The sequence below is a fragment of the Polypterus senegalus genome, chromosome 1 (genome assembly GCF_016835505.1).
Source record: "Polypterus senegalus isolate Bchr_013 chromosome 1, ASM1683550v1, whole genome shotgun sequence".
Classification (NCBI taxonomy): Eukaryota; Metazoa; Chordata; class Cladistia; order Polypteriformes; family Polypteridae; genus Polypterus; species Polypterus senegalus.
In genome coordinates, this window is record NC_053154.1 from 269,838,885 (window position 1) to 269,983,063 (window position 144,179).

General features: G+C 36.6%; 1 protein-coding gene across 2 annotated transcripts; it reads right to left on the minus strand.

Annotated features, from left to right (window-relative positions):
* Positions 1-17,923: 17,923 nt before the first annotated feature.
* Positions 17,924-69,012, minus strand: LOC120541894 (cardiac-enriched FHL2-interacting protein). 2 transcript variants are annotated; one of them, XM_039773861.1, is made up of 5 exons: positions 68,920-69,009; positions 68,711-68,804; positions 45,528-45,569; positions 31,194-31,286; positions 17,924-29,457 (listed from the first exon to the last, which is right to left on the minus strand). In XM_039773861.1, exon 5 carries the CDS (start codon positions 29,312-29,314, stop codon positions 22,556-22,558), a length of 6,759 nt encoding a protein of 2,252 aa, XP_039629795.1. In that variant the 5' UTR covers positions 29,315-29,457; positions 31,194-31,286; positions 45,528-45,569; positions 68,711-68,804; positions 68,920-69,009; the 3' UTR covers positions 17,924-22,555. The 2 variants fall into 2 exon arrangements, with proteins under 2 accessions (XP_039629795.1, XP_039629786.1); XM_039773852.1 differs by having other exon boundaries at positions 68,711-69,012.
* Between the last annotated feature and the right edge of the window lie 75,167 nt (positions 69,013-144,179).

Genomic DNA, 144,179 nt, shown 5'->3' on the forward strand with positions numbered 1-144,179 from the left:
TGTCTTAAATTGGTCTGAGTCTTACTTAACAGGTAGAAAATTCTTTGTTAGTTGTGGTAATTATCTACAAATAATCTACATGCCTCAGATTATCTCAAGGCATAACGAGAGCTACCACAGCTATGCTGATGACACATAACTGTGTTTATCAACAGTGCCTGATGACCCCGACTCTTTTGGTTCACTAACCCAATGTCTTATTTGTGTTTATAAGAAAATTACTAATCATCCATTCAAACTAAACAAGCAGAAAACAGAAATCTTAGTCATTGACAAAAATGGATATAATGAGGGTACTAAAAATAAACTTGATCCATTAGGCTTAAAAATCAGGACAGAGGTAAAGAATTTAGGAGTAATTATTGACTCTTACATAAATTTTAAATCACATATTAATCAGATTACCAGGACAGTATTTTTTCACTTAAGGAATATAGCATAAGTTAGATATTTTATAACAAAATGCTAAAAAATTAGTTCACTCTTTTTTGATTACTGTAATGCAGTCCTCTCAGGACTACCCAAGAATGACATCATTCAGTTGCAACTAGTGTAGAATGCAGCTGGCAGAATCTTAACTGAGCACATCTCTCCAGTTTTGATGTCATTACATTGGTTACCTGTTCCATTCTGTTACCATTCAGAATTGCCACTGCTAACGTTCTGCAAAGCCTAAATAATCTCGCTCTGTCCTATATTTCGGAATGCCTGTCACCTTACCCTCCGAATTGTAACCTTAGATCTTTGAATGAGTGTCTGCTTATAATTCCAAGAGCTAAACTTAAAAGAAGTGAGGCAGCCTTCTGCTGTTATGCAACTAAAATCTGCAATAGTTTACCAATAGAAATTCGCCAGGCTAATTCAGTGGAACATGTTTAAAAGAATTCTAGAAAGACATTATTTTAACATGGTTTCTCATAGTATCCCCGTTAAGCTATAGGTGCTGTTCTTTTTCCGGTTTTTCTGTGATGGCGATCTGCACCACCACCACCTGATCAAGGTACCATACAGTCTCTACATTGATGGATTGAGGCCAGTACCCCAGATGTTCACTTGATCAGCTTCATCAAATTCTTTCACTGAGGACTGATTTTGGTCATTTATGTTAGGTAGAATGCTCAGTGGCCTTGGAACCCCTACAAATTTTGATTTTTTTTTTTTCTCCAGCCCATCTGAAGTTTTTATTTTTTTTTCTGTCGTCCTGGCCATCTGACCTTACTTTAATCTTTCTTACTTAGTATTGAATTACCTTATTTTTGTTTCACATCAATTTTTCTTTCTTCATCTTGTAAAGCACTTTGAGCTACACCATTTGTATGAAAATGTGCTATACAAATAAATGCTGCTGTTGAAAACTTGAGTTTTCTGTTAATTTTGTAATTAAAACTACATGCTAAGCTAATTCACCTTCTTCTTGAACTATGTTGGATATAATTAGTTTTAACAGAAGATGATATAACTTAACTCAAAAACCTAGTGGCCAACTGTTGCAATATTTTTTTTGACCTGAAACATTAGTTTTTATAGTGTATTAAATGGCTAAGACAACTCATATAAATGCCACAATTCACCCAATTATCTGAAAATTAATCATAAAGTTTGATCGTTTTAACATACCTTATAAAACTACGTGTATCCTTTGAAAGTTTTCAAGTGCTATGTTCTGTGAATTTTGAACGTCTCCTCTGCAGAAGTAAGGAGCAAATTAACCTGACTTGAGCTCCTTTGTTATTGCGCATTTGCAATTACGGAAGCTTAAACAGCCTATGATACAGTCCCTAAAATTTTAATGCCTTTTTTTAGATTTACAGATCTATTGGCATCTAAAGCATTCTTTCTCTAGAGATTTGTAAGCAGATATAAATCATTAAAAAATATCCCATGATATTGTGGTTTCAACATTCACACTTAAATGTGTGTTTTCCAACTAATAAATAATACATTTGATAATATTAAACTTACCAAGAAATTTCTTGGTGTGAGGTATTTGGACCTTAGTTATATATCATGTATTGGAACTAAAAATATTTGAAAAGATCACAGAGAAATAAAAATACTTTTGATTATTGTAGTTCAGATTGAATGTACTATGTCATGATTCTTTGTTTTGATCTATTAGAAATGATTTCTATAAAATAGTATGTATTTAAAGCATTTCCCACAGGAACTGGACATTCGCTGTATAGCTGGCTTAGATAATTTTTTTTCACATTGTCTGCTGTAGTAGCCATGTTGAATGGGACAGACTATCCCCCAAGATAATAAAATTGATCTTAGTAGTGGGTTACAAATTAGCAGAAAACTTGTAAATACATTTAAATAGTTGCAGAAGGAGGCTAGAAATGTGTCAGTTTATGTGACCTGTGTGAAGTACATGAGACTACCCCTTTAATAATATTTGCCACAGTGCTGTAGAGTTGATGCAAATAGGAAGGAGTGAAGAATTCACAAACTTTAGTGTTGTGCTTATTTGGTAGCTGATATATTAAACAAGCAAAAACATCAGGGATAAAAAAAAACAAATGGCACTTTTCAGTTTGATAGAAGTGTTTGAGAGAAGTGAGTACCTTCAATCCAATTTTACTGTTGTGGCAGATAAAGGGCACTCCAACTGCCTCAACCCGACACAGACAGACGCAGGAATACCATCAAGCCTGTATGATTATTATGTTTCCTCAAAACTCTAGTATGGATTCTCTTTGATGCTGCCCTTCTCTGTATTACATATTTAAGTGAAACCTTAAAAATCATTAGTGTACTTCTGAAGAAAAGTACTCAGAGCAGATGGTAGTCCATCTCTGGATATGGGCAGCATCTAATGTTAACAATTCTTAATTTTTTATTTAAGAAGAACAGCAGTTTTTGATATGTTCTGCCAAGATGACTACTTAAAGGAGGCTAAAAGGTTTAACTGTGAGATGTCAGAGAATACTGTCCATGTTTACCAAGGGTCAAAAACCCATTAAAGTCAATTAAACCAATGGTAACCTATATACTAGATGTCAGATTCTAAAAATGTGCAAAAAAAATCCAGAATTCCTAAAATACTTAGCACTAATTATAGTATGAAATATTGTTTTAATTGAATCCAGAAATTTGGACATTACTAACATGGTGCCACAATCTTAAATAGTGGTAGCTCAATGACATCACAATCACATCCCATTTTCAACAATAAAATAGCCCTAACAAGAACTTTTACAAAACTTTTGAAATGGCAACTTCAATTGTTAAAAAAAAAAAACTTGTGAAGCAGAAATGTTTAAAATGGTACAATAAAAAATTATCATTACATCAAAATCGAAATAAAATGACAAAAAAACAGGTAAAATTTGTATCAGAACCAAAAGTCATAACAGGGATCCATCTTTATCAAAAAGTTGGCTGAGCTATGTTGCATAGTTTTCTAAACAAAATGTTAATATTTGTCATAATTCACTTAAATGTTTACTTCTTTATGATTATTTTCATATTATTATTTAGCAGTGCCATTTTGTTTATAGCAAAGACCCAGTTACCACTAATATAGTTTGCGATCTGTTATGTCAACACACCTCCTCTATAAACATTTGAATTTTCTTCCCCACAAGTATAACTGATATTCCTTAATTCTGAAAATCAAAGATAATGCTTCTTGCTTAAAAATGTGACTTAAATTCAGACTAAATTCTTTGTTGTATATACACTCACCTAAAGGATTATTAGGAACACCATACTAATACGGTGTTTGACCCCCTTTCGCCTTCAGAACTGCCTTAATTCTACGTGGCATTGATTCAACAAGGTGCTGAAAGCATTCTTTAGAAATGTTGGCCCATATTGATAGGATAGCATCTTGCAGTTAATGGAAATTTGTGGGATGCACATCCAGGGCACGAAGCTCCCATTCCACCACATCTCAAAAATGCTCTATTGGGTTAAGATCTGGTGACTGTGGGGGCCATTTTAGTACAGTGAACTCATTGTCATGTTCAAGAAACCAATTTGAAATGATTTGAGCTTTGTGACATGGTGCATTATCCTGCTGGAAATAGCCATCAGAGGTTGGGTACATGGTGGTCATGAAGGGATGGAAATGGTCAGAAACAATGCTCAGGTAGCCCGTGGCATTTAAACGATGCCCAATTGGCACTAAGGGGCCTAAAGTGTGCCAAGAAAACATCCTCCACACCATTACACTACCACCACCAGCCTGCACAACGGTAACAAGGCATGATGGATCCATGTTCTCATTCTGTTTACGCCAAATTCTGACTCTACCATTTGAATGTCTCAACAGAAATCGAGACTCATCAGACCAGGCAACATTTTTCCAGTCTTCAACTGTCCAATTTTGGTGAGCTTGTGCAAATTGTAGCCTCTTTTTCCTATTTGTAGTGGAGATGAGTGGTACCCGGTGGGGTCTTCTGCTGTTGTAGCCCATCCGCCTCAAGGTTGTGCGTGTTGTGGCTTCACAAATGCTTATTTCAGTCAAAGTTGCTCTTCTATCAGCTTGAATCAGTCGGCCCATTCTCCTCTGACCTCTAGCATCAACAAGGCATTTTCGCCCACAGGACTGCCGCATACTGGATGTTTTTCCCTTTTCACACCATTCTTTGTAAACCCTAGAAATGGTTGTGCGTGAAAATCCCAGTAACTGAGCAGATTGTGAAATACTCAGACCAGCCCGTCTGGCACCAACAACCATGCCACGCTCCAAATTGCTTAAATCACCTTTCTTTCCCATTCTGACATTCAGTTTGGAGTTCAGGAGATTGTCTTGACCAGGACCACACCCCTAAATGCATTGAAGCAACTGCCATGTGATTGGTTGATTAGATAATTGCATTAATGAGAAATTGAACAGGTGTTCCTAATAATCCTTTAGGTGAGTGTATTTGTGGGCAATCCTTTTGAGAAGCCCTAATTTCAGCAGCATTTACTGAAGCATCAGATGCCAGTAAGGATCAAGGTCTGCTCCTAAACTAGAAAAGCTTTCTCTAAAGAACGTTCTTCAAAATGTTTCTGGGTATAATACTTTTAACAATATGCAACATCTCGTATGTATAGTTCTCTGAATGCAAACATTCTTTTAAAATGAAAAAAGGCCATTAGCTCTTTTCAATTTAGTATGAACTCAATTTTCCCTGATGGTCTTAACTGTAAAGTAATAAGAAATTATGTTGTTGTTTCCATTTTGTGTGCTGGTTGAACGGAAGCCATGATATTGCTTTTATTAACAACCCTTGTTATATGGTTTGCAACCTGTGACAGTTAGTGGCGTAGCTAGGTGTAGTCTGCCCCGGGTGGCACATTTTTTGGGGTGGCATTATTGGCCAAAAGGCTCAGTACAATTTGTGTGTAAGCAACAGAGTTCGGAAAAATATCACTCATGAATGAAAAAAGTAAAATTCTCTGATTTTTATCCACAAATGCTTCAAAAATAATTTTCGGACAGTCCTTCTGTGACGGCATCAGACACAGCCGTTGAAATTTATGAGGCAATAGCAAAAATTAAACATAAACATTACACCGATAATAATTTCTAGGAAGATGAACAACTATTTTTACAATTTATAATTTTGTTTCGTTATCAATCCGAATGCATTCTTGCTCTGCTTAGAAAACATCCCCACCTATCACTTGTACACTACACTGGCTCTGGTTTTTGCAACGTAATTATATTAAACTAATAATTAGAACACCGTTTATTAGTGCGTTGATACTATATTCTTGTCTAGTTGATGCTTATAAATAATTATATGTGAACAAATATTGCTGTTTCTCTATATATGAAAAAATCTATGCAAAATTTATCTTAATTTTTTTCTATACTTCATTTTAATTTTATATTTAAATAGGTTAATATATTCAGATATATTGGAGGGCGGCAAATTGAAGCACCGCCCCGCTCCGCGCGGCACGAACTCTAGCTACGCCACTGGTGATGGTATTAAACCAGCTTTGTTAAAGATGGCTGTTTCTTTCCTATTACAGGAATTCCTCGATTTCACTCCAAGGACAATCTTGCTGAGAAAAGATTTTAATGACTTTCAACGTTTCACTCATTTTCACTCTACTGTTTTGTTTTTTTTTTTTGTTTTGTTTTACTTTTGGCATTTTTTTCTTTTTCCACTTTTCATTATTTATCTGTTTTCAAGATCAGACCTTAAACCAGTTTCTCCAGGATTAAATGTTTCTATGATCGCATAATTCAACGCAAAATCATCCAGTCATCGCAATGTTTAAGTCCTTGCAGATTTAATAAAGTGCCACATTTCTCCCGCTTAAAAAAGAAAGAAAAAAAAAACGCTAAAAAGTACGGGAAGGGGAGCGATGTGTGCCGCCCAAAACCCTTAAAAGAAAAACATTTACCACATTAAACATACAGTAAAATACCCCTTAAATCACAGTTATTCCCATTATGTCAATTAAGCGGGACAAAACTCAATACATAGATACTACTTTTCTAGTTAAATGTCTGTTAAAAACATGATTTTCATGTTTTCTGATATTTAAACGTTTTAGAATATTTTAATCTGTACTGATATTCTTAAATAATGCAGATTTTAGTGAAAATAATCTATCAATATAAATGTACATCTCCGCAAAAATGTGAAAAACACATTTACTGCATATCTACAGAGCCCATTCATAGTTCTGCATATTTATTTGGAAAAAAAGTGCTTTAAAATATTTAACGCTACTATCAAAAACAGTAAAACTATTATGGAATGCTCCTTATTTTTTCAAACCTTTTCATAACAGGACCGCAGAAATTATTTAGCCTATCACAGTAAGCGCAGGATACTAGGCAGAGAACCCGGATGTAGCCCACGCGGGCACTCTACACAAGCCTTGTAGTGTTTATACTTGCGCGTGTACTTTACGTAAATCTGGAGGAATCCACCAGGTGGCAGTGCGAGATATTATCGCGGTGAGAACATGTTCGGCTTCTCTGTGTTGTGAATTGCCTAAAACACCTATTAAGGCCTCAGCTCATCGCAAAGTGAATACAGGCACACACATACACTAGCGTCATTTTAGCGGCACCAAATCCCCAAATCTGCATATCTTTGGAAGGAAACCGGAGCACAGTGTGGAATACCAGCAACATAACTCCCTGCGAGACAGCAGTGCTATCGCTCCACCACCGTGACACCACCATGTGTATAATTATTCCCCCATGTGTGTATTTATTAACAGTATTCATTATTTAAACGAAATTATATGTAAAATGTAACATACACATTTTAATGCATTTCATCATGAAAGTGTTATCAAGTATAAATCTAAAGATTCTAAATGTGCAGAGAGTTGGAATATCATACATTTAATTTGTTCTGTTTGGCGATCTATTGCTGCTTTCCGCTGCTTAAGCAAAATGCCGACATACAGATGCATTCGTGGTGCTTTTATATTCAAGCGTTGCATATTCCCGATCGTAATGACATGATACATTTTAAAAGTCTCACATACCATCTTTTGTGCCATCTATTTTTTATTGTTTTACTTTACCTGCTGTCAGGTCCAAGAAGCTCGTAGTGATTAAAAACTGGGATGACGTTTACGACCGTCTGCTTTAATGATAAAGTAAACTACGAGGTTAAAGTGGACATTTCGAGATTAAAGCCGAAATTTCCACTATAATCACAAAATACACGTTTTCACTGTGTCCTTTATTTTTTTCTCAGTGGCTCAAATATAACGCTATACATTATGTTGCTGTTGTTAAGTTGCAAAAATTAAAAATAAAAAAGACATATATAAATGACACGATACATTTTAAAAGTCTCACATACCATCTTTTGTGCCATCTATTTTTTTTTTGCAACTTCACATCGGCAACATAATGTATAGCGCTGTATTTGAGCCATTCATCAAACAGCACATCGATCCCCGAAGGATCTCCATTGAGGCTTGCTGTCACATGTACATAGTAAACAGAGACTCTGACGTCACGTTCCGACTTTTAGCGCACTACGCCCCCAGACTTTTTGCTGGTACTGCAACTCGCGCACGCGTCGCGTTAATTTCTGAGGACCTGCTCAAAGGACGCGTGTAATGAACGCTGGGAACGCGTGGTAGCCATGATTCGGGCGCGTACGCGTTCTGAACGTGAAGTATAAATGAGCCCTTATACGCTACGCAAAAAACATCCGGGACATGAACGAGGGTACGCTGCCGCATTTCCCCCCCAATCATATGTACAGCATACAGTACTTTACAAGGTATTGCAGTTTTACGTTCCCCACTGTTGTAGATTATGATATTTGAAATGCATTCTAATTGATTTGGAAGCATGTAGACTTGGTCTAGAATTACCTGAGGTGAAGACAAATTTAAAAATTTCACCGGAAAATTGCATAAACACAAACTCACTAGTAAAAGAGAACCTTCCATACTCAATATGGTCTGGCAAATATGTTCAACTGGGTGATGATGAGCTCACTTACATTTTTATGAAGTATCTGCATTCTTTTAGGGTTTCAGTACTTGGTTTAGAACATTTAAAACGTTTTAATGTGTGCAAAACATGTTTTTAACAGACATTTACCTTGAGAATTAAAAGCTTTTTGCTACTTAATAACCTAATCGAAATTACTGTGACTTTAGAGAAACAGTATGTTATATGATTGTAATTTGAATGATTTTTACAGTGTATTTTTGTGTTTATTTCTTGAATAGATTTTTTTCCATAAGATTTCCTTTAAAAATTAATCTTGTAAATGTTTTTATAGTGATAAGCAGAATCAACTAAATAGCAAAAACAAAAATACTAAATTGCAGTTCAGTGCTGTTTTTATACCAGAAGACAGCAGTTATTTTAAATAACACAAAAATACTGTACATTTTGACTGTTTTTTTATGTAATAGAACACATTTTTTTTTAACCGTGTATGCTTTTCAAGACTTTGTGGCTCCATAGGTTTATTCCTGAGTGGGAAATGTTTTTCATTTTCAAGTAATAACTGCATATGCACCGTGTCATCAAACCAACAACCAGGACAACCTGGCATACATTGCATAAAGATGTGCTTTGTTTTTGCCACCAGATATTTCAGTAAAAGATTAAGCAAAATAATATTCTGGTGTCTTGTGTGAAATTGTGGGTAACCTATTTTGTACTCCATGTAACAGACTGCTAGAGCATAGAAGAAAGTCCACAACTGATAACCATCTAGACACTTCAAAGTATGGAAGAATGCTGCAGAAAACATCACCTTGTCAGATCACCATGACTGAAGATTCTGCTGGTAAATCAGTGGAAACCACAGGAAAAAATCCAGGTAAATGTGGAAATGTGTGTAGGCCTCATATTGTTGTGTTTTGGCATGGTTTTACAAGTATCCTGAATAAATTCTAATTGTTAATGCACAAATTTCCTGCACCCATTTATTTGGTAAACAATCTGTTGCTTGTTACAAGAACACCAATTTGATTATTGTAAACAAAAACTAATATTAAGGTGAAAACTATTAATCAAAAGAAAAATTAATAAGCTAAAAATAAACAATTAACAAAACTGAGATGAAATCCTAAGATTAAATGAAACTCTTACAGTAGCTGAAAAGAATACCTCGAATAAAATACAGGTAAAACATTTCAAAAAATACTTTCAATATTCAGAATGATCAGTCTTATGCTTGGGCTAACCTGGGCTGCCACGGCCCCAGAATCAATGAAATTATATGAATTTTTTTTTTCTTTGTCTTGCCGCTACACTGGCTGGTTGAGTTCTCTTTACCCCATTACCTTTATCTCTGTGATCATTTCTCCATAGCTAGTCACACACACACACCATCGTCCTAAAGTTCACGTGTTTCCAGTGAGTAGCAACTATTCATGGAGGCCAGCAGTTTAAAGGTTGAGGTGGCAAGGCAAACTGAATATAGGCATAAAGCCCATGAGGAAGAAAGCAATTTATAGTGTGATAACAGTGACAGTTCTTTAGAAATAGACTGTCCTTATAGATGAGGATAGATAGATTCTAGTTCTAGTGATAGTGAGGTATGCAAAGGTGAAGAGCTTACTTAACAGGTAAACTATGATTCTTTTTCTAAATGAGCGTGGTGTAGCAAAAGTGCGGGGAAATTTTCGAAACGGGGCCCAAGGTAAAATTGCAGGCTACACATGTAGTTTGATGTTAGGTGTGATGAGCTGCTGTTTTTGTTTATGCTTTGGTATATCAAGGCATAATTCAAAAGCGTGAAGTTAAAATGAGCTGATTAACAAAACCTTTACCTTGTGGACAGAAAATCTGAGAAAAATGTTTCAGTTTATTACACAGGTGTTTGCATTTTGTTAACAACAACAAGCCTGTCACTTTGCATAAGAGAAATATTTTTTCTGCAAAATAAGGCCATTCTGTGACACACTGAAAGAGATATTCACTAGAGTCTACATACATGTGCACAATGTTCTTGTAGTCAAACCACTTGTGCTTTAGAAAGATCATTTGACAGTGAAGCGATACAAACCTTCTACAACTACTGAGTAGGCATTATCTGTACTCAACTACAGGTCACGTTTATTGGTATCATGACAAAAGGTAGTTTGGAAAAAGTGCCTAAGGTCTGCAAATTGGTGAAAAACTAAAATTGCTGCTTCTATGTTTTGCTTGTTTTTATTTTTAATTTTGTCTTGCATTCATAGCTGAAAATATCTGATATTGTGAAAATGTGGAAATTTGGTGCAAAAATAGTATTTCAAAATAATTTCCCTCCCTTCTAAATTTCTCTTAAAACAGATACTTTCTATTATCGCACTCTCTTTGGTCTTAACTTGTGCCCTCCATGTTATAATATCATATGTATGCTATACACATATATCTCATAATTAAAGATGGTGCTTTTGTTGTGTGGTGGCTGTCCATATACCTATTGTCTGCTCTCATTTTCTGCTCATGGACTGCTTGCTATTCTTGTACATTGGCTATTCATATCTTGGCTACTCCTAAGCCTTCACACCACGTCCTTGTTTTTCTGCAATTTCCTCAGTACAGATAGATGGAGCCCAAGCAATGATTCAAGCCAAGGGGCCACCACCCTCTAAGCCCCCTCCCTTGTTTTCATGATCGCATCTGTCAGAATAGAAACTGTTTCCTGATTTTTCATAACCTTTTGTGCCTGCACATAGCAAAATTCTGTATATAAACTTTCTCTGAGACATCTTTAGAAATAAATGTGGTTGGTAGAAAATGACAAAGCCCTACATGGGAGATTTTTAAATACAACATCAAAAGCGACAATTGTATGTGCATTGACATGGAGCAGGGTATATTGTCTGCAGTTCAGATTATTGGTGAAAACCCTGCAACACTTAAAATGTATCTACAGAGTCATCACAAGTTACTGTATGACCTGTTTCTGTGCAAAGAAAATGAAAGGTTCAAAAATAGGGCTAAGAATCAGCGAGCACATACAAGTCCATATACATGAAAAAGGCAGCGGACTGGGGAACAAATTCTGTCAAACACAGAAAACACACAGAAGGTCATCAAAACTGGCATGTCTACAAAGCTATGTTGACCCCAAGTTTAAAGTTTGCTACATGAATAAATGTTATGGTTTGATTGTAGAAAAGCATTTCTCGCCTTTATATTTTTGCTATATTAGTCTGCTTCAGCCATTTCTTGTTTGTTTTATTAAAGTTAAATTTGTATTAATAATTTGCATGGAAAAGTTCAGGTTTTGATCAAAAAATGTAAGCATTTTACAAAATTGTTCATATTCAACATCTTGTTTGTTTTTAATGGGACATAATTCTAGGTTTTGTCTAAAATTTAACAAATATTATTTCCAAGCCCATTAAGTTTACAGTTCTGTGTGTGACACAAACCTAAACTCCATAGTGTCTGTTATATAACCATATTAGAATTACTAAAGCTAAAACTGAAACCAACATATAAAAATAAAATATAAAAGTCTTTGTGAAATGAAAACTAACCTAAACCAAAAAATGCAGAATTAAGATGAACTAAAAGAGAGATCAGATAATACAGAACTGAAAATCATGTATAAAAAGGCAAATCGTTAACTCCCTTGCATCCACCGTTTTGTTTTCATTAGTTTTATAACTCTACCTATGTTATTACTTAGACATTCTTTTTTCATTGAGTATGTTTAGTTACGCTCACATGCATTAGATGTTACCTACCTGTTACAAGTGCTCTTGAATGGAGCTTGTAGCTGCGGAATTCTATAAGCTGATTGGCTGTTCAGTGCAGCAGATGCTGAAGACCTGGGAGGCTGGCAATGTCCAGTGTTTAAGCTGTACATCAGAAGAAACTTGACTAAGCTTTGCTAAATTGAAGGCTAAAAATAGGCCCTTTTCACCATTTGGATTTGATAAAATGAACATCTGCGAATTTATGGCTGCATTGTAACAATTAAAAATGCTCAAAAAAAGTAATTTCCTTAAAATATTTATAATAGATTGAATGCCTTTAAACCTGAATTTGGGAGAAGGGAGCAAGAACCTATCCTAGCTTCAGTGGTATAAAACAGTCCAAAGTGCCTACCAGCCAATCACAGGGTTCACTCACTCATACATCCACATGCACACTGGGACTATTTATCCAAACCTACAAGGCTTTGAGAATTTGGGAGGGAAACTGGAGTACTGCAGGAAAGGCATAGAGATACAGGGATAGCACGCAAACTCCACTAAGTTGTTTTTTATTTAATTACTTTGAAATGTTATTGTTCTTTTTCTGGAGGAAAGGATACATTCTGCTACTTTGATAGTAGGTTTTATTTTGAATACAATTGCTTAAAAGAATATTTAAGGTGTGTTATAGGTTTTCATATAAATAAATGTGAAAATAACCCATTTCTAAATATATAATAATCACAAAATTTTAAAAGAAAAGCAGCATAGTCAACCAGTTTTGGTTGCAGAAATCAGAGAAAATTATAACAAAACCATGGAGGGACTGTTAAACTTGTTTGTACTTCTGCCACACAGAAATAATCCTAGCAATGTGCACATTTATTCAGTTGCATGTGTTCATATGTGACATCACAGTCTCCAAGACTGGCAACAGGTACAATATCTTGCTGGTTCTTAGGCTAAAAAAATTCAAGGAAAGAGGAAAAAAAGGAAAAACATTTTTTTTGGTTAAATGGTTTTGAGTTGTTTACACAATTCTGTACAACAATGTACTGTAAATGTATAATCCCTGTGCTTAGTTTTTGTATTCTTCATCACTGACAAATATATAATTAAAAATTAGGTCACTGTTTCTGCTTAACAATTGTTTTGATGTAAGTGAAGTTCAATAATTAAATCACAAATTTTAAATATTGTGTTGTTCATTTTTGGATTTTTTTCCACTTAAATATTAGTTTATTCCATGTTAAAATTATGAAATGTAGTGTCTGTTTCAGTATTATCATCTTTTATTGAGCTTGGCAGATAAACTCTCTCTTTCATAAAAGAAGTTTATTTCATTTCTCTTCTAAGCATTGTATTAAGTATACAAAATTACAAAAAGGTTTCTTTTGTTTTCTGTGCTATAGTAAAATGTTGATAACATTTGATTTTCTTTAACTACGGTAACATCTATCATATCTATATTCTACTCAAATTTATAAGTTTTTATTTGATTATAGAGTTCATAAATATAATAATGGAATAAGAAAACTCTTTACATTTGCAAGATTTCACTCATTTCAATGAGAAAGAGGCCTCTTGCTCAAGACTATAAATAAATAAAGAGATAAAGAAATAAATATTGGTGGGGCATTGTAGTCTGCAGCAGCAGTAATGGCTTTTGCATGCTTTATTTACGTAGGATGAAGACGTTAGGTAAAGCATTTTATATTGCTTTTTGTTTTGTCTTTTTTTTGAAACAAGAGCGATCAATACACCAATCAATTATGCTCATCCCCTGTGGAAATTATACAAGCACTGCATTCTTTAAAAGCAGTGAATAATGTTTGTGAAAGGTGCTTACAGGTATTTCAATAACTATTTTATGCTTGTTCAGCATAAAAACAAGCAAATACATATTCCCTGTAAACTTTCAGCACAGAATATTGCCTCGTGTTTCACTTCCCTGTCAATGCATTTTGTGAAATAGTACACTTTAATTATACACAAAACATCTTCCATAAAAGCAATGATTTTCTTTCTGCTGTGTTGTTACTTGAAAAGAAAAAACAACAACTGAAACGCATTATATTGATACATGCTAGAACTTGTCAGTTTGATTCTGTTGATCTGGATACAGACCAATTAAAGAAATTAATAAACTCCAATTACTTCTAAACTGTGTAAAATTATGTGAATTACAATTAGAAATAAAGTGTAAGACCATTACAGAAAAATAATACACTTCATAAGAGCCAAAAAAGGATTTATGAAAGAAAGCTTTATCTTGTCCAACAAATATGTCAGAGTTTTTTGAGTAAGCAACCAAAGTAGTAGAAAAAAGAAAACAATATAATTTACTTAGACATTTAAAAATCATTTTATACAATTCCTGAACAAAGCTTAATTATGAAAGTAAATGGTATTCATATCAGACATAACTTAAAAAACTGGATTTCAAATTGGATAATAGGTTGCAGACAAAGAATACAGATCAGAAGAGAATATTTCATATGGGTTGAGGTCATTAGTGGAGTCCCCAGGGAGTCCGTCCTTGAGCATTACTCTTTGTGATTTATATTAATGATGTGGATTTTGGTATAGTTAGTAAACTTGTGAAATCTGAAGATGACACTGAAATTGGGGGAGAGCAGATATTGAGAAAACAGAAAAAGTGTTAAGAAAAGTTTCACATCCTTGATTCTATTTTTGTGGTTGTTTTGTATATGTATGTGTTTTATAAATCCATTAATACTTGTTGAGGCTGGCATCTGTACTGAGGCAGCAGCAGTATGAGATGGCACTCCATGATTCAAATGAGTAGCTTCAATACCTGCTGCAAGACAGCCTAAGAAAAAGTTTGAACCTGCAACACTCATACAATCTCTGTTCTAGTGTGGCCAAAGTGAGTGGTCTCTCTAAGGATGGCAAGCTACCTAAAAGAGTGTCAACGAGAGCAAAACCCCATTGGGTCAGTGTTGGCAAGCACCTTACAGATCTGTAGGTCTTGAAGAGCTCCAGTGACTGCAGGTTTTCATTCCAGCCAGAGCCAATCAGTGCTTGTACAGTAAAATACACATGTTCCATTTATTTTAAATCACTTCACTGTTTCTTTTTCTCTTGAAAGATAAGTTTGGTATTTTTCAGGTCAAAGTTATTTCATTACATAGTATATATGCATTTGACACATGAAATTATGTTCTAAAGTTAAGTCTTTTCTATTAATTAAAAAAAAAACACATACTCATAGTGTTTTATAAAGGAACCCATTAGGCATGGGATGCTCAGAAAACCAAAGACTAAAAACCTACCTACTAAGTACAACCATTTTTTAAGCCAAGAAAGTTGTTGAGCATTGATTTGCATCTTAAGATTACAGACATATTGTAAAATATCTTGTATATGTTATTTTTGAAAGCAACAAAAACAGCAATACTATGAGATTCAGGTGTGCACACTCTCTCGGCACTTGTTTTCCTCCGCAATAACCCTTCAGGTGGTGGCAGCATCATGCAACAGGAGTGCTTTTCAGCCATAGAGACAGGGAAACTGGTCAGAACCAAAGAAAAGATGAATGCAACCAAATACAGAGAGAGCTCTTTGTAGAAAACCTGCTCCAAGGTGCACACAACCTCAGACTGAGACAATGGATTATTTTCAATGACAGTATGACAATGACCAAAGCATACAGGAAAGAAAGCACTAGAGTGGCTTTGGGATAACTCTGACTGTCCTTGAGTGGCCCAGCCAAAGTGTAGACTTAAATCCTATAGAACATCCATGCAGAGATCTGAACACGGCAGTTTACAGATGCTTCCTATCCATTCTGGTATGGTTTGAGAGAATATGCCATAAAGAATGAGATAAACTGACCAAATTCATGTGTGCAAAAGTTTGTAGTGACTTACCCAAGAAGACTCAGAGCTGTAATTGCTGCCACAGGGTCTTCAATAAAGTACTGATAAAGTTGCTGAATACTACTATGAAGGAGAGATTGCAGTTTTAGATTTTTAATAAATCTGTAAACCTTTCTGAAAATATTTTCACTTTGTCATTATGAGTTTCTGAGTGAAAATTGATGGGCAAAGTAGCAAATGTATCCATTTAAAATTATATCTACAACACAATAAAGTGCATAAAGTGAAGAAGTCTGGATATTTTTGAATCCATTTTATACATAAAATGTTTAAATGGCATTGCAGAGTGGTGACATTGTGCATGTTTGTCAGAAATGCAGGTAGGAGTTTCTCCACCCTGCACACATGACAATACTATTACTACTGCTACTACTATATTTCTTTGAATAGGTTTCAGTTCACATTGCAGAATGATACTAAACTGTATTTTGAAGTATGGACACTTCCTTTCATCCTCCCACTATTGAACATCTTTTCTAGAACTGGAGAGTCAGTATTGACAATAATGGAAGCAACAGGTGGAAGACATTGATAAGCCTTGAACCAGCACACATCTCACCACTTTAGTCTTGCCAATACCTGTCTGCATATGGAAAGAAAGAAAAGGAGAGGAGATTATCCAAAGGAATGAAACACAAGGAAAGCCAGCAACACCTCAACTAAGAAATCAATGAGACACGACGTGCTGTGATGTGGCAGCTTCACCTGCAGCTCTGTCAGGCTACCCTTTGAAGCTAAAGTGGGTTGAAAACAATTGATTAAATACCAATAGACTGTCAATGAGAAGAGCACATACACTATATACTATTATTCACTTCAACATGGAAAACAGAGGTGTTTAGGCAGACGTCTGTTTCAGCATAATTAAAAAAATGATTGAACAAAAAATAAATATTTATTAAGATTAAGTACAAATTCCACATATTTTCATTACATTTACAAACAATACATTTTAACAAAATGATTTCTCTCAAAAAGCAAAATTTGAATAAACATAATAAGATGTCTTTACAACAGGAACAAATAGTTTTTTAAGAAAAGAAAGAGTTTTTTTGTTTGCTTTTGTATCTTAACATTATCGTAGACTTGCTGGTCCTGATTCAGAGCCTTTACAAAGTTTGAGGTCTCATAAAGTAATTAGATGCCATACTCATAAGTTTATTTAGTAATTCTATCTTGCAACACCAGCTCAAAAATTTGAAAAAACTCATGTAAGAAAATATATATTTTCAAGAATTTAATTAATATATACTTCTGAATAAATGTCTAACAAATTTTGTGATTCTGTACTTTTTCAGGAAAATACATCCTTGTGCTCAAAACTAAATAGATATGATTAAACAATGGTGACAAAAATAACATATTTGTTTGAAAGTGATTAACATTATTACTTAAAGATATTTAGAACTTTTGAAGCAGAGACACATTCTTGTAGAAATGACTTTTTTCTTTTGAAAAGGGAATTCAAATTTATGTGAAAAAATTAGACCTAAGAAAAGTATTGTACCTTTCAAAAGGTTAGGCATGATAGGTTGTTTCTCATGACCTCCTCCAAAAATGTATTAACTCAGCCAAAATATTTATGAAACACGGTTAGCAGTGACCTCTAAGTAAGAATTTGGACTTAAAGTTAATACAGTGGCCAGCAAAAGCTCATAGTGGTGTAGCTTAATACTTGCCTTCACAATTGGAGGATGGCAGCAGGAGGTACAAAACAAGATCAAAAAGCACAAGGGACTGATAATACTGAAAAATATTCAAGAGTCTAGACGCTGCAGCTTAACATCACCCAGACATTGAGCAATGGGAGAGCAAGCCCATTTTACTTAACAGTTCTCCCACTTACCAATGCAGTTCAGGCAAATTATAAGCTACAGGGGCTGTGAGTATGCAGTGGAATCCATGACCTCAATGTAAGAGAACCTTCACACTGTAAGTGGAGAACACTGTCACTCCACAATGAATATAACCACAATGTATGACACAAGTTGGTGTGTGTCTGCTATGAGATCCTGCTGGGTTTACCTCCAAATCGGTTGTCATGTCCTTCATTTGAGAGGCTGTTATCATCTTACATCTATACCAGAGTAGCATCTTCTGAAATCATACTGTTTCTGCTTCATTTAAGTATTGCAATCAAGTATGACTTTGGTTTCAGTCCTGGCTTTGCAATACACACAGGTGGATTTTGGGAATTAGGTTTTGTCTAGTACATGCTAAAACAAGGGAGAGCCAAGTTATATACAGTATTTACTTTTTTATTTTGTCATCTGGTAGTTTGCTCTTTTAATAATACAATAATATGAGTTTTGTTGATTTTGAAATGCACAATGTAAATAGCAGTGTTTATACATATAAGATTTTGTTCCTGCATAATAACAATTTCAACTGAAAGAAAGAAAATTCAGTTTCTAAGAAGGCCTCATTATATCCACATTTATATTTATGCCAGCCAACCCATTCAGAGGTATAAAACATTATCGCCTTCAAACATGAATCTGAAATGCAGGGTCAGCTTATGTCACTTTGCACATTAACTTGAAACAAGCAATCCAAGAAATGTTATCCTCAACACAATGCACATACTGTATTAAGATTCTTTAATAATACTTCCAAGATCTTCCAAGAAAGCAATCTGTTTCCTTCCCGCAGTCTTATATTCTGGGTATATTGCCTAAAAATAAAATGTTGTTCTGAGCCTAAGTTTCTGGTTGCCAGCACTCTTTAGTTGACACAATGCAGTGCAAATAATGCAAGTCACAAGAACCTGTTGATGCATCTGTTACCATTAACTTAGAGAAACAGAAAAGATACACTTGTTTAAAAAGCCTCAATATTTTGTATATAAAACAGAAGGGATCCTTTTAGTTTTTGTTTACCATCCCTGTACCAAACTGTGTCAAACTGCCTGCAGTTTGGTAATATTAGGTTAGAAATAAATCGACAGAATATCCCATATGTAAAAAAATATAAATTTACAGATATGCATTTATTGGTGTCACTTCCTCTTCAAATGAAAATCATTACCTAAAATTACAGAGACAGCCAGTATTGATTAGAAACTCTTCAAAATATAAAATGTCATTAAAAATGTAGTGGTAGTCTACTGATTACCTGTAGTTTTTTAAATTAGATAACCTTTTTTATGAGTCTCAGAGGTGTGTATCATAAGCAAAAATGCATATTTTTAAAGAACTTTTAATCCCAAACTTGTAGGAACTCTAAATCAGGTCCAGGAATAATGTTTTATTTCAGCAGTTTCATCCTATTTATTATTCTATTTATAACTCTTTTTCATTAGATACTTTAATAGTTGAAATTGAATCAGATATTTCATTTCTGGCAGGACTGGAATTCAATAAAACTCCTGAAAATAAACTACCTCTTCAAAATATAAAAACTGAAATAAGTTTCTGTTGTTTCACTTTTCTTGTACAATTTTGCTATAGTTTACCTTATTTATTGCTTTAATGTATACAGACACAGGGAACATTCCTTAGAAGCAACATTCATTTTGAGAGGACTCAGATATTTTTCATTCTATAGGTCTAAAAAATCCTTATTATTGGCATTTTAACAATAAATGAAGCAAGTACAAATTTGTACACAATGGCTTGTAATTTGATGTATTGGGCCAGGACTCTTCTAGTACAGTGTATGAGTGTGGAGTGAAATCACACAAGTGATGTGTGATTGTGAAGATTGCTGAATTTCATGACCTTGGTGCGGATGTGGCTCAGTGAATACATAAAATAGGATATAAATCATGCCAAATGAACCATATATGGAAGATCTAATGCATAAATCCACACTTTCAGTGCATTAACAGCAACTTGTAGGACAAGCAGTGTACTAGGAGAAAATGAGACGTTGCAGTAATGAAAAATGCTTAAACCATTCTTACTAATGGAATGGCTACAATGTTTCACTGAAAAATATGTGGGTGTAATTCTGATCAGAAGATGTTACAAGCATTATAACTTAAAGTTATGATCAATAATTTAAACTGAAATCATTCATTGTATACACTCATTATTTCTATCATTGTATACCAGGGATCTAAAGCGTATCTCAATTGTATGACGTCCAACATACAACCCAACCTGGATGGAACGCCAGTCTGTTCCAGGCCACACACTAAGACTAACAAGGCACATTCAGTGACAATGACTATTGTTGAACTTTGAGATGAAACTAAGGAGTCTGGAGAAATCCATGTAAATATTGAATATGCAACGTAAAAAGGCAGCACCCATGCCAACAAGCACAAGAGTTGAATCCAGCAATCCTACTTTTTGGGCCACTGTGCTGCCTACCAGTAATACAATAACATGTTCAAATAATTTTTATCACTGACGTTTGAAGTTGACATTCTCTAGTTTTAATTGCAAATTTATATTTATTCCGTTATGAATAAATGAGGAATATTAATAATCTTTTGAATTTGGTGTTATGCATTTAAAATTTATTCTTATTCTTTAATGTTCTAGAAGTAGAAGGGTGATGATATCAGAAGTCTAATTGAAATACATTCTGTTGCTGCAAGGAATGTTTGTTAAAGAGCTGTATCTTTCCTTCATGAATCATGACATAAAACAACCTCCTACTGTATATCACAAATAAATCACAGCTATATTTTTTTGAAAATATATATGAACATAAGCATCTGCATTTGAAAATCAAGTCTGCTTTTAAGTGTAGGGAGTATAAACCACAGAGATATTGAAATTTTGCAAAAGTTATTTACTGTTTGATTCTTTGAGCAATATTGTAATCAAAACAGATGTAACCCAAAACCATTGTTTTTGTTTAATGCATGCAACCTTGCTGTGCAAAGTAAAATTCTAAAATTTCAGATTGTATTGCTTAAAAAAGATCAAAAAATCTGGGCAAATAAAATAAATCACATGGAGAAATGCCCAAAAACACAAGAAACCTACTTTTTTGAGAATAGGTCTATTCATTGGAATGCTTTCCATGTGAACTTCAAAAGTTACATTTTTCAAAAACAGCCCTGCTTTATCTATTATCTTTATACAACAAGCCTTATAAAAATGTTTAAAGAAAGCTCATTCATTTACAAGAATCATACTGCACAATTCTCAACATCGAATACTAGAGACGCTCCAGTCATCAATGAACAGGCACTTCAGCAGCTACCATTCTGTCAGACACTTTAAGGATTGTTCTCATTCTGGTTAACAAAATAGTAGATCTGCCAAGAAGTATAGAAAATATCCATCCTGGACCCCTTACGTTGTTAAATTAGGTTATAGGTTTAACACAACTGTTTGGTGAAAAGAACACACAATTTTACATGCTAAAGTAACAAAGGTATGCTGCACAAATCTGTTTGAACGAGTATATCATCTCATTAGTATTACACCTGTGGTTTGTTCACGCAGACAAAAAAAAAACAGTCACTAGCACCTCATAGGACATACGCTCAAATCAAAAGCATTAATGCAGTGTTTCCCAGTTATGGTAACCTACAATGTCTTTTGATCGACCTTTAAACAAGAATCATAATCTTTGAAAAAGCAGATTGTCATTTAAACCAGAATTACAGTCTTTGAATAATTCTTTCCATTAATCAGTTTTCTAAGTGATGTCAGTCTATCATAGTGCGTTATTCACTGGCACTGGGCTAATCAGCTGAACAGCATGTGTTGGTATGACCCCAACATCCCCAAATAACTAATCCAATAAAACAAAGTAAAAGTATTCAAGCTTCACATAGACAGCACCACAGCTGGAAACTCAACCAGGATCCAGGTACTGTGTTATAGAAATGCTACCTGCTGTAACATTGTGCCATACTTTAAACAGTGTCCTAATTTAAAATACCTGTATTAATTTGTAACAGCTAAGATCTTGGATGGAAGAAGCAACTGAAACAGACAACTCCTGAGCTATGAAATGGGAATCTAAATGAAGAATTGACAGGCACAACATATAGTTCAACATGGGTTTCCAGGGAATTCTGGTTTTCTGCAAGGTACCATAAGTGCTTCATGATTTTCCCTTAAAAATTAATGTTATTTCATTTGGCACTGTTAACATTCACACTGTAAGATAATTGTTTAAACAACATAAGATTGTTTGATCTGATAGCTAAGGTTTATGGTTTAGTGTCACCCAGAGTCCTGCTGTGTGATGACACACAAGTTACCTAACCTAGCAATACTGTTATTGTAAAATCATAAAAACAACTGTGATTTTTAATTATCCAAAACGAGTAAAGCCATTACCATGCTAATTATTTATTAGCATAGTTTATTACTCATGGAACATTTGCTTATTTGTAACCAAATAAATTTTGGAGAAGTGCACTAAGACCAGGTACCATATGGGAAACACTGCAGTAATGCATGTGGGATCTCAACCTGAATGCCTGATCTCATGTCTAGAGACAATGATATGTAGTATAACAGTTTACATGTATGAGAGCAGAGGTGATATTCCATATACACTCCAAATATACGCTTTCTTAAAAAGACATAACATGGACTTTTTTTATTCAATTAATGCAATCCTTTTTTTTTTTTGACATTTTTATACCGCTAAAAGCTTTCTACTGCAAAGTCCTCCAATTCACTCATAGAGATTATATCTAAGCTCCTGGGGGTGTTGGCATCTTTATCTTCACTGTACACTGAACCATCCATTTTTTGGCTGTGAGTATCGTGCACAGGCTCGATATATGGACTGCTGTCTATAGGATACTTTTGATCAACAGGGTCCCTTTTCAAAATCTCATTTACTTCTTGGTTATCCATTAGAACAGCTGGGGCTGACATCTGCGATGAAGATCTGAACGTTGGCAAAGATGTTACTGGTAAAGGTAGAAATCCAGGGTAAAGTACATAAGGAGCATTTAAAACATCTAAGGATGATGCGTGTGACAATCCTCCTTCTGGAGAACGTATTGAGAGCTGAACATACTTTCCAGTTTCTGGATCTAAGAATGTTTTTGTTTTCATTTGAACAGGCATGTCCACAACAAAGTACTGGCCAGACTCAGGATCTTGCAAAAGCTTCCTTTGTGTGATTGGAAAAGACTGAATAGCTTGGGCTCCCTCATATGCTACAATATTAGGAACTGATGAAATAATATTTGGTTTTAGGGCCATTGTTGATTGTAACGGTATTGTGTTCATGCTCATAGGTGACAGGGACAACTGAGTCGGTGAAGTAGGGACACTAGAAACAGTATGAACAATCTTCTTTTCACCCACACCATTGCTTTCAATGTCTGTCTTTGTTTCTGCCTTTTTTCTTCTGTTTGTGAGCTTTTTAGCTCGGCGAAGTGCTTTTTCAGTTTTTGGAGGAACAACCGGTGGCTTTCCTAATGGTTTACTTTCATTAGTACTGTAAACTGAGTCTGATCTTTCAGCAATATCCCTCAAATGTTCTCTTCTGACAACAGGCTGACTTTTTGTCTCAGGCTCCACTTTGGCTGTCACAGAACTTTCTAAGCTCTGTGGCAACCACTGCCTTAAACTCGGTCCTGCTTCCTTTTCTGCTAGTGAACTGCATGCAAGGGATGGACTAGAGTCATTTGGAACATGTCTTTTACTCCCAAAAGATAATTTGTGTGTATCAGGGACTTTACCTCTGCCTGGATTGTCCTTAACTTCTGGAGAAGCATTTATTTTGTTGGTTGCATATTTTGCAGAAGTTACATTTTCAAAGGGAGATGCATTTACTTCAGGGACTATGTTTTCAAATGTGGGTGCATTTGCTTTAACGGAGACACCTTCCACAGCATGTACATGTGTTTTATGTAAAATGTTTTCAGTGGGAGCTACCTTGCTTTTTGGAAGGGGACCTATGTTTAATCTTGGGGCTGTATTTTTAGCAGAAGCTACATTTGTGTTTTGGTCTTCAGATTTAATGGGGACATCATTAGTTTTGGGAATCAAATTGTTAGATTGAGATGGAGATCCATTCATTAGGGCATTTTCCTTAGTTGATGGATTTGGTTTATGAGTCAGATTTTCTAGGGATGCTACACATACCTTTGGAGCAACATTTTCTACAGAGTGTACTCTGCTGTTGACCTTCTCAATGGGGAAAATGTTTGCTTTCTGAGCTACCTTTTCAGTGGGAGTTATGTTTCCTTTAAACGCTAAATTATCATTGGGAGCTGTATTTATTTTTGGAGCTATATCAGTGCCTGGAGTTTTAATTTTTGCCACATTTCCAATGGGACTTAGAAGTGGTTTGAACAATTCATTTCCACTATGTAAGTTAACTGGATGAGCTATGTTTTTATTAGAAGAAAAATCTGAATGGGAGTCAAAATCTTTCATTCTGTTCACTTTGACAGTAAATGCCTTTTCCAATAGAGCTGAATTTCCTTTGGAATTTATACTTTCAAAGAATGCAACATTTCCTTTATGAGATATATTTTCAGCTAAAGATACATCCTTCATGGTCTGCTCCTTTTCCTTGTGAGTTACATTTTCTTTGAGTACTAAAATTTCCTGGAGAACCTTTGGTTTACTAGTAACATTTTCATTCAGAACTATACTTGCCTCCTGGGCTCCCTTTCCAGTGGTGTCTACGTTAGCCCTATAAACTGCTTTTTCAGTGGGATTTATTTCCATATGTCTTACTTTGCCACTAGTATCACCATTTTCTTTTTGAATGACACTTTGTACACTTTCAGAGGAATTTACATCCCCCTTCTTGTCTACCTTGGCATTAGAAACTGTATTTGCATTACAAGATATACTTTCGGTGGCATTTATTGTTTCCTTCTGTCTTCCCTTTACATTGCCGTCTAACTGTGCTTTTTGGACTAAGCTTTCATTAGGATTTACATTTTCCCTATTAAATAGCTTTCCATTGCAGTCCACATTTTCTTTATGAAATATACTTTCCTTAGCATTTATCATTTCCCTCTGTACTGCCTTTTCATTGGCATCCACCTTTGCTTTATGAACTTTACTTTCATTGTGACTTACATTCTCTCTATTCAATAACTTCCTATTGTAATCCACATTTGCTTGATGAAGCACACTTTCAGTGGAATTTTTAACTTCCCTCTGTCCTCCCTCTCCATTGGCATCTATCTTTGCCTTATGGACTGTGCTTTCTTTAGGATTTACATTCTCCTTCTGGATTGACTTCCCATTGTAATCTACATTTGTTTGGTGGACTGCACTCTCTGAATTTTCAGTGAGACTTACATTTTCTTTACAAATTATCTTCCTAATCAAATCTACACTTTGTTTATGTTCTACACTTCCTCCTCTTTCAATAGGATATTCCTTTTCCATATTGACTCTGCCCTCACTGCAATCTAAATTTAACTTATGGATCACATTTTCTACACTTTCTGTGGTATGTGTCTTTTCCCTATGGACTACTTTCCCAATGGAATCTACATTTTCCACACTAGAAGCACATACCATGCTTTTATTTGTATTTACATTTTCCCTGTGAACTACCTTTCCACTGGTATCCACATTTGCCTTATGAACTGCATTTTCTAAACTTTCAGTAGGTTTGACCTTTTCCCTATTGACTACATTCCCATGGTAATTTACATCTGTGTTATGGATTACACTTTCATTTTCATTGTTATTTACTTTTTCTCTATGGGTTACCTTTCTATTTGAATCTACATTTTCCTTATGGAGTATACCTCCTAAACTTTCAGTGTGATTTATATCTTCCTTACCGTGAGTGTTTTCAGTAGTAGATATATTTGCATTAAATTGTATTTTCTCAGTGGGTTGGAGAACCTTTTCAATTAAGGCATTGTTTGTTTTATGAGTTATCTCCTCAGGAGGAGTTACATTTGCTGTGCATGTCTCATGTTTATTGTCACCATCCTTTCTTTTTAAATACATGCATTCAGGTGGAGCAACACTTGGCTTATGAACTACCTTCTCAGCTAATGGTAAATTTGCATTATAGATTTTTTCAGTGGGAGCTACATTAGCTTTATGCGTCACCTTTTCAGAGAAATGCGGAATCTTTTCTTTTGCAACTTTATTTGCTTCCTTCTCTGAAGGAGTTGCACTTACTCTGTGGACCACATTTTCACTGTAACCATCTTTTGTTTTGAAGTATGTTTTGCCAGTTTGAGCTGTAGTTGCTGGGGAGACTATGTTTTCATTGTGCCCCAAATTTGCTTTTGAAGAATAATATTCATGGTAATTTTCACATACTTTTTGGGAATTTTTGCCAGTTTCTGCTACATTAGCAGTGGTGGATGAGTATTCATTGTGTACTAAATTTGATTTTTGGGCAGCAGCCTGAATGGAGTCTTCATTGGTTTTGAGGATTGTGTTTTTAATGAAAGCTAAAGACTCTTTAGGATGTAGCTTTTCTGTTTCAGCAGCTTTTGATTTGTGGCTAATGTTTTCCTTAACAGCTACATATGGTTTGCAGGCTAAGTCTTCTTTGGGAGTTGGCTTAGTTTTGCAGGTTATATCTTTGGTCAGACTTCCAACACGGGAGGCAGTATCAGCAGCAGAAACCGTTACTTTGAAGACTGCTTTTTCAACAAGATTTCCATTTGAATTCTCAGTAGTAGGAAGAATATCACTGACAAATTCTCTTTCAGTAGTTCTTTCATCTTTAACTTTGTCAGGGGTTTTCATTCCCCATTTAAGGCAATTTGATGGTAATTCTTCTGAAAATGTTTTATGAAAAAGAGGCTTTACAGTTTTAATAACTGGGGAAGCTCGAAATGTGTTGTCTTTGATTTTAAACATATTTAGCTTTATATTAGATGGAGAGGACACATTTGATGTTGGTAGTGGTGTAAACGCCTTAGCATCATCCATTAAACATTGCACCCAGTTTGTTACTTCCACAACATCTGAAGGTAAGGAAGTTTCTTCCTTCTGGGATTTATTCACTGATTTTTGATTTTCACTTTCTCTTCCATTTTTTTCTTCACCTGCTCTATCATGACTACTAAGTGCATAATACTGCAAGTCTAACATTCCATTCTCTACCGTAGTCATACTTTCTGCACCTAAATGCTCTACCTTCTGCTCATTAGTAACCTGTATATTCCCTCTAGTCAAATCTTCTCTTGAGTTCTGCTCCATTTCACTATGATGGACATCTTCTAAACACAAATATGACTGTTTAGATGATGCTGAGCTTCTGTTTAGTTCACATTCTGAGAACGAATGTATAACATTTTGCTTTGCAATATTTTCTTCCACCTCTTCATTGTCTTGCTGAGTTATAGTAGGTATTTGTAGATTTCTGTGAAAAGTATTATTTGGTTGAAAATCTGAATGGCTTCTCTGTTTCTCCTTGACTTGAACTAAAAGTGTAGGTTCCTTTTTAATCCCAGTATTAGGTTGTTGTTTTGACTCTTCTTCAGCACATTCTTCTTTTTTGTACAGTTTTAGAGAAGGATATTCTGGTCGTTTCCTACAACTCATTTCATTTGATCTTGTACCAGGTATGACTTCAGGAACCTCACTGGATTTACTTCCAAGCTCATTTACCTGCAGATTAATTACTGCATCATCCTGCGCTGTATTATGAAAAGCTTCCTTGTTACTTGTCGTGTTTGTCGTTTTTGTTATTGGTGGAGAGCTCAAAGTCAAGTAGTCATCCACAACTATTTCACTTTTTGAATCTATGGGCTTTGCCGTGCATATTTCCACTGCAGGTGTCAAAGCAGCTTCCACAACATGGTTATTACTTTTAGCATTTGATTCAGGGGCAGGAAGGTCTGACTTAATCTGATTATTTTTAGAAATCCTCTCTTGCTTTAAGCCATGTTTAGTTCTGTCTTGTGTATCATGATTTCTAAAGGCTGGAGGACTATATGTGCTTTTTACACGTTTTCTGTTATCCTTGAGATTGAAAAGCAGACTTGAAGCCATGGATTTATAATTGTCACGTAGTTTATTGTCAGTAGCTGCTTTGAAATCAGGTTCATGAGTAGTCGATACATCAGATAGAGTAGGTGAAGTTATATAATTAAATATTTCTGATATATCTGTTTCTTGTCTTGCGTGTATGACAGGTGTCAAAAGCTGTGAAATACTAAAAGGAGGAGTTTCTAGTTGGGGCATTTGCCCATCCTGTATTGTGCATACATTGTATGGTAATGGTGCTGATTTTTTAACACCATAGCCAATTTCATTTTGGCTGCTTTTTTCACTAAATGGAGAAACAGTACACGGTCGATGAATGGGTAGCTTATTTTTTACCAGATTTCGATTTTTTCTCCAGGGTGTAAAATTACTTCCCATCTCGGATTCACATCGTTTCCCAATAGCAGATGCCTTTTGCATGACAGATGAGGACGCTACACTAGTTTTTCCTTTTGGGTTCCTTAGGTCACTGTTTTCCTTCACTTGATGGGTTTTAATTTTGCTGTCATTTTTAAGTCCTTTGCAGTCAGAAGAATCAGACCATTTTGGAAACTCCTTAGCATGCTGCAGATCTACGTCTTTGTTCTGGGATGAACTTTTCTTATAATCATTCCATATTCTGAATGGGCTGTCTACACTGTGGAGGAATGCATTTTTTGAGCCAGCTTTTTTTCCTTTGTTACTTTTACTTTTAGACACTTTGTTTGTAATGTTTGTATTTCCTGCTTTAGACTGATGAGCAATATCCTTTTCCGAAACAAGAAAATTATTTGCATGTAAATACAAGCCATCATGATTCTTTCCCCTTTCTTTAAGATCTCTTTTCTTCCACGATGCACAATTTTGTTCACATACATTTGAAAATTCCAGTAATTCCTTTTGAATACTAATGAGAGCTGATTTGTCCCATGATTCAAAATCATTTTCCTTGTTCATTTCATTAGCAGTGATTGACAAGATATTTTGTTTGAAGTTAGGGCTTGCATCATTAAAATGGTCTCCTCCTGTTGTATCAAAAGCCTTGATGAGGGATGAAACAATTGACTTGTCTGTCTTTTGTCTCCAGTCTGCTCCATACAAAACATTGTGTTTACAAGTTATTGTATCGTTTCCATCTTCTTTGGAGTTGTGCACCATAGGTAGCTGGAATGTTTCAGCAGTTACTGACTTTTCTTCTAACTTTGCCGAGTGAACACTTGAGATACATTTTTCATTTGAAGTCCTTTTACCATTTCCTGCCACAAGATTAGTGAAAGCAGGATTACATTCCACAGGAGAAATAGCAAAATCTGAGTCATTATAAATTGCATCTTCACCAATGCACAGACTCCTAAAGGCACGATCTGTAAGATTACTAACTTCTCTGTCTGTATCATCTATAAAGCTTCCCACGCTGGAGGTGTCACTAAAGCCATCCATATATTTGTAGTGCCCTTGCATGTTTCCTTTGTGATTCATATGGCCTTCCTCCAGAATGCTAATTTCATGTGCCTAATTTCATGCACAAGGCCAGTTGCTCTAGTCAGTCTCCAATGTGCTTTAGAAATGTTATCTTGCATCTGAACAATTTTCCATCCTCACATTGCAAACTAAATATATTTCTGCAAATGAAATCACATAAAAGTTTTGCATTAATATCATAATGGTCTTCCCCATCTTAAAAACATATTTAGACCATATTGTAGTGTTTCTAATCAAGCACAGTAAGATATTGTTTTCATTTAAAGTAATAGAATTGAAAGTACAAGTTAGATGATATCTAACTTGTACGTTCACTGCTTTTATCCAGCCAAGGTAACCAGTAAACAAATTACATTGAAAAAGCATACATTTATTTCTAGTAGTATTTCACAACAATGGTACTACTCATCAATGCAGATACTTTAAAACTCAACAAACATATATTAAGGTATTTATAAGGTAATACCATTACTATTGTAATTGAAGACCAGGGCAGGATTTGACTTAAAAAAGTAAAACTCTACAAGTCGTGGTTTACAGAAGACCCAAGACCCTGACTAGTAGGGTGCACTTAAGCCGCCTAAACTAAAAAATAAAGCCAAAGGAGACCAAAAATAACTAAAATTTACTGGCAAAAATAACAGCAAACAAATGAGTACAAGATAATGAGGTTGTAAAGGAGAGAAGACACATATTAATAACATTCTCCCATGATCAGTGCTCAAAGTGGGCTGGTATGCACTGGTATGGCATATTCCATTTCAGTGGCATGGTATATTGTAAATGATAGCATACCCGTGCATTTCCCCTCCATTCTGAAAATCCAAGGTACACCCCAACCCGATCTTCGATGTACTGTACTTCTACTGGCACACTTGAAACCCACAAGGAAGACACCACACCTTGGCTCTTCAATGTAACAAAACCTCGAGGTAATCCATTACCCACTCTAATATGAAACTGCGTTAAATTTACACTGAATCTTAAGGGGGTCCAAGAAATCAACAAAACCATTGAGTATCTGCAATTATTTGCTATATCAATAAATTAATGAGACTGACTGAAACATTGGCAGATATTTAATTGATTTATTAATGGACTTCACAGAAGACAATTTATAAATATGCTTTGAGGTGTGATGAGCCCAAAATGTTATATTTCTTAGTATAAGATTTTCTTTGATAGACCTCTCATTTCTATGGTCAATATTGTCCTCTAAAATCCCAGGAGCTTTCTGGCTAGAACTCCCCACACTAGCCCTTGGTGTCCCCACAGTCCTAAATCCCAGCACCCAGTTAACGGTCCACATCACATCATCTACAGTGATTAAAGGGGAAGCATATATTGGATATAATACCCCCTGTTGGTAGTGGCCTGGTGTTGCTGGTAAGGCCATCAAAGTTTCCATTTCCAATGCATAGTTTAGTAGTGCATCTTATCACCCAACTCTTCACTGGTACTACATACCACTCGCTGCAGATCCGGTCCTACCTGAATACTCTGCGAAAATGTATATATTATATGCTAATCACTTATGAGATTAATTTTTAGAATATTCTTCTATATGCAGTCGAGTCTATCAATTCAAATTACTCTGTACATTAGACGAAAAGACATAGCCAGCAGAGTAAAGGCTGTTAAAAACTGCATTGACTGCTACAACACATTGTTCATTATATAACAAGACAGAACATAGCAAAATAAACATGTAGTTTTCAGAATCACATTGATAATTATAGTAAACACTGCCATATTTAAAAAAGTATCATAGCTTTCATTGCCTTTTAATCTTTGTCTTCTTTTTATTCTTTAGTCTAGCCAAATTATAACAACTGCAGATAATCTTTCAGAAATTCAAAATAAAAAATAAACATACCAAAGTTACAAACTTATTTGTCTTCATATTTTGCTGTCTCTGTTCACATGAAAATTTCCTTTTTTTCTTAGGTTTGGTCACATTGATAGCCACCTAGAAAAAAGAGTTGCATATTAAAGAAGCAAATGTAGATACAAAAATACAACTTTCATATTTGGGAATTTGTCCTTTAAGTCCTTCACCTGGCCTCAGATGAACTTTATCAAAGTTTTCCTCTATGGAAACTGAACAATAATATCAAATCCAAAGCTATTTTTAATGCACTGCGACAAGTTGTCTCTTTGATTTAAGGCAGCTTACTGCATCTAAAAAGGATCTTACTGAAAAGGCAGAGGGTATAGGATGTCAGTGTCACTCATATGTCCAGTCATCAAGCTTTACTGCAAACCTCTTCCAGTGAGACCGGTGGCACACACAATACTGAGGTGGCCAACGATTAATCATTCTGACCTGGATGTTTTTTTAAAGAAAATGTGAAAGTTGGCTATCAAAATGGCATTTAACCTGCAAAATTTTAAAAAGTGTTTAAAAATCTCCAGTTTGACTTACTGATGATAAACGGAATGGTTTACTTACACTTATTTTTACACTTTAATTTAGCAGATCACTGTGATTTTAATAAAAATTGTGCTATAAAAATTGGAATACAGTAATAATTTCCATTCATCTAATTTATTTTTAAATGTATAATGCAGCTGCAGTTTATATTTGTATAAGTGTTCTGCAAAAATCGAGGAAGAATTCAATACATAGTAGCAATAAGCAGGATCATATACACTATGCAAACTAATGGAAAATACATGTTTTTCTTTTTGTAGCACATTTTAAGTTTGGTTACTATGGTGCTGAATGTTAATTAACCTTTCTAGTCAAAGAGCAAATGTGATCACAACCTGCAAGGTTAGGCGACAAAGGGAGTGTGGTGGAGATTATGCTGTTCTACTCTGTAAGTCCACTTTACTGCTCCATATTTCTTTACTAGTGACTCTGTGTGGACTGTAACCCATTTACTTCAGTATAGACACCATTCAGAGTGGCTGATTTCCAGACTGCAATCAATACAGATTAAGTGGAGCTGCTTCTTAGCACCATAGTCCTCTGTTCAGATCCCCGCAAAGAACACAGCCTGTGCTGAGCCTGAATATTCTCTCTATGTCTGTGAGATTTTTCTCTAGTTACACCTGCTTTCCTCCCTGTGACATGTGTATTTAATGTATTGATCACTCCAAACTGTCCCTGTATGTCTGAGTATGGTCTGTGTAGACATGTGCCCCACAATGGACGAATACCCATTCTAGACTGATTGCCACATTGTACCTGATGTTTTTTGGACTAACTCCAGCATTTTATGACCCTCAACAGGATTTAATTGATTTGATAATGAACAGAATTAAAACCCTACCATATGCAAGAATTTTTTTAAAGGTATCCAGAGTACATACATTTTAAGTTTTGAGAGGTCAACTAGAACAACATTTTCATAGGCAATGATTACTGAAAAGCATTGTGTAAACTTCTGCTTGAAACATACTGTATCAACACTTATGTACCTCCCAAGTATGGACAGCATGATTAAATATAGCTGCAAGCAGAGATGACTGGTTTCCAAGTTTTGACATATGAGAAAGAGCTCATTTCATTTCAGTGGTCTTATGAGGGAGACTGCGCAAGCACTTTTTGAGCAGAGTCAGGTAAATATAGCATTGTTTCCTGTGCAGATGCAGCTGCTTCACTGTGTTTGAAATGGCAAATTCAACACCTCAGTATTGGAATATTTTTAAACAGGAGTAAAAATTCTGTATTTCCTCTTTGAGCTTACCACTTTACATTTAATCATCTTACACAGTTGTCATAGGAAACATATGAAGCATGGGCACAAATTTCATGTTTTGATAAGATACAATAATAATGTGGTCATTACAGCAGTATACCTCTACAGGAAGTTCTGTAATTCTATGAATTATGACACTTCACTATGTCATTTCTGTGGTACATGGTAGCCTTATTTTATTAAAAGCCCTGAGCACACTTACTTTTCAAATACTTTGAGGCAGCATCATTTCAGATTGAATTTTTACAGCTGGTGTTTCATTATTGAATACAAAAATCATGGCAGCCATCAAAACCGTCTGTTACTAAACCCTTCATCTCCTCTTCTCAGTGGTATGGGTCACTAGTTCAGGTCTTCAATACGGTTAGGAGAGAGAATGGCATTACTGATAATCATACTGTAATGTTTCCATTTACCATATCCTGTACTGTAGGGTGTTAAAGGGCATCCGTAGAGAGGATAAGCTGTGAGGTGTCATAGGTCAGTGTCTACTTTCTCTTTCCAAATGATCCCTGCATCTAAGCATTTATTTCATTTAAATTTATAGGAAATATATGTTCTTCTTCTCTGTTGCCAACTAATTTCAAGTTATTCCTCTGTAAATTTATTAGTGTTACATTACATTATTAAGTTGTAATGATAGGTGAAGTCCTAAGAACATCAGAGGTTAAAAAGTTGAAAAGCATATTAAGGTTTGTGTGACGGTACTGTGTGTATAATTAAAATATATTTTTTTTTATCCAGAATAATAGGTCTATTACTCAAAATAAACCCTATGAACAAGGAACAAAATAATAGATGTTAAACTAAAACCCTGCTCTTCATATGACCAGATGACTGATCTACTTGCCCACTACCGAAAATATGGTGCCACAGGAAAACAAAACAAATCTTCTATTCACCTTCCACAATTCTCTATTCATCTCCCACCACTAGCTTTGGCCCTACTATCTTGTTGCCACTTTGAGTCCTTGCCCATCACTTTATAACTCTAACCTCAGTGAAACACTGACAGGGCCTTTAAAAACCATCATGGGATTATCTCCTGAGAAACCACTTGAACCATCAAGAAAGTCCTATAGCTTCCCCCTAGAGCACCCTAATGCAGTGCCAAAATTCTTTGTATTGCTGTTTCCCAGATACTCCAATTGTACCTGGTCTCACCTTCTTCATGTAATAGGACACTGGAAGAGCTCTCTTGTAAGAAAGCCAAGTGCTTGTCCACATAAGGCCCCCATGCCAACCAAACCCCTTCCTAGCTAAACATTCCACAAATTTCATCTTCATATATGCATAACAATATGAACATATACACATTTAAATATTTTAATAAAGCAGCACAAATAATTTCGTTGATTAAATACAAAATTCTTGGGAGAATTTTTTCAGCACAAATTGTATCATCAGTTGCAAGTTTAATTTTTTTGTGGAATGTGGCATAACTAAGCAAACTTAGAAAAAAATTTAGCTGGTTGAAAAATGGTGGGCATAAGCAGGGTGAAAGAAAAGAACAAGGAAACAGAAAAGGGGCCATACAAATGTGGCACTTAAAGATTTTTTGAAATGCTTGCTGTAAAAACCAGAAGCAAAGAAGAAAAGGACATGTGTTGTAATCTTAACAAAGGCTTTAGGGATATACCTTAAAGGTAGAGATAGCCTTAGCAAAACTTTGCAGACTGGTTAGATAACTATTTCGCTTCCTCACTACTACTCCTTGCCACCGTCACACTCCACTGAAGAATCCAACAACACTCATCCTGCAACAACAATATCTCAACATTATTCTTGGCCTGAGTTCTACTAACTCATTAAGAAACCATGATAACAAGAATGTAGTAAAATACTTTAGACCATTTCTGTTTCAACAGCTGTTGCGTATAGGAGTGGAATAAGCCACTTAAGCTACCACAGTTATGGAATTATTATATGACTGGAGTACACAGTTTAACTGATATCCACTCATCAGATGGCCAAAGAAAAACTCTTAGACTTTTTAAAACATTGTGATCCAGAAAGTGAACTGTTAGAATAATGACTGGAATGATGACCTTACACATTTGAGTTTTAGTGCTTATGAAATTGTAGATTACAAGTATTGATTTTCAAAATCAACTTCTTTCCAAACTGAATCTATTTGATATACTTTACTGTATCATCAGATAAATGAATTCGGTGCACTCTATGTACTGTGTGTGGTTAACAGAGAATAAGCAGTAGCAGAAACCATGCTTGGAAGTAATGTTTAATGACAGTAGACCAAATTAGATAATTAGGTACAGCAGTATCTTTTTCTATGAAATGAAATACAAAGTGAGACATTCTTTTTGGTACATAGCAATTACTTCTTACAGGGATGAAGTAACTCTAAAATGTGTGCATGATAAGATTGCTTCTAAATATAAACTGGAGATTTTGCTGTGTATTTTCGCATTTAGACCTCACCGTGTTGCAATTAGACAAAAAAATTATGCTCAACTACTCAGCATTTCTGACACATACCCAAACTATTGTGAGAGTTTTTTTTTTGCAATACCCCTCCCAAAAAGGAAGCTTAAAAAAAAAAATACTAATAAATGGTTTGGCATTTTCCACCCAATTTTTAACCTTAATGTGATTAGTAAAGGATAGGCATCTGCATACCTCAGTTTGAACGCTAAATAGAGAATTTCTGTTGACATCTACATACTTTAGTTTTTAGCAACAATGGGTTACTATTAGTTTATGCTACACATAAGCCCAGGACATTTCCAAATTGTTTGTTTATTTTAAAAAATTTCACACTTGAATCTTACTAATCTTGCAACTTTGGCAAATGTGTTTTGTATGGCTGTAATAATGGACATAGCCCCATAGATATCAACAGGATTAAAATTTAAAATATGAATTAATCATATATATATTTCATACACTCGGCGTATATGTATTTTAATATGATAGGAAACAGCAACATAAATAAACAAGAGTACAGTATTTAGTGCAAAAGAAGAGCACTTTTTAAAAAAAGAATTAAGTGAAACAACTCAAAATATGTTGAAAATTTGTATTTGTGCAAAGCTTCACAACAAACATAACTAAATGCAAAACTGGTCTGTAATGGAAATGTAGAATAATAGACATGGCCTAAAGAGTCTCCAGAATAACCATATGACATCAACTAAACCCCAAGGATTTTTTTCTCAGACATGGGGATTCCATTATTTGCTTGTAAGAAACACTTCATTGGCAACGTTAGTTTTGAAATGGTTTCTTTGTTGGCTGCTGCCCTGCATATTCTCCCCATCCCTTTTTCTGCAATTTGTTTTCCTCCTACATCCTAAGAATGCATATGTTACATTCATTTATGATTCTAATTTGATGTTGTATGAATGAGGGGAACCAGACATGGACTGGTACCCTATGTGGGATTGGTTCCTGCCTTGTGCCCAGTGCTACTTCAATAGGCTCGGTCATCATGAAACCGTTATTTGGATTAAGCAGGTCAGAGAATGTTATGAAGTGATTAACACTTCTTTAAAAATGAGAGAAGACTTTACACCCGAATATTGCTGTTGTTGCATAACACAATTCACTGCTGCCCATCAGATGGCAGTTCCTGCCTTGAACCTGAGGCTGATGTCATAGGATCTGGCCTGTAATCCTTACAGTATATGTCTTAAATGTGTTTGATTATGGATGTGTGGATAAACTAGCCTGACCTTATTAGGGTGAGAAAAAGAACATTTGCCCGGGGCTTACTATGTCAACAAAGGAGGAGGCAGAAGCTGTGCTACATGCATCCATTGTCAGAGTGCACACAGACTATGTATGAAGTGGGTATGCCTTTACAACTGAAAATGATTTAATTATCTCTGAAGGCAGGTAAAGATACACAACAAACAAAATACAATATAGTCTGTAACTCTAGAATAAATACATACTGTATGCAGTACCAGGAAACAATTTGATTATGAACACACTTGCCTTAACAATTACAATAACCCTTTTCTATGAAAATATATGTATATGAGTGTAACTTTCATCATCCATCTATTAATTCTCAGAGACGTTGGAGAAGTACAATTGTCAGTTTACATTGGATTCTAAAAACAGCTTGTTTAATAAGTGTCTTATTCATTAGGGCATCAATAAAAAGTACTGACATCTATTTTTTTTAAAAGTGGAAAGAGAGGCTATTGATCAAGTTGTGATTTTCAGGCATTCAAATATCTAACCGTCTTTCTTAGTGCTTTGTGATTGTTTCTTCACATGGACATTTAAGTGCATATTAAGTACTACTTAAAAGTGATTTCAGTTCAAAACAAACAGATACACACAAAGACAGGGGAGACCTTTACTAATTAAAGCATAAATAAAGTCCAACTAATTTTGATATCTAATATATAGTGCATTTTTTACTGATAAATCATCTTGAAGCTGGATTTTATACACACAAACACACCCACACACTGTATTCGGATTCAGCGGGTTTGAAAATGGATGGATGGATGGATGGATGGATTTCAAACCATTGTTATGTGTTAAATCTTGGCACACAGTTTATCTGTAATTATTTGGTGCTTATTATCCAAATAAATCGTGCAGCAGATGAATATCAAGGTTGCTATGTTTACATTGCCCTGTTGGATTATCATCTACTCTTTCGCAGATTTGCAATTTGCTACCAATGACACAGTACAGGAAAAACTACACACAGAGCCTAATGATTAAAAAAGCCTGGGCACCGCTAAATTGAGAATGTAAGAGAAGTGTGCCAAAGTCTCTCTCAGACACCATAAATAGCAACTGGAAGTTCTGTTCTAAAATACCTTAATGTCTGAATTACTGGTATGTTTTTTTTTTTTTGTTTTTTTTTTAAGACAGTGTATTTTACTGGGCTATTTTGTAATGAAGTCTGCTTGTTAGATAAAATCTTGTGGTAAACATAAGGATTGTACTTCATAATAATGTTTTGGAGCATGTGTACCTCTCTGCAGAGGTTCCTAATGAACAAATATATGAATCAATTTATATTCTGCTGTCTTGGATCTGTGTTATTTTCTTATTTCCAAGACAAAAAACTCCAAAAAACGTAATTTGCCTGTTAACTGCATACCATTAAACAATAGTCAGACATCTAGATGACCTCTGAAGTTACATTGGGCGCATACATATTACAAACAGTACAGAGATGTGGCTTTGACTCTAAATGTAAAAAAACCTTAACATTCAAAGTAAAATGTTGCTTTAATCAAGAACCATAATTTTCACAATGCATAACACTCATTTAACTATTGCTAAATTCTCTTTTCCATCAGTTGTTACAGGCTTTGCAAAACATTCCTTTAATGTGAGCTACTGCCTGTTTGCATAACCATTCCAGTCCCTGCCCAAAGAATTTTCATATTTGACCTCATTTGTCAGCTGCTAATGAAGATTACCACTTGGGAGCAGAACAGCAGTTGGTCAGCAGTTAGACATCAGGCAAAAAGTCACCTTGACCTCACGCCAGTACATTTCAGACAGAATAAGCCAACAACTGCACAACTGAAAAATGACCAGTTTAAGTAATTGATTTTATTTATGGTGTATTTGACACATATACTATATTGATTCTTGTATTTCCTCTCTTGAATGTAACAGTAGATTTTGTACATGTAATGCATTTTTTAATGGTTGTATTTGCAATGTATCTTGCAAGCTGTCAAATACAGAGAAACTTCACATGGCACTTAAGGTAATCTTTCATCTGTGCGTAGGACACTGTGAATTAAAAAACAATTTTCCCCAAAATAGTTAAATGAATTTCAGTTAATACTGATAATTTTTTTTAAGTTTATCTTTTTATTGAATAATAGAAGTGATTATTCAAAGATTTCAGGATTTAATTTTTGAAGTATGTAAATGTAATACTTTATTCTTTCCTAAAGGGCTGAAGTGTTTGGTATATAAAACCCCTCTTTGAAGTTAAAATGCCAAATATTTAAATTTTAAACACTGTTTGAGGTACTTCCAGATGGGCTTAAAATGGAGCAAGACAAATAAATTATAATTGCCTTTACTACACTATTGCCACATAGACCTAACTGTGCTATTGTAGGTCAGTGGGTAACTGGTGTTATATACTATTTGAAACTGGAAAAAATCTAATTCGCACTTAGAGGATCTGTATAAAACATTTTAAGAACCTGGCAGGATCTAATCAATAATATTTTAGAATAAGCATTTAAACTGAGGAAGCAGGTTCTCTCCCATCTTTTACTCCATTTATCTTTATTCATTTATTAATTTATCTATTCACTTATTTTTACTTGCTTAAAGTTTTACTCTGCTGGCCTAGCTCTCTTTCTCAGGGGTGGGGGGTAATTTGTTTTAAACCTTTTTTGTTTTTTTTTAAAACTTGAGTTATTTGTATGGAATGTTATTTGATTTTAATAAAATCAATAAAATTAAAAAAAAATAATACATTTAAAACACTGAAAAAGCAACATTGATGTTCTTTGTGCTTAAATTAACCATAAAGTATCTGTAAAATTTCACTTGAACATTTTCTCATTTAAATATTTTTATTGAAATTGAGAGGTGGCCTATTCATGACAGATAAAAATATTTTAAAATAATGTAATATACGCAAGAAAATATATATATATATATATATATATATATATATATATATATATATATATATATATATATATATATATATATATATATATATATATTGTCCAGGATGTGAGAGTAGGGGACATCTTTAAGGCTTGCATCAGGTAAGCAATACCACTCTGAGTAGAGAGTTGACATTGTCGTTACAGTAACTCAGTCTCCCTCCTCCTTCACAGTTCTAAGGGACTCCAGTTGGAAGATGACTGACATCACTGCCTCGCCAGCCCAGTAAGTTTTGCCACTTCCAGGAGTGCACTATAAAACAGTCGATAACTTGCGTTCATTTTGGTTCCTCATCTGGTAGGCATGGAGCTCTTTGTCAGAAACTTTTGTTTTTTGTGACTTCTTTGTATGACTGTCAGTGTCTGCTACTTTCTGCCTAGTAGTGCCTTATTCGTTCATTTTGTTTTTATTATTTTGCCATCATTAAATGGGGTTTTGCCACAGTGACACTCCAACTCTTCTTATTATCTAACATTCGGCATTTTCACAACATATATATTATATAAATAAATATATATATACTAATATGTAAAGATATATTTCTATACTTAGTAAATAAGAAACATTGTGAAGAGTCTAACATGCAAAAAGCAGTGAATTGTGCAGAAGCAAATATTTTATTTTTACTTAACTTCCAAAATTTCGGCCAAAAGAAACTAAGATATACTGTAGTTGTCCATTTTTGCTGGTTGATGACTGACAAAGTGATATTTTGTCCACAAAAGGAGATTAAAAGTCAATGAAAGAATTCTACCAGTGTAAAATCCACAGTGGGTGCAAGATTTGTCCATCTGTTCAGTTTTTTAACCTGCTTATTCTTTTAAAATCTCATAGGTAGACAGTCCCTACCACACTAACACTGAGCACAAGGCAGTAACTATGCCTGCATAACATAACATAGCTTACATTTGTTCTGCTTTACTTTAGAATTTGAGACTGTCATCAGAGCTAGATAGACTAAAAGGTTCATGTACCATATATTGCTCAGATCTATTAATCAAATTATGTATTGTCACAAGTTACATGTATTCCAATTTTAATATCTCTGTTCTAAATTTGCGATATTTTGTTATATTCTGTACTACTGTAGGTTTGAACGGTTTTGTTGCTGTCCTACTGCTACTCTGAAACAGAGAATATTTTGTCATTACAAACAGTACAGAGATGTGGCTTTGAAACTGATATCATTTGACAGTACTACAACTGTATTATTATGCAGCTTTTATATTTTTTAACTAAACAGCTGTCATAGCAATTTGTCTCCTTTGATGTTGCCTCTGTGTATTCTTACAGTACATTACTGTCTATGTTGTAGTCATTGTCTGTTGTTGGTACCACTATACTGCTATGACTGATTTACAGAAGGCATTATTTTACTGTTTATACATGAGAAAAAAATGTACACTTTTATATTGAGTGATATTTTTACCATGGTGAAAATCATAATTTTTTTTAGCATTCAATACTGTGATATAAATTTTTTTCACTTTGTAAGTGGTTACGTTTTTTGAACTCTTTATATGTACAAATTCTACACTTATCACATAATATCTTTGAAAGCCAACACTCTTTCAATGCCTGATTTTGACACTGAATTAACGTGTTTGTTTTTATTTACATTTTGTATATAGTATCAGTGTATTTTTTAAAAGCTGTATTGATGAAAGCTTGAGCATACTGATTGTTCAAGAAACAATTTTACATAAATTAATGATTTAATCCTTAGATCCTGAACTAGAATAGAGGACGTAAAAAGGACATAAAGATTCATTATTTCACTTAAATTTAACAGCAAAAACTTTTTATTGCATTTTTTAGATATGCATCAAAATTGTTACATTTGAATTCAATTATATTTAGAATTAACTTATTCATATCTTTAAGTAAATTCTGTGAATGTTGTTAGATATGAGAATATGAGTCACTTGGTTAATCATCCATTCATTTATTCCCAGCACCTTGAACTGCAAGGCAGGAGCCACATTACTTAAGCTACTATATTTGAGACAGCTACACCCTCCTTGTCTCACATTCAGATTTACTGCCATGTATACTGTACATGGTAAAGTTAAATAGTATGTACTCTGTCTTCTCAGAGTAGAGTAGTGACAGTAAAACAATACCAACAAAAAGACCCTGTCGCAGTAGGGGGCAGTAGTGCTCCCTTGAACCCTCAGGTACCACGCCAAACACCTGGTAAAATTGCCACAATGATTATATTTATTATAATACTGTGCACCAAGCACCCTCCACTCCACTATATTCATAAATCACAATTACAATAACCAATCAATAATCACAATCCTCCACTCCCAGACGCGTTGCCCTCCTACCACCCAGTTCAGCTCACCGTCTGGGAGCTCCCTAAGTCCTTTTATATTCCCTGACCCGGAAGTGTTCCCAATCCCACTCTTGTATCACTTCCTGGTCAGGTAAAAAGTACTTTTCTTCATCCTGGAAGCCCGTCACTCTTCGTATGACGAACTTCCGGGTCATAGTGCACAAATAAGTCTTTGGTCCTCCCTGCAGCTCCCTCTTGCAGCCCCTGTGGTATCCAGCAGGGCTGAGGATAAAAACTACATAGTCCATGACTCCCTGCTGGTCTTAGGGGCACCTCCATACTGCAGGGAGGGCTCCATCTGGCGGCTTGGGGGACTTGGCCGGGATAAACTGCCGGGCACAGTCCACAACCCATACACAGATGCAACATTTATGCAGTTCAATACAACATAAGTATGCAAGAACATGTACAGTATTTGTTATTATAACAGGCTGTTCAATATCCTTACAATCTTTGTATTGAAACTATTTCTGAATCTACTAGTGTAAGTGCCAATGGTCTAGTACTTTTTACCAAAGAAAATCAGTGAAAAGACAGCTGTGTAGGATGCCTGACGTCTTTAATAATCCAGTTTGCTTTTCTTAGGCAGCAACTGCTACATGTGTCCTGAAGAGAAGGCAACTGTGAACTGGTCATATTCTGTGCTGCCTTCAGTCCTTAATGATATCTTGAGTCACTCTTGTACAGAAGAGAACTGTGATATTAGATTTGTAGAATAAAAGTTCTCAGTACACTCTGAGTCACATTTGACTGCAAAATACCCCATCATGTACCGTAGTTCTCAGACATATGGGGCCAAGAGGTCAAAATCTACATGTTACATTCTGCAGAGGAAGTGACATGCAGGTGGATAAATATTGATGGATTAAAGGCCAGAAGTCCACATAACCGTCATCATCAAGTTCTTCCATGAGGACTGATTGAGGTCATTTATGTTAGGTAGAATGCCTAGTAGGGGCTGGGCGGTCTTGTGGCCTGGAACCCCTGCAGATTTTATTTTTTTCTCCAGCCGTCTGGAGTTTTTTCTGTCCTCCCTGGCCATGGGACCTTACTTTTATCCTATGTTAATTAGTATTCCCTAGTTTTAATTCTTATTTATTTTGTCTTTTTTCTCTTTCATCATCATGTAAAGCACTTTGAGCTGCATTATCAATCAATCAATCAAACATTTATTTATGTAGCACATTTTCATACAAAAAAATGTAGCTCAAAGTGCTTTACAAAATGAATAGAAAAATAGAAGACACAATAAAAAATAAACATAAGTCAACATTAATTAACATAGAATAAGTAAGGTCCGATGGCCAGGGTGGACAGAAAAAAAAAAAAAACTCCAAATGCTGGAGAAAAAAAATAAAATCTGTAGGGGTTCCAGACAACAAGATCGCCCAGTCCCCTCTGGGCAATCTACCTAACATAAGTCAAACAGTCCTCTTTGTATTTAGGGTTTTCATGGAAGGACCGGATGATGATGGTCACGTAGACTTCTGGCTTTCAGTCCATCAATGTTGGTGCATCATGATGCTTTGAGTAGGTGGTGGTGGCGCAGGCCGCCACCACAAAGAAACCGGAAAAAGAAACAGAAGAGAGTAGGGGTCAGTACAGATTTTAGAGCCACTATGAATAGTTATTAAGATGAATTGAACATACAGAGTATCAGGATTAAGTTAAAGTGAAGTTATAAAAAGGCCATGTTAAAGTAATGTGTTTTCAGCAGTTTTTTAAAGTGCTCTGCTGTATCAGCCTGGCGAATTCCTATTGGCAGGCTATTCCAGATTTTAGGTGCATAACAGCAGAAGGCCGCCTCACCACTTCTTTTAAGTTTAGCTTTTGGAATTATAAGGAGACACTCATTTGAAGATCTAAGGTTACGATTTGGAATATAACATGTCAGGCATTCCGATATACAGTATAAGATGGAGCGAGATTATTTAAGGCTTTATAAACCATAAGCAGTATTTTAAAGTCAATCCTGAATGACCAGTGTAGTGACATCAAAACTGGAGAAATGTGTTCGGATTTTCTTTTCCTAGTTAAGATTCTAGCAGCTGCATTCTGCACTCGTTGCAAGTGATTTATGTCTTTTTTGGGTAGTCCTGAGAGGAGTACATTACAGTAATCCAGTCTACTGAAAACAAAGCGTGAATTAATTTCTCAGCATCTTTCAATGATATAAGAGGTCTAACTTTTGCTATGTTTCTTAAGTGAAAAAATGCTGTCCTAGTGGTCTGATGAATATGCGATTTAAAATTCAGATTACAGTCAACAGTTACCCCTAAATTTTTTACTTCCGTCTTAACTTTTAATCCTAGTGCATTAAGTTTATTTCTGATAACCTCATTGAATCCATTATTGCCAATTACTAAAATTTCTGTTTTCTCTTTATTTAGTTTGAGAAAATTACTATTCATCCATTCAGAAATACCAGTAAGACATTGTGTTAGTGTATCGAAAGAGTCGGAGGCATCAGGTGCTATAGATAAGTACAGCTGTGTGTCATCAGCATAGCTGTGGTAGCTCACATTGTAACCTGAGATAATCTGACCTAACGGAAGCATATACAGTAGATTGAGAAAAGCAGCAGACCCAGGATAGAGCCTTGTGGAACACAATATCGGATATCATGTGTCTTTGAGATTTGATTACCACAACTCACAAAGAATTTTCTACCTGCCAGGTAGGATTCAAACCAATTTAAGACACTGCCAGAGAGGCCCACCCATTGACTTGAGGCGATTTCTAAGAAATTTCTATTATTTAACATATGTGAAAAGATCGTTAAGTTAATCAAGTTTATCTGGTTAACTGATTGCTAAACTGCTGGCGCCCTGCTCAGGGTTTGTTTCCTGCCTTGCGCCCTGTGTTGGCTGGGGTTGGCTCCAGCAGACCCCCGTGACCCTGTAGTTAGGATATAGCGGGTTGGATAATGGATGGATGAATGGATGATTGCTAAACTGTACCAATATCTGTTTGTTAGCTACTGTATGCAATATGGTAGTTTTTTGTAGATTACAGTTGCCCTTTATTTCAGATGTAATGCATTCTAGTTTGTGTTTGAAGTGGATTTTGCCTTTACTTTGATTGGCAGTAAAACTTTTTTGATGCTATTGAGAATGGTACAGATTTTCAATGTGTCTGTATGTCATGTTTTCTGAATGACTAAAGTAGTTCATTTCACTTAGTTCATGGTGGCCATCCTTGGTTCTGCATGACTTCATTATTTCTGTTTGTTCATAAATCAATTTGTGTAGTTCTTAAAATAAGAAATTTAATCAAGGTTATATTGCTCATTCCCTTAATATGTTATTGCATCAGTATTTTTCTAAAGTGTTTGTTTGTGGGTCAAAGTGGATAATAACTTACCTTCTTTTTTCATATTTTCTTTAAAAAATAAATAGACTTACTTAAGTGTAAATTACACCAATTTAGACTGTTAGTTGGTTTTTAACACATAATAACTTTAAAATTCCTTAAAAGGTATGTATTTTATTTTCACCCATAGATCTATTATTCCACTTACCAGGTATTGAGTTGATATCCAAAATCACTTTTATATTCATTCCTTGAAAAAAAAGAGATATAGTTTAATAAACTGAAGCTACAACCTGCCAAACTATGTAGCAGAGAACTTTATTCAATGTCAAAATCACCTTACACAGTGAAGAAACAAATCTGCTTTCTGTGGTTACAACATTCTGCATAAATTGGATGTTGGAATAATTGTTTTCTCATAAAATATTTCTTATATATATTCTGTTGACCCAATAAAAGGAAGTATTAACCAAAATCAATTCCTGCAGCAATACTTAAGTAACCTTGAATGGGATTCCATTATATTGAAGGCCAGGTTCATACACACTTAAACCAATTCAGTTTTGATTTAGGTTGAGAGAATAAAAAATATTGAGGCAAGTTCAGAACACTGCTGTTCCTACACATGTTCTGTACATTGGATTTCAACTTCACTCAGTAGTGTTTCAGGATCTGTCCGTGAACTTTAAATAGTTATAAGCATTCTTTTGTAAAGTGATTAGTCAAAACTTTTAAAACTATGAAGTAGGGGAAACTTCAGAGGTTATGTCTTTGTAGGTTTAACTATATTCTGAATGTTTGCAGTTTGTTTTTTAATTATTTTTTATTTCATTGATTTTATTGTAATCATTCTATACAAATAGATCAATTTTTACAAAAATAGGATTGAAAACAAATCAACCCCCACCCCTGAGAAAGAGAGCATGGCCAACAGAGTAAAACTTAAAGCTAGTAAAAATAAGTAAATTGATGAGTTTAATAAGCGGATAAAGATAAATGAAGAAGAAAAAGAAATGGGAAGAGAATCTGCCTCCTCCATACTTTAAAAGCTTAATCTAAAATGTTATTGATTAGATCCACCCAGGCTTCGAAAAAGTTCTGCACAGATCCTTTACATGAGAATTAGATTTTTTTCCAATTTTAAACAGTATAAAACATCAGTTACCCACTGATTTAAAAGAGGAGCATTAGGATTCTTCCAGTTGAGCAAGATATGTCTATGTGCCAATAGTGTAGTAAAGGCAATCATAGTTTGTTTGTACTTCTCCACTTTAAGCCCATCTGGAAGTACACCAAACACAACTGTTAATGGGTTAGGAGGGATTGTGACACCAAGGCTGTCTGAAAGGCATTTAAAGATTTTAGTCCAGAATGGTGTTAATTTGGCGCAGGCCCAAAACATGTGACCCAGTGAGGCTGGAACTTGATTGCAGCGTTCACAGGTTGGATCTTGCCCTGGAAACATTTTTGGACAATTTTAAACGAGACAGATGTGCTCAATATATCATTTTGAGTTATAATTGTATATTGTATGCTTTGCGCATATGGCGCTTGAGTGAATTCTCTGCATTACTATCTTCCACTCCTTTTCTGATATGTTGAGTGAGACATCCTTTTCCCACTTTTCATGATTTTATGTGTTAACATGTTTTCCTTAAATTTTGCACTTCTCTGATATTTATGGTAGGCACATGTTGGCTTAATGTACTGTTGTAGACTCTGAAGGTCCAAAACAAAAATGTCCTAAGAAAAGCAATCTTATCTTATCTTATCAGTCACAAGCCAGAACCTTGGTTTACCCACCTTTGCTAACAACACCTTGGACAACATCTTGCCTACCCTTAATAAGTCAACAAACACCTTTAATGTCACTCAAATATCATTATACATGGCCTCATAAAACTCCTTCCACACATGTGCCTTCACCTCTTCTACTACTGCAGTTGCTGCCTATCTGGCTAGCTGGTACCTCTCAGTTAAATCCAGAGGTCACTGTGATAAAAATGCAAGGGTGACCAATTTTTCTTTAGCTTCACAGTTTCACCAGGGTCTCTGAAAACAGTTGTTGCCAAAAGAAATGACAGCCATGTTCCTGACTCTTAATGAGAGGCAGAAGATAGCCTTCTGAAGGTGACATCAGTGAAGTGCTTAAAATTATGAAGAAAATGTATAAAGTTGATCCCGTTGTCTAAAATAAATTTTTCATCTTACAACTTGGAGAATCTAGGTGATTAGGACTGGCAAACTTGTTGGATAGAGTGGCCATGTTCTGGTCAAAATTGTTCTAATGTTTAAGAAATGAGAAATAAACTCATCTCAAATAGGGACGTCAACTCAACATTCCCATTACACATTAATTTCCTGTTTGCATATTCCAGGTCTATCCAATGAACAGATGATCATTTTGAACTAATTCACTAACCATTGCAGATTAGTTGAGAGATTAGCTGCTCTGTTTACATATGTGTCAAAAATATGAAGCCTCAGAAGAAACTACATGATTGCAAAGTCAATCATTGATCTTTGGTTGAAGGCATTCTGTTACAAGAGCATCTTTGTGTTTGAATGTGATGTTAATAATGACTAATTTGTAAGAAAAAATGTAAAGGTTATTCTCACACTATAAAGAAAAGAAGGTAAAAGGCAAACCATTTCAGCTGTGTAGACTTTACTTGATACATAGCCAAAACAAATTGTATTTACTTTTCACTGTGTAAGTAACATTTTCCTTTTTGCTTTGCAGACACCTGCTGACACAGCTCTACGCTATCCTCAATTAACAATTCATCCAACTCCGATTGGAATCTAACAATAATTCATTCTTCTTGTAAAGAAGAGACAGACCCTTTCTGTTACACCCTTCCAACTATCTGCATTATTCCTCTCTCTCTTGACCACTAGTAGTCTTCCAGTAAACTACAGTCAGTAGGTAAATGGTACTATTTTAAACACTAATTACAAAATTACACAAATACTAAAACAACCATTACTTTTTTTAACATTTCTAAGTATAACATAAAATTAGTTATAGATAGATGAGTGACATTCAGTGTTGGTGTGTTATGTCAAAGTGGCACATCAAGCTGAGAACAAATGGCTGTAGTCTTAAGTGATTAATTAGCTTGTTTCCTATCTCCTTACCTGATGACAAAAAGTAGAAGGCAACTGTTTTGTCCTGTGGCCTGCCACTTTGAAAGAGCAAGACTAAATATGGTCTACTAAACTTGAACTAGCTGGAATTAATTGTTTCCTGACTGATGAAATTAAATTAATGCCCATTTTTGGAAATGTATTATACATTGGATGTACTGGTAGTAGTTGGAAGGGTATTTTAATTTTTAGCAAATTTTAGAATTCTGTATGAATATACTATATGAATTATTAATGAGGGAAGAAAATAACATACCAAATTGTACTGCAAATTAAAGAACAAAAATAGTAGATGAATAGTCTGTAATAAAATTTATGACAGCAATAAGAATCTTCCAAGATTTCAGAATGAGCAAAACTCATGCAATTATTGATTTATTGAACTAGTGACATAGAGCAGATGCACGTGATCTAATTAAAAGATGTTGCTCAATTAAAAGTAAAGATGACTATCAGATTTGTAAACTGTGTAGAATAAATGCCTCCAGTCATGGCTGACCATTGCCTTAGAGTTCAGAGTACAATAGGCCCTTGTTTGGTCTTTTCGTAACTGATGTTAGTGCTGCAATATCCTCATTACATTTGAAAGATCTAAACTGCACACATTAATCTAGATGTGATCTCACTATTACATAATAATTTTTTAAAGTAACATCTAAATACTTCTTTGATCTTTTTGCTTCTCTTCATTGTGTCATTATAAATCTGTAAGTCTTTTTGGAGTTTATTCCTTATTGATATTTGTCACCAAACGTATATTTACAGTGAAGGTTTCTTTTTTTCTGCATATACCATTTGTTAATTATCGACATTCAAGTGCATTTTTCAGGTCTTATAGATCTTTCTGAATTTTCTGATAAATTGTTAGCATAAACTGGAAAAAGCACAAGTATAAATCTTTAACTGACTGCAAGGAAGACTTTACCACATTTAGAATATTATTGTTATCATGTGTTTTTGATTTATGACCATTAATATCCTTGTAATCAAATTAGATATCATCAGTACATTCTTGTCCATCAATGAATTTGAGGAGCTATAGAAATTGAACTGTCAAATTTACATGGTTTTGTGTATCTTTGGATGCTTGTAACATACTATATGCTAAGGTATTCTGGAAGGTACTGCAAGGTTTATAATTCAGTCCCTTTATTTTCAAACTGAGAAATGTATACATATTATTTTTACTTTATTTTTCATCACCTGCCTGCCAAATGCTGGAGAAATGAGTATCTAATTAAGACCTAAATTTAAATATATTACTGTTTAAGCCATGTTAACTAATAATGTAAATTAAATACTTGATTAATTGCTAAAATCACCAAGACGTTGCTTGTTTAGACGAGCTCATTAGGCTTCTTGAAATGATTTGGGTAAAACAGATCAAAACTAAAAGTCATATACATCTATCAAAGATCAAGTATGCTGCAATTTTCTGTATATTTAGGCTGAAATGAATAAGGCATAAAGTAAAATAAAAAAGTACTAATGTGCTGAGGGTGACGTCTATTGTGAACATTTTTATGTTTACTTTCTTAGTTTCTTTCTAAAGTCTCACTTATTGAATAATCTTGTACTATTGTTAATATTGTTATTTTGATTTGTAATCTTGTTTGCTTTATAAAGCAATAATGAAGTGCAAAATCTGACAATGTATTCAGTAAACACTGACTGAATAACTGGCTGTCACAAATTAAACTACTGAAAGTTAGACTGAACCACTGAAAGTTTTCAAACTACTACTGAACAACAGAAAGTTTTTGCTCAGTGCTGCTAGGATTGACTCCAACAACCCACCACCCTAAAATGAATTAAACAGGCTTGAGGTTATTAATTTAATATTTAACATCCATCCATTATCCAACCCGTTATATCCGAACTACAGGGTCACGGGGGTCTGCTGGAGCCAATCCCAGCCAACACAGGCTGCAAGGCAGGAAACAAACCTCGGGCAGGTTGCCAACCCACCGCATTAATATTTAACATTTATCTTAAAATCAAATAGCTAATTAATATTAACTATTTTAACTGTAGTTATAATAAAAACGCATTACAGAAAATATAGCAATTATAGGTTGTCATAGTTGTGCAGCAGACAGTGAATGAAATATATTTAAAATATATTTTAAAAAAATGCATTGCCACAAATATGAGTATATTTTGAAATATGTTAGAGTATACTTAAAGGATAAATTTATTCCAAATCTTGAAGCAGGCTGAAATGTATTTTAAAATATGTCAATATTGCCATTTTTGTATATTGCAATATATTTTAAAAATATACATAAATATATATATATATATATATATATATATATATATATATATATATATATATATATATATATATATATAGAATGCTATTAAAAATGAAAACATCATTCAATAGATACCTGTGATGTAAAGTGATGTTTATGTGGGGATCTATCCTAGACTCAATTGCACTGTAACACAGCACAAAATGTAAACATGTTATTAACCTAGTAAAATTAGATAATAACATTTTAAACTGCAATGTTTTGTCCTCAGTATAGCAACGTTGTAAATGACAATTAAAAGTAGACGAGTTCAAATAAATTGTATCTAAAGAGCTTTTTGTAATTCTCTGACATTCCGGCTTTTCATTCTGATTGCAGATTATTGCTTTGTATTTTGATATGCTACCTGACAATCTACAACTTTCCATAAATAAAACATTTGTGCACAGATGCTTTAACATTCCAGACCTGTTTACACTTAAATTGTTAGCCTGACAGTAGAACTTTATTTTTTTTACATTTGTTATTGTAAATGTCAAGATTTTCAAGCTTAGATTGCATGTTTCATATGTTGCATCCTACATACACTGGCACACCTACTGTACCTGTGTGAACCAGCAATAGTGGGTTACAGTGAGTTCACTACAAATTGGATTCACTGGAAAGCCTGTGATTGACTTTTTCAAGGTTAAAAGATAAGGCATAAATGACCTTTCAGAAATGTAGAACTGGCAATGCAATGTATTGCATGTTTATTCAAAATGCATTTATAAATATGTTTGTCAAATTATCCATCCGTTCATCCATTTTCTATACCAGCATATGCAGAGCTGGGTCATGAGGAAGCTGGAGCCTATCCCAGCAATCGTCAGTTGCTCGGCTGGAACAATCATTGACTGATGCACCAGTCCATCGCAGGTGACCAGAATGTCCCCCAAAACACAAACACATGCCAGTTTAACATGTCTTTGAACTGTGGGAGGAAGCCCAGACGTAACCCATATAGACACATTGTTACAATATTAAAAGGTAAATGTTTGTTTATAATTCAGATATAATCTTGAAAAATATATATTTGGACAATATTTATTTTACATTTTATTGAAACATATGTACACATATGTTCAGGTATATTGCAATAGATTTCTTTTTGTAAAAGGCTGTCTGAAGGTTTCAGCGCCCTGGCTTTGAAATCCTTCCCTGGTCATTCCTGACGTACATTTTGTAAGTTCTCCCTGTGCCAATGTGAATTTTCCTACTGATATTCTGGTTTTCCTTATACATCACTACAGATGTGCATGCTGAGTTGACTGTATTTTCCTAACTGGCCCCTTTGGGGTGAGGGTGTGTGTGCAGTGGGCCCTGATGGCCTTGTGCACATGATATATACCCTGAATTAGATTAAAGGGATTTACAGATGTGCTACTAATTACACTTCAAAAACCCCTCAGAAATGAACTGCTTATTGTAAAATTCTCCTTCAATTAAAAAATCTGTAATGATCATCCACTAAAATATAGTTGAACTCGCTAATGTAGCTGCCAGACAGACAGAGTACTGCGCACAGGACAGAATGGAAAAATGAAGAATAACATCTCAAATGCTTCATAAGAATAACTAAATCATCGTGGCAATGAGCAGCTAAACTTCAGCTGACCACATATTTAAATCGCCTAACCGAGAGACGATGGGATACAAAGGGGCACAGGTTTGCGTCTTATATTCGGGATCAGAAGCGAACTATGGGATTCCTTTTCTAAAGTTTGAGTAACAGATAATGGGCCAATTGAAGCACATTTTCACTACTGATGAAGTAAAATTCTCTGGAGGAGGCTTTTCAGCATTCTCACGATGTTATTCAGATTCATTGGATGACGCGGTTCAAAATCGGAATGTATTTCTTCATATACTGATAACAAAACCTGCGCACTGTTTTGGAAAATGATCAGATTTTACAATAACGTTGGGTTAAGATTTTGAACGGTGGTTAGGGAAAAAATAACATAAAGCGCAATGTACAGGAGCACAGTTTATTATGGCACACAATGACTTCCTATTACCGCAGGCTCAATGCCCTGGGAATGCATGCCTGCTGGCCCGGAACACTCCCCACCGCGTCGCGGAAAACGTAGTAACATAATGAAGTCAAAAATTGCAGCCGCGTCTCCAAGTCTCGCCTACGTAGAGCACCTGTCGGAAGATGGGATGATCCTTAGGAGAAAGGTAAAGTGCTTACCAAAATCTGAGCGCGCGTCAAAGTGCTGCTTTAGTAATCAGAAGTGCCAAACCAAGCGCGGAGGCATAGTTTGGCAAACACGCGCATCACATATTAGCACCATCGGGTTATCTCATTGCCAAAACCAGGCGGGCATTTGGTTAACAAGCCCCTACTCGACTGGCCTTAGCGCTCTCACCCCGTAAGTACATGCGTCGCGTTTTTTATTATTAAAAGAGTTGCTTATTGTATTACAAATAGAAAAATAAGCAGGTTAACCTTGGTATTAAAAGAAAATTAAGTTAGAGACGCAACGTTTTGACTGAAGAAGGAAACCAATAGAAACCATGTACTTCAACACTCGGTTCACATTTTTTTTAGTGTAGGATCATTCTTTATTTTTCCTTATTGCTGATACTGACCCAACTCATAGCCACTTTTGTTGTTTTGCAGTGTTGTTTTTGAAGTGAAGTTTGATGAGATTTGGAAAACGTTCATGTTAGCGGTAACATTTACCAGTAGTTTCCCTGCCCTCCTCTCCTCGTTTTCAAGTTTATATCTAGTTTTCAGACATCCTTCATTTCTAATTAGGGCTGTGTTTAGGGTTCGTTTATACGCGAGTGGCAGTGTGGCATAGATTTATTATTTTTTAAAGCAATACAGCTTCGGGTAATTTAGTAATTATATCAGTGAAGTTTGAATGATGCCAGATTAGGATCCAGATGCACCCCGCGACGGAATGTTGGATGATCTATCTTAACACTTAAATTATCTGCCGATCTTTACATTTTGGCTCGCTGCAGCCGAGGTGGAAGTAATGGATTCCTCAGTTTCGCTAGGAAACAAGTAAACATGTCTGCTAACATGTTGGATCGATATCCCGTAATATGCATCACGGGATCCAAAGCAAGTTCATTTTAATGTAGCACGTCTTTGTTTGCATGTTCTTTATATTATATAAACTCAAAACATACATTTTTGGTGGGGGAAACACCCATCTAGATGTTCGCTGTTTGATATCGGCTTTTGCGATCGGTATTTAATAGCAATTGAGATGCCTTTATTAAGTAATATATGTGACGGATGTATAATTTTCCAAGATGTTACGATGATTTAAGGGCCGGTTGAACAAGTTAAATAACATACTGTAAACAAAACCGAAAGGAATATAAGGGGCGGCACCCAGATTGCACTGCTTAGCTCTGCTGTCCTATTAATGAAAATGAAGGGTACAGTATTCCTCTTTACAACAACCCAGTAGGTTCACGCGCAACCTATGTGTTTGCCAGCTTTTGTACACTACTGTACAGATATGTGCCAGTAAGTAGCTGGTTAGAACATAACTTCAGTCTCGTCGCGGTTTTTAACAAGGAGCTACATTTATCTCCAGGAACCCGTACTGCCTTGTCTGGACGATCCCATTCTTTATGCACAGGTATTATCGCCTCGGTCTCTGTAGAACCGGACTGCGTCTCCCCACACCCCTTTATTGGAATGGATGGCTCAGAAGTGGACTGTTTGTAGCATGGCCTATCTTCGTGTTTTTGACTTTATGACTGGATGAGGGTGCGAAAAGCAATATTTTACAAGTAAACCTATGGATGACTTGCTTATTGAATGAGTCCGTGAATAACTATTTTTATTCAAAACAAGATGATTGTGTTGGTTTTATATTCAAACACTTCTAGTTGATTTTAAACACTTATAAAATCTATCAATGGAACATTAATGACATAGAGTTAAGTATCACTCAGTACGTTCAAACTTTCTTTATGATATTCACAATTAAAGTCTAAATAATTTAAGGTTTTGTAGTTAACAAATATTTTTTAATCAACATGACACATTTTAAACAATAAGAAAGTGAATTAACAACTGAAATTCATGTCTTTGTATAAGGATGTCTTTAATTCATCCATCCATCCATCCATCCATCCATCTTCCTACTCACTTATCCAGGGCAGGGTCATGGTTTCTAGATACGGTATTAACCTTTATCATTACGTTGTAGTGTGGTGACATGTTACATATTGATTAGACATGTAAACAAAATTAACTATATAGAAGTGACAGGACCACTATTGTTACTATTACTGTGCTGCTTCTAGTTCTGGTGAGAAACTGCTGATGGATGTAATGGGGTAAGGAAGTTAGCTGTGCTGTATCAGGTAAGCCACACATCTGTGTAGAGCGGCCTGACATGGCTTTTATTTGACATATTGCTTTAATAAGCATTTTGGGTTTTTTTCTTTCATAATGTTGGATTACTAAACATTGTTTTGGTGCTGTAGTGTTTTTCCCCCATTCTGACAGTAATTTAATCCAGATCTTTCAGCTCTTCATCTTCTCCTTGCCATGTGTGGCCTGTTCAAGTATTGGAAAAAGTTGATTAGAGTGATACTGTTTTTGCAGTTGGAAGGGTATGTTGTTATTGTGGCCATTTAATGTGTATTTTTAGTATGTATTAGTGTGATAACATAACATTTTCCAATCTGCTTAATAAAATTCAGGTTTGAGCAGACCGGAGAGTATCCTAGCAGCATTGGCACAATGCAGGAAGCAGCCTCAGACATGGTGCCAGTCCATTAATGGGGCTGTTTATTTAGACATCCTCATTTGCATTTACACAGTTCCCATACAGAATTTGCACCTCACCTAACCAATATGATTTTAGGAATGTGGGAAGAAAAATCGGTGTACCAAAAGGTAAAAACAGGCAAGCACAGGAAGAACATGTAAATTCTACATACACAATAGCCAGACATGAGAATATTACCTAGGATGTTTAATCAGTAAGGCAGCAGCACTTGAAATGGTGCCCGCTTTCTGACCTATTAGTATGGTGTTAAAAGCATAACCTTTGCACCAGTTATTGACTTGTAGTTCATTGATGTAATGTTTATTTAATGCATTGTACAAGCTAGTACAAGTAAGTTTCTTTACTTAAAACTAGGGGGCTTTGCCCCCTGCTTGCTTCGCTCACCAACCCCCGGGCCTGCACTACACATTAGCTTCTTTGCAGTTTTAATGATGTATAATTTAAACAGATTATTATGAGAAATGTTACATATGCATAATAATGCTAACTATTTTACATTACAGCAAGTAATTAACCATATAAAAAAATAGTAAAACGTAATAATTTGAAAGTATATTAAGTTTCATGTTGCGTTAGAGTTATTCGTTGCATAATACGATTTTGTTCTGTTTGGCTTTGAAATTAATGTGCAAATACTTTTTAAACTTACCCTTTTACTGTAAAACTTCAGTAAAAACAATTGTTTGAATGCAATTTTCGTCACTATTACATTGAATTTTAATTCTGATTTTGGACTTTCATCATGACAACGCAATGTATACCCATGATTGAATTTCGTTTCTTTCTATTAAATAAAATTACTTTCTCAAATTCTAATGTTATTCTTGGAAGATGTACTACATTATCTTTCTTGCATATATCCTCCTTTCTACAGTAGTTTGTGCGGTGGAAGACCGGACAGTGTTAACGGTTGTAGATATTCTTCGGGATAGTGTAAGTTGATGTTTTCATCTTCCATGCGATCACCACTAACTGTTTCAGCATAGTCTGTTGGTACGCATTTAACCAATTTGCCATTTAACCGATCAACATTTTTGGCATTAATTCATTTGACTTCATCATTTCTCGGTGCTAAGATTGCCCGTGTGCTAATTTTTTCTATTGATAAGCCTTTGTTATGAAATCCTTCAGTAAGATTTGGACATAATAAGTCTTCTTTAATTGGGGAGTTAAAGTGAGGAAAACGTTAAAATTTATAAGAGTTAAGAAAGCAGGAACTGTGTCTATCAAAAGCATTCACATGAATTAGAGGTGAGAGTACCGTGTGCATGGTTGAATATGGTTGAGAGGAGGGGTGTAACTTGAAAAAATCTCATGACCAAAATCTTGTCTTGCGGGACTTGGAAAAAATCACTTGAAAAAAGTCTCGGCCCAGCATTTTTTAATATAATAGAGGGACATAAAAGCAGCCCAAGCTACTTTTTCAGTTATGATAACCAAGATTTCCTTTAAACACATTATTGATTTTTTTTTTCTTTTTGTTTATTTAAAGAGCTTCTATAAAAAGCGAAATTTCTTTCTTGGGACAAATAAAGTTCCTATCTATCTGTATATGTATCAATCTATTACAAAATCATGTGTTTTTCAGTCTAAATTAATATGTTACTCACTTTCACTTTAATGTTTTTATTAAAACAATTACTGCTGATGGTTGATTGTTATGTTAAAATTTACATAAAGCTTTACACATATAAAACTGAATATTTCCAAGTCAAGTAATAACATTTAGACACAGTTTGAACAATTCAGTTCATATTTGTGAATGGTACATTATGACTAAGCAGACTATCACTCACACTTCTTTTAGAAGACACATTTCAGTACTTGTCATCAGAAACTGAATGAGTTCAAGTCCACACCCAAATCAGTTTTTAAGTGGAAAGCGTAGTAGAGTTTAAAGGCAATAGTCCTGTTTTTCTGTCTTTTAAGAGCAAAAACCTCAAGGCAGAGGAGAGTGGACAGGTGCCGTCACTGGTATAGTACTGAAGTGACAAAAGAACCAAATCCCAAGTATCAGTATGGTAGTTAAGGAACAGGCTGTGTCATTCACGACATAGTACACATTCCATGTAGATTCATGGGATTTTGAGTTTTTACACTAGATGAATACTAGTCCAGTGATACCTTCAGTCAATTTTTTTTCTGGCAATTTATCCAGAAACGGCTGAATTGTTTCACATCATAGTTTCTTCAAAGTGTCCAGATAGAAGAGTACTTTTTGCTATTAAAAGACAGAAAAACATGAAGGTTCCCCTTTAACACTTTTGTTTTGTTTCTTCTTTTTTGTTCCCAATATTTTCAAGCAGGTCTACAGTATGCTATCATGATTGCTACTACACTAGTATATACTTAAATGATTGTACTGGCAGTAAAATACTGATAATGTTTATTATTTTTTTAGCATTCACTATATACATATTAATCCTACTTTCAGTCAGAAAATAAAGGACCAAATGCTGTTTTTAACTGGAGTGATTGGTGACAACAAAATTCTAATACTTATTGTAGAAAATGATTGTCTTCTGTAGACTTATATGTGAAGACATGGATTGAATATTGATTTGCAGCTCTAGTTGAGTGCAAGTAAAAGTGTGCATTTCAGACTAGAGTGGCTGTCACCTCTGTGTTGATGGTAGAAATTCTAAATGCAGCCAGTTTGTTCATTTGTCTGGAGAGCTTTGGAAGTTTGAGTGTCAGTTTTGTTAAACCCATTTGAATCTAATTTAGGTCTTTCAGACAAATTATGGGCCAATGATCTACTGTCTCATTGGCAGTTCCAAATAAAAAAATTAATAAGTTTATGACAGAGTAAATTCACAATATACATATTACGACATGGCTCCTCTTTTCCTTTTCACTTAATGTTTTCAATGTATTTCAGGTTGAGATTTGAAGGTGGCGGCACGTTGGCGCAGTGGTAGCGCTGCTGCCTCGCAGTTCGGGGACCTGGGTTCACTTCCCGGGTCTTCCCTGCGTGGAGTTTGCATGTTCTCCCCGTGTCTGCGTGGGTTTCCTCCGGGCGCTCGGTTTCCTCCCACAGTCCAAAGACATGCCGGTTAGGTGGATTGGCGATTCTAAATTGGCCCTAGTGTGTGCTTGGTGTGTTTGTGTGTGTCCTGCGGTGGGTTGGCACCCTGCCCTGGATTGGTTCCTGCCTTGTGCCCTGTGTTGGCTGGGATTGGCTCTAGCGTACCCCTGCAACCCTGTGTTCGGATTCAGCGGGTTGGAAAATGGATGGATTTGAAGGTGCTTCTTTTTAGCTGCACTACTTAATATTTTATTACTAGTGTCTAAAGTTATGTATATGAAGAACTATTTTTTTCACCTTTGTGTATTATTTAACTTTTACCAACTTCCAGTTCAGCCCCCGTGTTTTTAAATTGGCATTCAAGTTACAATGTTCCCTTTCATTTTTTAAAACTCTTCTGTCATAATATATCTTAATGTCGATTTGGTTTAGCCGAAGTAATAATGCTCCTTCAGTCTTAAAAATTATCTTTTATCCTGCCACCCTGGAGTTCTTCTCTGTGTCATTTCCAGTGCTGTTGTGTCCATTTTATAACCTGGAGTCCAAAATTACAAGCAATATTCCATATATAGTTTTACAGGTTCATTATGCACTTTAAATGTTATAGTAGCACTGTGACAGTAGAGCATGGGATAAGACAGTCTTGTTATAATTTTTTTTTAAATAATTAATTTATTTAAACAGACAGTTTAAATGCGCTTGTTCAAAAACAGTACAGATCTCTTCAATACTAACAGTAGCCAATAGAAAATACAGAATAATATGGTAATTTTTTCTACTTTAACAGTTAATTTTTTATTTACAGAAACAGTGCACATTAATATTTTAATTAAATATTTAATTAAATGTCATTGCATACAGTAGCCTATAATTAACATGTAAATTAAAAGACACAATTTATAACTGCTTATAAAAATTAATCCCAAATGTCATGCTCCAGATGTAGAAGGTGAGGTTGATGACAAAGAATTTGAATGTTATCGGATGATTGTGTTTTAAAAATGTCTTCAATTTGGTCATATTTGAGGATTTATTGACTTCCTTTTTCAAGCAGTGCCAGTAAGTAACTTTTATGTTTTCTATCTCTCAGTTTGGTTTAAAACTGAAATGAGTTCAAGCTATTGAATTTACAATTCACTTTGAAACAAAATCTACCTTTACCATCACTCTGTTTGATTTTTCGTATATATGATCAGTAACGGGGCAAAATCAGTTTTTCCAAAAACAGTAAGTTTGACTAGCTAGGAAAAATTGTGTCTAATATAACTGATTTTCAGAGCCTTGAAAGCTTTGGAGGGCATGGGCACAACTTTGCTGGTTCTGATTGTTCCATCCAGGTAACTTGATGCCCTTGCAGTGTTAAGTGCGGCGGTGCTCATTACGCATGTATTATTTTATACCCCTGCTCAATTTTGAAATTAACATTGTAATCACTACAGATTGATTATATTTGACCAGTGCAGAGTGTCGTGATTTCTCTGATTTGTTAAAATTTTACCTTCTAAAAAAGAGAAAATATTTATAAGTTAAGTTTTACATGAATATGGGTAGTGTCATCATGGTAAGCCAGTTAACCATTGTGTTAGCTTTTCTTATCACTTATGAGTATTGTTTGGTTTAGGACAGTAATGAGTCCAATAGGACTTTAGTTGTTCTAATAAGGTGTATTTTATAACTCCAAGCCCCTCTACATTCTGCAGTAACTGCTAAGTATTTTTGCTTAGTACATGTTAAACTTGATATCTCTTATATCTGTATATTTATTTAAATTATGTAATCCTTGATCTTCTGCAGCCAAAAGAGGTTGGTATCTAATACAAACAGATTCAGAAGAGTAGAATCCTGTTAATGTTTGGAGTCAGAGTCCAAAGTTCAAAAAGCTACATGTAAATGTTAGAGTTGCTTTAGTCATAAAACAGCGTATTTAATTAGCTTTCTGTAGTAATCTCTGTGAAGCGCTGCCCATCATTTCATACTAAATTCTTTAACTTAAGTTGGCTGACAGCTGGAAAGGGCTCAGTGTGCTTCTAAAAAGGGGTGCAACTGCAATGTCTTATTTATTTGCTGCTTGTGTGCAGTTGCACTTCAATGCCCAGTCCAACCGATGATGACCTTTGAATCAGCCCTCATACCAAAGTTGTTGACTTCTTTTACCTTTTTCATCGGTCACCATAATGCATCTAGAAAAGGGCTAGTTTCTTAGCTTATCATTTAGTAAGATAACAGCACTCCATTATTTGCTTTTTTGTTGATACATATTATTTAATATAAAGTTGGCAAAAATCTTATATTTACAGTACAGATTCAGTCATTTGTGTGTGAGTTTACACCAAAATTGACTGATGCCCTCTCAAGGGGTATTTCCTGCCTTGGGTCCAATGCTTCCATTCCATGCAGCTCTACACTGGATGGTGAAATTTACAGATGGAAACATAACAAGAATGACTTGATCAGTACAAATTTTTAACTTATTGCTTTTTTATAATATACTTTTAATGAATGTACTGTACTATATATATATATATATATATATATATATATATATATATATATATATATATATATATAAAATAAATATACAGTATTTTAAATTTACACCTCAGATATTTTTCTGTAGTCATAATTGCCTCAAAAGAGGGCAGAAAATCCATCAGGAAGCCAATTAGTTTGTTAGGACGTGGAACTGACAGTCTCTTGAACTGAAAATTTGTCACTGCTGTCCGGATAAAGAATAATAAATTGCTCTATTGAAAATACTTTGATAGATTCTTGAAACAACTGTCTTTAAAACTCTATCTTCATGAACATTTCAGGAATAGTTCAGAAAAAAAAATCTGCATCTGCAGCAAGTAAATCAACAGATTAGGCATGCTAATTGGGGCACTGAGAGTTTTTGTTTGCTTGAGTTGACAGCCGCGTTAAGGGAGTTGTCAAATACATTGTTGTAATGCCAATTGGTCTCTGACATTAATTCAGCTGTTCACAGGTAAAATGAACATGTATTCTTGATTGAATGTTTTCATTTACTTTTTTAGCTGACAGTTGTAAGTGACATAAAATGAAACTGAAACAATTATATACCGCACATATGTTTACAGTTAGACTACATGTAGATTCTTTGACTTCCAAAGGGTAGCATATTAATTTAAAGTGCCATCCTTGTGGTTTACATTCCAACACTTTAACCTAAAGTCATATTTTTTCATTCTTTATACAAATTACAGATATTGGCCTTACATATGTACTGTAACTTTTCCTTTGTTGAACTACTGTAGAAAGACATTATCATATAAATAGATTACTCATTAAACTACTTTTGAACCTGCTTACTCCATTAGCGTCCTGGGTATGATTTTAAACTGCATCCAGCCCTGCATGTAGGCCCTCCAAACTTCAGGGAAAACCTGGGGGTTGGTGGCAGAATTGCCACTCCAGCCACCATAAAAAACATCACACTGTTCCATTCCATCTGAACTAGTGTGGTGCTGAGGTGTCACCCATTGCATGGCTGCACTCGGGTCCTAATTTGGGATCCTGAGTTGGTTTGTCATGTGGTGGGTGCGACAATGCGCTGTATCAGCGGGTGCTCCTAACCTCTCCTCTTTTACTCCATTACAGGTTTTGAGGAGGAGGATGAAACCTATGCTGGAGGTATTGAGCACAAGGGAGAAACCTGTCCTGGGTGAGACATAAGTCTATTTCTGAGTGCACACACGTGTACAAAGACAATTTAGAGATGTCTTTACAACTAGAGTACCTGGGAAAAATGGGTGGAATGAAACTCCACTTGGACAGTGACTAGACCAAATAACAAACTCCAGTCCTTGGAGATGTGAGGCAACAGGACTAGCCATTATCCTTGAATTAATATTACTTTTAGACAAAAATGACAAGATTACAGTTAAAGCAGCAATCGAGAAGAAATAGGTATTTTAAAAAGAGAAATTTAAGAAAAATCAGTAAGGTGCAAGACAAAAGGCCTTAAAAATTAGATGAGGACACCCAAATCTCCTATGATAAACTTAACAGATCAGAGTTCTGGGTGTGAGAAAGAAAATGCTGAAAGAATGCTTATATATGTCTGTAACATAGATATTCTTAGAATGTAGGCAACCAAAATAAACCACACCCCATCAAATAATCAATTTGTGTATCTCACTTTGTAACAGACGTTTCTCCCTGTACAGAGTGGGAGGAAGCCAGTACTGGTAGCAGTGGGTAAAAAGCTTGAAAAAGCCACAGATAGGTCTTAAGGGCACACTCTTGTACACCCACACTTACTCACATTAGGTCAATTTAGAGTCACTAATCAACTCAACAGTTTTTTTCTAATGTTACAAATTTCTGCTTTTCCGAGTTTGTAGTGCAGACATCAATACTACATTTGTTAATTTCATTTACAAATTACTTTGGCCAGGCTTTCAGAGTTACACAGTATAATGGCAAAGCTGTTTCCCAGAGTCACTGCTTCTCGATTATGCTAAAGTCATTCTGAAGTGCAAGTCACCAGCAAAAGTTACTTGTAATATTGGAAAATATGCACACTGTCATTTAAAACATAGCTACAATTAGTTTATATTCAGTTGTAGAAAAGGTGCAACAAGTGTCTGAATAACAAGATTCAGAAGAATAATGAACCACAGAGAAGTAGGTGGTTGCTGGAGATAGAAAAAAAGCACTACATGCCTGTCTGGAAGCATAAGTACAGAGGCAATTAGCAGTTATTGGTGACCCTGACATTCCCTGTGGGTAGGCTTCAAGAAGCTATTTGGTTAAATGTTCTTCTGAAGTACTGGGAAAATGGAGGATAGAGTGTCTGCTGGAAGTCTCTTCTTCATTCACTTTTAATGGCATTAAGTTGATCTTTATCAGCTTTAATTGATATATGTACTTTCAGTGCTGTACACTTACATATATATTTGTAGAACTGAATGTTAGATTATTTAGACATTTGCCTTTGTATTAAATCTTGAGACTTGAGGTGCAGATTGTCATACATAACTTCCTTACAGTTTTCATCAGTTTTATTTGTTGTATCTACTTATAGTGATTATTTAATCCAATACCTTCTTGGAATTTAAGCGTTGAAAGGCTTCTGCTAATTCCTGAATAATGGTATGATTTTTAATATAAGTAATTATTGTCACGGTTCTGGTCATATGCGGTTCATTCTTATATGTTTGTTGTGGTGAATTCTCTTCTGTTTTCTGTGATTTCTGGTTTATTGTTTACTGGATTTCTCACCTCTTCTCTCTTTTTTGACCATGATTCTTGGATTATTGTATTGGGACTTTGTTAGTTTCCGGATTGCCTTTTTAGGTGTATTCATTTTTTGTGCTCTTCAGAGCATTTCTGTGTTTTAGAACATTTGAGTGAATAAACCTTTTATTTTATAAAGATTCATTGTCTCCCCCTATATACAGCCAAAGGTTGATGACTACCCTGTCTCTGTAGCTCTCATCTGCTGCATATTTGTTTTGGATGTACAGTTTCTTGGCTAGTTTCACTTCTGGAGAGCTGGCTACCCATGAAACCAGCAAAGCTCTCCTGGGAACTGACTGAGTCAAGTGTGTCTCTGTGAACCAGTGAGGATTCTGACTTGCTCCCAACACAACGTGGAGACCCCTGTGAAGACTTTGGAGGAGAACTGCCCACATCATAAAAAATTCAGAGGTATTTCAATGGTCCTTTGCGCACCCCAAAACCATTGCAGTGGCCATGTTGTTTGCAGTTGCTATGTATGTTGCCTATCAAATGACAAAGACGTCTCTAGATGTATTCCCACTGGTGTGTGTATGTTGTTAATTACAGTATTGAACTGAAGATTAACAGAGAGTACTCATTTCAAAGCAGTCAGGGTTAAGAAACACAGGCTAGTAACAGACACTTTTGTCTGAAGATCTCTTTTGTTTCTTGAATTCGAATTTGTCTCACGTTTAAGTGCTTCAACTTCTCTGATATGTTTTATTTACATTATAAAGGTGAGGATAGTAAATTGCCAGTTCCCACAATTCAGTGATGGACTGTTGGGTTAAACTCTGAATTGGTCCACCATGAGAGCGTGAGTGTTTTCATGTGTGTTAGTGTACCTTGTGAAGGAGAGGAATCAGCATGCAGGGCCTGTTACTGGACAACATTAAACTTGATTAAGTAGGTTTTTAATGAACAGATGAATCCTGAAGTGGATTGATCATGTTAAAGAATGAGTAAACACTGAAAAATATCTCAAATTGACGATGGAAATGATTGTGTCTTGGAACATTCATGCTGTTGTTTATAACCCATAAAGCATGAGTATGTTATCCTTCCTTAAGCATGTTATGCACTCATACTGAGAAACTTTAGTGCATCTCATATATTTACTCTCCCAACTCTCTAGACTTACTTTCTCAAGTACATTACCCTCAGTTATATACATTTTGGACTTTTCAGTGTCTGCACATAATAAAGAACAGATGATAAGGGAAAATCGAGTGATAAACAAAGATAATTCATTCATCTGTAGTTGTATTTTACCTGTATTAAAATGAAAACATTGTATTTTTCACACAAGTGCATACGGTAAAAAATGCACAACGTTGTCCAAAGTACCTGTTGGATTTAGCTATGAGCAGTTGCTGTTGACAACTGCTCCTCATTTTACATTTATTTGCTTATCAGATACCTTTATCTAAAGTGCCTTACAAAAGAGGTCAAGGTAATTGAATAAAAATCAGTCTGGATTCGGAGAGGATTGTTAGGGAACAAGTGTTACAAGACAGTGTTACAAAATGAATCTTTGTAAGTGAAGAGCTCAGAACAAAATACAAGCTAATTACAAATCCTAGGTATTGGAAGCCTTACAACTACAAATAGTTAGATAGAAATTCACCAAACAAGAGATTTTTCAAATACTTCTTAAACACACTGATGGAGTAAGAAATTCAAAAGGAGGTGGGCAGCTTGCTCCATCATCTAGAAGCTACACATCAAAAGAGTCTGGATGGAGATTTGATGCCACACAGAGGTAGCATCACTTGACACTGATCATCAGCAGATCTGATTAGTCGAGAAGGAGCACAGGACCTCACATGTGTCTTCATATATAGCTGTTGAACTTTTGTCTACTCTGTAGGCAATCATCAATGATTTGAACCTAATATTTGCCACTACAGGTAGTCAATATAGTGATCTGACAAGAGAAGTGACATGCCCTCCTTGGCTGACTGAACGCCAGGTGTGCTGCTGCATCATATTCAGTGGCTTAGTGATACATGCCAGTACTTCTGCCAGCAGAATCCTGGACCAGGTGTTTTGCTGCATACATTGTCAGATATGTTCTTATCTTTTAAATGTTGTGTAGAGTGAAGAAGAGACTTGTTTGCATGGTCAGTGAAGGACAACTGGAGAATGAACAAGTTCATGTACAGACTTCACTGGTGTAAGCGATAATGAGCCAAGCTGAACAGAGATTTAGTGCTGAATAGATGGACATGTTGGCATAACAAGGAAGTCTGTCTGCCAAGTGGAGCTGGAAATTGTTTTCCTTCATCCAGGTTGTGATATCAGTGGGACATGCAGAGATTATAGCTTTTACCATGCAGTCCTCTACAGAAAACTACAGATATAGTGATATATCATCGGCATAGTACTGATAGAAGAAACCATAGGACAGAATGATAGGACCTAGGGTGGAAGATATTCTAGAGTAAAATCATTTATGACCAGAGTAAATGCTGTGGTACATCACAGGAGCTGTCTGATCATTGCATTCTGGTCTCCCGCACATCGATGTTTTCTCACAATAGCTCATTAGACTACTAAGGTTTAAATGGTCTTTTTCTTTCAACATTGATAGTTGTCGGTTATAACATTTCTATTTTGTTTTTGCTCTATTAAGTTGCTGCTTGTCATCACAGAAGCAGGTGGCCACAGCCTGGTAAACTTTTAAATGTGCATTTAATTCCTCAGATGCTGGGCAGTTTTCATTTTGGGAGGCTTTTTACACTTTTGAGGAATTGACCCTGAGCCAAATTAATCTGTATATCAATGGGCATTCGTAGCTTAATTGGGATTTAGGAAGCACCTAATGATCAAGTTTAGTTACAAATAAAACAGCAAAAGAAAAACTGACAGCACAGTTTGATAGCTGCTCTGTGTTTATTTTCAGTTTTACCCTCTAAAAGTGTTAACTAGATACCTAGGTAACCTAATATCATATATGAGTCTTTAGGATATTAGCCCTGAAGAGTGCCTATGTTACAAAGGATAATGAACAGGCACATTCATAGTGGAACACATTTTTATTACCTCACGTTATTCAAGCCATGTGCTAACCTAGTTGATGTTTATGAAAGTGGGCGTATGAAAAGGCCAGATAACGCTTTTTAGGTTTCAAAATTTTCCCAGACTCCCTCCTTCAGTGTGTGCTTCATGAACTAATAAAATAAACATTGATCCATGTTTTAAAATGAACAGTCACCACATTTTATCCTCACATTTTAAATTTTTTTGCATTCTGTGTTTAGAAAGTAATCTTTAATAAATTTAAAACAAAACAGTGTCCCACATGAATGTGTAATCCCTACGCATCTTCATTGTCTTTTTTTCTGTTATTAAGTTACATATATACTTATCACATTAGGCTGACTCAAACATGTTTAAATATTATCCATCTTCATAATGGTAAAAACAGGGTTGACAAAAGGTAAGATGCAGCCTCACCTGAAATGCTAGTTTGACAGGGTCCTAAACACTTTGGTTTATTCATTTATTGTTCAGAAACTAAGCAGAAAAGTATTTTAATTACTAAAAAAAACTTTTTAAATCAAAAATGGGGGATTAACATTTTAGGCCAGAGTATTTAAAAATTAAAATTACCAAGAAAAATTATATATAAATCAAATCTCATAGAAACAGGAGAACTTTAAAATTTCTGCATTGCTTTAAAAATAGTTAGGGACAGTTCAGAGTAATGGCTGGAGATTCTTAAGTTACAGTTCTCATTTTAGTTTATTTGAACAGAATAATTCCACATTTTCACAGTGTTTTTTTTTTTTTATCAAATCTTTGTTTATAAAGTTTTTGCATTATTATTATTTAAAAGACAGTGGTCCTAACAGAAAGCCATACAGTAAATAAAATAATGCTTCATAACATATTTAAGCAAAGAACATTACTTTTATTTTAATTCATGGCATAAAATGATTATTAGGAAAACCAAAATTCTACCCATCATCAGACTCACTTGATGCATTTCTAGGTGCAGGGAACAAAGCAACATGTTTTTGTTCCAAGATTTATTACATGCAGCATCAATTCAACAAAAAACTGGTACATTGTATGCTTTAAAGTCTTTTCACTAAATATGTAATTTAACTGTCTAAAATGATGTAAGCTTAATTATAATTATAAACAATTTCATCTTAACCCAGGCTGGCGTGTTATACTAGGTAAAGTTAAACTTTGTTGGTTTGTAAGCCTAGAACTAAGTTTTACATATTCGGCTATATGCATGTGTGTACAATATCTGTTCCCTTCTGATTAAATATATCTGCCATTTAAAAAAAATATATACATTTGATAATTTATATCTTGTTTGTTATGTGAAGCATTTATTTTTAACTTCTTCTTGTCCCAAGTTACTGTATATTTATGTACACATAGTGTATGTTGAACAGGCGTTATATTGTACATGAGATATATACCTGGATAATACCTTATATGCACATGTTCTTGTGCTTGTCTATGTGTACTTTTATATATACCTGTAACAGAAAACCAAGTGTGTATTTAAAAAATTAAGATTTGTCACAAATGGTATTATATAATTCTATATAAAAAATGTATGCTTTTTTTTTTTTATCAATTTCAGTTTTAAACACTGTGTTTTGGCAGCATAATTATATCAAACAATACATGTGTATTTGTAAAGAAATATATTTTTATTTTTTAAATGCCGCCTTTTTTATCATTCAGATGCATTAAATAATTTTATTTTGTATGTTTGCTTAAAAGATATTTGTATTGCAACTTCAAGACATTAGTTACACTAGTTACAGAAATAGTGTATAAAATACTAAAACTTGTTCTCAACCATTTTGTTTTTATTATATCCTGAATGATCTAGCTCAAAATTATTAAATCATGGAAAGTATCTTACCTCTTGCTGTTGTATTCCATTTTAAGATAGGCTTAAATGTCAAGTCTGCAAGTATCTTGATAGAAATCCGAATAGCGTCATTGGAGCACAGCAGCTACAGTAAAAATAGGTACTTTTCTATTACTTTCAGAGCATGTCAGTGGTAGAACCATTAAGTTGCTGAACAAAAAAACAATTCAAACAAAAACAAACTTTGAACATACTCCCACCTCATTTACCAGGTGAAACAGACTAAGCAAGGAAGAAGTGTAGAAAAAGTACTGAAAAAAGAAAGAGAAGCTGGAGAAGCCAAACAGAGTTGTAACATGGGATGAAGCTAGCACACGTATTGGAATAACCATTTGGTGTCGTGTATCAGGCAGATGAAATAAACAGGCTCATCAGCTATTTTTATATTTGGAGTTGCTAGGTTTTCTTATGGCCTCGTTTATCTCTTCTCTCTTCTTGAATTAAGAATGTTCAGTAAATTAGTCTGAATTAGCACTCCCAGAATTTTATTGTAGTTTTCTGCAAAGGTAGTAAATAAAGTTAATAAGGCAGTAAAGTTCACTGCATGTTGTATTGTATAAAGGATACTATTTGTGGGGAATGCTGCTTTAAATAGAAATATATATAATCTTCATGCTAGATGAGTCACTTAAAGGGACTATATTAATACTAATTACTTGTGATTGATTATTAATTAAAACGAAGAAGACATTAGCACTGCTAATAGCACATGCAGCTGGCAAATACAAAAACAGAGGCAGAAAGTGACTGTGCAGTTTTAGTTTTCATATTATATTTGTTCTGGTTTATTTTAATCTTCACATTCCGATATTTTAATTTGTTTGCTGTTAGTTCATGATTTCATGAACTATTTCAACAACAAGATATGTTAATTTATTTTTAAAAATGTTTTTATTGATTTTAAATAGAAGCAGGTAACCTCCTATACAATCAAGTCAAACTTAACAAAACAAAGCAAAATTCAACCCCACCCAAGAGAAAGAAAGGAGAGCCACCAACCAAAGCTACTGTAAAAGCAACAAGAAAGAAATGGAGTCTTATTTTGAAACATTATTGATTGATTCTGCCAAATTTTTAAAAAGTTTTGAAGTGAGAATTACATTTTTTTCCAATTTCAAATAGTATAGAACACCAGTTACCCACTGACTAAGTCAAGAAATGTTAATTTAATTAGGGTGAATTATATTTATTTTGGAAGTCTAAAGTTTGTATATCTGTTCCCAGTCCAGGGCTAGTTCCTGGTTAGTGTCTCATGCTGGCAGGACAGACTCGAGTTCCCTTGTCCTTGGTTTGGATTAGGAATGAGAGTATTATGTTATTTATATGTCATATAAGGGTCAGTGCACTTGTAGCTCTACTGCTTTGCATTAAGGAGACCAGGGTTCATATCCCAGGTGTTCACTGGGTGTTCTCCCTGTGTCTGCGTGGGTTTCATCCAGGCGCTCTGATTTTTTGCCAAAGTACAAAAACATGCGGGTTATGTGAATTAGTGTTGCTAAATTGGCCCTAATGAGTTTGTGTGAGTTTGTGTGTGTTTGCTTCCCTAGTCCAGGTTTTGTTCCTGCCTTGCACCTTATGATTGCTGAGGTACATTCCAGCTGCCCTGTGACCTTGCCCTGGATTAGAGGATTAGGAAGGTAGATAAATGGATATTTATATAATTAGAATATCATTCATTCAGAATACTTTTATTGGAGCAAAATTTGACTATCAGAATATAAGTAAATGTATACAGTATGTTATCATAAACCTGGCTTATCTTCAGTTATATTTTGTAGGTTCATTTCATACTTGTGCTGTGTAGGCACTTGGGTCGTTTAAAAGTGGAAAGGTATTTGAGGGCATTTTTATTTTACTATCTGTAGACACTTACCTCTTAGCAAAGAAGGTCATGGGGTATGCAGAGGATCTGAGCACACAGCCCTACAGTTTCCAAATGGTTTTCACGTCGAGTAATCTTCCCACAGCCTTATATTGCAGACAAGCGATGCTATAATAGGAGATGGCAGCAGTGAATATTTTCCCAGGAGCACAAGCTACTGGAGAGGAGAGCCCACTGATATGACAGACATTCACACATGCCTCAGCAGAAGGCGAAGTCTGCCATCATTCAGAGATACAACTAGAAACTTTCTAGCATGCTAGATCACTGACCTGTTGGAGCTTTTTTTGACTCGCTAGGGATGAAAGGCTGTTTGTCACAACCCGCAGGTCCCATACTGTAGCTGTCCCAGCCAGATGCCTTCGCTCTTGATTAAAAATTTATTTAAGGCCTTAACACCTGAAAAGTGATTAAAATGTACCTTAAAAGGCACTTGGTGGGCGTAGCATTTAATGCATTTGTCTTTTACTTAAGAGGAAATTCCATCATCAAAGCATATACATTTCTGTAAGTATAGCTTGCTTTTAGAATGTAGTATTTTGCCAAGCATTGCTAAAATAAACCAGTTTTCAATAAACTCTATTTTTTAATTTACAATTTTATCTGTTTTTTTATGTTATAAAGAATCTCTTACTAAACTTACCAGCCTATTTTGGCCTGTGCAGACAGGCTGACTGCTAATCTGATCAGGAAAAGCTGGTCTGATGAAATGGGTGGTAGACATGTAATACCATACATAGCACAAGTATGTACATTTAGATAAAATGTACAGTATAAACTATACATCACTAAGCAGCATCTAATGCATTTGTTATATACCATAATTCAAATTAATTGCAGAAATGTGAAAATTAATAAGCATGTTTGAGCCAGTATAAATTTATTTAATTAATGAAATGTGCAGTTTTTCAAATGAATGAACGCATGGCATTTACTCAAGCATTGCAAACAGATGTTCAAAACTGTACAGACACCCCCTTCTAATTTTGGAACGAGACTAACAGTGGCAATGTCACATTCAAACCAAAGTTTTAGATTTTTGTTGTATTTTGACATAATTGGTGGCAAACCATTGTATACTCTGGAGCGCTTATAGTGGGAAACAGTTTTGTTTGTGTTGTATAGTGTTTTTCTGTTCTAATTTTTCTGTGTGTGTGTGTGTTTGTGGTGCATGTGATCTTGTGGCTATTTTAACTATAATGTATTTATTGATAGTGTATGGTGCATAGAACTTGCATAAGTATTAATTAAGTGTCACCTCAGGCTTATTTCTTCCTGGTGTCCAGTGTTACTGAAATATGTTCCAGTCCTTTGACTCTGAACTGGATTGTGCAAGATCAACAATGTAATGAATGGGTAATTTATATTTTAGGTAGATTTCCAGAGGTTGTGTATGTGTGCAGGGTTATTGTAAAAAGCTCATTGGAAATGTGATGTCTTTTATCAGTATTGTGTGATAAGACTTTTCATAATATAATAATTAACTGTGTTAGCATTCAGTATTATTTTCTTTATCTACAGTATCGTAAGTATAAATTTATCTTTATTTTATTGGATTAAAAACTTAAAACATTTCATTATGGGTTTTTCTGGGGCTTTAGAAAAGTGTTGAATAGTAATATTGGTTTATTTCTCTCAACTGAGATTTTCATTTCAAGTTTTGTGAGCTTGCGCTGACCCCATGGTCCTAACAGACTATTCCTTGCCTGTTCTATTCAGCATGTGTTTGCTTTTCCCTGGTAGACCTTAGTGAGAAGTCATGCAAAATGATACCTTTTATTAGCCAACTTAAAAAGATTACAATATGCAAGCTTTCGAGGCAACTTGGGCCCTCTCTTCAGGCAAGATGTAACCTTGCAGACCTTTTAAGAGTACTTTGTTAGCAAGCAGTGGGCCTTGGCAGTCATTGCTGCACACACCTCCTGTTCACTGAGCAACACTGAGAAAATTTAGCAATGCTCTTAATCACATGAATCTATTTATAAAAACACACGCTCAGATTCTCGGCATAATAAATAGCCTACTTTTAACTATTAGGTAATTCAAAAAGCTTTTCCTCAGATACTTTTCACATTTTGTTATCTTGTTCCAAGTTGATTCCTACACACGTAACATGATTCAGTTACTTTAGCAATAATAATATGTTATGTTTACAGAGAACATTTCACATGTTTAGATTACTTTACATGCACAGATAAATAGACATTTATGTAAACAATTGTACTTTCTTGTTTCATCTGCACCTCAGGCCTGTAATGTGTCTTGCTCAGGGTCACACAGTGATGAATGTGGGATTGAAACAACAGCCTTGTACTTTAAAGTTCAGCACACTGGGGACCACAGCACATATCCTAACATTCCTTTGAGCCACTTCTCCCAGGTACAGTACTCATCTTTAAACAGGTTAAAGTTCAATGTACAGATTGTGCTCCTTCATTATCAATAAGTAATTCAGCTTTGACTTTGCTTCCTTGCTGTACAACATGAAAATTGTGGCAGCCTTCCATTACCGCCTGCCCCTTCTGTCAGTTTGTTTCTGTCTGGCTTGGTTTGCGACGTTGTTGTCTAGTCCATGGTAAACCAATAGCAGCAACCTGTTCCTCGAGACGCAATGTCATAAGACTTTATTAAATAAACATTGAGTCACGATAAATTTTAGAAATGAACAAGTGAAGCCAGAGATCTCTTTCAATGTCACAATGTCAAGCTCACTTTTAGTATATGCACAATTTGAGAATGTGTACAGTTTTCGGTGGAGAGAAGTGGGTAAACACTTGAAAGCAACAGAATTGCATTTTAAACCCTTGTTGTAAGGAGTTGTTAAAACTCTTGCAGAGAATTAGTCAGAGCACTAGACTGTATAAAAGGCTAATTATAATAATGGATGATATTGATCATGCCATTATAATAATACTCCCACCCATCCATTTTTAATCCCTTCTAACCCATTTCAGGATTGTGGAGGGTCAGAAACTCTCCCAGAAGAAAGGGGCACAAGACACAATCCATCTCCAGCCAACATTTATTATGTTAGTGTTAATTATGAGTTAAAGATCTGTCTTCAGTTCTTGGATAAATCTTGATGAACAATGCATGCTTTTAGCTTGTCTTTTAATTTTAATTTTTTTCTGGCTTCTGACAAAATCACAAAGATTTACTGATTAGTTTTAATGGTAGATTGGTCTTGTGTAAATAAGTATGGTTTGCTGCTGACTGGTACCTCATTCAAGGTTGGTTCCTGCATTGTTAAAGGCAGAGAGAATGGTGTGGTAGCTGTGGCTCTGAATTTTACGCCATGTGGTTTCTGGTTTAGTTCTTGCGTTTGCCTCACAGTGTGACACTGAGCAAACCATTTTAGCAGCTTCTTCAATGTATATGTAACTTGTTGTAACATATAGTGACATTAAGTCCCCTTGGAAAAGCGTGTTGGCCACTGATAATAATAACTGTAGGTGATTCTGCAGCTTCCCACAATCCTGTTATGAATAGATCATATTCAGGAGCTCAATGATAACTGTTTTATGTATGCTTGTTTTTTATGAATTATTTTGGTTCACCGATTATAATACATTTTAATAAACAAACAACAACTCCCCCAAACACACTTCAGACCTTCTGGTTTGTAAAATGAAGCAGCTTGCAGGTGGCAGTTAGATGGTGATGTTGGATGCTTTCAACTTATGTTTTAACAACTTAAAGAGTAAAATATGGCTATGCAGCTGGTTGTGCTGCACTTTCCATTAGAGTAATGTTAAAGGTCTCAAAGACTCAGAGAGTGCTGCATCTGGATTTGTGTTTTCATCGCTCCCCTCTGAGCATAGCAGAGAGTAAAACTCAACTTGATGTCACTTCTTGGTCAAATTAAACCTGATGATCCAGCAGTCCAGCTGCTCTGTTAATTATTCTTATAGTCTAAAGTACTACAGGATGTAGAAGCAAGCACTTGTTTACATTATCATTATTCTTCTTTATTATTGTTGTTATTTGTGTTTCCCTTTACATATTCATTTTTTTTTGCTGGCAAATCCATTGGTAGCCAGAAATCTGAAGGCTGTTATTCCAATAACTAATTATGAAGGACAACAAAGCTTTTGCTTCCTTAATTCTATGGGGTGTATTTTCTGTATTGTGGCCTTTTGATAACAAACATTGACAGTTTTATTCTATCACATACTATTTTATTGCCTCAGTCTGTCTTTGGTATTTTTAAAATTATATTTTAAGTTTTCTAATATGTTGCCCACAAATTAATGTTTTTTATTTAGTCCATGCATGGCTTTGGGTTTTGAGCAGACCAACAACAATGGTGTTTTGATTCGTCATTGTGAAACCTGAAAGCTGCCTTGTTACACAGTGGCAATGTCCACCCTTTAATACTTTTTGTATATGTAGCACAAATGAAAGAAACCTACAAAAACATGAAACTGTTGTTATAACATATGCAGTACAACAACTACAACTAGAATGTCTGAGGTAGTCTAAAAGTAGTGGCACTTCTGCTAGGAATGCAGCTTGGATATACCAAGTACTGTTGTTTCATTTACAAAAGGGACAGCCAAGCTAAAGTGTCTCATTACATTACAAAGAACTGGCCTCCCCATAAGCATTTGGTTCAAGGGCAGGAAAGTGTGGCACGTAAAACACTTGTCAACCCAGCAAAGATATTTTTACCTCCTCTTCATATGAAACATGGACTGATGAAAACTTTTGTAAAAATGATAAACAAGGAAAGTGAATGATTTTAATATTTGAGACAGATGGATCATTCCGTGTCAAATCAACCAATGGCACATGCACTTCGGACTCCATAAATTCTGAAAAGTACTAGGTGTATCCATGTTAGTCATGAGACAAACCTGTAATTATTATTTTTTTGATGTAAGAGCAATATTTTCCAAGATACATCCAGTTTACCAAGAGGAGGGTGTTGTTGATTTTATCTGGCCTTATTTCTTCATCAAATTTCACAAGTCCATAGCTCAAGAACTAAACCACTGAGCAGGCTCCGACTTTGCACGCTGGTATATTAATTGGTCTAGTATGTAACAAAATTAAAACATTTGTTCCAGATGACCCTACATGGTCAAAGCAGCCCCTTGAAGTTGATCAAAATTTAATTTGGGTTTTTGGCTTAGCTAAGCTTAGGCCTCAGAAACACAATTTTATAACTAACACAGATTTTAGATTTTTTTTCTTATTCATATAACTATATAGGCTTTCTGAAAAAAACAAACAGAAAAGTAACTGTAACAGGGTTTGCACAACAGATTTCACAAAATCCAAAAAATCATTTTGGATTTCATTTTCAGAGCACCCTAACGGAATGTGAGAATGTGCAGATAATTTAAAAAATATTTTTCATTTATTCTACATTGTCCCTTCTTTCTCAAAATACAAACCTTACTTTTCTTATGTAAATCTTTCATCTTTATCTTCTATAGGCTGAATGTACCATGTGTCAATAATGGTAATCATTGAGTTTTCAATCAGTAAGTTATCTAAAATGTCAAACGTTTTTTAATATCAAATGATGTTAAATGATCTAATGTTGCTGAACAGGTAATGTGATTTTCTATGGCCAAAAGAGTACCTAGTACTTGAGAATATCACTGTTACATAACGATAGACACTTGGAATAAGCGACCAAGTAGTGTGGTAGACAGTAAGACGTTAGGGACTTTCAAAACTCGACTTGATGTTTTTTTAGGAGAAATACGTGGACAGGACTGGCGAGCTTTGTTGGGCTGAATGGCCTGTTCTCGTCCTGAGTGTTCTAATGTTCTAATGTTCTAAATATCCCCCACAATCTTTCCATTAAACCAGAAATAAGATGGCAAGCTCAAAATCAACCGGGTGTCTGATGAAGACAGCCAATTGACTCTCTGAATATTCACCACTGAAGCAGCAGCTGAGATCCAGCCCTCTCACGATCACACTCCTGATGAATCAGATGCGTCCCTCACATTAGACCAGTGCCCTATTGAAGGCTATGTTGGGTGCATGTATGATGAAAAATGTTGGATTGGTGTGATTCATGACAAGAGTGAAGCAGAATCAGACATCCTGATATGTTTCATTCATCCAAACTATCCTGCGCAGTCTTTCCATTGGCCACCTTGAGTCGATATTTGGTGGGTGCCATTACAGTGTGTCATTGTACTGCTTAGTGCACCTACAACACTCAGTGGGAGACAGTACCACGTTGATCTCAAAGATAAAGATGCCCAACACTCTGCACTTTGATTGAACCAGAAATGAAATGGGTTTCATTCCTGATGCTGCAATACCAAAATGTTAACATTTAATTATAACTAGTGTTGTTGCTAATGATAAATCAAGTAGCTATTGTTCATATGTTGTGCTTAATATGCCTTTGGTGATTTATTTTTTTCCATTTCCAATCCTATACTCAAGTAAGTGATGAAAAATTTGATGATTATCAATACTGACAAATAGTGAATTTAAGCCATGCTTAGAATGGAAAATAAAAATGAAAGATTCACATAAGAAAAGTAAATAAGTAAGTAAGACGTAAAACCAAGGTGCTGACACTCTGTAGTCATAAAAGATCCATGGGCATCTTTCGTAAAGAGTAGGGTGTATCCTGATGTCCAGGCTAAATTTTCCTCAATGGCCTAGTCATTCTGGCCTCTAATCATCCCCTGTCTCTATTTGGTTATTGCTCTCTGTCACCACTTCGCCATCTAACAGCTAATTTGTGGTGAGTGTACTGGCGCAAATATGGCTACCGTCACATCATCCAGGTGGATACTATACATTGCTGCTGGTTGAAGTGACTCCCCATTCACTATGAAAAGTGCTTGAAGTAGTGAGAAAGGTGCTATATAAATGTAAAGAGTTATTATTATTTTAAGTGTTTATCCTTCAGTCACATGCATTCCAAATTAACACCGTATTGCCCACTGTAATATAGATAAAAGAACACTGGATTTGATTTCTTCATCTTAGGGGGGTGTCAAATACACAAAACTTCTGAGGGGAAGATAAAGACGTTATTGGAGTGAAACTATTTAGTACTGTCAAATTAAGCAAGGCAGGAAATGATACTAATCATGATACCTGCATCTTGAGGAGATATAAAGGTATGAATGTGTAGGCCCAGTTGCCATTTTTTCTGAGGTGCAGGTTGTACCATCAGCAACTCATTGTAAAAAAAAAATCTAGGAGCTGGTTGTAGAAGTCAGGAAGAGCATGGCTGGTCCCACTGTTTATCGAGGGTGGAGTGGTTGAGTTGTGTGTGCACCAGGCAGGTCAGGTCCGTTTTTGCTTATGTTCTATTGCGATGTGGATATACATATGCTCATTTGTACAGTGGTATGTTAGGACAGTAGCACAAGAACAGGATTTGCTAACAGATTCATTTAGGAAGACCGTCTCTATTCCGGGCAGTAGCTTGTACTCTCTGGAGGCAGTAGCAGAGAAAATAATGTTGGCTAAGCTGCTGGCAGTCATGAACAATGCCCTTACACCCCCTGACAACCTTATCCCCTTTAGCACGAGGCTGCCAATGGAAGTCTTCTTGGTAAATGCCACTAAATATTATAACGTAGCCTTGGCATTTTAGTTAGATGAATGTAATATTTTTTATCTTTCTAGTTCATCTTTGATGCATTGTGTGTTATATTTGGGTGTGAGAACATTAGAACAGTTTTTATGAGAACAGGCCATTCACCTAGCCACCTGCTGCCAGCTGTTTCATTTTGGGATCAATCGATCTGACTGTATTTGTCTACTGTATATTTTAGAGCAGTGTAATGTTTGAGGTTCTAATTTCTTTAACAATGCCTGTCTATGAATTAGTGATCTTTAAATACATGTTTTTGCTATAAAATGCATTTTTTCATATTTATTTTGAATGACTTTTTAACTGTATCCTTGTATACCTCCATCTGTTTTTTAAATTTGTTTCTATTACAGGGTTACAGAGCTATATTCAGAGCTATGAAATTTATACAGTGTATTTATCAGCAAGTTTAGAGTAATCAATAGGTTAATATCACAGAATTTACTCGTATGTGAGGATTATCCAAAGTAAGGGGAAGTACATTTAAGGATGAAACAAAGGAATATTTACTCGAATAACTTTACAGCATTTAAAAATAACTAAACTAGATGCTAAGACAAATTAGTTATTGACTGACACAACATTTTAGTAACTGAACGGTTTCTTGTGCATAAAGTGTAATTTTCTAAAATCAGATGGTTACATCTACTTCTGTATTATTTCACAGGAGGAAACGCTGATGTAGTGAACATCCATAACAAACATCAAGGAGACCAAAAACACAAAAGGTATGCTTATTTCCTGAACAGTGACAAGGCTGGGATGAATACAAGAAGAACATTAATGTACAAATAGATGGACCAGGAGCAAAACCATGGTGCTACATTCTGGTTCTCTGTATACAATTCTTGAATCTTTGCCCTCCTGGTAGGGTGATTTGACCACTTGCTTTCTTCAGAATGACAACATAGCATTCCATTTAATACCCCCCTTCTCTCTATGCATCTCCCTCTCTCTGTCTCTCTCTTTATGGACAGTTTAGTTTTTGTTTTTTGTTCCTAGCTTTTCAACCACCTGCTAAATCAAATACATTCTAGCCTGAGGTGACTTTAAATATTCAATCAAGTTCCAAAATCACTTCAGAAGTCAGACCATCCCTTCTTTTACCACTGTGCACTAAACTGCAACATTCTGCAGTAGGTTCTGGTGTCCTTAACAAAATATATAATCCTGCTGCTTCTAGTCCAGCACCGTGTTCTAGCACCTAATGGGTTAGAAGTTCACAAAATGGACTCTGGGCAGTTCCTGCCTTATTGCTTGGAATGATATGCTATTGCCTGTTGGTTACAAGATGGTCTGCCATCTTTTTGATGGTTCATCTGAAGTCAGATTTATAAAACTAAAAAGAGTTTTGAAATGTGCATACACCACTTTACATGCAAATTTCACCGGAAACCATTGTAACATTGTAATTGGCTAAAATGTTTGTATACGATTGCTGATTATGTCAGATTATCCGAAATGACACTACATTCCCTCTCAAGTACACATACACTTTATTTTCCTAACATAATACATTTGAACAAGATAGCAGAGCAAATGAAAGAATTCTACTCTAGTTATTTGGACCTTGCTAGCAAGAGTACACATCATAGCATATCAAATAAAAGATTGTTTTTTTTTTCCTTCCATAAAGTGCCTTTCGTGGGTCTTACTTTCAGGGAGCTACTAAAACTGCTGGGTCTGGTACTATATATTGCCATTATTTGCAGAAAAAAACTATTACTGTATAATCCAGAACACTAAGTACAATGTAAAATTATTGTATTGTACTATATGTATTAGGATCTCACAGTAACACAAACAAAATAAAAATAATCAGTTAAGCAATGTGTCTGTCAAAAAGTTATCATCGGATCAGTGCTGACTTGTAACTGGTGAGCTATTCAGTTTTGAGGATGAGGAGCAAGCCATCAATGGCTCAAATACTTAAAACATTATGAAACACAAATCTCATGAATTGGTAGTCAATGGATCTACAATTAGGGCATTTTCATTAATCTGAGTTGGTTGTCAATACCATATTTTTGGAATTTCATAGGGAGGATGTGGCAACTTTAACAGCCCATTTTCATGCCCTGTTGGAGATGCATGCTCATGATGCTGCATAACAATAAAGATCATAAGGAAAGCTGTAAAGTTTACAGACAAAATAATCTTAGAAATATTTGTACATATTTGTAAAAACCCAGTATTTGTGTTTTGTCGAATACCGTTTTGGATTTGGCTCCACCTGTAATGTAAAAGGTTTATTAGCATAGTCCAGGTATGATTGTTTCAGGGTGGCAACCGGTTCATGTTGCATTCCAGTGTTCACATTGATCATTGTGATTTACAAAGGTAAATTGCGTAGAAACATTTGAGCTCCAGGTTTTATAAATCAGATTTTTTTTTTGACGTATGTCTTTTCTTGTTTTTTGGCAAAAACATATTTTCACACTCAAATCGACATAGTTTTAGAAATTAAACCCCTGTTTTCTACGGTTACAGCCAGCTCCTGGCATCAGCTGAATATCCTACTATCTATTATGCTTTTTCTCAAGCCACAACTTTCTCTCTTCTGTACTGGTGTCCCTGCCTTTTCACCTCTAGGACATGATGCATTCATCCAGATAACTTCTTATGTGGAGACTGAACTGCCTCCAATATATGTAAGTTTGTTGTTGTTTTTTTTTTTTTTTGAGGGAGTTTGGTTTCCCTTGTCCATTTGAAAGATTTTGAGTGTTAGGTTAACCGGCAGCTGTAAATGTTTCCCTTATGAGAGAATATGACAGCATAAGGGACGCAGTGGAGCCCTGTTCAGTTTTTGTTCCTTTCTTGTACCTGTTCCTGCCAGGATAAGCAACTAAGGTGGGTGAGAAAATGGATGGATGACATTACTCTGTGTGTAAAATATAGTAACATAAATGGTAATGTGCAATAATTAAAACAAAAAAGTTTAGTTTTAGTTTTGTTTTAGTGATTTTCTGTAATTTCTACAGGCTGCATTATTAATACACCTAATTCATATGTATGTCATACTGAATTTGCAGGAAGTAGTTTGCCAACGCAGCAGACTCAGGAAGTGGCTAAATGCACAAGTCATGTGACCTGCATATGCATCTCAAGAGGACAGATAATGAAGTATGTGCTTCATAAAAGTGAGCAGATGACAAAATGAGAGTATCTATGGGTTGCATGTATGCTTTTACCCTATTTTGCCTTGGTAAGTCATTTTTTTCATTTTTTTACTTTGATGTTTATAAAGAAACTTTATTGAGAAAATAGTTAAATCTGTATTATTATTTAACTTTGTGTAAAAAAATAATAAAGGGAAGTTATTCAACTGGTTCTTTATCTTTCTAAAAATATTGTGTGATAAATATATGCCAGAAATTACAAACAGAAAAACAAGATCTATTATAAGGACAATTTTTGTTTAAGTTGGTAGTAGTTACTTTTTTGTTTACAATTTCATTTATAACATTTTTTGGTAAAAAGATGATGCCTTAATATTAATATGTTAGGAAACAAATGTATGTGTGGGTGAAGCTTGCATGGTGCCTTGCCTTGCATTGATTTGTGTTAAGTGTAGACTCCAATTCTCCATTACCCTGAAAATAAAAATGTGCACCCAATATTAAGACATTTCAGGATAATAGGGATGGATGTCAATAATTACAAGTATTGCTGCAAGGCAGGAAACCACCTAAAATGGAGCACCAGTCAATTGCATAGTGTTCTCATGAATATGCACACACTCGGTCATGTACAGCCAATTAATAGGGTCTGAATAGCTTTAGAATTTGGGAGAAAACCTCCATGCAGACTTCATAGAGAGTATACGCTTCATAAACATCTGCTAATGACTCTGTGACTGTGTCACCATATAATGAAATATACGTTTTTTAACATGTTTTAGTTGTCTGATCTAAAATAAAGACTCATGCCTTCTGCATATTTCTGTGCTTTCCTGCTTTTGCTAGCCGTCAGTAAGATGAGAGGAGTTGAGCGAATGGATGAACGTAAGCAATGTTAACACATACTGTATTGATGTATGTAAAGGTTTTTTAGATTTTTACTGACATAGAAAGTTCATCCTGTTACTTGTAGATGTCTTCTGGCAGTCATGAGAAAAAAGCAGAAAAAAGCCAGAACTAGATGGGAATTACTTTCTTTTTCCAACATTTTGTTTTCCTGTTTATTTTAAAGTTGTTTGCTTGCATTTTTTCATTCTGATTGAAATCCTAAGCCAACCTGAATCCTTACTTCAACTAAATCTTTGCACAACTTCAGTAAAATTTTTATAGTTAGATGGAGAGGGTGACGGCTTCTGTCTAACAACTTGAAAAAACAGGATGTTATTACTTTCATGGCCAAAAATTCTTCATAGTTTAAATGTTCTCCATATGTTCACATTAGATTTCAGCTGGTTACTTAAGGTTTGCATTCGCCTTTGAAAGATGTACATAAATGAGCAGCCATTTTAAATTGACTCTATATGGGTGTGTGCTTGAATGTGTACTGTGATGAACAGTTATCCTATCCAGTGTCAGTTCGTGCCTTTCTCTAACGCTGCTAAGGTTGGCTTCAGCTCCCTTCACCCCATTATTAGTCTTGGCAGGGTAAGAAAATGGCCATTCTTATTGCTGCTTTGTCTCTACATTTGAAAGTATTGTGTCCTGCTGCATTTGAATTGATTTTCAAAGATACATATGTAATGAAGTTATTTAAATCTGACCTTTTTTGTCTGCCACTGTTACCTTAGTCCATATTATTTAAATTAATAATGAGTATGAAGACACAAACATAGTTGAGAAGTGTAGTCTTACTTTTTGAGGGTGAGTGTTGTCTATACATAAATAGCATTCTGAAATCCCCTTCATGCAGATGGCTGAAGCCAGCCATGAATTCAGCCAATTCAGAGACAACTTTGTATCTTTGAAAAACTAGGAGGAAAAAGGAGTATCTAGGGAAGTGAATGAATACGCACACACTTAGCACATATAGATTTGAACTAATGTGCCTAAGCTGTGAAGTAGCAAAGCTAACTTCTGCACCATTGTGCCGTTCATGTATCAGAAACTTATAAAAAGGAATTGAAAGTAAGAAGCACTTACGCCAACTGACCTGCTATAATGTATTTAATATTCATTTTCAATAAAGATGATGGCAAATGGATTTGCGTGCATCCCAGGTAACAGATGCATTTAGAAACAATAACTTAGTAATATGGCTACGGTCAGGAAATAGTTGTGAAATTTCAGAAAATTGCATTTGTAACCTTAATTTGGAAAAGAGCTTAAAAGGGGCCATTATAATAATTAGTGCTGCTACCTCACTGTGCCCGAGTCCTGGGTTTAGATACCTGTCTGTCCGAAATTTGCACTTTCTTCACATGCTTTAGTGGGGTAGGTTTAGATTTACAGCAAATACTATACTGGCCACATCTGAGTGACTTTGGGGTGATGTGTAAGTGTGCCCAAAGATAAACTGGAATCCCCTCCAGGATTGGATCCTGCTTTATACCTGATGCTGCTGGAGTTAGGGTCCAAGCAACTTTACTTTGATTTTTCTAAGGCAGGTGCATATGATGGGTGGATGGATGGTTATGTTGGATAAGGTTATACTATACTTTTGGGATTTGGTAAATATTCAAAGTCTACACATGAGCATATATCATATTGAGTTTGCACATTCTCGTCATATATGTACGAGTTTTTTTCTGGGAATTCCAGATTTCTTTGCACATTTCTGAAGACATGCAAGTTAGGTTAATTCCCAGTTCAAAGAATGCCCAAGTGATGGGCCCAGTGATAGACTGGCACACTGTCCAGGGCAGTTTCCTGTATTGCACATAGTGTTACTGGGATAGGCTGTAGGACCCCATGACCCAGAATTGCATTAAGCCTGTCTGAGAATGTTATATTCTCTTATGTTATGTCATTTGCTAAATATATGAACTGTTTGCACAAATAAATGTGAACCTTGTATGATGCATTGTCAGCTTGTTCAGCCTGACCAGCTTGCAAAATAAGGTCAAGCCACTGGTATGATGGCTTAATCTACCGGGTGTCTTTACAGTTTGCTTTAGCACCATCTGATAATGCTAACAGATTTCCTTCAATGTTATCAAATATCTTTGTTCACTAAAGTGATATCTTATGAGAGTTGTACTAATTAAAGGGTGTACTCTTCTATAATAAATCAAATAATGAAAAGCTATTATGTTGCTAGTTTAATTTTTTTTTAATAAACTAACAGGTGTTTTCCAAGGATGGAATGTATAATCTTATAATGATTTGGGTCAAAACTATTTAGCAATGTCAACCTTTTTAAATGTATACTGCTGTTATGTAATGTAGTCTTGTGGCTGTCCTTGAGTGCCTTTGTATCTTACCCAGTCTAGCTCTACTTGCTATGAGCTGCATTAAAGCAGACCACCAGGGGGCCCAGCCTGATCGCACACCTTCCTGGACATCCAACACAGCTGAACTTCTTAGCTGGATCATTTGAATTTATTTTGTGCACCCATTTGCTCTCATAAGATTTGTAAGAAGATGGCAGAAGTTCTGCTTTCTAAGATGGAACAGGTCCAAAAATGCTCTATTACAAAGTAGGAGTTAAACATTTTACTGACAAGCATGTTTGTTACTTGCAGATTATTCAAGAATAGCATGCAATGGGCAAAATTCAGAAAGTGATGATACACCTGGTAAGCCTAACTTTTTGTTTTTTTTTTTTCCTAAACTACTGGTCCCATACAAGGCCAACATAGTTTACTTACAATTTTTATTTGCAATAAATGTGATCCTGAAGCCCCTAGAAGTAAATTGCATGAATGAGAAAAAATTACAAACTTTTTTGGTAGAATTTCAAAACGTGTTTTCCCTTTGTCAGTTACCGTTGGTCACATTTTGACCAGTTTCTAATCATAATTTGTCACTTTAGTTATCGGCCCTTGAAATTTGAAGTAGTTAAGTACCTTCATTTGCCAATTCTTATTTACTACCATAAGGGTTTATAAATAGATCACAGAGTCACAACTCTTCACAGAAGCATAGGAGATTCTTACAAGGTGATATTTTTGTTTACTATGTACATAACCGTACCAGGAGTGACCCTAAGTGTCTGGAGCCACACTGCAACAGACTGAAGTTGTGCAGGTCTGATCATCTATCTGAACATGTTTGAAGGGTACAAATGTATTCTGCCATTTTGTGAGGACTTGAAAGTTTAAGTGCAATAGCTGTGTCAATCTAATAACGTAATTGTAGCAAATTGTGCATGACTGCAGGTGCTTTGGTGTTCCTGACCCATCCACAATCCATAATGAACACTGTACTAAATAATGAAGCTGTTATAAAAGAGTATGTTAATTAATAGAAATTAAACAAACAAAGGAGTGGGTAATATTGAGGAATAACAAAGTATAGATTAAACAGAAAGCAGCAAATCCTGATGCCTCTTGGAGCCTGCCTAGGCAATGTCATATTCCCTTTTGTCTGGTGAGGTGGCTGGTCCAGGACCTCTTTTTCTGATTCTCTGGTCTCCCTTCCATGCCCCAGTCGAACTCTTGTTCAACCTGTCTTCCAGACTCATCTTTTACTGGTAGACCCTACCAGTCTGGGGTAATCCTTAGATTTCTTGCCATGTTTTGGATAGCCTATTGGAACTTATGCAAACCAGAGCACCAGCTTATCTTTAAAGAGCCTGGCATTCTTTGCCATTCATAGAAGCAGGCCACCTGATGTAGTGGACCTCCCTACTGCCAACTATCAAACAGGGAACTTGTATTATGAAATTACCCCATTTCCCAGTTCCTTTTTCCATGCTACTTCCAGAGGCCCCCTCTATAAACAGGCTTTTTTTAATATTCCTGCAGTATTATATTTAACTTTCTGGTATAGCTGCATGCCTTATTCCTACTTTAGGTTATAATGTAAGCAAGTGATGTGACTAATGCATCATAGTGCAGTGGTACCTCTCAGAGAATGCCAGTAAATTGTTTCAGAACATTAGATTGCTCATCCCAATAATATTTGCTTTTTTGTAACTAAATATGTCCAGTTCTCAGTCCATTTTTAATTTTATACTCTCATGTCTGGGTTACTGAGTTGCACAAAAGACAGACAAGAGAGAACTGAGCAAACATTTTTTTTTTTATTTTGGCAATTGGAGTAATAGTACTCAAGCTTTATTTCCTATTGGAATCTTTATTCAAACACTCAGCAAAGCAGGCAATTCCAAAGTTGTCTCCATCTCTCCGCCTCTGTTTCTTGAGTTTAAAAGAACCCGTAGGTGTCTTCCTGAAGAGGTTTCAGCTATAAAGAGAGAGGCCAGGACTGAGTCAAATGCAGTCTAGTCAGGACAGAGAGAGACTAGAAAAACATGAGAGTAAACTGAGTATTTTAAGTATGCATAGCAATGTGCAATAAGTGCTTTATGTATTATGGCGGCAGCTAATCCAGCATTTGCCAGTGCCAGGAGTTTCAATTTGTTTTAGAATGCCGTATAAAAGAGTGTTTTCCTGAGGTAGAAGCTGCACTAGAGGATTAAGTGCAGTGCGAACAGTCACAATATGTGTTTTATTTATATAATTGGTTAATGTAAGAAGGCAAATATTTGTGTTTTTTAAATAGTAACTCTTTTGTCATTACAGTCTGAAATACTAGTGCCCCATCCATCATCTCCATAGTTTCTCTATCAATCTGTCTGCTATCATGAGTAAAAAAATTTGTTATTTTTGTGTATGACTGGAATCCATAATTGTGGTAATTCCATGTCTGGTTGGAACCTTGAGAACTACTCTTTGTATTTCCTGGTTTGCTGTGGTTTTGCCATTAGATGTTTAATCCTACATTAATAAACTACATGGCATTGTGAATAACTGAATCATTGATACAGAATGTAAGCTGGGCAAAACTACCATTATTTGCATTGTTCCCATGATTCATGTTGAAACTTTTGAAACTGGGTTAACTGTGATATACTGTATATTCAAATTGCCATGAATATTCACTAAGCTGTTTTGGAGTAATAAGTGATTTTTGTGGCGTTTGTCCTCATTATGACTCCCCAATGAAATTCCTGGAAGTCTGTAAGGTTAAATTGCATAAACAATAATATAAATACCTATTTTTGTGAAAGTAGATATGCCTGCTTTTTAGTGTTGGTCCACCATTATACAAAATCCCCCATATCACTTAATTGAATCACAGATGTGGAATATAGTCTTCACTGTAAGTAGGGATAAATCTAAACAATATGTCAAAATTATTTCCATTGGCTTAACCATTTTGGCGTGATAATGTGATTTTCAGTTTGCGCCCCCTCCCTTCAACTGGAACTTTTGAAAGGCCTTATAGTCTAGATTTTAAGTGTCCTCAACATTAATACGTGTGCAGAAGTTAATGAACCTTGACTGATTTTGAAGTGATGTCTTCCCCCATCACAACCACAATTCCCTGATGACATTTTTTGAAACACTGAGTTGTTTTGGAATAGTACGCAATTATGGGTTGCTCCTGGTGCAACCTTCCTGCCTAATAAAATTTTTGAACCTCCATATACAATTATGTAAAAAGTAAGTAAACCTCATGGAAACTGTTGACTTTGTAAACGTATTTGAACAGGTATGTAAACTGTGCCTACAGGTTAAGGTGGCATTTTGCCTTCTTAGTCATTTATTCAACAAAATATCAATAGATGTAATGGTCTGCTGGAAAAAAATAAGTACACCCTTGGTCCTCAAAGACTGATAATACCCCCTATAGTAGAAATTACTTCTTGTAGGGGTTTTATGTAACTGTCCACCAGTCTCTGACGTCAAGTTGGTGAAATTTTTGACTAGTGATTGTTGTGGGTTTTCTTGCCTGTACTATCCATTTCAAATCCCCACCACAACTTTTCAATGAGTTTCAAATCAGGGTATTGACTAGGCCATTCAATAATCATCCATTTTTGATTCATTCCTTGGTAGATTTGCTTTTGTGTTTCAGATAATTATCCTGTTCAAATGTCAGTTTCTCCATTCTCCTGAAGCACACTTTAATATAATGCGAAATTCATAGTTGACTCTGTCTGCAAGCTGCCCAGGCCCTGAGGAAGCAAAGCAACCCCAAGTCGTAACATTTATACCACAATGATTCACAGTTGGTATGAGACTGTTCTCCTGAAATGCTGTCCTCAGTTTGCTACTGCTACTGTGGCCAGACAACTCTATCTTTGATTAATCTGTTCAGAGCACATTGCTCCAGAAGGCCTGGGGTGTTATGTATAACACCAAAACGTGGTGTAAGGGCAAAACTAGAAATGTGTGTATGCACAAAAATATTCAGATACATAAAAATTTGCATAAGCAAAGCTCTACACACTTTCCCCTTATAAAGTCCAATCAGCGTGAATTTTAACGCACATGCACAATCCTTCATCGCCAACCAGACTCCACCGTAATTACACCTATTTCAATATGCAAATTAATAGAAATAGCCTTTTCCATTCAGTGTTTTGTTAAAAGATAATGACAAAAGCACATGTACAAAAGAAGAATTTCAGTGAATGAAAAATGGAGTAGTATGCCCAGTAAAGTGGAGGCAAAGAAAAACATACTAATATACTATATGGCTTAAGCAGTGGTATAAGCAACAAAAGGAAATTGATGGAGTGGCATACCGTGGCAGAGGCACTCAAAAGATCAAGTTCAGAAAGTCACATAGTGCACGATATAAAAAATCAAATGGTTAGATATCAAAGTCGACGTGAAAAAGCCAAACCCAAACGTCTGAGTGTCAGAACTACTGAGGGAGGTAGTGGAATTACGGGGCACACACCATTTGAGCAGCGAGCTGGTGCCATTACTGGTGGATATGGGGAACTTCGATATCACAACAGGTGATGAGTTTTAATTTTTTTTTCGCTTACCATTATCAATACTCGTGTACATAATTTGCATGTTAAGATAAACAAGCAGGCAGCAGATGCGGTATTACTGTTTATTCTGTTTCAGACAATATTACTAAAGGTAACCCCAGGCGGTGATGGTACTGCTGTTCTGAGCACATCTTTGGGCGCTGGCTGTGCACACACCCCGCCTCAGAAACTGCCGGGCGACCATCTGGCCGTGTGCTGACGAGACGCTGTTCTAGAGTCACAAAATGCAATCGTCATACCGCATCTTTTCAGGTATGGGCAAGCCACGATTGTGGGTCACATTATGTAGCACATTTTATGCTTGCACAATGCGACACACTTTCTATGGACTATGGAGCAACACATTAATAGAATGAAAATGCTTTCCATTTACATAAGCAAATTCATTTTCTGAAGGTGCCTTTATAGCAATGTGTATGTAGTCAACTGCTTCACCTATACAGCTGGCATGGTGCGACTCTGCGATAAATGAGAAATACCCGATCGGTCAGTCAGTTAATGTTGAAAAGCTCCTGTGGCTAAAACCCACACAGGTAAGACAGGTTCCACCAGTGTACTCCCTAAGGAGGTTATAATCATTAGCTCCTAATAATGAATAACTGACTCTAATTTTATGGATTTTAAGTGGTGATAAATGTAAGGGTAGGCTTTTCCATGTGACAGATCTCCATGTTTGTTAATTTAAATTATGAGAATGAATGCACCATATCAATTTTATGTGTCATTTACAAATATATATCACCTTTATCTGTAGGCACTATTTGTATGAAGATCTACTGCTTGCCTGTTCAAATATGTTGAAAAAGTCAAAAATGTCAATGGACTGTACATACTTTTTCAAACGACTGTGGCCTATAATTTTACTTAAATCAACAGCAACCTATATGCAGAATTTCAGGAAAATCGCATTAGGCATTTTTTTTTGCATATTGGGAAAAGCAAACAAAACAGGTCTATATCAGACCTGAATCTAATCTAAAGTGAGATCCTTCATGTAGATAAGTAACAAATAAATAACATCAAACAATTCCTAAAAGTTTAAAAAACAGAAGGTGTTTTGATTTTATTTCTATTGATAATAGTATCAATGTTTCCTAGTAGGGCCTGTAAAAAGGTTTGTTTTGTCATTTTTTTCTACAGATATCAAGTATGCAGCAATTGGGGCAGGAATCGGAGCTTTTTTAGCATTATGTTTCATTCTGTCTAAACTCTACATGATTAATAGACAAGTGGCGGACAACGAATTGTCAGGTATGATTTTATTTTATATTTTTATGGTTTTTATTATACTTTGCATATTTTGTATTATTTACTGTTGATCATTTCTCTGTTAATCTATTCATTTACTGAGCTTGCATAATTCAGTCAAGTTATTCGTAAATGTAAACATCAGTCCATTCAGTTTCCAAACACAGTTTCTTCATCATATTGTTGCAGGGAGCTACTGCCATTTTGACAGCATAAGGTTTAAAAAAGGAAACAGCCTTGGATTGGGTGCCAGTCCATCACAGCCTTATTCACACGAAGCTCACTTGTACAAGATCAGTATAGAATCTCCGGTTAACATAACTTGATATCTTCAGGCAACCAGAAAAATAAAAGAAAAACAATATACACATTAGATGCGGCTCCACAAAGACAGTCATAGTACACAATGTGCTACTCCAATCACAAAGAAATTTCCTAAATAAAATAAGAAATTGAACAAAGTGCATGGAACTGCTACAACCAGATACAGATCTGTAAAATTCTTGAGATACGTTGACAGACCAGCTGATTGACTTGAGGACATAAGTTTAACAGTAGTGACAAATGTTTAAAGGCCCACAATGTCTGCACTTTCAAAGAGCACCTGTTGTCAGTTGACATTCCTTTCACATTTTTGGCTTGTTTAAATAGAAGGATCAAGGTCAAGGCCTTCAACGCTAAAGACAGGCTACATTTACTGCAGGGTGGAGCTCATTTTGTAGTGTGAGAAGTCATGATAGCCTGACGTGTTTGAATAAAATGTGATGTGGCCTATGTAATAAATATACCAGGATACAGGATAAGATTGTACCATTGTATAAAAAGATTTCACTAATCTAGGGGAAGAAATATCAGTCTCTCTGTTAGTTGATAGGTAGAACACAATAAGAATGTAACTCTAATCTTTAGTCTAACCACCAGCAGGTAAAAAAAAAAAACGTGTTCAGGGATATGTAGTGAGCAAAGAGGACATTGAATCAGAAATCTTGCAGTCCGGGCATGCACCCATCCATTTTAATAGAGCTGGAGCAAATCATCAAGGATAAATGGATCATAATCTGAAAATTCACATGTGTTTGAAGAAGACTTAGCTTTAACTATTACTTTGAGTTACTGTACAAAATCCTGGCTGCTACTCCTTCATACTTGATCAAGTCAGGAATTTCAAGATCATCCCTGAGAAGCGCTGCCTGTTTCAACATATAAAATGATGGTAAAGGTAAACTATCAAAGGCTATGTAGATGTAAATAGACATGGTTCTGGTTTAATATTCGATACAAAGAGCTTAAACTGTGTATGTGTTGTTTCTCTAATTTGCTATTAAAAACAAAAAAACATGAGATTATTTGTAGAGCCATTTATCTGAGAATCCACATAAATATGAAGCGAACATCCAAACTTGGCTCTAAATCCCTGAATTTAGTTCCTGTGTAAACATTCAAAAATATGTGACAAAGTAGAAACATCTAAATAAACAAAATGTTCATGTTGGTTCTAATTGTGTCATTACTTTATATCTCATTACTGAGTAAAGATGGTGCTGGGTGACAGTGACACAAGTGCTGAAGTAATTCTGTGTAAGAGTTTAAAAAGGGAATTTAAAAAAGAGTTTCATATTATACCACATGCATGACTGCAGGTTAATTGTGGGCACTTTAAAAAAAGTGACCTCACCTTCTGGTTGTGTTATGGCCAGGAGTTAGCTATGTAATGAGGTACGCTGTCCAGCTTCTACAACCATTTCTTTCTCAGTTAAGATTTGGAAATAAATATATATTATTTTAAAATTTTAATGTTAATGTAATTTTTTTTTTTTTTACAAGTCACTTGTCATCCTTTGGTTTTTTATAACCTGTATCTATCTTTTTTTATAGAACCAGAATTTTCTAAACATTTTTATTCTAGGTAAGTGGGCAACTAAAATAAACAGTACAATTATTTACATTATGTTGACAGTAATAAATGTACTCTTGCTTAATTTATTGGTTGCTTCAGAGAAAAGGAAAAGAACAAATTAGACCATCCACTCATTTTGTATACCTGCCCAGTGTATTTATTTTAAACTATGATGAATGAACTGAACAGAAGGAAAACCTAAACAATTTATACATATGTATGCATAAATGTATATACTGTATTGTGTGTGTGTGTGTGTGAGAGATATATATAGTAATAGTATTGTTAAGTGTACAAAGTACTTTGAGATTCTTACTTAAAGATCCAGCCAACATGCAACACATCTCTAGCAACATGATTAACAAGAATGTTTTAAAATACAGAGCATTATTTTGTTTAATACAAAACACAAATCCGGGCAGCATAGTTGTGCAGTAGTAGCGCTGCTGCCTCTCAGTAAGGAGACCTGGGATCGCTTCCCAGATCCTTCCTGTGTGGAGTTTGCATGTTCTCCCTGTGTCTGCGTGGGATTCCTCCGGGTGCTCCGGTTTCCTCCCACAGTCCAAAGACATGCAGGTTAGGTGTATTGGCAATCCTAAATGGCCCCTGTGTGTGTTTGGTGTGTGTGTGTGCCCTGCCCGGGGTTTGTTCCTGCTTTGGGCCCTGTGTTGGCTAGGATATAGTGGGTTGGATAATGACTGACTGACTGACACAAATCCAGTTACCTGATGTACTTCTTACTCCTGTTTCTATGCTCCCATAACCTGATATTTTGTGGAGAAAAAAACTGACTCTATTTATATCTGGCAGCTGAAGTACCATTTATCAAGCAGTCCATAGTTACACAGACCTTATTCTGTTATGCTTCTCAGGTCTGTTTGGAGTGGAGTACTGTAATATTTATACTGTATACACACATACTGTGTAATACGCCACCATATACAAAGTGTTCTTTAAATCCAAATTCGAACACGTAAGAAATGCTTGTACAGATAGAGAAAATATGTAAACTCCACACAGAGTGCTTAATTATGGCTGTGAGGCAGAGTAACTACTCTATATAGAATTTAACTTGAAATTATCCATAACTGTGAAGAATTCACTTTATCTGTTACAGGGGATTCATAGCATGTCTTAGTAACATAAGGTAAATTGAATGCCAGCTCACTGCAGGACATTATCACTGAGCACACACCCTGCATCAGCCACCTTAGAATAGATGATCAGTCTAACATACGGGGTGTTTTAGGATATGGAAGGAAACTGCAATACTGGGTGAACACTCACATACACTCTAAGGTTATTTGCAAACTTTCCAGAGACAGCAACCAAGCTTGGCATTGAACCCTGATCCATGTAATTGTGAAGTTGCAGTACTAGTCACTGGACCAACTGCTCCATTCTTTTCCCATTTATGAAATGAATTTTACATAGTAGGATTTTCAAGAATACAGGAGGTTATATGTTAGTACATATATGATGTATCATCTTGTTCAGATGAACATATTTTAGCATTTACTGCATATCTGTAAGTTGAATTTGTTGTGTAGTACATAGAGAAATGTCTGTACTTTGCATTTCTGAGCACTTAACTATCTGGCGTGAAACGAGTAAAAAAGAGTCAATTGTTACATCACTTTGCTTGCCAGTCAAGTTTGATTCAGGTGAAACCTGCCTGAATTAAATCTGAGTCACTGTGACTAGCAAATATGAGAGAGTCATTTTCAAGATTCAAACTTCAGAAGCATAATTAGAATAAACTCCTGAAAACTCTGCAAAAATAGTGTCTGTCAGTCGAGAATGGGATATAGTCCTTTCTTAGGCAGTAGTGCTCTTCGAAATCACAGTGTCAAAACATTTGGGGCAGAATACTGTCCTCACTGGGGTAGCTGTCCAGTAACATCTTCTGTAAAAGTATTTTCTGAAATATAAAATGAAGAGCACCTTGGAATTTGCAGGCTCCAGGCTTCAGCATTAGAAGGGCATTGAGCAAAATAGAATCCGGTGCAGATTAGCAGAGCAAAAATGACTTTCAGAGCACCGTGTGTAAACACATGTTTATTTTTAGAGAAAAATACATTACCTAACTGTTGTTTGTTATTTTATTTGTTAATTGTTATTTTTATTAAAGAACAATATTCACTGTACAGTAAATGTATCTATTGCATGTTGTTTACTGTAAATTCAAATACAATTAGTCAGATTTCTATCATGCAGGAAAGCCACAAACTCAACCCTTGTAAATACTATTGTTAGAATGTGTTTGAATGGCTACTTTAAAATTGTGTGATACATTTTTAATTGTTTTATGGTGACTGTAAATAGCAGGATATATTCAGGTGTTTGCCTAAAGTGTTTTAACTGTTTAGGTGTCCAAACTTATCTAAGGTTTCTATTTTTATATCTAAATTTAATTTCCTTCATATTCTTTTCATTAATGATATTTCTGATTTGTGGACTGAAAAAATGCTTTTCTTAGTTCTTGGATGTTCTTGGAAAGTTCTGTCTCAAATGTTCAAATCCTTAAACTTCCTTGTTCTCCCCTTTTGCAAAATTTTCATCAGTCCAAGATGAAGAAGGAGGCAAAAATATCTTTGTTATGTCAACAAGTGGTTCATGTGCCACACTTTCCTGCCCTGGAGCTGAATGTATGTGGCGCTCATGGTTATTTTTTAATGTTATAAGACTTTTTAACATGGCTGTCCCAGTTGAGGATGAAACGCATGACCTCAGTTTTTTTCCTACGACTCCTCTCCCTCCATTCAAGGGAAACAGATGGGACAAAAGTGATAGGAAAATTTAAAGGTGATTTTTGTGATTAGCAGTACAAATTCACCCAGATACAGATACACCCAGAAGTGTTCAGGAATCAACATTTTTATTGTTCCACTAAATTAAAGTATATGAAATGAAGCCCTGTCTTAAGTCCCTAATTTAGTGCCCTATCAATATCTATGTGAAACGTAGCCTTAGTGCAGATATCAGTAAAAACAATTGAAATTTACAAATCTGACAAATTATTATGCCAATAGAAAGCTGGATGACCTGTTAAAGGAAAGTCAAATATTATTCATACTAAGTCATTGCACTTTTTAAAATAGTTGTGTATGGCACCATGAAAATACTTCTAGTATTTGAAACATACCATACTAGTTTTAATCTACTGTATATTGTACAACCTGCAAGAGGGTGGTATTATGCAGCCCTGTAGCAATGCCACATAAAAGGTATTAAGTAGATTGAAAGTTTGAACTAAAAATGTCTTCCTGGCAGCCCTCCTCACAGATTTATATAAGGTAACAAATATACAAAACTACAATACCCCCCCAGAACCCCACTGTATCCCACAATTCCCTCCTTAAAGAAATGTCCCCAATTATTTTGGAAAACAGAAAGCAAACTTTACACAGGACATAGTCAACAAAAAATAAACCTTTGATATGGCATTGCTACAGACCAACTGGTCTGTTTCTCAAGCTGTGTTACTCTTTTGTAAAGAAAAGCAATTGAAACAGGGTTGAATGGAACTAAATATGTGCACCAAATATGGATTGGAATAAATTATATAGGGAAATAGGGTTACATTTATAGTAGCTGATGGCAAGTTTCCAACAGCTGTAGAATTAACCAGATAATTATTAACAAAGATTGAAGGGCTGGCACGATGGCACAGTGGTTAACGCTGCTGCTTCACAGGTGTCGATTCACTGCCTGGTCAAATTGATTGGGTTTCTCTTTAGATATTTTGATTTCATACTACTTGATTGTTTGATTGATGACTTAATTTGCCTCAAATGAGTATGATTATGTGTGTCTGTGCCCTGCATTGGCACCTCTTTTGGGGATGGATTCTGTTTTTTGTTGAATTCTGACGCCATTGGCTCCAGCTCCATGCAATCCTAAAGTTGGATTTAGTGGGTTTAGTAAGTAGATGCCTCTGGAAAGTTTGATGAAAATTAGCTTTAAAATAATGTACATGAGTAATGTGTGGTGGCAAAATATTCAGTCCCATAGTCTTATGGATCCATAAGAGTAGGTTTAGAGTGTGGGGTTTGCACATTCTCACGGTGTCTGTGTATGTTAATTAACCATTCTAAATTGGTCTGCTATGAGTTTATGTGGGGCATGCTCTGTAATGGAATTGTGCCCTGTTGTTTTTGTTTTTTTTTGCTTTGCATCTCTGGCCCCCATGATAATGGACCAAGCAGGTATACTGTAGATAACGCATGGATGATGCCATAATAATGGTGTCATTAATTTGAGTTACAGATTAAATCAAATGTATACCAGACAGTGTATCTCTTTAGAACTGTATTTGATCATTTTGCTGTATATTATTATGTTCATGGGTGTTTCTTTTTCAGAACGGACAAAAAATGTGAAGAGTCATGATTTTTTTTGCAACGCTGGGAGAAGAGCAAGATTCCAAGGTTGTTTGCAAATTAAAATTTTATTATGCTTACAGTACTAGTCAGAGACTACATGTACAGTGTAAGTTACAACGTCTTTCACTTGTAAAACATTTCCTCTTATACAAGTTCTGATAAACCTTCAGAAATGTATTAACTGAAGTTAAAGCACTGACATTTGCACCATTTGCATTTTTGGAGACATTTAAATTAGGAAAGCAGTGATACCAAGTTATAGTGAGTAAACAGTTACACACTTGGATCTGAAGATGATGAATACGTTTGTGTGTGTGTGTGTTCGAACATGTGTGTGTGAGAGAATGATTTCACATAAGAAAACTCATTTTTTTGTGTTAACCTCTCCGTTTTTTAAATGTATTGTATGTATAACATTTTATATTGATTAAAATTATAAACAAGCATTCTTAATAAATAAGCTACATGGAAATGTTGGTTTATGCTAAAGTTTTTCAATCACTGTTTGAAATACATTTTGCTTTGTGACACTTAAATGTGGGCAGCATGGTGTCACAGAGGTTAGGACTCACAGCCTCAAGGTCAGAATCATGAAATTGGTATTCTCCACACATCTGTGCGAATTTTTTGTCCACATCCCAAAGACAAGACCATAGCATTTTTTTAAGTTTGCTCAATGCTGAGCCAGGTGGTAGGGGGCTGGAGCCTATCTCAACAAGCATAGGGTGCAGGACAAGAATGGAACTATCCCTGCACTGGGTGCCAGTCTGTTACAGCATCCCAAAAACAGTGTAAAACTAACTGGCACTTCTGACCTGGTCTTGTCATGGTGATTGTGGGGGTGCTTTGTCTGAGTCTGCCCTGTGATGCACTGGCACCCTGTACAGGTTCCTGCACTGAAATCGATGCTGACAGAATAGACTCTGGCTGCTGGCCTAAATAACCCGAACTACATGACCACCAGCGGACCTTTCATAGTGTTTGGAACACAATACATTTAAATGTGCAATATGAAAATAAACACTGCTGACGTTAATGCAGAACATCGCTGCTCCATTTTTTTTTAATAGTATCCCAAGGTCTCTAACTGTGTATTAGACAGACTCCTGCTGTTTGCATTGAGGCCTTATTAAACAACAACCATCTGCACCTCTCAACTGTAATACAGAATCGAATCAGACTACTTTTAATAAACGGACACAGTTGTTTAACACTAGAGTCGCATTTCAAAAAGTATTTTACTCCCCTGATCAATTTCAAATATTGTAATTTTCCCATCTTTTTAATAGATTAAAACTTTGACTTACAAAATGTCTTGAGCATTTTATATTTTTTCTGTTAAATACATATTAAATTAAAACTAAAATATCCTTTGGTCCAATTAGCGTGTGTTTCACTTATTCTTTTCAATGTCTTATAAACAGGAGAGGTAAGAATGAATATCACCTATGATAGTGCAGGTCAGCTCCACACTACTGGATCCCACTGGGAGCCTCTTCAACCCGCCACTGCCGATAGCGTTTCTGACGGTTGAGCTGGCAAATGACAACACCACACAAAGCAAGTGGAAGGTGCAAAGTGGTCAGTGCTTTTATTAAGAAAAATCCAAACAAAACAAGTGTCCAAAAAGTGCAGTCCGAAGTCCATAATAAATAATTAATCCACAAAAAAGAGATGTTGCCTTTCTGTCAAGTCGCTAAAACTGAGCAGTGCTTTGGCCACTCCAGTTTCCAGGACACTCGGGGGGGAGTGGCCATCAGCACCCAAGCGCCATTCAAATACTCCAAGGGACTTCCTCCCTCACTCACTTGCGGATCTCACCTTCACTCCTGCCTTTTCTCTCTCTCTCTTTCTCCATCTTTCTTCTGATCAGCTTTTTTTGATTCTTTCCTTCCCTTCTCTTTTTTCCTTTCTGCCCTCACGCTTGCCTATTAATGCTGGGAGGTGGCACAGCTGCCACAATTAGCAGCTCCCAGTGCCAATTAGAGTTACTGATGATCCTGTACCTGTGCACTAAGTGCAGGGATGCCAATCCCGCATCGTGCATGGGAACCTCGCTCACCCCACTATCATCTGGTGATTATTTAAACGATGGCAATCAGCCACAGACCTCACTTTACCACACCGCACAGATCTATTTAAGACTTACTTCTTTAAGTTGAAAGTCCAACATCTTGCATTATTCATTCATTTTTCAAACCCACCCACTCATCCATTTTATGAACCCGCCTATTCCATTTAAGTGGCATGGTATATCATAGTCTGTCTGGGCATGACTGAGCTCAAGTCATGACCCAATTGCACACATCTGTGATACGGGGGCAGTTTAGACCTGCCAAATTTTAGAATATGAGACAAGACTAAAATACTATACAAATACCATGGAATGTAACACAACACAAGAAATGCTGCATTACTAAATAGTTAAGAAAGGAGCAGGTTTCTCAAAGAAACCAATATATAAAAAGACAAAAATTCAACATTTATATACACACACACATTTAAAAAATTATTAAACAGAAAAAAGCAATTTTCAAAAAAATCAAAATTATGCCATGTCTGAATATGTAAAATAAGGAAACAAATATTAAAATGTACAAAAATAAAAAAAAATTATATAAACATACACACTCAAACTACTTCTACACATTTGAAAGGGAAAAAAAGCTTTTAATAGTTCTTACAGGTTCCTATGGCTTGGAACAATGTAATTACTGAATCAATGGCATAATCATCAAGGAGTTCCATTAACTAATTAAGAAGTCATTTAGCTGATACATTTTGGAAGTCACGTATCCCATCCCCACCCACCCCCCACCCCCTCCACGCTTCAGGACTTTAGGTTTGCAAGCTAATGTATTCCAAATACTCATCTACTATAGAATCAAATGCTGAGGTCTGCATATGTGTCTGGTACCTCAAAGCAATCTCATTGGTCAGTTTAGTTTTGGTGTGATTGGTTAGTTTGTCTTTCATGCAATCCAAAGAGGAAGTGCAAGTGTGAGACGCATGAGGATTAGTAAAGGCATAAGAGGCACGCTGAGAGTCATCTTCAAAGATGGTAAGTATAAAAGACAGAAAGTAAGCAGCAGTGTGCTTCAAAATGACAGAGTCTGTAAAGAATGTGTTACGGGAATGTGCTCAAGAGAAGGAGCTTAGATTCAGAAACATGACAATACTGAGGAAAGGTGCTGAAGGTACACGGAGGGCAAGAGAGAGCAAATATTTTGTAATTTATTCTAATGCCTGTCTTCGGCCAGTAACGTGGCTAGTTTAATATATACAAATAATTAAAATATATAGTAACCACAGCAAATAACTACTACCTATGTAATGGAAAACCCACTTTTTGATAAATGGTCTGAAAATATAAATTCACCATTTTGTTTAATATCTAAACAAACCCAGTACTTTTGATATTCTTTTTAACTACAAGTATCTCCATAAATTAACGGGAAAAAAAATTAAAATTTATAATTTTCACAACCTCCAACAGTGAACTGTACAACAGCAAAATAAATGGTTCTATTCAGAATAATGAGAAAAAATGACAATTACCTTATAAGGAGTAAATGTAACAATTTGTTTTCTTTAATATACATGTTTAGACTTATTGACAGCTTTTTAGCTTTTAATTCATCCATCCATCCATTATCCAACCCGCTATATCCTAACTACAGGGTCATGACGGGGGTCTGCTGGAGCCAATCCCAGCCAACACAGGGCGCAAGGCAGGAAACAAACCCCGGGCAGGGTGCCAGTCCACCGCAGGGCTAGCTTTTAATTGTGTAACATAATTTAGATTTTTTTTTCCAAAGTGTGTAATTTTTATTTTTCTCTATTTTATGCTTTTTTTGAATATGTGTGTGTATAGAATTTTTTAAATATTGGACTCTTTGAGAAACCTGTTACTTGTGGCAAAAACAACCACCTTGATGCAGAATTTGGAGGGAGGGCTGTGGAGCTATGAAGCAGAAGTGCTAACTGTGCCAACCATACCACTTATTAACATGAGTTTGAAAAAAATCCAAAGATAGTTCTTCTAAAGTGATCTGAAGACTGTATTGTTATCTTTCTTTATATGATAACCTTTTTCACAAATATGAAGAGTAAAACTGTTTGGCCATAAAAATTGTGGACATATGACAAAAAGAGTGTACTGTGTATTAGTTATTTTTATATTAGCAAGGTTTTTGGGTTCAATTTCCTATCTGGTCATTCTAAGTATACACTTACACTTTGTACGCGTTGCTTCTGTTTTTCTTTGGTAACTTCCCTCATCTAAAGACAGACATGCAGTTTAGCTTAAATGGCCAGTAGCTTAGATAGTAGACAGACAGTAGTAGTGATTGGCCAGTAGAGTTGTGTGTGAAAGTGTGTGTTGATTTCTTGTTGTGCCCAGTGTTTCCCGTATGATGTTAAGCTGTACATAATTTCACCTTGTATTTATTTATTTTTTTAATGTCTTGTCTTGTAATGTCACCCCTGTGCCATTTTGTGAAACTTTTTGTTATCCTGAAAACACACAGTGGATGACACCTCAGTGGCCATACTGTATTATTTAAGGTTGGCTTGCAGAATGTTTACTTGCTGCTGTTTTCAAAGTTAAGACTTCGTTTCAGTCTCTGTGTACCCTGACATTTTAACAATTCTGTTCTTATCTGGTTTATTGGCTTTGACTATTTAACAATTCATAACTTGTTTTTGAATATTGTTTTTTTGATTTAATAACTCATAACTTCCATCCATTTTCCAACCCGCTATATCCTAACTACAGGGTCACAGGGGTCTGCTGTAGCCAATCCCAGCCAACACTGGGAGCAAGGCAGGAAACAAACCCCTGGGCAAGGCATCAGCCCACCGCAGGGCGCGCACACACACCTACTCACCAAGCACAATTTAAAATTGCAAGTGTACCTAACCTGCATGTGTTTGGACTGTGGGAGGAAACCCACACAGACATGGGGAGGACCCGGGAAGTGATCCCGGGTCTCCTAACTGCGAGGCAACAGCGCTACCCACTGCGCCACCGTGCCACCCAGCTCATAAATTGTTTTTGAATATTGTTTTTTTGATTTAACAACTCATAAGTTGTTTTTGCATATTTTTTTTTATTTTTTACTTGGTCTCTTAGTTAAACTGAAACTCCCTGTTTGACTTCTGTCCTGAATTTTCCAAATAAAGACAATGAAAGCCTTTCTTCTTTCTTTCATTATGTTTCATAACAAAAAAAAATTCCAAAGCACTGCATTTATTTTATAGATCACATCTGGAAAGCAGATTGATAAAATAAATGTATTCTTATAAATTCATAATTTGTATAATTGAAATGTGGCTACCAGAAGGGAGAATCTCAAAGATTATAGTGAGAAGAATTTGAGAGTACAGAAACAAAATAGGAAATCTAGTGTCATTAATCAAGTTATAGATTGTGTACAGCAGACATGTAAAGAAATTAAGAATACACCTAAAAAACACATAATGTGCCCAAACTTTGAATACCTAGACGAGGTTCAAAGAGAAAGTAACACAACGCACTGTGCCAGCACTTCTGTACCTTCATTGAGGTGACTCATCTTTGTCTGTAATTTTGTTACACAAAAGAAACAAAGCTGTCATGCTGCAGAGAGATCATGACCAACTGCCACGTCTGTAGCTCTCACAGTGCCGTCAGTGTATATGGTGGTAAAGAATTAGCATCTAATCTGTAACTTCAGAGAGACTATTCAAAAGTATTTCTTGAAATCAGTATTTGAACAAAATGGTTAATGACAAACCATTTTATCATAATTTATTTTTATCACAATTTCACATTGTGGTCGAATGGAGATGGGTACTTTTTAAGCATGTTTGTACAAGTAAAACAAAAGCAGGTTACAAGTCTACTATTGGCTCATTGCAGAAAGAAGCTGAAATGACAGGGGCCACGTTCACCTTGAAGAAACTTCCATTCATTCTTTTTCTAACCTTCTTATCCATTTTGGATCTACAGTGTGTTTGGATCCATGGTCCTGACATATCTCTGGTCTTAAACAATTAAGCTCTTCCAAATCACATCTTATATTCCCTCCTCCCATTGCTGCTCGTATCTCTGGAAACATAAAAATGTTTTCTGCATTTGCTTCCTTTGAATTTGGGTGTGTGGCTTCTCTGGAAGTTCTATACCTTGGAGGCAACACAACAAAAGGCACAATAAAATTCTGTTTTTACACAAGCCTCAGGGTTGAAATGTGCTTGAAACTGCCTGCCAGTTTATCTAGGACATATATGTCATTCGTACCTGAACATTTAAAGGAGAAGATATGATTTTATACTGTATATAGCACTTTAACTTTAAGTGTAGTTCTCCCATAATAGTCTACATATAAGAAGTATTATTTCTATGAGCCAAATATTTACAAAAGACTTTTAATAACAAACTATTTTGGCACTTTTGGATGGTAGTAAATGTGCCATTTATTTGTATGCTCATTGGTGTAGTTAAAATGCTTTCTAGCTATTGTAAACTAATTTTACTGATAAAGGAAGCTACATGAGTACATGAGCCACCTCCAATTTCTGTACTAAAAATCCATCCATTTTGAAAATAATTTTTTAATGGTGGCTCAAGTCTCTCTTTTATTTAATGAATATTTTCCACAACAAAATATGTGAGTCCAGCAAGATATCCAAGTTGTTTCCCCCTCCATGAGCGCTAACCATAATATGCATGGAACTGCAGCCACATTCAGGTGTCAGCTCACAGATGTCATTTTAACAATATTTATTGGGGTAAATGTAAAATAGTGGAAGAAAAAATAACTGTTAATGTCCCACGATTGGTGCCAATAATTTGTACTAAACTTCAAATAGAAAAAAATAATTATAAAAGATCAGGTCAGAGTCCATTACTTGATGATGGTTGCAGAGTGTATAGTTGTTCAACAACTGATGCCCTTCACCGATTCCTATTGAATGGACTCCATACACACCTAAGTAATTAAAAGAAGATATCAATTGTATTAAACAATAAATAAAGTAAATATATACCAACACAAGACATATAATTCCAAGATTAAAGCTATGAAACCCAACACTGTATTGCAGTGTTATGGATGATGGCCTAATCTAAAAAAAATGGGAATATTATTATAAGAGGTGGTGGAACAGAAGAAATCAGTAGGAAGAAACAGTTCAATTATTACCCCTTTTTTGTTCTTTCATGTCCCACTTGTCAAGATTATGTTCAGCGTTGCATGTACAGCAAACAAAGCTACTTGGTCTTCACAGATCACACAAACTCTGAAATAACACCACACGACTTCTCTCCCAGTAAACTGCAATACCTTGGCCTTAAAGTTTTTTCTTAAGGTCACAGACGTGCAATAAGGAGTGGCAACAAGACTAAGCTCACCCACATGTGGCATTTCTACTATTGGAATACTTCCAGACAGGTGTTCAGGCAACAAGAATGGAACAGCCCCACCTAACTGTAATAACAGGAAAGCCAGAACACCACCTGGCTGGGACAACAGCAAGACTGATGATAGTCATGCAGTGAGGACTGGAGGCTCAGGCTTGCTTGTGAAGACTAAAGGGAGTACAGGCTGTTAAGTCACCACCATGGGTTCTTCAGTTGTTCTCACCGAATTTGTAACCATGGTAGATTAATAGTTGTTCATCTTTAATTTGAACTTTGTTAAGTTTTTTTAATCTTCTTGGCATTTGAGTTTGATGGCTTAATATTATTGAGTGGTCTTTTATGGTCTGATAGATAGATAGATAGATAGATCTAGACCAACTTTCTTTCTTTCTTTCTTTCTTTCTTTGTCCACGGGGAGAAATTTGGCTTTTTACAGAAGCTCTTTAAATAAATAAATGCATAAATAGGTAGATAAGTTAATAAGTCAATCTATGTTCCTACCCTCACCTATGGTCATGAGCTATGGTGTGGTGTTATGGGTCCACAGCTCGCTCAGCAAAGGCGAATCATTTATATTTATATTATATTGTTTATTTATATCCATTTATACACTAAATGTGTGCGTATCCCATGGTCTTAGAGTTCGTGGGCAGAGCTCTCTGAGTTGGCGGGCGTGGCTGTCTGTCTTGCTTGCCCTTAGTTAGAGTTGGTGGGCGGGGCTCTCTGTCTTGCTTGTGGTGTAAAGTCAACGTGGCTCAGAGGTGCATGTGGACTTTTGCACAGACGAAAGCGACGGAGGTTGTGTTTGGTGAGTTGTTGTGTGCCTCCAGAGTGACGCTGGACTCGGGAGGACGGTTACAGTTGACATGCGTGGCACTGTCTTGCTTGCGCTTAGTGTCTTGCATGCCCTTAGTGAATTATATATATAGATAGTGCAAATGGGACCTATGTACAAAGAGTGATGATGTAAAATGAATGCAAAATGGGACCTATGTTAGCCTGACCATCTGTTGGCTCACTTTGCACCTTTTTATGTTTTGCCTGCATTTTTCCATTAGAGAAAAATGGAAACAATTTAAACACGAAGTCAGTTACAAACAAGGCAACATAGTATGTTTCATTAGCAGTGTACTTGGTTACAGGAAGCAGTTAGATTGAGCAACCAGACTACCACTTGGAGTGATCCCCCTGACCTATGTGAGACCCTTGCTAAGCTGCCTCTGGTTTCAGTACCCTTCATATCCAATCTGAAATCAAGTAGGGTTGCATGCTTGCCCCAACACTTTTCTCAATTTTCCACATCCTTTCTTAAGATTTAGCATCCCAATGCATCAGTATCCACCACAGAACAAATGGCCACTTGTTTAACATCTCTCATGTTTGTGCCAAGACCAAAGCAGTATGCATAAGTTTCATAGACATTCAATATGCTGATGACTGTGCCATTGCTGCACATTCCAAAGAAGAACTCCAAGAAGCTCACTACAAATATTCCAGGGTCTATAAAAGCCTGGGTTTTAGCCTAAATATTGGGAAGACCATGGTAGTGCACCGGCCTGTTCCTGGCCAATCACCAAGCCAGGTGATCCTTATTGTGGAGGACTTTGCATAACATATACTGTATTGAATGAAGAAATACAGCACATAGTCTGATGTAACAACACCTCTTTTTGACGTCTGAACAAGTATGTGTTCTGTAACCATAATCTGAAAACTGTCATCAAGATCCTCGTCTACAAAGCAACGATTCTATCATCCGTGTTATATGGATGCGAGTCATGGGTCATTCATAAAAGTACATGAGGAAGCTGGAACAGCAGCAGCAGTATTGCTCTGGAAAATTTTGAACATCTCATGGTAAGATAGTGTGATCAGAATATAAGTTTAATATGTCACTGTGCTCTGTGCAAATATTTTAAATCTGCTTTTCTTTTCTTCTCACATGTACAGCTAACATAAAGCCAGATTTAGTACAGAGGACCAGCATTTAGAATTGCTAGGTAAGCGTCTTAAGACAAGACAAGTTAAGGACAACTACAAAATGGGCAGCATGCATTATTTCTGTGTGTCAGAGTCAGCATGACATTAGATCTTCTTTTCCTTCTTTGGAATGACATGATTTACCTATGTGGGGGCTTGCACATGGAGAAAGAGTATAAAGCCTTGGAACACTGCCCGGCACACCTTTGAAGCCAACGAACGGATGGGAAATAACATCATCCGATCCTGAAAATACTTCCAGTAGAGCGACGAAAATGGCAGATTGTATACATCGACCTCCCACTTCGGTGAAAAGTCTTGTCATGGCTCCCTTGTTTGTTATGGCGTGTAAACCATCATTAAAGATACTCCTGATTTGTATGCCTCTTTTCAAGAAACTGGAAAACTTTTTTGCTAACTGAGTGACCAGTTTACTGTAATTCTGTTTCACATTGTGAGGAACTCAAGTAGCTTTAATAAAATAAAAAAATATAATGTATATATAAACCAGCAAGCAAAGCATAAATTAATGGACTTTTTAAATCAGATATTCTCACTTAAAATAACATCGTTATTACATCTTTCCTGAAGAAGGGGCCTGAGTTGCCTGGAAAGCTTGCATATTGTAATCTTTTTAGTTAGCCAATAAAAGGTGTCATTTTGCTTGACTTTTCACTACATCTAAAATAACTAAAAACAAAGACAATATCCTGCCATGTATGTTTAAGTTAAACTGACAATGAAATTTCACACAAAACAGCTCATTAGACAATAGCTGTGTTACACTGATTATTAAACCAATAAGCCACATTACTTATAGTGATGGAAACATTTTATTTGGGATAGCTGTTGCCCCTAACCTAGACTGGCCTGATGACACCAGGATACGCTTTGGCTTGAGCCGTTACATAGAATTGTGAATAATTTATAAAAAAAAAAAAGCCTGACTGCCATCCTACCGAGGGCTCGTTCCTGAACTGTACTCAAAGCTGCCAAGATAGGCGAGTCTGTAATGGCTGGGCGGCTATTAAGTGATGGGGAACTTCTCGACAGAGTTAGTGCCACGAAGCATTATGAGAGATGTCTGCAAATCCTTCAAAAATACACCAGTTTTCTTTAAGAAATTCAATATGATGAGACATTAAAATATGTGCAATGTTCCTCTAGAATATTTATCCATGACATTATTTCATAAGAGTCCTTTGGAATCACAATGAGTGTAGTCCTGCGGCCTAACTTTATTAATATATCTCAGTAGACTGATGTATCTGACAGCCTGTCTTTTCTACTTTAGGTGTCAATTTTCACTTTTGTACTAATAATAAGCAAACTTCATAAATATCACAGTAAATGTTCATACTTTACATTGCACTTTACCAACACAAATTTTAAATTTCCACTTAAAAATGATTTTCCGGCTTTCTTTTAAATGCTACTCTGCACATGCTGTACGAATTTAGCCCACCTTGTGTTTGCAACAGGAAGCTCTCTGAGATAAAGATCTGAATTTACAGCAGTCTGGGCATGTTTTTCAAAAAGTGTGCAGTTTGAGCTTATATGTTTTTTCCTTTTTGTGTTTTTTTTTTTTTATACTGGTAACCCTGGTGGTCTCAGCCCTCTCTTCTGCATGCAGTAAATTGTACAAAAAAAGAGAAAAATGCTATATGTAGTGGGGCTGATCGCTCAGAATTTCCTGGGGGAGATTCCATTCTCTGTGTCGCAGCTCATGTGTGTTCTTGCGCTTTTTATCTTTCACTTTGTGGCCTATCGTGGTCTGTAATATAGTTGGCACAGAAAGACGTTCATTCGATAGAAGTTAAATATCACTACTGTTGGACGGCCGCTCAGCAGCGCAATCCCAGTTGCAGGACTCTCAGCATTGATTCACCGCGCTGCATAATACGGAGTTTGGTGTGGTGGTGTTGAATAAACTTGAGCATCTCACTTGTGTTTGCCATTGTGTGTGAACTCCTTTTAAGTCCTTTGAATAAAGCTGTTTTATGTAGAGTATTGTACATACAGTAGATGTGCAGTTGTTGTACACAAATTGAAGTTATAACATATTTTATTTTAGGTGTTAAATATTGATGTTTGTGATCATTTTAAGTAGTACTGTGTTTAACAAGGTGAGTGAACAATGGTTCAACTGTTGGGACACCTCCACAGTGACTTTAATAATGAACAAAGTAAATAAAAATTTACGTAAATCAATGGGCTTTGCCGTGTCTCTGCAACAACAACAACAACATTTATTTATATAGCACATTTTCATACAAACAGTAGCTCAAAGTGCTTTACATAATAAAGAATAGAAAAATAAAAGACACAATAAGAAAGTAAGTTAACATTAATTAACATAGAATAAGAGTAAAGTCCAATGGCCAGGGTAGACAGAAAAAACAAAAAAAAACTCCAGACGGCTGGAGAAAAAAATAAAATCTGTAAGGATTCCAGACCATTAGACTGCTCAGTCCCCTCGCTTTCCTTTGCTTATAACTTGAATGCTCCATCTTCTCTTTTGCGTGGAAGACTTTTATTGTGATATTCCTCTGATGGGCGGGGCAGAAGTGATGTCACATGTCATCCTGGCCTTGACCAACAGAACTGTGGATGGAAAAAGAAAAGGCAGTTAGCGCCATTGGCCTGTTTTGTCAAGGAGTAGAATCACTTAACTTCACAGGAGCCGTGTAGGTGACCCCAGAGCATGTGTGTGACATGTGCCATGAGTGGTGTAACATAATTAATTAATAGCTCAATTATATTTATTAATTCATTGTTAGACATAGTAAAGCTTTCTCACGGTGTAATGCATTAGGATAAGGCAGCCTTCCACTCAGAAAGCATAGCAACAGCTTCTCATTTATCAATAAGGGTTACATATAAAATACTTTGAAAACAGTAAAGTCAGGGGAGAATACGAATCAGCGCAAACAGTGTCAGGTATGAAGGCTTATGAATTATCCTTGATGTTAAGATGTTATGGTGATGAGTGCTGCTGCTGGTTTTCAATCCCTTGCATGGCTGTTGTTCATGTGCAGTTTGCATATTCTCTCCATATCTGTGTGTGTGTGTGTTCTTTTTTTCTCTGAGACCTCCCATATCCCCAAAAATGTGCTGCTTACGTGTATTTGTGACTCTGAATTGGCCCAGCATGATATTGAGTGGTCTGGTAACCTGTGCAGGGGGGCTGATTCCTTCCTGTGCCTTATTTTACTAGGACAAGTTCTGGCCATTGATGGCAGTGAATTGGATTATATGTGTTTAAGAATGTATATACAGTCAGCTCTTGTGATTCACGGGTTTACGATTCTCAGATTGTCATCAACAATTAAATGAAAATTATTTTGCAAGTTTTACAACCTATTGTGGAAAACTACAGATGATGTGCACAGGCTAGAAAATGTAAATAAAACATTTATTAACAACATTTATGCAATTATTATTCATTATTATTATTTCCATAAGCATACTCAAAAATGATTACAGTAAGTTAAATTTTGTAAAAAGCTGTATAGTTCACTAAAGAACTGTGGAACTCCGCATTTTGTCGGGTGGATGCCATGCACCTTTGTCTCGGCACTATGTGATCAGCTGTAATCATGCTCAGCATGTATTGCCTCTCTCTCTATGAGCCAACTTTTACATTCAAGCCGATCCTCTGCAACCTATCCCCTGTGAATCACAAGGGCCAACTGTATATGGATATACATAAGTGACATATATAGTGCATCATTTTGAACAGAATTGCAATGTTATCCAGCCTTACCTACAACCTTACACATTTTACAATATAATGTCAAGCCATTAACCCATCCAAATCCAATAAGCCAATAACGTGTTGCCTAAAGGAACTGGTGCTGAACAGAGGGTTTAAAGGTAAGGCCAGTTCAACCCCAAACTCTGTTATTATGTAAAACGTGAAGCATCACACAGACATGTCTGTCTTGTGTTTGTGAGGCCCAACACACCCACATTCCTTATTCCTCATCAGTGCATGATATGCATTCTACTCTAGGGTGGGCGCTCATTGGTCGTCAGTAATTTCTAGTTGCATAAACTGAGATACTCTGGCAACAAAATCAGCAAGTGCAGTCATCAAGTTTGGCATACCATCCAATTCGAAGTTGTCTGTGACATCGGCTTAAGTCAAAGAGCACTGGGAGCTTCTCGTTTGCTGTGTGTACTTATAATCTTATTCTTTCAGTGCCTGTCAGCAGTTTTTCACAATAGGTCCACCAACCTTAGAACCTGCCTGAGTCACCAGTATAGCTTATATATAGACTGATGAAAATGCCCTAAATATGCTTATAATTTGCACAATTCCTTTTGTTCTCATTAATGAACAGTATAGATGGAAGCTTAAGTCTCTATTCTAGGGAGAAGTTACCTGCCACTTAAATCTATTGCCGGTTTCCCATCGCAGGAACTTGTGGTCCCTGGCCACTTTTGTGTGTTGTGTTCCCATCGCACAACAGGAACTGTAACATTTATAGAAAATATGTGATGTGCAAAGAAGAATGATGAGGTGTAAAATGAGGTGAGTTCTCACGTTCACTAATTGCTTGAATGTGGTGTGTGCCATTGGCCACCATGTAGGCAGCTATGAAGAGTGATCCGGTGCAAAGTGAAGCACTGCGTTTTCACCCATAATTCTCCAAATTCCAAATAACTAACATTTGTAAGTTGATGCCAGTGCTTGTAGTCAACCAATCAGCACAATTCATTGCCCAAACCCTACCCATGATAGTTACTGGTTGAAAGAAAGTACATACCCTGAAATAGGAGCTAAAATAAGTAACCGGAACTACCTACCAGGAACTATAAATAGCCTGAGTTCCTACTGGTGGAATGCTACAAAGGTTTCTGAGCTGCTAAAAAGCCCTGCAGTGGGAAAGCGCCTTATGTTTTGATGGTAGATGTAGAGATGTCCCTTTGGTCTCAGCTTTTAAATCCCGGCTGAAGACTCACTACTTCAGTTTAGCATATCCTGACTAGAGCTGCTGATTAACTGTACATATTGCATCTCTATTGTTAGTTATTAGCACTAAAAATAAGTAATATGATAGTAATAATTTGTTACTAATCCTTACCTATTTTGTTTCTCATCTCAGTATTCAAATGTGGCACTTGGTGCCACTGCCCACCTGCTAAGTTGTTTTGCCTGCCTAAGGTAAAGTCATCTCTGATGGAATATCACAGGAATCATCAGGTAGAGGGATTCTTTCATCAGATTGGCTGGCCCAGCACTGACTCAGCTGTGGAATGGCCAACATGGGGAGGCAGCTTGATGGCTGATGTCTCCAGGACTTAAACAAATCCAAATCATATTATGTGATATCATCTACTGTTAAATTCTGGTCTGTACTTGTAATATTTTTATTTTACTATTATACTGTATTGAGGATTACTTATGTTCTGTTCTGTGTATTGTATTGTATCACGTCCTAGTGAGCTGAATGACCTCCGGCCTGTCGCTCTGACGTCACATGTGATGAAGACCATGGAGCGTCTGCTGCTTCACCACCTGAGGCCACAGGTCTGCTATGCCCTCAACCCTCTGCAGTTCACAGACCAGGAGAAGGTGGGAGCAGAGGATGCCATCATCTATATGCTACACCGATCCCTCTCCCACTTGGACAGAGGCAGTGGTGCTGTAAGAATTATGTTTTTGGACTTCTCCAGTGCCTTCAACACCATCCAACCTCTGCTCCTTAGGGACAAGCTGACAGAGATGGGAGTAGACTCACACCTGGTAGTATGGATCGTGGACTATTTTACAGACAGACCTCAGTATGTGCATCTTGGGAACTGCAGGTCTGACATTGTGGTCAGCAGCACAGGAGCGCCGCAGGGGACTGTACTTTCTCCGGTCCTGTTCAGCCTATATACAGTACATCGGACTTCCAATACAACTTGGAGTCCTGCCACGTGCAAAAGTTCACTGATGACACTGCTATCGTGGGCTGCATCAGGAGTGGACAGGAGGAGGAGTACAAGAAGCTAATCAAAGACTTTGTTAAATGGTGTGACTCAAACCATTTACACCTGAACACCAGCAAGACCATGGAACTGGTGGTGGATTTTAGGAGGCCCAGGACACTCATGGACCCCGTGATCATCAGAGGTGACTGTGTGCACCCACTGCACATCCAACCTACCTGGAAAGGGGCCTCTCTTTAAACTGCCTTTGCCAAGGTTTCTTCCATTTTTTTCCCCTATAAGGTTTTTTTGGGAGTTTTTCCTTGTCTTCATAGAGAGTTGAGGCTGGGGGGCTGTCAAAAGGCAGGGCCTGTTAAAGCCCATTGCGGCTCTTCTTGTGTGATTTTGGGCTATATAAAAATAAATTGATTTGTATTGTATTGTGTATAATATTACACTAACAATCTTGCATGTTGAATGTTATGTATTTATTGTTTGACAGCGGTAAAGAATTTGATCAAATGGAGTGCATTTGTGCATGTATTTAATTCTATATTTATTTAAAAGACATCTTTCCAACATGCACAAAAATAGTATTAGTGTTTAAATTAAAATAGTAAAGATTTGAGGAAATGATAAAATATGCCAGAGCTTCATTAAAGAAAACTGCTCACAAAGTTTTCTAAAATTTAGAAACAGTAATTTTAAACTCAAGAAGGTTAAGAATGCAAAAAAAGATATGAAGGGTATTTCACTTAGTATTTCAATTACACAATTACATCTCTTCTCATGATTGTCGTGTATTTTTTGGTCAGTAATAAGTAAGACCCTTCAATGGACTGGTGTTCTTCCTGCCTTGTATCCAATTCTTGCAGTGATAGGTTCCTTCTTTCCCACAACACTGCTCAGGATTAGTGGGGTTGAAATTGGGTGAATGAAAGGATAATAAGTAAGAGCTGAATTAAGATCTGTGAACTATATATTTCTACTCCTTGACTGTCCTGTGACCCAGAAAATGGACTGATGAATGGACATTCTCTGACTGTCTGAATTAGCCTCTGTGTGAAATTGAATCAAAACACCAGTTATTGTCATTAGCCATAGATGGGATGTCACAGCATATGTCAGCTTGTATTACAGGGCAGGAGCAAAAGTTGGTAATGTGTAGCTTGTAAATAATTAAACCATATCAGTAAGGAGCTATATAAATGAATGAGAACAATACTAAAAATGGCAGTTTTTTTTTTAATTTGCACAGCCAGCCATTTCTTTTGTAATCTCATCAGAACAATATTTACTGTAATTCTGAAGGTACTTTTGGTTCTGTGGTGGAGTGCTTTTTTAGTGCACAATTTGTACTGGGACATAGCATAAGACGATTCTTCATCTTTTTTAATTTCTAGCGTTAACTGTGCCAGGTAGTTCTTTCATTTTCGTACATTTAGTACAGAATGGGTCATAAAGATCTCCCACATTTTGAAGGGGTATAAAAAATGAACAGAGCTATTTAAAAAAAAAGTATATATATTTCTGATAAGTACATAAACACAGTTTTGTTTTAATGGGTTTTAAAAATCATATTTGACAAATGGTGGCCATCATTGGCAATACATTGCTGAAGATGTTCCCAGAAGTTCTCCATCACTCTCCATGTCATCTCAGGTGGAATGGTGTCGATTTCCTGTCTGATCCTTTCCTTCAAATCCTCAAGAGATCGAGGACAATGTTTGAAAACCTTTTCCTTTAGGTAACCCCAAAGGAAAAAGTCACATGGGCTTAAATCTGGTGACCATGCCAGCTACCCCACGTCTCCCCTTAAAGAGGTCAAATGCCCAGGGAACAATTCCCTCAACACTCTGAGTGAATGTCGCGCCATGTGAGCTGTGGCCCTGTCCTGTTGAAACCACACATGTTTTGTCCTAGGTCTGCCAGGTGATTTTCTTTTCAGTGTGGACCCAGATGCCCGAAGGTTAGAAATCCATAGCAAAATCGTTTTCCAGTCTGGTACAGATGCATTTCAACTGAGCGTGAAGCATGTACAGAACGCTCTCTACGTCGCTATCACAGAGCTGTTATTCTTATAATACACTTGAACAACAAAGCCCCGATGTTCACTGGTCCAACTCATGATGGGTACTGAAAACGGTAGAGCCTAACCTACCCCACCTCTCTACCCCCACTACAGCCAGCACAGTTCTCCCTCAAAATGTGGGAAATCTTTATGCCCCATCCTATACTTTTAATCTATCTTAAGGATCTCCCTTTTTTAATTGTTCATTTTCTGGGCCCAGACTTTGTAGTCTGTTACATTTTTGTACAAGTCCAGCTTTTGTTAAACTGAATAGTGATGTTTAATTTCAACAAATATAGTGTGGAGCCGACACGGACACAGACAGGCGGACATGTTGTTACTCACCACCACACGTGTTTATTTACAATAATATATACAATTAAATGGTCACTCAGTCCCAGTTCCGTGCACAAAACACCCCAACACTCAGTCCTGGCCACTCTAATGTCTTTCTTCGGGCCACCTCCACTCTCCTCTCTTGCCTCATCCTCTTCCACCCGACTCTAGCCCTGAATGAAGGGAGACGGCCCCTTTTATAGTTTCCCAGATGAGCTCCAGGTGGCTCCCGGCATTCCCTCGTTGGCCACGCCCCAGCGTGGCGGAAGTGCCGGTTGTTCTCCCGGCAGATCTCCGGGTGTCCTTCCTAATCTTCCCCCCAGCACTTCCTGGTGTGGCGAAAGTGCTGAAGGAACAGGTCCCCAAGGCATTGGGGCGCCTCCTGGCGGTGACCATGAGCCCCTGCAGGGTGGGGCTTCCATGCCCTTAACCCGTGGCCCCCAAAGCAACCAGGAAGGCGGCCCCCACGTGATCCAGGGTGGGCGCAGACCCACATCCGGTCCCACATGGTGTCCCGGCCAGGTCGTTGCCCCTGGCATCCCTGACAATAGTCTAGTATGGGCGGCATGGTAGCGCAGTGGTAGTGCTGCTGCCTCGCAGTAAGGAGACCTGGGTTCGCTTCCTGGGTTCTCCCTGCATGGAGTTTGCATGTTCTTCCCATGTCTGCGTCGGTTTCCTCCCACAGTCCACAGACATGCAGGTTAGGTGCATTGCCGATCCGTAATCCGATGTGCAGATGTGTGTGTGCCCTGCGGTTGGCTGGTGCCCTGCCTGGGGTTTGTTTCCTGCCTTGTTGGCTGGGATTGGCTCCAGCAGACCCCCATGACCCTTGATTTGATGGATAGTCTAGTACAAAAATAAATCTTATGGCGTTAGTTTTATGAATACAGTGCACCTTCCTAATGATACTGGATTATTTGCACTGTTCACTTTTTACTTTTTTTTCTGCACTCAACACATTATTTACTTTACACAAGCATTTATTGCTTTGTTTCTAGACTGTGCTTTGCATATTTTTTATTTTAAAAAGTGCAGCAGGCATGAAAACTGGTGAGGGGTGATTGAAGCACGAGTAATGCATCTTGGAACATGAAGAGGGCTACCTTCCACTTATTTTTTTATTCACTGAATTACTTGCTTGAGTCACTTGTCTGTTATTTTCAGATGTAGCTTTGTTTAAATGGCACCTTGTGTTTACTGTATTAAGTCAGAAATGTAGCTTAGCAGAGACCTTCCAGGTGGAGATGTAGTGGCCTTTACTTTGGAACATTTAAAATGGACAAGAGAAGCTTTTTGAGAAAAATGAACACATTGTAATTACAACAAAAACTATAGGGACGCAAAATAATAGGAGCTCTTTTACCTTATAAATAGACATTTTATTCTGTTCTCTAATTTGTGTCAATTGCTTACACTACATAACTGGCGTCTACAGCAATTTTTAAAAAATGCCAGCCCACAGCTTCAGAGGACTTGTGGTTTTAAGAGATGTTTTTTTTAAGTAGCACAACTCTTAATTTGAGTATTGCTACATATGGTAAACAAAGAAAGGTTTTAATATGGGGCACAGTGCACCATGTAGAGCAAGAAATAGATGCGATCAGTGTCAGCGAACGGAAGCAATGCATATTGACCTCCTGAAAACAATTTTTTAAGCAGACATTTGTTTATTACATATTTTCGTAAGTGAAGAAAAAATACCCTCTGGCACTTCAAATCTCAGGAGATTCATTATCCGCGCTTGAAGGAGACTCTGAATATATTGCTTGCTTAAATAATACTTTTCACTTGGGGTCCTCTAAAGAACATGTTCAAATGTGTCAAAATGCTGACAAACTACATTTGCTGCAGGTTATTAATTCTGAATCAGAAGAGTATGCAGGAAGATGTCACCCTTATTGTTTTGCACTTGTAGAGTTTCTTTGCCAGAGGATGAAGCAAATGGCTTAATTGCATAAAGCATTATTGTCCGTTTGCTGTTCACAGGGTGGAATTTAGTTATTCTGTTTAATGATATAAAATGTTATGTACCAAACTTCAACAGTTTTATAAACACCTTAAACGCATTAGACATCTGAGCATGGATATAAGTATGTGAATTAAGTTAAGTTTGTGATATTGTATGCGGTTAGGTTTTCTTAGGGACAAAGTAGGTGTTATGAAAAGTTTTTAGCAGAATCACATTTGAACAGTAGAGCACAACATGAACACATTCATTCATTTTCTAAACCACCAGTTTTTCATTACAGGATCTCATTGACCCAAATTCAGTTCTAGCAGCATTTGGAACATAACATAAGCCACCCCTGCATGTGGTGCCAGCCACTTCAGAGCACACACTCACTCACACCAGGCCAATAAAAAGACGCCAATTAGCCTAACACTCATATCTCTGGGAAGCAAATCATGGTTTTGTGGTAATGCTGTGGAGTTTCTAATGCTTCTTGTACATGCCAGTCAGACATCATTTTAACACTTGGTATCAGAGTGGCTTCTAAAAGCAAGAGAGATATGCAGGCCGTACTTGAGTTAAACATGAATTTCTGCACAGCACCGTAAAATGGACCTTAGACGTTTAGCACTAGCTGATGAACTTACCCAGTTATAGCTAAATAATGGGTTAAGGTAAGAAAGTAAAAATGTATGTGCCTTTTAAATTCTTTTGCATGAAATGCTAGTGTTCCATCCATCATCTACGTTACCTCTTTATCAGTTTCTCTGTTTTAATGAGACGAGTGTGATTGGATTACGTAATTGTCACAACTCCTTGCTGGGTTTAAACCAAGAATGCTGATTCTTTGTATTACTGAGTTTACTGTGGTTTCATGAATGGATGTTTAATCACGCATTAATAAACACATTAATATATTATTTGTAATTATTAGTTTTAAAATTGCCTTTTATTTAGAGTCCCAGGGACTTAAGGCTGAAAACCAATTCAAAAATCTTGGGGTACTTCTGGAGGCAGATCTTAGTTTCAGTACTCAGCAATAAGTAAATCTGATGTCACTGCAGATCTCCATGCTGTTACTGCAGAGAATACCACTGATGGCGTTTGATAATCTTATGATGATGATTTAAACTTGATTCATTGCATGTATAAGGCGGAGTGGTGGCTCTGAGGCTATTGCACAGAAGGTTGCTGGTTCAAATCCTGTAAACACCACAAGTGACTCTACTTCATTGGGCCCTTGAGCAAGGCCCTTAACCTGCAATTGCTCTGTCCTGGGTATGACGTTAATCTGCATCCAGCCCTGCATGTAGGCCCTCCAACCTGAAAGGAAAAACCTGGGGGTTGGTGGCAGAATTGGCACTCCAGCCACCACAAAAAACCTCACACTGTTCCACTAAATCTGAACTAGTGTGGTGCTGAGGTGTCACCCGTTCCATGGCTGCACTCGGGTCCTAATCTGGAATCCTGAGTTGGTTTGTCATGTGGTGGGTGCAGCAATGCGCTGTCTCAGCGTGTGGTCCTATCCTCTCTCTCTCTTATTGCATGTTGATTTAAAATTGCTACAAAAGAAGATGCTGTATTGGCATCGAAACCTAAAATTATACCTACCTCATCGTAAAATGAATGAAAAAGTTACTCATTTCATCCTCAGTTGTTCTCTTTCTACCATGTTTGACAGAGTGACTTAACATGCGTTCAAAACCGTTTCATTATGATTTATCTCTATCACACTTAGTGACAATATGAAGGTGTATGATAGATTTGGAATTTCCTCATTAAAATGCAAGGTTTTGCTTTGATACAAAAGTAGTGTCATCAGTTTATTCCAGTTATTGTGAAGTGTACACAGTGCAATGAAATTCCTATCTGCCCACTTGACCAAAATGGAACAGGCCACCACTGTCCTTGCTTCATTTTGTTGGTTACATATAATAACCATCCATCCGTATTCTATTCATTCTTATAATATAACATCACAAAATATAGGTAGTGATGAGCAAATCAGCAGAGTGGCCTTTTTTGCAACATTGACAAAAAACTTAATTTCATAACTGAAGACTCAGTAGAAAGTTTGTTCTGGAGTTTTGTTAGTTTGTTGGGGGGTTGAAACGAAGAAGCTTTGCTCCTTAAGGCTTTGACAGCATTGTATATTTTGTCACGCTTGGGTCACAGATTTGCACAGAAACACAGGAGATTGTAGAGACAGGAACTTTATTCAAACACTTCAAACAAACATATGTCTCTTTCAAAAGTAAAGCAAACTCCATGTGAAGACAGAAGTGACAGTTCCGTCTCTCAGTTAAAAGAATGCAAAAACATTTTCCTCATCATAGGGGTGTGCGTCAGGAGCAAGATCCCCAACAGGAGCAGAGGATGTCTGGAGGAGGAGGGAGAGACAAAGCAAAGAGCCAAAAAGGATAGGTGCTGTACAGGCTTTTAAATCTATGAAGCACCGCGGGAAAAGCACATCATGTGACAGAGCAGCAGCCCAACAGCTAGCAGAGCAAAGAGGAGGCAAACTGTATTTGTTCCCATTGTATCAGCGTTAAATTCTTCACAATTTCTTTTGGTATGGAAGATAATCGCATTGCATTTTAATTCATGTCCATAGATCGCATGTCATAACTAAAAGCAAAACCAACGTATTGCATTTTGCAAAGCTGTAACTTCTCCTGTACTGCATTTTGATTTGAGACCACGATATAATTGTGCAAAAACTAAATGTAATCAAATGGCCAATAAGCGAAGAAAGGTGGGGCAGGGGGGTGTCAACAGTTCCGATCACGAGTGTGTTGTACTTGTAAAGAAAGTGAACAGGAAGTTGATAAGGCAGGGGTTCTGGCATCTCATTGAACAAGTGAAAACTAATGATCTAAATGACAATTTCATTCTTTTGCATATAAAAATAATAGAAAATCAATACAGTACACGTTTACACGGAGGGCTCAATAAAAAGCTATGAAGAAACCCAGCTTGGGGACGCTAAGAAATGTCTATATTCAGGATTTAGTTAAAACTGCTAGCAACCACAACTCAAAAATGTGACCGCATTGCTTAACATGTATTAAAAATTGTCTTAAGAAAGAGTAAACTTTTTCAGTGAGACCTAAAGCATGCTTTTCTCCTTTTCAGTTAACCACCCCACAGTCCATGCTGTCTAAACGTAATGCTCAACGCAAGAATACAGAAACATTTGATGCTTAGAAGGGGATCTCTGCGTTGATTTCTCCTATCCTCCTTGTGCTGGGTTTTCCGCTGGGTACTTCTGTTTCCTCCAACTATCCAAGGGCATGTTGTTACACTGAATGGTGACACTGGGCAGTGAAGTCCTTCCAAACAATAATCTCAGTAATCTGAATTTTGTAAACTTGTTTTCCATTTTGGTATAATATTGTTAGTTTTCCTCCATTAAAATTTGATCTCTGTACGTAAATCAGGCATGCATCAGACATTTGTGAATGCAGCTATTTATTCATAGCATAGAGTGAATATAGTGAAGCTAGAAGACCTGAAGAAGGTGAAATCATCCATAACAACCATAAGCAGATGAAGCCAGAACAGGATGCAGTGTTTTAGGTAATGGTCTTTAAAACTTGTAGAATGAATTATATCATTGTATTTTAAATTATATGCAAATAACTGACATATTCAGATGATGTGAAGTTTGATATTCCTGTACAGGAATTCAGAATCACTACTGTGTATGAGCTTTAGTACTAAGTTGTGGAAAGTGTATGCTGCATATGCTGATATTTGTAAAACGACTTCATTGATATTAGGATTTTAATTGAACCATTGTTTACTATTTCATGGTCTACTAATGCACCCATTACTTCAGTTATAAGTGATTGATAAAATCATTAACTATACAGCAGTATATTACTTCAGTGTCACTTAGTAGTTTTTGATTTCAAACTCTTCATGAATTTTTAATGGGATGAGTAATCAATCAATATGTTTAGTTACAGATGGACTTCTAACAGTCAAAATGGATCAATATCCTCAATTTCCTGTTGTGGATAGTTGTTTGAAATGTATCATAGGATAGGCAATGTTAAACATCTTTATGAATATTCTGTTGGGACGAGAAGACACTGAATGCTTTGCTTTTTTATTACTCTGGATTAAGCTAAACAACTGACAAAACAATTACTTTAATCTGTATTAATCACTGCTATACTAAATTACATTAATACAATAATATCTATACATTTACAAAAGCAGACTTAGAAAATATTGTGGGAAGACTGTAATTAAGTATTATTAATTTTAATTTTTTTGTAAACCAAGATATTCAAATAACCAACAATAAAATCAATGGAATATAATTGCAATGGTAAATATATCTAAACAATAAAAAAAATCACATTTTGATATACATACATACATATACAGTATATACATATAATCATCCATCCATTATCAACCCGTTATATCCTAACTACAGGGTCACGGAGGTCTGCTGGAGCCAATCCCAGCCAACACAGGGTGCAAGGCAGGAAAAAACCCTTGGCAGGGTGCCAGCCCAATTCAGGGCGCACACACACACACACACACACACACACACACACACACGGGACAATTTAGAATCGCCAATGTACCTAACCGTCATGTCTTTGGGCTGTGGGAGGAAACCAGAGTACCCGGAGGAAACCTGCACAGACACGGAGAGAGCATGCAAACTCCATGCACGGAGGACCAGGGAAGCAAACCCGGGTCTCCCATCTTTGAGGTAGCAGTACTACCAATGCGCCACCATGCCGCCCTACATATAATCATGTAAACCCTAAATGATTCTTGCACGTGCTATAAAAGATAGATAAATAGATAATAATTTATTACTTTTTTGTCCCTGTGACAGTGTGGGATGCCTCGATGCTCCTACTCTTGTCTGGGAGACTCTTGAACCCGGCACTGTCGATAACATAACCAGATGAGCTTGGCAGATGTGGACAAAACACACACAAAGCAAGGGGATGGTGAAAAGGTGCTCAGTGCTTTTATTAAAACAAATGAAAACAAAACAGTGTTTGAAAAGTGCAGTGTTCCTTTTATAATAATTAAGTAATCCATAAAAACAAAGTGCACATGGAAGTTAATACGCTAATAAATAAATCCATTAAAACAAGGTTAAAACTCCAAAAATTCTAATGAGCCTCGGAGCCCCTTTAAAAATCCGATTCCTCTTTGGCTTGCCCTCTCTGGACCTTGCAGCCTAAGGAGAAGTTCCCAAGCAGGCGCAGATGACCTTCTTCTCCTGTCCCCGTTGGATATAGCGGGCCCGCGGCTCAGAAGAAAAGGTGTTTTTAAATGAATAATTGCCGCACTCGTGGCTTAAAGAGGGGGTGAGGTATTGTGGCTGGAGCGGTTACTGAGCGCGATACGGGCTTGGGTGTTTCCGCACTGAAGAGCACAGGTGTGGGATCACTCATGTCCGGAAATGATGCCGGGAGCTGCTAATTGTCACACCTGTGCCACATCCCATTATAAATAGTAGGAGCGTGAGTGCAGAGGGGAAGAAGAAAGATCAGAAAATAGAGTGGAGTTTAGAGGAGGAGGAGGAGGAAGAAGAGGAATCTGGAGGCTGAGAGCCAGTGTGGGTGTGAGCGAGTGAGTGAGCGAGCAGGAAGAGCAGGCTCAATGGTGGTTGTAGGCAGCTGGGAAGTGAGCCCTAGCAGGGTGTTTGGCTGGCACTCAGGGGTGGATGGATTGGGTCACTCCTGCTGAGTTTTTCAAAGGAGCTGGAGTGACCAGGATTGTTGACAGCTAGCCACGAAAGGCAGCAGGAGTTGTGGAGGCTTGAGAGGGAGTGTCACAATGTGAGCGCCCTGTTCATTGGGAAACCTGAGTCTCGGTCTGGTGGATTAGCCATACGGAGCCAGGGGTCGGAAGCCTACCGGACCAGAAGGAAAGTCAGGTGCACCTGCAGGTAGGGCCACTTCCCTGTTGTAGGACCCATATGGGAGAAGCAGGAGAGCTGCCAGATAAAAAAAGAAAGTGCTGGGTTTTTAAAGAAGGGACAGCTTACAGCCAGTCCAACCTCAGTTTTAAATGGAGTTATTTAGTAGAATTTTAGCTTCCACTTGTTTTTCTTTAATGGATTGTTTATTTATTGACTTTTGGAGAACTGCACTTTATATAGACACTGTTTTGGTTTTGTTTTAAATAAAAGCACTTTTGCACTTTGCACCTTTTCCTTGCTTCGTTTGGTGTCCTCAATATCCATCTCATCAGGTTACATTACCAATGGTGTCGGGTTCAAGAGGCTCCCAAAAGAGAGATGGGAACATGGAGTAGAACCCACATCGTTACACCCCATTGCCAATCCTATGGCATCTGCGGGAAGCCACCATGGCCAGCTCCGTGCCCAGTGCTGCCTTTCCAGGCTCCACCTGGCAAAAGCACGCTCTGTCCTCTCACCACCACCGATCCATTGGCTCTTCATGGAAAAAGCACACTATAGAGCCTAGTGGTTGCTTCTACTTCTTAGATGTTCAACAGGAATGACTCCTGCGCCCTCTCCTGAGTGCTATCCACACACTCCTTCCAGGGGTTCCACTCCTGTCTGCCTGCTTCCTCTTATTACACCTGCTCACTCTCTCACGCTCCTACCTCTCTTCTTCTTTCCTTTAACCTCTCTTCTCATTTTCCTTTTCATCTTTCCTTTTTTCCTTCTCTCGCACTCCCAATTCCCTTCTTCAAATGGGGTAGTGGCTCGGGGTCACGGGGGATCCTGCACTAATGCAGGGCTATCTGCTCCCACATCACGCATGCGAACCACTCATGCCACACTACCATGCCAATCAGCCGAGGACCTCACTTTACCATAGTCCCAAGGAGGAAATTTAGCTTTAACAAAAGATCAGCAAATCAACAAATACACACTCGAATTACTGAAAAGAAAAAAGGAAACATCTGACTTGGCTATCATGGTCTCAGTGAGGTGTTATACAGGCATATTACTGCTGGTATAAAGGAGCCACCATAGCATTTCTTGATGTACTTCTGCTGATTTAGTCCTTGGCTGAAAGTCCTCAGTATTAGTGTGTCAGAGAGAGGATGTTTGGTGTTGTTCATAATGACACTCAGTTTTGTTTGCATTTTGTCCCCCTCTACTATCTCCAAAGGGCAGATAATGTGTCTCTTTCTGAGCATGCCTTCTAAATCAACTTGTTGATTCGGGTCTCCCATTAAGTGATGTTATTGGCCCAGCACACCACAGCCCTGAAATTGATATAGTTATACCTCCAAGTCTGGCCAAGCTACCAAAGGGGCAAGAAGTAAGGCAGAGAATAGCATGCTTCAGCTAGGACACTGGCAAGAGGGGTCCACACAGAATTGGATGTGCTGGTGCCCGTGCCAGGATAAGTCCTGAATCCTTACCCAGCAGGGAAGCGAATATAATACTCGAACAGGAGTTGGTAACCTACTCAGACTATATACTCCCCTGGCACACTAGATGGCAGCATCCCTGGGTAATGATATCCATACAGACACCACTTATAGTACATGCTGGGAGCTGTATTCCCCTGGGGTAGTCCTGTGGGGTTGTGTGGGTGCCACCAGGTGGTGCTGCACAGAGTAATGATCCCCACTTTGTGTGACTTCTGCCTGACCTGGCAAGCACTTCTTATGTGCAGCATCCTAGCATTGGATATTCTTCTGGTTCAAATATAAAAGGTGAGTTAGAGTTGGGTGGAAAAGAAGAAAGAGAGATTAGAGAAACAGGGTTGAAGATATTATTGTAATAAACCTTTCATTTGAACCTGGGAATTGCGTCTGGGTTTTGGGGTGTTGTTACGTCCCTTACAGGTCATTATGTATACACTTGTCAAACCTAAAAAGGAATCAAAATTATTAAAACAAAAGAACATTTCAAAAGCAAAAGTTGAATTTGCTGCATGCCGAGCATTATTCTGAATCTGTATGAAGAAAGTTACACATATTTCTCTGTTCTGACTGCTCTATTGCTAATTCAGACTCATACTGGTGAACTTCAGGTCTCATCCTCCTCACGTCCCTCATGCTGTGCACACTCCATTTGCTCTGCATGCCCTTTTCTGTCCATTAGGCTCTGCCAACTCTACATCAGTGTTTCTCAACCACTAGGTGGAAACCCCACTTTTGTGTTGAGGGCCGCTGCTGGTGGGTTGCAAGTTGCAACTGTTTGTGGTGATAGTAGGTTGCCCAGGTGATGGACATTGCCAACCAATATATCTCCCCACTAAGACAATCACACTTGACTCCCTAGGGGTACCCACTACCCACTACATGCACCTCCTAATCCTCCAAGCTCCATTGTATGCACACATTCTATAGAGATCTTTCCACCTCTCATGGACCACACATTCTGATTTTAAATAACCAATCTGGGTACACCTCATCCAATCTACAACTATATCTCATTACCCTTAGTCACAAATGCACAGGAATCCTCACCTTCCAGCAAATGTCCTAATGGTGTTCATCTCCTCCAATAACTCCCATCTCAATCATGCGCACATGGCCACTCACACAAGTACACATCTCCATACTGTCAGCAAGCTCTTCACTCAGGTCCTTTATCTAAACCACTCCACACAGTGGCACATCCCAAAGCATATTGCACCCTCTCTACTGTACACACCACAGTGGCACCATGCATCCCCTCCCTCCTCACTTGGGTAAGTTCACCTGTTTATCTCTGTATTTTTTTCTTTTTTGTGTTTCTGGAATTGCAATGTGTTGCTATGTCGCAATTTACATTGTATTAGGTATTATAAGTAATCTAGAGACGATGTATAGTATACAAGGTACGGTAGGTTGTGCATGGTAGGAATAGAAATGAGCATCCAAGGATTTTAGTATCCATGGGGGATCGCGAAATCCATCCCCTTGGATATGGAGGGCCAACTGTAAAGTGACGTTCTGATAAGTGGCAGTCATTACAATATAATACAATGCAGGCTGCCGCAGAGGCTCAATGATTATATCATTTAACAAGAATGTGACATCAGTTTATTGAAAAATGTCCATTCAATTTTAATGGTTTTTTTAAAAAAATGGTGAATCTGTTTATGAGCGTAATAGTGTATCAATGGGATTACATTTAGAAAAAAATCTTGTTTGATTTACTGTTGTGTCTCTTCATAGATAGATAGATACTTTATTAATCCCAAGGGGAAATTAAAAAAAAAATATTAAATTAGATCAGGCCCAAAACTTTTAGGTCACATCCTGTACTTGGTAACTACAGTTTTCTGTATGGATAGTGCTGCCTTGTTCTAATTATTGTACTCATTTGAAATAGCAGCTTAACAACTGGCATTCGCTATACTAATTGCCTTAAATACTTCTATCATGTCTTCTCTTGCCTGAACTGACATATTGAACTCCCTTAATCTTTCCTAATAACTTGTACAGTGCAATCCTGGATTCAGTGAAGTCACACTTCTCTGGAGTTTCACTATTCAAGATGTGTCTTCGCTACTGTTAGTGTGTTGTATACTGTCTCCTATGTAACCCAACATCCTGTTAGCATCACATTGGTGAATGAAGGCCTAAGTCCGCATGTTTTGCACTTTCTTCACCAGTCTCCTTGGGTTTACCTCTGAACTTCCCTCTCATGTGCCAAAGCCATGCCCATCAGGTTAACTGACAAGTCTAAATTGGCCAAATGTGAGTTTGTGTGCCCAACAACTTACTTTGAGCTCCAGGCGTACCTTGCATCCAATGATTTCATTTCATTTATTTATTTATAGAGCACTTTTTTTTGTTCTTTATTTCACCTTATACAATTTCTTGTATTAGGAATTTGTTAGTTGTCGCATACCCCTTGGGATCTGAGCACAGGGTCAGCCATTGTACAGCGCCTTACAGCGCCTTGCTCAAGGGCCCAGCAGAGTAGGATCTCTTTTGGCAGTGATGCAGATTCGAACCGGCAACCTTCGGGATACCGGCACAGATCCTTAGCCTCAGAGCCACCACTCCGCCCGTATAAGTGATATCCACAAAGTGCTTTACAATGATGGAACAAAAAAGCAAAACAAAAAGGATAATAAAAGTAAAATAAAAACTATTACTATGGAATAACAAAAATAAAATAAAATTAACAAGCCATCATAGCTAAAAACAAATAAATAGATAAAATATATAACAGAAAGATCTAAAAACAACCTAACAAGAAAGAAATGCCTGTCTAAAATAATATGTTTTTAATCGAGTTTTAAATGTAATTACAGTAGTAGATGTTCTGATATCGGGGGGAGACAGTTCCAGAGTTTTCAGGCCGTAACAGAGAAGCCTTTATCCCCTTTTGTTTTTAATTTAGTGTGTGGAAAAACAAGTAAGCACTGGTCAGATGATCCACAGTCAGTGGTCTACCTGTATGATGCAAATTCAGCACGTCTTCAACATATGCTGGAGCCAGACCATTCTGAGCTTTAAAAGTTAAAAGTAGGATCTTAAACTGGACCCTATAACTAACTGCTAGCCAATGTAATAAGGCTAAAATAGGGTACTCTGATAACCTTTAGTTCTTCAAAAACCATAAACTTGGGGTCCTCAACTCCGGTCCTGGAGGACCACAGTGGCTGCAGGTTTTCATTCTAACCCTTTTCTTAATTAGTGACCTGTTTCTTGAAGACTCAGACTCCTTAATTAGCAGCCAAACAATAAGGAGCTACAAAATGAACCAAAACATGACAAGTAAACTGTGCTCATTATATAATATCTGATAATAAAGAAAGATGAAGGTCTCAGGAATGTTGATCTGTTGAGCTCCCCAAAACATTTTAGCAGTGTTCTTAGAAAATGAAAAATCTAAAATTTTGGAAATGTCTGCTATTGCACAATGAGAGCAGCAACAAGCCATGGAATTAAAGAACAAGTTTAATTAACAAGAATCAGCACCTACTGTAATTGAGCATCTAGTTGGAGTGAAATTAGTTGGAGTTTCAGGCTCTTGACTTAGTTGGTCTTCTGTTAGCTCACTCACTTCACATTTCATTTCTGTTTGGGTGCCATTTAAGGAAAGAAATGAAGCAATTCAGAGGAACAATGAAGAAGTTCAGGGGAACAAATTGTTAAAAAAACAAGTCAATTCAAATTAATTCAAAAGACGTTAATTAGCAGCAAAAACAGGTCACTAAGTAAGAAAAGGGTTAGAATGAAAACCTGCTGCCACTGTGGTCCTCCTGGACTGGAGTTGGGGACCCCTGCCCTAAACTGTATAAGTAGGTTCAAAAATGGATTTATAATATAAAAGACTCTTCCAATTGATCCATTTCTTTCTTTCCCAGTGCTCCTGGAGAGGTCTATGACTTTTAACAACATTGAAGTGACCTACTGTAGCTGAGAACACCATAATAATAATAATAAGATGGACAGCAGTGACATCTGCTGAGTGTCAAGCATGGTATACAGAATGCAAGAAGTACAACAAAATGAAAGAAGTACAACATTGTAGGTAGCAGCAACTCATGGCCATGACCTTTATTTGTGTATTTACAGCAAAGTGATTGAGAAACCAGGTGATAATCACTATATTAGCAGAAAAAAAAGAAGAGCATCGACATCTACTGAACCTCAAGCACATCACAGAAGGAGTTCAAGTGATGAGGAATGAGAAAGAATAAGAAGACAAGACTCTAAAACATATAGACAAGTAAGAATGATCTGAAAAGAAAGAGAGAATACACTTATGAAATTGAGCACCCTCATTCTCTCACTTGAAATTAATCTAACATTGGCATGGTGGCACGGTGCTTATTACTACAGCCTCACAGCTCAAAGAGAATGGGCTTGAAACACGGTCTGTCTGCTCCCTGTGAGGAGTTCACACGTTCTTCTTGTGTCTTTGTAATTTTTTCTCCAGGTCTTCCAAATTCTTTCAGAAAGGCCTGAAAGGAATGAGTCTTGGTCTGTGTATTGAAACCCAGTTGGGCAATGAATTAAATAGCAACACTAACTGATGTGTAACCCTTTAATTTGAAATTAACAGGGACAATTATTGTTTGTAATAATTGTTGGGTACGTTTCACTGTTCTTGCATTTGTTCATGTGATTAAGATCTCACTCATTTTTAGATACATTGTTTGAGCACTTTAGAACAGAAACTACTTGAATCAATTAGCCACGAATTACACAATTAGACTCTGATTTGATTACGATACCACAAATTTGCTCATTTCAAAGCACACGTCTAAGTGTTTTCAAGTGATGTTTTAAAGCTGCTATTAATATACATATAACGGCAATTTAAATTACCTTTATAATTAGATAAGATGTGAAAAGCAGTTTAATTTGTTTGGAATATTTGGCAGCATCGCTGTGACTGATTCCTGCAAAAAGTAAGCTAAACAAGCACTCCATCTATTGTGCATCCAGCAGTATAATTAGAAGCAAATTGACTGAGAATAATTTGTATAATGGTGGAGTCAATAAACAAGCAAACTGAGCAACGATATAATACACATTGCCTGGCTGCCTCAGTGTCTTTAGCAAATACCTTCTGGGTCCCTGGGACTGGATAACTACAGTAAATATGTAAGCCGATTTTGCTTGATTTCCCCAGATTAAATCCTCCTAATATTTTAAGATCTGAATTGCAATCTGGTACATCTAAGAAAGAAAAAGTAGAAGCATAAATCTTCCTGTTCTGTAAGAGGCAACTAGCATGTTTTGCTATAAAGAGGTAATTGGCATTTTTTTTTTTGAAAAATCTATCACTAGCCATGTGGTTTGCTGCTCAAATGACAGGATAGGGTTAGAGGTAATGGAGTACAGAGCATGAGGTGGTTTCTGCAGAGTTTTGTGCATTTCACTAAGGTCAGGCAATGTCAGGAAATGAGGACCATGCTGTGGTTCAAATGGCAGCTGTTTATTGTGGTTCTCTGCTGACTAATTCATTACCTTCCATTATATAATTTGTCATAATCTTCTGCCAGTCAGGTCAATTAATCATCATCAGAAAAAACTTGACTGTGGACATTTTCAAATTTAGCATATGAAAGATATGTACCTTGACACTTATTTGTTTTAAATAGTATCCACTTTTTACATTTTTTCATATTCATGACAACTTTTCTTAACTTTATTTTTTGTGTTAGAGTAAGAGATGCCTGGAAAATGTTATTAGATCATGTATGTTCATTTTCTTCAAGGTGATACTTTTTAATACTTTCTATGTGCTGCTTTTTATTAATTGTTGGATTTTTTTGTAGCTATAGCATCTGTCTGTTGTGGTATCCGGCTGGGGCTGGAGCCCGACCAGGACGCCCAGGAGGACCGGAGGAGGGCTTGTGCCTCCTCCAGACCGCCAGGGGGCGTCCGCCCTGGTTATGTTGGAGGCCTGCCAGGCGGCACCCCAGTGCCTAAACAACCCTGGAGCAAGACGACAGGGGACACCCGGACGGCTTCCGGGTGCGCAGCCGGCACTTCCGCCACACTGGGGCGTGTCTGCGGAGGAGTGCTGGGAAGCAGCTGGAGCCCATCCGGGTTCCTATTTAAGGGGCCGCCTCCCTTCAGTCGATGGTGGAAGTCGGGTGGAAGAGGACGGAGCTAGAGAGAGGACGGGAGGCGGCCAGGAGAGAGGCACAAAGACTGTGAGGCCTGGACATTTGGGGGAACGGTGCTGGAGGCACTGGGAAGTGCACTGATGTCATTATTGTAAATATTAGTACAAATAAACGTGTGTTGGGTGAAAATAAGATGTCCGCCTGTCTGTGTCCGGGTTCAAGTCCACCCTGTCTAACATATAGTGCCTTACAGTTCTATCTATCTATCTATCTATCTATCTATCAGACCCTTCTTTTGTAGACCAAATATTTCTAGTTCTTCAGTGAATTTGTCAGCAACATGTTAATAATTAGTTTTTTATGTATGTTCTGTCTGATATTTTCTTAAATTTCATTTATCATTTCATTTTATCCTTGTTTTTTATATTTTAATAACTACAGATGCTGGTAATACCAAACAAATTGGTGCAGTGAGTGACACAGGCTCAGTTGTGTTATAAAGGAGGGCAGCACACATTATGAAACACCAGTTTAGACCAGGCATTGTATTTAATTTTTCATGTATTTAATTTTTTAAATATTGTGCCTTCCATTTGCCACTTTACCTTAAGATCAGCCTCAAAAGTTATTCAGAAAAAAATGTACATATACAGTATGTGGACCAAGACAAGCACAAATTGGTCCATCCACAAGATGGCACTATGAAGATTCATCTCACCTGAGGCTTCTCATTAAACATTGTCATTTTTATCCATCTTTTTGACTTGTGTCTTTCATATGATCTTTATAATGGAAATCTTGTGCAGTAATGCAAATTTAAAAGTATTATGCCATTGCTAGAAAGTTAAATTAAATAAAATTCAGCCAACAAAACATATATCTTGAAAATGCAGCATACATACTAAACTATAAAATTAAACCTGTAAATAAACATTCAGTGACTGAGTGATTTCACCAATTTCATCATTTGCTCATTTTTGTAAATAAAGTAAAGCATTCTCATTTTCGTGACACTTTGCTTTGGTCTCACCTAAGCTGTTTTAGTTTACATATACTGCATATCTTATATCATATCTGGATTCTGTCATTTGATTTATCAGTTAAAATTCAGAGGCATAAATTCACCGTAGAGAATTACTCCACATGGTGATTAGAGTCTCTGCCGAACAGCTTCAAAGATTTGGATTCAAATTCTTTTCTCCAGGTACTCTGATATTTGTACCAAACTCCAAAGATGTGCTAATTACTTGGGATCTTTGACCTGGCCCTATGTAGATGTGAGAATGACAGCACCTTGCAATTAACTCCTGCCCCACCTTTGGTCTTTATCCTGTGCCCAGGGCTGCCAGGATAGGCTGCCACCTCTTTAACCCTGAAATTGATTAATTGGGTACGAGGGTGGATATATAACATTAAATTGTAAAGAATGGACATGTAGCACACAAGGATGGAGGGAGGAATAATAATAATAATAATATTAATAAAAAATGAAAAATCAATCAATAAATAAATTAAATGAATAATGAATTATTGGTAATTAATTAGTTAATTTTCCTTTCAGTTTGCAAATCAAAGGGCTAGAACTCACCAAGGCTTTCAAAAAGCTCATGCAGCTTAGGCAGCAGATCAAGACATCTCCTGGATAACAGAGTAAAGCATATGGTTTCAACTCAAGAATGGGACCATGTTTCCTTGTTAAAAGTGAGGTCCAGGAAGACAGACAAAGACCCAGGTGAGGGTAAAGAATAGTACTATATTTTTTAAAAGTCTGGAGGTTTATGAGCCGTGGAAGGCTTGGATGTTGATTGTTCACCTTAGCCATCAGAAGGTACTGAGGCTTGATGGCTCCAAAATTGTACAAATCAGCCCTGATCCCAAAATTAACTTTGAACCTGGCCAGAAGTAACCTCAGAAAGAGTTTTAAAGTCACCAAAGCCCAGTGTTATATTGAGTCTGGAGTTAGGAGCTGAGATGCAGTAAAGGCTTGACTAGTGCGAAGAGGAGGACCTGAGAAAAAGAAAAAAATGGAGACGGAAAAGAGAGTTCTTGTGGGTCGTATTAGTGGTGGTCACTTGGCTCAGCAGCACATGTGACACTAGCAAGCTAAGCTTATATTTGTGTTTCTTTCTTTCTTTTGTTTAAAGGTTTAAAGGCCTTTTAGCATTTTGTTTTCTTTTGGTATTTTCAGTTTTGAATTATAGTTTTTGGCTTTGAATACTCAGTTATTTGTATTTTGTATTGTGTCTTAGATAAATTATTTCTTGTTTTATGCTTCTTATGCTTTTTATCCTATGGAATTATTCTTCTTATTTCCTTTATGAACATGTTAGATTAATTCTTCTTGATGTCAGTTTAAATTATTTTCTTTTTTTGTTTTTTGGGTTTGGTTATTTAAAAAATTTCATTTTTTCATCTGCTTCTCTAAACTTACTCCTTGTTAATTGTATTTAGATCTCTTAGTTTACTTCATTCTTGACATATTTGTATTAATCCATTACATTTAGTTTTTGGTTAATCCATTACTATTAATTTGATTCATTAACATTTTTAAAAAGTAATTTTTAATATTTTTTAAGTTGAGAAATGTTATTCTTGGCTTTTGGACATTACATTTGTATGTAATCACAAATGATTGCTGTTATCAATCCCATTGAAGTCTGCATGGTCTCTCCAAAAACTGTACAAGCTATCTATCTATACTGTATACACATTTTATATATAAAACATGGCTAGAAAGGGATGTGATGCCTAGCAAGTAGACCACAAAGCAGGCAACAACCTTAAGCAGCCTGCCCAAATGAGGATCAACCCAAGTCAGCAAGTCTACAACTCCTGCTTGCAAACTTCAGCTTAAAAAGGCCTATAATTGGGAGCAGGCTATAAAAGTTCGAAAATGCAATAAAGTCCTAAAGCTAACAAAAATGTATACAAGGGAGAGGGAAAATAACAATCTCTGGTTTAACAGGTTAAATTTAAAGTGAAAATGTATATAAATGAAAATATTTATTTGCAAAAGCAGCAAGACATACAAAAAATGCATAAACATGTGGAAAAAATGATTTGCCTAAAAAGGCAGTCCAACACAAACAAGTATCAACAAACAGTCCAAGGTAGAAATCCAATAAACAGAATAAAAAAAGTCCAATAAGAAGAAAAAACTGATGAAAAAGCATCACTTACAAACTCCTCAAACAAACTCATTGAGATTCTCTCTTTGACTCAATATATTGGTAGAGGGCGGTCCCAGCAGCAGTGACATCAGGGTGGCCCCGCCTCTTGGGGTTTCACACAAAAAACTCAAGGAATATCAGAACATGTAAAGAGATTGTACATAATTTTAAAATAATAAACATAGCAACATTAAAATGAACAAACCAACAACAAAACAGAAAAGATGCATAAATGCTGGCTGACATCACACAAATGTGAACGGCAACAACAACATTTATTTAAATAGCACATTTCATACAAATGGTGTAGCCCAAAGTGCTTTACAAGATGAAGAAAGAAAAGTTTAAATGAAACAAAAATAACTTTAAGCAATACTGAGCAACAAAGAATAAAGTAAGGTTGGATGGCTTTGAGGACAGAAAAAACAAAACAAAAAAAAAAAACCTCCAGATGGGCTGAAGAAAAAAACAAAAGCTGCAGGGGTTCCAAGGCCACAAGACCACCCAGCGCCCTCTAGGCATTCTACCTAACATAAATGATCTCAATCAGTCCTAATGGTTTTCAGGCTTCACATGGAAGAACTTGATGATGATGGTCATGTGGACATCTGGCCTTCAATCCATCAATGTAGGGACTGCACTGTGCTTTAATCAGGTGGTGGTGGTGCAGATCGCCACCGCAGAAAACTGAAAAAAGAACAGCAGAGAATAGTAGGGATTAGTACGGATTGTGAAGCCTTGATAAAAATGATAATTCAACGCAGATAAAGCTTAACAAGGATACACTAAAATGTAGCCATGTTAAAATAATAGGCTTTTAGCAGTTTTTAAAATGTTCCTTCATGTTAGCCTGGTGAATTTCTATCAGTAAACTATTCCTGATTTTAGGTGCATAACAGCAGATGGCTGCCTCACCACTTCTCTTAACATCACATACATACTTGTGTACAAAGCAGAGATCTGCTACTACACTGGCTAGAGGGTGATTTTCTGTCTTCAGGAATGATTGGACCAAAGTACAAAAGAATTATATAAGGACCGGCACCTCTGTTTAAGGTTTGGTCATATAAATAAGCACCTTGACACATTTCCCTTTTTTAAGTAATTAAGTAGATTAAGTCTGTCATATTTAAGTTGGCCAGACCAGGTCATTATTATATTAGCCCACTTTCTGTAGTTTTTAGTCAGTTTATTTAAGTCCTTATTCTTCACCATTCATTGTGAGATCTCCATTTCACCTTGATGGTTATCCTGAGTATGAGATTCAGGAGATTATTGATTAATGTCACCAGGGTGCTCATGTCCAGTATGTGGTATATTCAGAAAGGTTATGCACTGGAGCACTGTTCTTCTGTTCTAGACATATACAGTATGTTCATTTCCTAGATTGCTACAACACATTCATGAGGCTAAAATCTAAATTAATTCATTAAAAATAAAATATCTTTATGGCCGTTATATCCAGGGACATTGAGTATGTAGTTTTTTCTTTCTGCTTTATTTGATATTTCCCTTTCTCTTTATATTATTTTGTAATATATTGTCACACACGAGTGAGTAGGGGGCAGCCAACGGGCTCGACAGAGCTTGGAAAACTGCAGGACTACTAGACAGCACATTAATGCCTTTCCCTCTTTTTCAGCAGGAAAAATGAAGATGTGAAGCCCGACAAAACATAAATGGACAACTTATCAAAAATACACTTCCGCGTCAGTCTACACTCCCCTGGGATGACTTCACTTCCTGTCCCTCGTTCATGTCCTCTTTTCCGGTTCCCCACGCTGACTTCACCTTCAACACACCTCTCCTCTGTCACCCTCATTTGCCCTACAACTGTACTTCTTCCGATTTCACTCCATAAAACCTCCCTCTGGAAATGGTTTCTCTGTCTGACGTGTGCTTTGTATGCATACGACCGTTACCTCAGCGCAACAGCTTGGCCAGTGCACACTATACAGGGACAGTTTCCTCAACCCTTAATCAGTTCTCTGTGTCCTTTTATATTTCATATTGTGTAATATTTATGTATACTTTTGCAGGTAAGATATCAATCATTCAGACATTTTCCAACCCGCTGTATCCTAACTACAGGGTCACAGGGGTCTGCTGGAGCAAATCCCAGCCAACACAGGGCGCAAGGTAGGAACAAAACTCGGGCGGGGTGCCAGCCCACTGCAGGGCACACACATACACACCAAGCACACACTAGGGAAAATTTAGCATCACCAATACACCTAACCTGCATGTCTTTGGACTATAGGAGGAAACTGGAAGAAACTCACACAGAGAACATGCAAACTCCAAGCAGGAAGGACCCGGGAAGCGAACTCAGGTCTCCTTACTGCGAGGCAGCAACGCTACCACTGCGCCACCGTGCCACCCTGCAGGTAAGATGTATTATATCTAATTAATAATTCCAGTAAAGGGCTCGGTTAAGCAACAATAAAGCAAAATAAATTAATGCCCAAACAAGCAAAATTGTTTAGACTACAAAAACAAAACTAAACTTAAAACAAACTACATTTAATTTGAAAGATGATTGCCATCACTAAATTGTTCAAGAGTCCCACATAATGCCCTAGTGCCTCATCATCTCATCTAAGGGTTGATTCCACTCTAGCACCCAGTATCCCTGTGTGATGTGTGGTCCATGGTGCTGCGCTGATTTTAAATAAATAATTGTGGCCCGTGTAATCGTGGCTCCAAGTGGGTGTGAGGGTGCATACAGTTAGTGGAGGCACTGGCTGGCCATGCTGCATACATGTGCAGAGGTGGACGGGTCAATCAGGTGCCTCAATGATGCTTTCCAAGGGAGCGGCTTCTGGCACTTCCACCCAATTAGGTAGCCGATTTAAAAAGAGCCTGCACATGGGGGAGGAAAAGATAGAGAGAAGAACAGATTGGAGATTAAAGGGAGGGAGAGAGAGAGGGGAGGAAAAAGAAGTCGCTGAGTGATTTTATGAGTGACTGAGTGAACGAGCGAGGAAACACAAGAGTAGGGACAGAGGAAGGCAGCTGTGTGGAGAGCCCCTTAAGGGAGCAGGTGGCCAACGCCCTGGGGGCTGCTGTAGAGGGTTGCTTCAGCTGAGTGATTCAGTGAGCTGGAGTGACCAGGTGGTGTAGGTGGCTCACCGCAGAAGTCCAGGAAGACAGCGGGAACCAGAGGCTGAGAATGGCAGCCCCAGTGTAAGCACCATGGCCTTTGGGGACCCAAACCTAGGTGCGGAGTGGGAGCCTTGCTGTAGCCGTTGAAGCCGGGACCGGAACTCGTTTGAAAGTTGGCTGTGTCTGTTGGCAGGGCAACTCCTCTGCTGCAAGACCCCATACGAGGTGAGCAGGGGAGACGTCAATATTGATGGCATGCACCAGGGATTTACTTTTTAAAGACAGTTATCTACCTGTGTTTTAACCTCATTTTAAATGATTTATTTATCTGGATTAATTTTAACCTCCACTATCATTGACTTTTTATGGGTTATTTATTTATTTGTTGAACTATGCACTGCTCCATTTTTGAACACTCTGATTTGTTTATTTTAATTACAGCAGTGGAACACTTTTACACCATCCCCTTGCCTTGTGTGTGGTGTCCTCATTTGCCAGCCAGCTCATGATTATTGATTGTGTCGGGTTCAGCGCCTCCCAGTGGGACCCAGTAGCGTGGGGCCACCCCACACCATCACATCAAGTGACTCTGTACTTGAATAGCCAGTGTACAAAATGAATGAATGGACATTAGAAAAATTTTGACAAGAAGAGGCCATTCATTCAAACAAAGCTTGCCAGTCCTGTCCAAAGTTTGAATGTCCCTAAATTCTTACTGTCTACCACATTACTTGGTAACTTATTCCATATGTGTATGGTTTCCTGTGTGAAGAAAAACTTGCTAAAGTTTCTGTCAAATTTACCCTTAACCAGTTCCAACCGTGTCCCAGTGTTCTTGTTGAACTCATTTTAAAGCAACAGTTTGAACCACTGTACTAGTTCCCTTCATAATTTTAAATCCTTCAACCGTGTCACATCTTAATCTCCTTTTGCTTGAACTAAGAAGGATCAATTTCTTTAATCTTTCCTCATGAACCATTCCCTACAGTCCTGGAATCAAGCTTAGTCACACTATCTGCTATGTCCTTTTTGTAGCCTGGAAACCAAAAATGCACACAGTACTCCAGACGAGGTGCTATAAAACGTGAGCACAACCTCCTTGTACTTTGACTGTACACATTGTGCTATATAACCTAACATTCTGTTAGCCTTCTGAACACTGTCCTGAAGTTGATAGTGATGTGTCCACTACACCTAATCCCTCCTTATAAGGTGTACTTTCGATTTTCAGACCCTAACATTTTACTTCCTATGTATAATACTTTGCATTTACTTTCAATAAATTTCACGTGCCCAAGCCTGTATGCTGTCCAAGTCTCTCTGTAATGATTCAGTGGATTCTAGATTATCTGCTAATCCATCTTTCTTGGTATCATCTGGAAACTTAACCAGCTTATATATTTACTTTCCTATCCAAATCATTTATATCAATGTATTAAAAAATAGCAGTAGCCGTAGCACTGACCACTGAGGGAAACCACTCTTAATATCCCCCAGTTCTGAAAAGAACGAACGAATTAATGAATACTTATTAATATTGTGATCCTGCCTATATCTGTTTTTGTTTTCAATATTTGTTGTTTTAATTTTGTTACAGGAACCACAATGATACAGTTCTACTCCCAAATATTAATTAACTTAAAAAATCTACATGATCAGTTTAATTAACTTTCAAAACCATGTGAGTATGAGGTAGGCTACTGTGACCTACTCTTAATTTCATGCTCCATGCTGCACCATTAATAGTTGTTCTCTAACTCCTTCAAGACCCTTCTTGTGATATAGAATTGTCAGGTCAGATGTTACGCTTTTTAGATTATTATTAATGTTCTGTGATGGGGTAGTTTATTTAAAAGCATAATGAATTATTCATTTTACTTTTTATTCACTGCACTCTTCATATAATACAGCTTGCATCCCCTGTGAACCACAGCCACGCCACTGAGGTTCTACCCAAAGTCAAGAAACAATAGCAAGCGAAGCCTATTCAATCTTCCATACTTGGAAACATGTCACTTGAATAAAAGGGAAACAAGAAATAAAGAGAAATGAAAACTGTGCAGTGTACAAACGACCATACAAAACAGAAAAGCACTACAACAACACGTGTCAATACGTGAAGTATGATGATATAACAATCAAGTTTCACATGCAAAAGTGGAAGGGAATGTAAAGAGAGATGTTGAGACTTGAAGTTTAGTGCCTGCTAAGCAGACACGGAAAAGGCTTGTGGATATTAGGAAATGGGAAATAGGGATTTACTGGGAATTGTCTTTTAATTCATGGACGACTGCTTGAAAAAAAAGATTTTCCTGAAGTATGTGTGAATGTGAAAAAAGAACATGGGACCAAAAATAATTTGAAAATGAAACATTTTATTATAAAGTAAACTGCCTCTGGTTTGATATGAATTGTATGTGTCTTGATAGTGATGATGAGAGTGATGTCGGCCATGATGGGGGGAATTGTTTTTGTGTTTTGCATTTTGTAATGTGTAAATAAAATGTATTTATTAACATTACATGCAGCCTGCAGTATTGTCATCACACATATACTACCATAAGATCTTTGTACCATTGCCATCTTTGTGATTAGCATTTTCTAATCACGATTGTGTTTTTAGTTTTTCAGGGGAACCTTATACTGTATAAGGCTGATAACTCAATGTCCTCACAGAGCATTCTTTAATTTCCAAACTCTTTGAACTTTCACTTACAAAGTAAATAGTTTATTGGAATAAACTAATTTTATGGAGTTCTATTTGGTGATGCTCATACAAATAAATCAGCAGCACAAACATAAAACAATGTGTGAAAAGTAATCATTATTCTGCAACAGTCTCAAAACAACAAATTTAATACAAACACACCAAGACGTATTCATAATATTCAGTAAATGTAGATAGCTTTACAGGTCAAGCTGCTATGTTCCTGAATTTCCCAACTTGTCGATTAGTACTTTTATTAAATCTGGTAGTCTTGAAACCAATGACCTAAGTCATTGAACAGATGGAAGAAGAGTGAAGAGAAGATGGGTGGGATGGTATGTGTCAGAAAACAATATTAAAGGGTCTACATTTTGGCCAGAATCCACAATGGGGAGGTAGAATTGGCTCACACAGCCCTCTCTCTCTAGATGCTTCCTGACATCATCAAAGAGATGGTGTTGGAAGTTTAGAGTGCAGCTAAACATCAAGCAGATTTGAAGCTAACGGTCTCTCTTGTAACACCTAATGTTAGTACAGAATGCATTTTTGTAGTGGCTACTTTGTAGACTGTAAATGCCATCCACCAAATATCTTGACCTTCTGGTAGGTCCAGTCTTGAGCCTGTGAGTATGTACTCCGTCAGCTAGCCAATGATGGTACCTACATGGCAAAAAGGGGAAATATCCTCCAAATCTTTCTGCAAAATCTCAGATAGTCATGCTGCCTTCATCCATGCCACTGATCCAGGCCTTTTCAAAGACTGATTGTTATGACTGAGCTAAAACCAGCAAGTCAAAAAGACTTTCTTTATCCTTGTTTTAATTAACGGACCAGGAAATGGTAGACTGCTCAGCTAAACAAGCAGGACAGAAAGAGTGAAGGAAAGAATGAACAAATTAAGTAGCAAAATTCCGAAAAGCAAAACCAAAACGTTCCTAACAGTAATCTGTTATCTTTTCCTTTCCTAAATTAAGAACAGTTTTTTTTTTAGTTAAGCAAAACCGAAGCTTGTGCTGTGGGACAGCATTCTTTACCTTGGCAGCATGATGTCACATGCCATGAGCCCTGCAAAAGATGTCACTGCCATCAACAACATGACTGTTTCTATGACAACGGCTTGAAAAATAATGACGTCTCAAAAACTGGTTCAGCGTGTTATTATATTCCATAATGTTAAACATGTACATCCTGAGAATATTATTGGCTTACTTAACCTACTGCCTGATTTTTCTCTAACTGCCACTCCATCAGAATTAATGCTGATTATAATGCTGTTCTGTCTTCTGCTTTCAATGCATTGGCTCCCTTAAAATCACGGAGTGTTTGCTGCTCCCTGGTTTACATCTGAGCTCCGTCAGCTCAAAACTATGGGCCGGTGGCTGGAGCAACTGTTTAACAAAACTGGTCTTGTTGTACATAGGGAAATGTACTTAGATCATATGTTACCCTACAAAAGCGATCTTTTTGCTGCGAAAACTGTATATTATTGTAACTTTATTAGTATAGGAGGGAATAATGCTAAAGCTCTCTCTGATAGGCTAATTGCACTATCAGAAAATGTCGTCCAGTATACCTTCACTGCTAAATATTATTGTGACTTGTTGAACTGATGTAATTATAAAATTGGGGAGATTCACCAGCAACTCTTATTCTTGTAGAAAATGACATGCTTTCCACTCTTACCCATATTCCCTTACCAAATACCTTATTCTCAAAATTCAGTCTACCAACTGAAAATGATATTTCTGAGCTCATAACAAAGTCCAGTTCTTCTACTTGTCAGCTGGATCCAATACCTACTAGTCTTGTTAAGTTCTATATGCCCTATATTTCTCCGTTGAAAACCTCTATAACTAATTCTTCCCTTGCCATTGACATGATTCCTCTTTCAGTAACAATGGCTTCAATTACACCCTTTTTCTTAAAAAAAAAAACTTAGTTTAGACCCTGAAAATTTTTGTAATCTTCCTTTTATAACAAAAATTCCTGAAATGATAGTTGCCTCTTAACTTCAGTCCCATCTTTCAAAACATAATGCGTTTGAACAGTTTAATCTGGCTTTCGTCTGAAACATAGTACTGAAACTGCACTTGTCAAAATTACAAATGATCATCTCCAGGCAGCAGCCATGGGACTTTTAACAATTCCTGTACATCTAGATCTCAGTTTTGCATTTGATACTATATCCCATCAGATACTTTTGGAATGTTTAGCTAGTTTTCAAGTTTGTGGCCTTGTTTATCAATTATTTTCTTCTTATCTTTTAGATAGAAGACACTTTGTTGAGGTGAAGAGTTTTAGGTCGAAGAATACAGTGGCTACACAGGGAGTTCCACAGGGCTCAATGCTCGGGCCCTTCTTTTCCTTATTTAAATTTTTCTTATAGGTAATATATTTTGGCATTATGGTATTCAATTTCACTGTTATGCTGATGATATGCGGCTTTATTTACACACTGAATCTACTTCGGTTCTTCCTCCTAATATTCTTACTGTTTATTTCCAGGATATAAAGTTATGGATGGTGCATATTTTTTTTTCATTTAAACAGTAATTAAACAGACGTAATCCTTGTTGGCACTAAATCTGTACTAAACAACTCTCTGATTTTGATAAATAATACATTTAGAAATATCTCCTCCCATGTCATGAGTCTAGGTGTCATTCTGGATAGCACCCTTTCTTTGTCATTTCATATAAATAATGCTTCTAGGATTCCTTTTTTTCTTCAAAATATATCTAGACTTTGTCCGGTTTTGACAAGCATAGTACTGAAGTTTTGATTAATGCCTTTGTTACCTCACGTACAGACTACTGTAATGCTATTTTGTCTGGCATCCCTAAAAACATCCATCATTTACAAGTTATACAAAATTCTGCCGCTAGAATAATCACTTGTTCTGAGTCCATTGAATATATTACTCTGATTCTTTTCCAACTTCATTGGCTCCCTGTCTACTACCGTATACAAAATAAAATACTGCTTTTAATATTTCAAGCTTTCCAAAATCTTGCTTCTCCCTGCCTTAGTAATCTTTTACAGACTTCTACCCATCCCACACTCTCAGATCCTCATCTACATATTTACTTTCTGTGCCACACATTAAACGTTGTTCTATGGGAGCCAGAGGATTCTCTTAAAGTGCTCCACAACTCTGGAATTCTCTCTCTGACTCATATTCGACAGCTAGACTCAATAACAAAATTTAAAACTATTCTTAAAACACACCTCTTCAAACTGGCATATCAAATATGATTTCATTATTTGTTAATGAATTTGAGTTTGTTAGTTCTTTCTTGCTGTATTGCTGTTGATTTTATTTTTATCTGTTCCTATTTATATTTTATTGTTGTTTAATTATTTGTAAGGTTACTGTGAGTGTTTAGAAAGGCACCCAATAAATAAAATGTATTATTATTATTATTATTATTATTATTATTATTATCTATACTAATAAAAGGCAAAGCCCTCAATGACTGACTGAGTGACTCACTCACTCACTCACTCATCACTAATTCTCGAACTTCCCGTGTAGGTAGAAGGCTGAAATTTGGCAGGCTCATTCCTTACAGCTTACTTACAAAAGTTAAGCAGGTTTCATTTCGAAATTCTGCTAAATAACTGGAGCCTACTTATGTACATATATACGGCCATAGCCTGCAGCTCGGTCGCCGTGTGAGGCGGAGTTGCGTCCCACATCATCACGCCTCCCATGTAATTGAGTGCCTGTCCATATAAGGCCGTCCGTCAGCAGCAATCCAATAGACATCCTGCCACTAAATATTCGCAGGTGAAGGACTGTGCTTATGCAAACGAAGATGAGATGGTCACGGATAGACTAGTGTTTGGCACAAACTCAGCGAAAGTGCGAGAGAAAATTTTAAGTACCGGGTCTTAGCTAAAATTAAATAAAGCCGTGGACATCGCAAGATCGCATGAGATAGCACAAGCACAGCTGAGAACCTTCGATGCATGTACTCCGAGCGGCTCACGTGAACTGACTGTGAATGCAGTACGCAGAGAACAAACAAGAGCTCCAAAAAGCGCTGAACAAAAAACGCATTACACAATTGAGAAGACAGCAATAGAATATGAAGCGAGTGACGCATACAAGCATATTCATAAGTGCAGCTACTGTGGAAACAAAGCACACGGTGGAAAAAGTCAATGTCCAGCTAAAGGAGGACAGTGTAAAAAATGTGGTAAATTGAACCACTTCGCTAAAGTTTACAGGACTGGGAAAGGTAAACCCGTGCATGCAGTGTGTGATGTCTCAGATAAAGAAGAAGACAAGCTGTTTATTGATGCAGTAAGAGAGGAACAACCCTCTGAAGCTGAACAAGCCTTTGTAGACATATCAATAGGAAAGCACGGTGTAAAGCTTAAGTTTAAATTAAGTTCATAGACAGGCTGCCGCTGGCGTTTGTCATGCCTAAGACGAATATGATATTCGTGAGATACAAGTTTAATGAGAGGACGCAGGGTATAAACGAGACTTTCGATCACTTTGTAACTGAGTTAAAATTGCTGGTGTAGGACTGTCCTTATGCAAACGAAAATGAGATGGTCAGGGATAGAATAGTGTTTGACACAAACTCAGCAAAAGTGCGAGAGAAACTTTTAAGTGCCGGGTCTGAGCTAACATTAAATGAAGCCGTGGACATCGCAAGATCGCACGAGATAGCACAAGCAAAGTTGAGAACTTTCGATGCATGTACTCCGAGCGGCTCACGTGAACTGACTGTGAACGCATTACGCAGACAACAAGCAAGAGCTCCAAAGAGCGCTGAACAAAAAATGCATTACACAATTGAGACGGCAGCTATAGAATATGAAGAGACTGACACATACACACATATTCATAAGTTCACCTACTGCGGAAACAAACCACACGGTGGAAAAAGTCAATGTCCAGCTAAAATTTACAGGACTGGAAAAGGTAAACCCATGCATGCAGTGTGTGATGTCTCAGATAAAGAGGAAGACGAGGTGTTTATTGATGCAGTAAGAAAGGAAGAACCCTCTGAAGCTGAACAAGCCTTTGTAGACATATCAATAGGAAAGCAAGGTGTAAAGCTTAAGTTTAAATTACATTCAAAGACACGCTGCCGCTAAATATTCGCAGGCAAATCCACAACTTAATTCCAGGAATGCCTGTTAAACATCTTAGATTCATGAGTACCAACTTGGGTAGTGATCACTTCGATGAATGAAACCTGTTATCTTTACAACGGTTGACAACAAAGATGAGATGGTCAGAGATATTACATTATTTTTAAAAAGTTTCCTTTTCTTTTTCATAACTTCTTTAACACACTACTTCTCCGCTGCAAAGCGCGGGTATTTTGCTAGTTATTAAATAAGTTTAAATTAAAAGAACAATTAAAAAAAAATAAAAGCAGGGAATAATTC

Excerpts from the sequence above, each read along its gene's own strand:
- LOC120541894 (XM_039773852.1), bottom strand. The coding sequence starts at position 29,314 with ATGAATCACAAAGGAAACATGCAAGGGCACTACAAATATATGGATGGC.